The sequence below is a fragment of the Notamacropus eugenii genome, chromosome 1, assembly GCF_028372415.1.
Source record: "Notamacropus eugenii isolate mMacEug1 chromosome 1, mMacEug1.pri_v2, whole genome shotgun sequence".
NCBI classification, from domain to species: Eukaryota; Metazoa; Chordata; class Mammalia; order Diprotodontia; family Macropodidae; genus Notamacropus; species Notamacropus eugenii.
The window spans coordinates 244,743,187-244,887,365 of NC_092872.1; the positions used below are offsets into that span (position 1 = coordinate 244,743,187).

The 144,179-nt window shown below is 39.1% G+C and overlaps 1 pseudogene; it reads right to left on the bottom strand.

The window, feature by feature from the left end:
• Positions 1–987: 987 nt before the first annotated feature.
• On the bottom strand, positions 988–81,573 carry LOC140514343 (transmembrane protein 202-like; annotated as a pseudogene).
• Positions 81,574–144,179: the final 62,606 nt, after the last annotated feature.

Consider the following 144,179-nt stretch of genomic DNA (forward strand, 5'->3'; position numbering starts at 1 on the left):
CTTCCAACTGTATGACCTTAGGCAAGTCACTTAAGCCGAATCCTAGTTTCCTCATTTGCAAGCTGGAGTGATAATTCTTGTAATATTAATTTTATGTGCTTTTTTTTTTTTTTTGGTAGGGCCTAGGGTAGGGAGGAAGGTGTCTCAGTGTCTAGACCAGTTCCTTTTACATAGTAGGCACTTAAAAAAAATTGTTGAATTGAATTGAACTTCAAACCTCAAATAGCTTGTTGTTATCCTCTTGGTAACTGAGTCTTCTAACTCATTCAAAGTTATCCATCTTCGCTTCCCATCAAAATTCTCATTTCTCTGTATGTTCTCATCAGTACTTAGCCAGACTTTGAACTGATTATTGGATGAAAATAATTCAGTGCACCTAGCCTTGCAGAAAACAGATCCCTCATAATGTTTTATTGAATTAAATTGATGAATAAATCCTCCTGGGGTAGGTAGGGATGGACATGAAATAATTTCCATTTTCAGACCCTAAGCCTAAGGAAGAGAAAGTTTAATCTGTTTGCTTAAAGTCACACAGAGAGTTAGGAGCGCTGATTGGCACTGGGGAGCAACAAGAAAATGATTTCTTGTTGAAATTTCATTTTCCTCATCTCATCAAATCTGTGTGATCACAGGCCTCCAAGACTTCCTAACCTTCACTACTCTCATCATTCATCGCCTTTAAACTGACATTTTCTTTTAGGAAACTTTTCTTTTAATGAATTTTTTATAACTTTCTCTGTCATTGATAAATTGTTGGTTTTGAAGTAACATACAGAAGTAATATGTAGTGTGGGGAAAGTTTACCAGAATCATTCTAAGATGAATTTAGAATTACTACTGATATACACATCCCCTGTAATCTACCCTCAGTTATGAAGAGCAGGATCTGGCCTCCAACATTGGCTCTCTTTTTTCTTCACTTATCATTGGCTCCTTTCCCTAGTTTATAATTTTTCTTGGAGATAGATTCTCCCATGCCCATTCCCCCTAATTCCCCCCAACCCCAGTTGGGATGGTTCCTTTGCCTTTATCCATTGATGATCTTCCATAGTGTTGACCCTTCCCTTGTCAGTTCCACTAACCCCAGTCTTGACCCTGATGATGATGATGATGATGAATCTCTCATTGACCTCAGCCACATGGATGAGACAGGCAATAGTGACCTTGTCCTGGAGATCACTAGTTCCATGGATGTCCCGCAACACACTTTTGGTTTTGTTAGGGGAATCCCAATGAGGTTCTGCTCTGGTGTAGGATATTGTGAGCTGGTATAGTAGAATAAAGAGATGAGGCCTAGGAAAAGAGGAGAAGTTGGGGTGAAGTTCATAAGTTGAAAGAACAATCAGCATTGGTTAAAAGTGACATTCTATTAAAGAAAACACTGCATGGTAATTGGAATATTTTATTGAAATGCAATAATTAAAATGCCATTTTAAAATTACATCATCAAAGAAATGTCTGATTAAAAAGGATTGCAATGAGATGAATGAAAAGCCCGAGACAGTTTCTGGGTAATTAGTAATCAATTTATTAATTAGGCTAGCAAATAATCAATTAATTGATGGTGAGTGGTCTCTCTGGATAACCAAAGACAAAACCATGGTGATCCCTGAATGCTTAAATACCTTTGTAAAAGAATATGCTCCTGATAGGTGAAAATCAGCTCTGATTGGTGAAAAATAAATTTGGGGGGAATGGGTGGATTTTCAAATAAGGAGGTGGGCTAAAAATCTTCAGCTGCTCTTGCTGAGAACATGGTTTGATCATGAGACTCAGCTGCCTCCCCAATCTGGACAAAGGAACCCATCTCTACCCAGACCACTCTGGTTGGTTTTCTGTTTCATAAGCAGGGTGACCCCAAATTCTAATGGAAGATTCCAAGGACAGGGGCTCATTACCTTGAGGGCAAAAACTCACCTACACTGGATTCTGTTTACTCTTTAGACAGTAGCAAAGTCATTTAGTTGGGTGGAGTCCTGCCCAAGATTGAGGAGCAGGTACCTGGAGGATTTAGGCAATCTCATCTATCAACAATGTCCCTCAGAAACTGATGGAATGACCTTCTAGGGCTGGTCTCTGAATGAAGAAATAGAAAGGAAAAGCTTTAATCCTAATTTAATAATTGATTACTGATATAATTGAAAAATAATTATTTCTCTCAGTAAAAAATAAAAATATGCACTAATCACTTGGCAAAATTGAGGAATAACTGATGGGTAGACCCTTGTGTCTGTTGTGAGTTCTTGATGAAAGGCTCCTGGAACATTCAGTGGACAAACTTGTAGGAGTATGTGGATAGGAGGATGTTGTGAGGATAAAAGGAGATGATGTTTGTACAGCAATGTGCAAACTCTAAAATGCTGCATAAATTCTAGCTCTTATTATTATCATCATCATTGTCATCATCACCACATTTATTATTTTTAGAGTTATGCAGAATGAACAATCAAAAATGGGCAAAGACCTGCACTTTTGGAAGTAATAACCACATAGATAAAACCACAGATTTGATGGAATGTAGAAATCACATTTCTTGCCTGATGACCTAGCAGCAAATTACTACTTCCTATAGTAAATTGACAGGTACAAAAACATGCATGTCAGATTCAGGAGACTAATATACATAAGAACTATAATAATGTAAATGAAGACAATGCTAAAAGATAAAAAATAATAAGAGGTCAAGAAAAATGCAATGACCAGTGTGGTTCCAGATGACTGATGTTGAGATATATATTTCTCATTTCTATTGGGAAGTGAAACCTTGCTTTTGATATCAGCTTCCTTCAGTATTTGGGATGGTTTTTACTTAACTTTTTTTTTCTAGAAGAGAGGTATGCGTGATGAGTAGGAAAAAAATCAAAATGCATCAACAAAATACTTATTTTTTTAAATAAGGTAACAGAAGAGCTTGTTGACAGATAAGAAAAAGAGTAAAGTGCCATGTCCATAGGATTCATACCCTTTTTCTCTTCCTAGCTCCAATGTTCGTTTGTAAAAATGAATTGTTTTGTTGACTGGTTGGGGAGTTTAGAGTTTGTTGCTGGCAGAGATGATGTTTGACGTACATGTAGGAATTATGGGGAGCATCTCATTTAATTTTGTATCAGATGCCTTGCCCACAGGAAGTGCTAGTTATTATCAAATGAGGCAATATTTGTCAAATACCTTGTGAAATTTAAAGTGCTATATAAATGTTGGATATTATTGACAATAATAGTAGAAAAAATTTAAATGAATGAATAGATGTTAAAGGATAATTTCTCCTTTCTAGCAAGACAAACCAGGAAGGAGCTAGACATTAGCTTTTCTCTAAAACTAGCTCTGACCCAGATGAATTAATTTTAATAGGAATTGTTTCAAAGACAAGAGCCATAAGAATAGATATGATTTGTAGGGTTTTCAAATCACGAAACTTTATCTGTGTAAGAAGAAGATACAGGAGCCAGAACACTCTCCTAGCTCTGGTTTGGGACTTTGTGTCTCCCCAAAATAGGTTTTCTCTTCCTCTTTTACACTGCAGAGAGGGCTAACTCAGCAGCCAGCAGGTAGAGGAAGCTCCTGCCCCAAGTGAGCTGATAGGTCCACAGGTATTTCATCTCCATTGAATGCCTAGTGTACATGTTAAAATGTGTATCAGGAACATAGCAAGGCTGATGAGGAGGCAGGTGTCTGGGACCAGGGATAAAGACATTGCAGAGTGACCTTAATATTCCTCTCTCCCCAGGAGCTGTACCCCTGCTTTTCTTTGAAGCCCAGCCCTATCTGGGTGCCACTGTGAAGAGCCACCTGGGACTAAGATAGGAGATCAAGAAGAGCCAGAGCCCTGACGTGAGACATCCAAGACCAGTGCTGCATATGGTCACAATAGCTCAAATCCTGATTTGAGAGTTGCCTGGAAAATTTCCGTCCCTGTAACATCTCCATTATTAGTCTAGACAAGGAAGTTCTGAAACCTCTAGAAATTTATTTAATAATAATTAAAAAAATAAATTCAGTCCTTTGGATGGATGCTTTCCTCTCCAGGATCCTCCCTTATCCATGGAGGTAAGGACAGAGTCATCTGGAGAGCTGTGGACAACTGGGTGTGCAGGGAAGAAACTATGAGAGAGTATACTTAAAGGGGGGAAAAGAGCATAGAATGGGAAGGGTACTAGAAAAATGAACCATGAAATTTGTCTAACTTTTCCATTTTGCCCAACAATGGCCTTGCTGGAGAGCATCACTACTAGATATGAACAAGATGGTGGCCATACCCAGATCCAAATAGCCTTTTCCATAGATTTGTAGTGAAGAAGATGCAGAGTCAGATGATTGTGATGATGCTGATGACAGAGATGAGGTCTAAGATGCTGGAGATTTGGATATTGTGTGAGAAAAGGAGAAGCTAGGCTAAATAAAGCTAAGCAGTAAGCCCTGGGGAAGGTAATAGGCAGTCTAGGTCAGGGAATAAAGGGGCAGAGAAGGGTGGAGGCAGGATTGACATTACTTGTAAACTTTAAGCCACCTACATGTCACAACTTCAGAGTCACCAGGAAGCCTGCCTACCCCACCCCACCCTAATTCCAATGCCTTCGTTATATGCAGGATGGTGCTTGAAATACCTTCAGCTGGAGGTACAGCCTTTTATTCCACAATGAAAATAAACTGGAAAAGGCAAATGGCCCTGGGAAATGTAATAAGTTGAGTTAGTTTCATATCATAGTGCAATTCAGATATTTTAAAAAGTCTTTTAAGAATAAAAAGGGGATGAGGGGATGCTTAAAGGAAGAGAAAGACTACATGCCACTGAGGTGGAGAAATTATAAAGAAGTCAGACACTGAGAGGGCCAAAGACAAACTTAGTGGACTGCACAGTTTTGCCAAGGGACAGCCCTGGATGCAAGGCAAAGAGATTTGGAAGATCTTGCAAGAATTCTTGACTTTTTTGGTGGCATGGACTTTTTTAGTGGTCTGATGAAACCTCTGGACCCATTCTTAGAATAGTCATGGTTGAAGGACATACTAAATATCAGTTTGAGGAGTTCTTAACTGTGTGTGTGTGTGTGTGTGTGTGTGTGTGTGTGTGTGATCAACTCCTTTGACAGACTAGTGAAACCTAGGTTATACCTGCTAATAATAGTGTTTAAAATGCATACTATAAAATACAAAGGATTACAAAGTAAGCCAATTATATTGAAATATCAAAACATTTTTAAAAGCTCACACACACTAAGTCTAAGAACCCCTCCTGTCTGAATCCCTTAAGAATTCCCTGTCTGAAGGGAACAAGTGATGGGGTTTGGGGACACAGCAGTCATCAGTTAATAAAATGACCCATAGATCCAGAGAGAGAGCACTTCCAGGTGGCTGTAGTGTGTGGTAGTATGGTTGTATAATGTCCAGAGTCCTACATGGAACTCATGGATGCTGTACTTCAGCCCTAATAAATACATCCAGAGGAGAGTTGTAAAGCATTGAGAGAAAGCTTGTTCCACACAGGCTGGTGCAGAAAATGTGAAAGTACAATCTGGTTTGATCCAAGACTTGTGGTTTCTGCCCTTATGTGGAAAGCAGCTAGTGTATTCAGATCAGTTGTATTCATCTTTCAAACTCCTCATAGCTATCAAGTCTTTCTCTTTTTCCTCTTCCTTATTTGCAGACAGTGATAAAGACTAGAGGTCAATAAAAACTTGAATCTATTCTGGGAGATTTCCCAATTTGAAAAAATCTAATAAAAACCAAACAGGATAATTTCAGCCAGACCTTCATATATACATTATCTGACCAAGTTAGAGGGAGAGAATATATAAGTTAGGGATGATGACCTAGGGAAGGCCTTGAGAAATTCTGATTACATTTTAATGAGAGAAGGGGACCAGGTATCTTTCAGTTTACCCAGATAGCTCTAAAGACAGAGTCTCCTTTATTTACTTCTGTACTCTTGTCCCTTCCCCAGGAATTTTGAGAGGTGATTCCCCTAGGCCACATGGCTTACATCAAACTGGCAGCAATGGTACCAATCATGGCATTTACACTTGGGCAGTTAAATCATCATTGTACCTTATGGCAATTCTACGTGACCATTCACTTTCTGCCAAAAGTGTGTATGGGTACCCAAAATCTGCTATATTGCATGGTGAAAGTGGGCCGCAACTCAGAGACAGTGCTACTTAGCAACATTGCTAGGAGCAGATGAATTCATTAATTATTGGTTATCTTTTAAAAAACCAATCAACATATCAAAATATAAGTCATTATTTATTTTCATCCAAATGTCAACTTCCCCAAGAACATTTAATCTTTTCTCCATGGATATACCTAAAAGGATTAGGCAGATAGGTGGTGCAATGGATAGAGCACTAGTGCAGGAGTCAGGAGGACCTGAGTTCAAATCTCACCTCAGATACTTGACACTCACTAGCTGTGTGACCTTGGGCAAGTCACTTAATCCCAGTTGCCTCATCCTGGGTCATCTCCAGTCATCCTGATGAATATCTGGTCACTGGATTCTGATGGCTCTAGAGGAGAAGTGAGGCTGGTGACCTGCCCAGCCCTCCCTCACTCAAAACAAAGTCAAGTGCAAGTCATGTCATCATTTCTCTGATGTCATGGTCTTCTTTGGCAATGAAGGATGAACACACACATTGGCTATGGAGGCAGGAAAAATGAGGAAAGTGGAGGAGAAGGAAGAAGGGAAAAAAAGTGGGACCTGCTATTTCTTGACTGAATGTCTTTCCCCTGATTCCCCCAGAAATATAACTGCTATACCCTGCAGAACTGGGAACACCTTCAGCATCCCCTCTATATTAAGGTTTCTCATTGGAGAGTTGGTTTATTTGGAATCATGACAATCCCTTCTTTACTGATAAAGATGTATCTTTACTATGACTATTCCCTGCTTGACTATCCTCTGCCTAAACTCTACACCACCAACCTACCCCAAACAGATTCTTGGCTCCATCCTCTCCCCAACAGATACCCCTCACTCTCTTGTTGGAATCACAGACTGTTCTGGGACCATAAGAATTATGGAAACTCAAGATCCTATGGTCAATATCTTGAATTCAGTCAAAGAGCCACACTTGAGGACCTAGAGGGCCATATGTGACCTTGAGGCAGGTTGCCCACACCTAGACTAGATGACTGTGGGGTTGCTTTCAACTCTTATATACTATGATTGATTACATGGTACTACGTTTAAAAGGAAATGTAGCCCTATTTTAAACCTCATTGATTACACATTTATATATTATATGTCTGTCAAATTGGGCCCTTGTTATTCAATATTTTTGCATATTTCTTGATAAACTCCCTATAACATTCCCTATGCTGCCTCTTACAAACCATATCACTTCTCTCTCCCAATCCTTTCTCTATCCATCTCCTCTCCTGACCCCCAACACACATAAATACATTTTCAATAGATAATCTGACATCATGCCTAGAGCTGGCAAGATTTACCTTAGATAAAGTCCTAAGTATTAACCAACCAAGACCAATGCCAGTCCAATTCCTTATTAACCCATGCTGGTTGGGACCCCTGTCTCAGACATCTCCTCTCTCTAGGATATGCTACACTTAGTGCCAAAGTGATCTTCCTAAAGTACATGTTTGACCATGTCAGTCCTTATTGAATGAACTCCAGGGACTCCCTCTTACTTTCAGGATCAAACATAAAACTCTCTATTTGAAATTTGTATCTCTTCATTGTCTTGCTCTCTTCTACCTTTCCAGGCTTCTTCTACCTCAAACCCTTTCATCAGCTCAGATCCAGTGACACTGGCCGCCTTGTTGTTCTTTAAACAAGATCTCTCTTCCTGTGCTGGGTATTTTCACTGGCACTCATTCCCCTATACCTGCAGCTCACCTCCTCATTTCCACTTCCCTGTCTTTAAGCATCAGCTAAACTCCCATCTTCTGTTAGAAGCTCTTCCTGATTCCCTTAATGCAGGTGTCTTCTCTCTGCTGAATATCTCAGTTTAACATGTCTGTAGCTTGTTTGTGTGTGTGTGTGTGTGTGTGTGTGTGTGTGTGTGTGTATGTGTGTGTGTGTTTTCTCCCCCATTATTAGATTGTGAGTTCCTTGAGAGTTTAGACTAGTATTCTTACTCCTTTCCACCACTCATAGATTCATGTTAGCAAGCAAAGCCTTATTAGGGATTTTTGTTCTACTACTAATAAAAAGCACAAAATTTGTTTTCTTACCTGGAACAATTCCTTTGAGAGATAGCATGATTCAGTGGAATGAGTGCTTGAGTTACTATTAGAAGAATTGGCTTCAAATCCTGCTTCTTCCATTTAGCAAACTATGTGACCCTGGGTAAGTAACTTGATCCTTCTAGAGCTCAGGTTTCTCATCCATAAAATTAGAGCATTGTACTAGACAATCTCTGAGGTTCCTTTCTGCTCTAAATCTGCTCTGTGAGTCTATGATCCATAATGACCAATGTCTGCAGTAATAATTGAGAGAGAGGCAAAAGTACTGTAGTCATACAAAAGGACAAGCATGCTGGACCATATTGTCCCCTTTTACTTGGTAATCTTGGAATTTGGACTGTTAGTAACTTCTTAGCCAGCTGGGGAGGGACTGTATCTTGCCTGATACAGGTTGATATGGATCTGACCTAGTTTTTTCTAGGTGAGATGGTGGTTTCTAGTTGGGTGGGATGGTTTCTAGGTGAGGGTGGTGACTAAAAAGTAGCCTTTTCTCCTCTCACACAGCCACCACCTTAGTCCAGGCCCTCATTCTCTCTTGTCTACATCATTGCAACAGCCTCTTGTTTAGTTTCTGTGCCTCAACTCTTTCACCACTTTATTCTATTTCACACTGATGTCAAAAATGACTTGGAGCATAGTTCTGACCTTGTCACTCCCCTGTTGAACCTAGAAGAGTGGGAGGGCATGGATCAGGAATGAGATTTCATGAAAAAATGAGGAAAGGAGCAGGTAAAAGCTAATAATGAATGGCCCAGTTAGGGACATAGGAAAATTCCTACCAATGGGCAATATCCTTTCTATTGCCTGCTGTAATTGGTATTTTTAAGGATGAGGCACCACAGAAAAAGGGGGCTGGGGCAAGATCTACAAGATAATAACATGTAAGCTCTTTAGAGAAGAAAGCTCCAAATAGGTACCTTTAAAGCTTTAAACCAAGATGTAGGAGAGGAGAGGAAGGGGGATTTTACTTCTTAATTAGGAGGGGGAAAAAAGGGAAGAATTAAATAACTAGATTTAAAAAAGAAAGAAAAAAAAACTAATAAGTTTAACAAAACTTCAAGACTAGGGAAGGGAGTTGGAGCTTGAGAGTGAGTGGAAGAGAGCTGATGGGTATAGTGTTGCCTTAAAGTACATTAAACAACACAGAAAATATTATGTTTCTGGAGGAAGAGGAGGAAAAAAATCTCAATTTGGAAAAAAACAACAACACCCAAGTTATTAGAGATAAATGGAAAAAAATATAAACCTAAATCTCATAACTTTAAATGTGAATGGATCAAACAACTCAGTAAAATGAAAAAGAGTAACAGACTGAATAAGAAAACAAAGCCATACAATCTGTTGCTTACAAGAAGCATATCTAAAAATCAAAGACATACCCAGAATAAAAATGAGGGACTGGGAAAAGATTTATCATGCATCAGGTGAATCCAAAGAAATAAGAGTTGTCATGATGCTATTAGACAAAACAAAAACAAAGATTCATAACATAAAAAAGATTAAAGAAAGAAAATAATTTGTGCTGAAAGGAACCATAGACAACAAGTCAATATCAATATTAGACTCACATGCTCCAAATGCCTTAGCATTAACTGAAGTATAAGGAGATATAGAAAGTCATTCAATAGTGGTGGAAGATTTTGATTAATTTAGTTTTAATGAATATACTACAACTTTGCTGAATTATCTTTTCAATTAATTTTTAGATGACTTTTTAGGGTTCTCTAAGTAAATTGTCTTACTCTGCAAGAAGTAATATTTTGTTTGCTTGCCTATTCCTTTAATTTTTTGTCTTATTCTTATAGCTAGAATTTCTAACACTATATTAAAATTTCACATTGATAAGCATTCTGTCAGGACACTGACACTTGCTGTGAAGAGTGGATGAGAAATTGTGGTAATTATACATAAATTTTCCTTTATGGTGTGGGCTGTTGATTCAGTAACAAAACTAATGGTCCAAAGTCTTTATGAATATAGAGTTGAAATAAGTGTGATATTAAGTCTGGAGAAGGGAAAGGAAACCTTGTAGGAGATATCACATCTCTTTTAAAGCATATGTTCCTCTTGGTTTCAGAGAACATAGCCAGGTGGGAATTTCAGAGAGACAGAATGTAGCTTGATTTAAGAAAAAATTTGTAATGCTATTCAAAAGTGGAATGATCTACCTTAGAAGCTAGTGGTTTTCCCCTTCCTAGAGATTCTTGAATAAAGGTCAGATGACCATTTATTGAGGATATTGAAAAATGAATTTTTGGTCAGATATGGATTGGCCTCTGCAGTCCCTTCCAACTCTGAGATTCTAAGGTTTTGGGAAAATTACAAGATGCAAAGGTTGTTTTTTTTTTTTTAAAGCTAGATTAGTGAAACAATGGAACAGGATGGCTCACAAAATAATGAGTTTCTTGACAGAATTATTCAAGCAAAGATTAAGATCTGTTAAGGATGTATAGAAGGAATTCTTGTATTTGGTGGTAGTTGGACTATGACTTCTTAGGTCTCTTCTATATAACTCTATGAAAAATAGGTCATACTAGGTAGTAGGTAGATAAATGATAGATATAGACAAGCATTCAGTTTCCTGAAGATACTTCCTTTAAATGTGAAACAATTTTAGGTTCTTTTGTGGTAGTCTGTGAACCAAGACATTTCATGAAGAATGACCAGGATAACTGAATGCTAGCTCACTTCACTTTCATTGTCATTTAAATTTATCATATGTTGTGCCAACTGCATAGAAGTTCCTGAATATAATCTCAGGTGTTTAATCTCTAACAGTTCATCTGTAGATGTTGCTAGAAAGAAAGCTGAGCATGAGAAAAGAAGTTATGAAGGGAAACCAGCTTTGAAGTTGCTAATAGAAAAATGATTTTTCTCAATGAAACTCTAATGTTCTTATAGATTGCTCCCACAAGGTGGCATTACAAAACCACCTCTTATTATGCATTATTCTATAACTGTCCATGATCTTTGTGGTGCTGAAATTGTTTTTTATTATAGATTCTGGTCATGTAATGATAAATATACAAATTATCTTTATCATAAATAGCTCACATTTATGAAGCACTTTTCCCATACTTAGAATGCTCCTGACTGGGAGAAAATCCCTATTGGTGTCTCAGGAAGACAGACATAGGCATTCTTTAATTTTCAAAATGTGACAAAACCACAGATCCTTGAAATATTTATATAGTTCTTAAAGTGATTTCTTCATGACCATGAGGCAAATAGTGCAAATATCATTATTCTTCCCATTTTATACATAAGGAAAGTGAAGTCCAGAAAGGTTAATTGACTTGACCATAGTCATGGAACTAATAAGTGGCAGAACCAAGACCAGAACCCAGGTTGCCTGTCTCCAAATTCAATGTTATGTTTTTATACCGCATCTCTTTTAAAATAGTATTTGTTGTATCTTTTCCAACGAAGAAAATGTAAGCAAAATAGGAGCTGCTTTGCTTTGTAGAGTGGGAGGTGCCAGGCAGGAAGACTACAGGGGAGAAGTAGGTAACTTTAGAATAGTCTAACAAATGTATTCAGTGTTTACTGTGCTTAGAAGAGTAGTCTTGGTTACTAATCATATTACCTTGGCCTATAGCAGGGACTATGGAAGGGAGTAGTCAGGTTGGATCAAAAGCAACCTAGATTTTCCTGTTAACTTTGGATGATTGTGAGTTAGAATAAGACAGGCAAATAGATTTTAAATTAACTTGGAAGTTAATGGGGATAGGAGAGTTGGGAGTGGGCAAGGAGCAAGAACTAGCAGTGGGATGAGCATAAAAGACCATGATTTCACTTAAAACTTGACATTTTGATATGAGGTATGAAAATTCAAAGAATTATTCTAGTGGCTGATAATCACCAATTATATGCATAATCACAGAATCATAGACTCATAGAATATCAAAATTGGAAAAGATATTGACAGCCATTTAATCCAATCCATACATAAAAAGAACCCCCACATCAACTTACCTGACAAGTGGTCATCTAACCTCTGCCCCAAAAGCCAGTCTAATGAAGAAGAAATTAAGTTTTTCCTGATATCAAATCTAAATGTGCCTTTTTGTAAATTCTTTTCATTGGTTCTGTTTCTTCTCTTTCTGTGTCAAACAAGTCTAATTTTTTTCCATGTGACAACCTTTGAAATACTTGAACACAGCTATCATGTCCTACCTCAACTCCTTCTTTCTCTGAGTTAAACATTCTACAGCCTTTAAGCAATCCTCATATAACAGAATTTCAACCTTCTTCACAATCTTCCCTCCTCTGGGTATTCTGGTACTGATCAATATCTTCCTAAAGTATAGTTTCTAGAACTGAACACAGTACTCCACATATTGTGGAACAGTAGAATATCATCATGAGCATCACCCTACCTTTGTTGTTTTTCAGCCTTCATTCTGAAGACTAGTGACATCATGATGTTGGAGGCAGGGTACAGTGTATGTAACCTACATACTATGTACTATGGTTGATCAGTCCAGTAGGAGTTCAGAGGTCTCTACTACAGGTCAGGCACAAGTAATCCCTTAGTATATCTATATATGAATATCTCTGCGATTTAATTGCTGGGAGTATTCTCTCCAACAATGTGGACTATACCATAACCATTCCAGCTACCTTGTGTGATGCTTGTACATATCTTTTCATAAAGATAGTAGGGCCACCTGACAACCTTGGGTTTTCCTCTAATTTTATTTTTACATTGAGAGGATAACAATGGAGCATGCAGTCTTTTTGATCACCCTTCCCTCTTGCTATCTTTCTAATTCATATTTTTTTTCCACCACTCATACATCTTTCTGATAGTCTTTTATAGAATAGGAAAATTGAACAAGGATGAGACAATGTGGATGGATTGTGATCTAGACCAATTGATGCAATATCCACTTCCATGAATAGATTTTTTAAAATATTCATTTTACATGAAAGAAAGTTGAGGCTTAGAGAAGTAAATGAGGTCATGAATAGTAGAACTGGGACTATTTCCAGGCATTCAACAAAGTAATGAACTTCCTAAAGAGGAAGAATTTCCCAAATTAGCCAATCAATTTGTCAATAAATAGGAAGCACTTACTTTTACCAGGCCCTGTGTTAAGCATTAAGATACAAAGAAAGGCAAAACACAGACCCTGCCCTTAAGGAGCTCACAGTCAAATGGTAAATGTGCTTAGGCAGAGGCTATATAATCTCAGATGTTGTAAAAAAAAAAAAAAAAAAAAGATCTTGCAGTGGGTGGGAGGCTGGACTGGAGAACCTGAAAGGGTACTTTCAGCTTTCAAATTGTATGATTTTCTTATTTGATGATGCCTATGTATGGTGTGATGTAAAGTGACCAACACCACCATGTTCAAACATACAACTCTGCCTCACATAGACAATTCACTTAACACTTCTTGAAGCATGAAAAAAGTTGCCATCTTACAATTCAAAATTAGAACTTTGTAATATCTAACAAAAAGAAAAGGAATAAGAAAGGTAAAGATACAAGATGAATTGTTATTAAGTAGGGCCTGAACCAGGAATAAGAGTGATGCAAACTCTAACCATGAACAGGAGATGGCAGCATATACACACAAAAAATTAATTCTAGTTTCTTAATTTCTATATTTTCAATTTTGCTTAAGGTTTGTTAGCAAGGTTTTCTAGACAGTTATTTATTCTTAGACCATTTCTGAAAAGTTTATATGGTTTTCATCTGGAGTCTGTTTCCTTTGACCTCAACCTGAGCTCTAACATCCTTGTTTTGAGCACAGTCATAAAAGGTGCACACTGGCTGATTACTTCAGTCAACATCTTTCTTTCTCAGTTTTGCAAACTCCAAAATATAAATCTTGGTCAACATCTAGTCCACACTAGGTCTCATGCAAATGAGATAATGTATCGAAACATTTTGCAAACCTCAGAGCATTCTATAAACACCAGATATTACTTCTCTTCTTTCTCTTTTTCCCACCACCACCATTACATTGCTATCGACTACCCTCTTGTTTTGGATTATATGGAGGTAGGTACCATGTTTATATCACACTTTACCCCCAGGGAGGTTTAATCAATTGGTCATTTAATTTAATAACTATTTATTAAGTGCCTATTTTGTGCACAGTTATGTTAAACCCTTGAGGGAAATACAAAAATAATTAAGACATATTCCTTGTCCTTAATACATAATTAATGACAACTAATGAAATGAAAATATATTTCCAAGACTGGCAAGTGTTTTGAGATTATTAAATGTAAAATTCCTATGTAAAGCTAAAGTATTTGGTACCTTTCCATATGTTTCTCCTTTTCCTCCATGTTTCTAAGATCTTCCTCTCCTCTCAGTTAAAATAGTTTGTACGCTCTCTCTATAAGTCAGTCTCCTATCTCCCTTCATTCTCGTACAAAGGGCTCTATTGTCTCCCTTCCCAGGCACCTTCAACTCAGCTGCCTTTCACTCTGCAGCTGTCATAACACTTGTAATCCTTTTACTCTTCCTCAAAGTAATTCCATAGCTATAGATCTGTCTCATATAATTTAACCTTGCCTCTGACTCTGTGTGTCTCTGTTGCTCAGAATCCCCTCTATTTAATATCATTGTCTCAATAGCAATGGTATCACCTTAGGACCATTCTTTTCATTTCATTTTTGATACCCCCTGATCTTTCCTTCTTCTACCTCCCACAAGGACTCTATGAATGCATTCTAGAACCTGAGGTAGGGCCAAATGGCTTAGAGTTTACATTCTCCTAAATTCAATTCAATAATTTTTCAAATGGTCTTGTCTTTCTCCAGAATAAGTTTCTTCACGATTATCTCTATGATTCCTGAGTCTAACTCTTAGCCTTTTCCTTTTATATTTAAGTCTTTCTAGTTTTAAATTCTATGATCTTGTCCTATCCTGATACATTAGGGGACATTGGAGGTAAATCATTAGCTACTTGTAAATTTCTCCTGGTTTTTCAAGTACTCAATCATCCCAAGATATAGTTCTTTTGGAAACTTCCCATTTTGTTCTGCTACTACTCTTATATTGTTTGGCCTTGTACTTTTCATGGTTTAGCCATATTACTTATAAAACAAAGCAGCAACTTGAGTGGAAGCAATGTGTACATAACTCAGAAGGTTCTCATTTTCTCTTTACAACTCCCTGTGAGATAAGTAGGAATAAGAACTATTATCCCTACATAATAGATGGAGAAATTAAGGCTCAGAGAAGTTAATCAACTTACTCAAGGGAACATAGGGGAAAAAAACTGGAACTAGAAACGAGACCTTCTGACTCCTTGACCAGCGTTCTTCCAATGTTAATAATAATGTAGCATAATGTTATCATCATCATCATAATAACTTATATTGTGTAGGAGTTCAAAATTTAAGAATGACTTATATGTGTTCTCATTCAATTTTACATAAAACAATTATTTATTAAGTGCATAATATGTAGAATGCAAGGAACTACATACTGGAGGATTTATAAAGATATAAGGAGCTTAATTCTAGCAGGTATATTAAGACAATCATTTAAAAACTTTGCAGTTTTAGTGTGGACTCTCACATGTTGCCTGGGTATTCTCTCTGTATACTTTGTCATTTTCCTTATTGTTATACCAGGTTCTAAGATAATCCAGAGGTATATTCTTGTATTTTATGTTAAGTACAAAATTGTAATAGTTCTTTTATTAGTTAACCAATTATCTCTGAGCCTCTACTCTAGTTTAAAAATATTATTAGTTAACCAATTATCTCTGAGCCTCTACTCTAGTTTAAAAATATTATTTGTTTAATTAACTGGAGAACCTTCTTTTCCATGCTAATTTCTTCCTCTATTAAGAAGCTTACAAATCTCCTAGACTTTAATAAACATCAAGGTTATTAGCTATGTCACTTATTAACAGTATAGCAAACAATGAAACAAATAAAAATAACTATTTACAATGAATCATCTGTGAGAGAGATCACAGCCAAAGTCATCTTGAATTATCTCTAAAACGTCTGACTTCTCAATTCTGGAAACATAGTCTCACCAATTAGTACTCTCAGCATACTAATTATAATTTCTTCTCATGAATTTTCTTTATGTTTCTTTGCAAAATAAAGACTAAACTCTGTTCTCTCAGGAAGTAGATTCTCATAGTTTTTTTTCCTATGGCCTCTCTGCTGCTATCACAGTTAATTTCTCCAAAACAACAATCAAAATTCTTTCTCTTCACAGACTTCTCATTCAATGAGTGTTAAAATGTAACTCTCAAAGATTCTATATTCTTTTAAAGATACAATAACAATATCAACAGTTTCCAGAGGAGAAGCTGTTAAAACTGGAGTTAGAACTGTGATACAAATTAAATTATTAGTGCATAAGAGTAGTAAAAAATGCTGTTAGATCAGAGGAAGGAATTATTACTTTTAACGGGAGAAAAGGAACATTTGTGGAGTAAGTGTCTGATGTGTATAGTTTATACATACTATCTCTTTTCATCCTTACAGCAGCCTGGTGAAGAAGGTACAACAACTGTTATTTACTTCCATTTTACATATAAAGAAACTGAGGATCAGAGAGATTTTTCCCTTGGTCACACAGTGTTAGAGGTGGGATTTAAATCCATATTTTTCAATGCTAAATCCATTGCACTTTTCACCACACCCTATTAGATAGGATGCTAGTAGATGGAAATGGTCAGGTTAGGTATTCTAGGTCTACAGAATAGCCTCAGCAATGGGGGCTGAAATGGAAAACCATGAGAGATATTCCAGGAATGGTATATAACGGGAAGTAGTATGACATAAGGCAAGAAAGGTAAATTGGAGCCATATTGTAGTGGGCTTGAATGCTAGGTTAGGGAGCTTGTCCTTTATTTGGTAGGCAACGGGAAACTGTTTAAGGATTTGGGGTAGAGGAATAAAATGATCTGAGCCATGCCTCAGAAAGATTAATCTTGTATTTGTATGTAGATTGGATGAGAATGACACTGAAGTCAGGAGGAATGGCTAGGAATCTTTAGCAACAGACCAGGTAAAAAGTAATTGGAGTAGAATACTGTATTAGAATGGTAGCATTGAGAATTATAAGGAAAGGACTGATGTGAGAGATAATAAGAAGGTGGAATTGATCAGACTTGAGGATTGGAAGTGTGGGATGAAAGAGAAGGGACAATCAAAAATAAACAGAATCATGAGTTCAGCTGACTGGAGAATAGTGGTAGGAAGCCAGGAGTTTTTGACATAAATATTAAGCTTGAGGTCCTTATGGAATATCCAGATGTCCACTAGGTAGCTGGAAATGCTGATGTGGAGACCAGGAGAGAATCACGTAAGTCAGAGTTCATGATGTAGATTTGGGAATTGTGCACATACATAGAGAATTGAAACCCTGGAAGTGGATGAGATTTCCAAGAAGAGTCTATTAAAAGAAAAGATAAGAGGGCCAAAAACAATTCCTTGAGTAGTGCCTACGTCAAGGACTGGGACCAGGAAGAGGAGTAAGGCAACAGTTGGAGAAGAAAGACAATGTAATATCCTGAGAGCCCAGCGTCAGCACCATTGGCTGTCCCCAGCAGTAAAACTAGTGAGAACTGACTTGATTAGCCCCATGGTAAGGAATTGCAATTACATAGTTGGGCTATATCATGAAGTCATTAATTGCATGTGGGGGTAGAATGTTGTTTGGAAATTAAAGGAGCGAAGACAACAATGCTTTCTGCCACTGATACCCTAAGAATGATAGGCATAATGCCTGATATGTAGTAGACTCTTAATAAATGCTTGTTGATTGGTTGATGAAGAGGAGTTTGGGATAATTACTTTGTTGTAGGCTATTTTAGGGTAGTCTTATAATGACAGACTCATCTTTCCTAGAAAACTGACCCCAGGCAAGTAAAGAAGTTACTATAACCCACAAACTGAGGGGCTCAAAAGAGAAAAGAAATTCAGGCCCAATGCATTATCTTTCTTCCCATATCATACTAAAATCACATAATCACAGATTTTGAGAGTTGGAAAGAACCTCAGTGGAGACCTTGGCAGACTCATATATGAAGGACTCTCCAAATTAACATACGGAAACAAGCAGTTGTGCAGACTCTGCTTAAAAACTTTCAAGGACAGGAAATCTATCCCCTCTTGAGGCATTCTGTTTTGGGGCAGTTCCATTTGTTATGAAGGAAAGAAAACACACAGACAATAACTATATCAGAAAACTTTTTCAGGGCACCTGGAAAATTATGGGCAGCCCTAATTCCTGAGCACCAGCGATTTACCTAGATCTGGCTACAACTGTGGTGCCATCAAAGATTTCATGGTTTTAGCTAATTTAATTATCCACTGTCATCCAATCTTGGAGAGAGATTCTGACAGGCTTAGATTTAGAGGGAGTATATTTCAGACATGGGTTTGGGTCTGCAAGAATGCAGAAAGGTAGGAGAGACTGGCATGTATTCAGAGAACAGTCACTAGTCCAATCTGTTTAGAATGTAGAAGGTACCCCATCATTTTGTTGTTTAGTGATTTTTAGTTGCGTCCAGCTCTTCATGACTCCTTTTAGGATTTTTCCTTCTCCAGCTCATTTTACAGATGAGAAAACTGAGACAAACAGGGTTAAATGAGTTGCCCAGGATCACACAACTAGTAGTAATGGTCTAAGGTGAGAACTGAATTCAGGTCTTCTTGGCTCCAGGATCAGTACTCTATCCACAGAACCACTTAGCTACTCCATTTTACAAAAGAGGAAAATGAGGCACAGAAATGTTTAATGACTTTTATAGTATTACACATTTTATAAGTATCTGAAGCAGGATATGAATGTGGGTCTGTTCAGACTCCAGGTCCGTTGTCCTATCCACTACACCATGCTGCCTCTCTCTGTTGGAGTTATATTGTGAAAGACCTTAAATGCCTGGTGGAGAACTTTACGAGATGAGAGTAGTGTACTGTATTGCAATGGTGCTTTAGAATACTTTGTGTTTATCCACAGAGAGTAGAAAACCACTGAAGACTTTGGTATAGAGTGAATAAGCATAACTAGATGTTAAAAATATTAGTTTGGCAGCTACATGAAATACAGACTGGAGCAGGGATACACTAAAGGGTGCTCTGGAGACCAGCTAGAAAATCATTTTTAAAAAATTTCCATATTAGTTGTGCCGTGAAAGGAGACAGACCAAAACAACAAACAAACAAACAAACAAACAAACAAAAAGCCTCCCATAAAAAATGAATTAAAAATAGCATGTTTCAATCTACATTCAGACTCCATCAGGTCTTTTGTTGGATGTGGATAGGATATTTCATCATGAATCCTTTGGAATTGTCTTGGATCATTTATTGCTGAGAAGAGCTAAGTCATTCACAATTGTACAATGTTGCTGTTACCGTGTACATTGTTCTCCTGGTTCTGCTCACTTTACTTTGTATCAGTTTGTGTAAGTCTTTCCAGATTTCAGCTGAGAGCATTGAGTCTAGAGTCAGGAATATCTCAGGGAAAATCTAGCCACAGACAGTAGTTGTGTGACCCTCAGAAAGTCATTTAACTTCTGTCTCCCTCAATTTCCCCTACTGTAATATGAGGCTAATAATAGCTCCTACTTCCTAGGATTGCTGTAAGAATCAAATAAGATAATAGTTGTTAAAAAAAAAAACCCAGCATGGTGCACATAGTAGGTGCTTAATAAATGTTTATTTCCTTCCTTAGTAGCATTCCTTTTAACTTGATTTCATCTACCTCTGTTTCTGTGTGTCTCTGTTTCTCTCTCTCTATGTGATGGATTGGAGGATATTGGAGTGAAGACGAGAGAGAGAGAGAGAAAGAGAGAGAGAGAGAGAGAGAGAGAGAGAGAGAGAGAGAGAGAGAGAGAGAGAGAGAGAGGAATATGCCACCAATCGTAGCTTCGGCATTAGGAAAATTGTCTTCTAGTTTTTGTTTGGCTCCTGGCATTCTATATAATTCTCTCATTGTGGCTTTCCTTCTTTTGTCCCTCAGTTTCCATTTCTGAGTTTGTTGAACTAATTCAGGAGGAAAGATGAACCCGATACTCACTCCAGAGGCCAGAGAACAGTCATTCAATAGCCATATTTTTATTTTGACAGGTCAAGATTTAACCATTACTCTGTGAGAACTGGGAATTTTTGTGAGGTCTGATTCAGCCAATAAATATTTGTAGCTGATAAAGATTCATTAATGGATCCTTGCTTTGAGATCTTCATATGAAAGTCATTAGGGAAAAGTGTAGTATAAAATATCATTAAGATAATATCAGTTGATGTTGGAATTCCTTTTTCCAAATGTCTATTATTACTAGGTTAATAATCATAACTCCTTTTGGGGGAAACTGCATTAATTCTAATTTCCTTTGTCTCATGCTTCCTTTGAAGATGCTGCTAATACCTCTGAAGGCAACAGTTTTGGAACAGTAACAGAAGGGGCTCCATTAAACTGGAAAGAGAAGTAATAAGCGTTTGTTTCAGACATCTGTACTTGGTCCCCAGCCAAGCAGCAGTGTGTCTCAGGCACGATCTAAGCCTTTATTCTCAGGGAGGGGGAAAATCAACCTCCGTGCTCCCCATCAGCCCCAAATGTTTTCAATTTTCCATGGAAGAGGCAGCAATTCCTTGTTCCAGGGCTCATCTCTGAAAAGAGTTATCTATTCAATATGAACCATTTCCATTGATATACAATCTGCTCCTGAGTATCGGGCTGAAAGGAATAGAGAAGCTATTTGTTTTGGTTAATTACTAGAAGGCTACACATAAAATGGGGCAGCTAGGTGATGCAGTGGATAGAGAGCCAAGCCTGGAGTCAGGAAGAGTCATCTTCCTGAGTTCAAATCTGGCCTCAGACACTTACTAGCTGTGTGACCCTGGGCAAGTCACTTAACCATATTTCCTCAGTTTCCTCATCTGTCATATGAACTGGAGAAGGAAGCAGCAAACCACTCCAGTATCTTGGCCAAGAAAACACCAAATGGAGTCATGAAGAGTTGGATATGACTAAAAAAACTACTGAAGAACAAATTACGTAAAGTGATCCCAAAGAGATTTTGTGGGGAGCAGATGAAGGTAAAATAAACTTGTTTGGGGGAGAGGATGAGCAAACTAAGCTTCTTTAGCATCAGTTTTCTCCATGTAGAGGGTTCTGCTTTTTGCCTCTTGGTCTTTTTAGCTTTAAATTACAAGTTCTGGAATAGGGGCTCTCATTCTAAGGCAGTGATTCACATGCAATGATGGATTCTATTGGACTCTTATGTTGAACGTTGCTTGAGTTCAGCTACTCAAGGGCCATAGGAAGAGAAGAGTTGACAAGGAGAAATGAGGCCCTAGTCAATTATTCCACAACTACAGAGAAAGAGGCCAGACATGGCCTAACCTTGATGGCTTGGTTAGTTTTCAGAAAGATGGCTAAATGTTCCTTTCTCTTTTGGGATAAAGATGATTTGGGAATATCATTAAAATCAATGATATTCTCTTGTGAGTGTAAATGACCAATATTGAACTCCCAATAATATAGTCTTTTTCCTCATTAGAAAAACTTCACCTCCTCAGCAAGCTCCAGGGGCTCCCTATTGCCTCTAAGATAAAATACCCACTTCTATCTCTACCTTTTAACGTCCTTCACAACCTGTCCCCAGTCTATCTTTTTAGCCTTAATTTGTACTTCTCCCCCTGCACTCCTCAATGCAGACAAACTAGCCTTCTCTAATTCCTCCCTCATAATGCTCTACCTTCCATTTTTATGCCTTTGCCCTGGGGACATATTACCTCTGCACCTCTTTATGGAATCCCTCCTTTTCTTTATGAATCACCTCAAGCTCTACTTTCCACCCAAAGTTTCTCCTAAGTCCTGAAAGTATTGGCTCCATACCTTTTTAACTACTTTGTATTCTATTTAAATTATGATTTATATAAATAAAGTTAATCCATTTTGCACCTGCTGCTCTGCCTGGTTTCTACTCCTCAGCATAAGATACCTCTTCCAGGATATTCATCACCATGCTTTTAACAGTACTCAAGCCTTGACTGACACTTGATCCCTCAGCCTTCTGTCTCTTCTGATTGGAGATCTGGAGTAACAAATTCCTCCCTCTGCCTTCCTTTACAGAGGGCTGAAACTGGACATAGTAAAAGTTAGAAACCCTGCCCCTTTCTCTCCTTCCAGAGAAGGACTATGCCAGAGTTGAATGTAGAAAGGCTCTTACATTTTTTCCCTAAAATTGTCTTTCTAGATTAAAGTGGGCCCTGGTCACTACCCTGCTAATGATGGGGATGAGATCTGAAGCCCCAAAAGGAAAAGACTATGTCTTTGCAATCTGGACCCCAAAAGAAAAAGCCCCTGGACTTTCTCATGTGGCTCAGATCCCTGATGTTCACTTGGGGCAATTGGCCCTTCCTACTTCAAACCCTTCTATATACTTTAAATAATTATTTTGGATAGGGAAGAAAGAAAGAAAACAAGCATTAATTAAGTACCTACTCTGTAGGCCAGGCACTTTGCTGAGTGCTTTACAAATATCTTGTTTTATCCTTGTAATTCTGGGAGGTAGATGTTCTTATTTTTTTTTTTAAGGCCAAAGAAAACAAAGTTTATTAAGGATTCGCCAAATTGGGTTGCCTCTTAAGGAGCCTAAGCATTTGTAACGCTTGTATTCACAAATGGGCCAGATAGAATCCCAGCTAGACAGAGTCTGAACTGGATTGAATCTGAGCGGTAGATGTTCTTATTAATCCCATTTTACAACTGGGGAAATGGAGGCAGACAGAGGTTAAATAACTTGCCCACTGTCCCATAGCTAGTAAGTGTTTGAGGCTAGATTTGAACCCAAATTTTCCTGATTTTAAGCTTAGTGCTCTGTCTGCTATGAAGTGGCTTAGCTGGGACTTTTCTTTCCATTTTCTTTGGGATCTTGTTATGGCTGTATAAAATACCACTAGTATTTATGTGTTTATTTTCTATACTTTATTATACTTTATTGAGGCTATTAATTGTTGGATACTTTCCTTAACAAGACCCTCTCTGTGACTGACCTAGGTGATATGAGAAAATTGGACATGACCATAAAATTCAATAGGTCCAATTTGCTGGAGGCCATGTGAGCAGCAATAGTATCTAATTAAAATGATCAATCAATTCAGTGGTATCCATTAGCTTCCTTTCACTATAGAACAGCTACAAGCAAAGAGAAGAACTTTTTTTTCTAACAGAGGAATATCTCATATCTCAAAGGAAGAAAATAAGTCTTTTGTGCCCAGGAATACTTGATGTATCAGAAACCATTGCTTCTAATTGGAAATGTAGCTTCCCTTGAGGTGACATTCCCAGAATACAAAAGTCCAAGTGTGCTCTCAAACTTTCTTATGGGGATTTGGGGTCTGAAGTGTTGGATTCAAGCACCGACTTTGCCATGTAGACTAATGACTTCATCCTTCTGGGCTTCAGTTTCCTTATTTATAAGACAGGGGGATTGGATCAGATAACTTTAAAGGTCCCTTCTGCTCTAAATATTTGATGCTTGATTTGCCCATACACATTATTGAAAAGAGTGATGTTTAAAACACAGCTCTTGTGGTAGCTTTGTATAGCAGCAGCAAACAAGAGAAGTCCAAATAGTTTCATCTTTGTAAGACATTTAAAAATATAACACAATTCTTGTAGTATTTTTGCCAAATAAGAGACTGTAGGACCACAGGGAACTGCCTATATAGGGTTGTTTTCCAGTGGGACTATAAAATCAGTCTCAAAACCAGTTCTGTTTTAAGAGGCAGAATACTGGAGGATGGGCAGTTAGGTGAAGTAGCAGATAGAGTGGTAGGCCTAGAGTTAAGAAGACTCTTCTTTCTGACTTCAAATGTGGCTTCAGACACTTATTAGCTGTTTTGGACCCTGGGCTAGTCACTTCATTTGTCTCCATTTCCTCTTCTGTAAATTGAACTGGAGAAAGAAATGAGAAACCACTCCAGTGTCTTCACTCAGAAAATCCTAAGTGGAGTCCTGAAGAATCATGCATAACTGAAAAATGACTGAATGGCAATAACAACAATACTGGAACGTATAAAGTGTTTCATCACCCTACTGATTAATTTCCAGAGGATTTTCTCTACCATGCCATGGAAACCACTTCACCTTGGGAACTGACTCAACCACTGGATTCCTTTTCCCATTGGAAGGACTTTCCAACCCTCATCTTCAAATTGGTTAGTTTCCTCTAGGGCCTCTAATTTAAGGAGGAGTCCTGGACCAAAGATGTCTTCAACCCTCTTCAGGATGTACTTCTGACTCATCTCAACACAGACTTTCTCTACCATGTCCCAAGCTGGGTACCTTCCTCCTCCCCTCCCTCTGGCTCAACTTTTCAGTTCCCTTTTATGTGTTGTCTTCCCCCCATAAGAATGTAAAGTCTTTGAGGTCAGGAACTATCTTTCTGTTTTTATTTGTACCCCCCAATATTTAGTACAATGAATACTAAGTGCCCAATAAATCCCTGTTAACTGTCTAGACTTGACATCCAGAAGACTTGGATTCAAATTTGGCCTCAGATTCTATCTGCATGATCTGGCAAAGTCATCTAATCTCTCTTGGTCTTAGTTCCTCATCTGTAAAATAAGAGGGCTGGACTATATCTCCATTGTCCTTTGGCTCATCCATAATTTTAGTTCTTTAGAGGACTGGACTAAATTGGACTAAGTTCCCTTCTGTTTCTGAGTTTCAACATGTGAGCCCCTAAGACAGTCATTCTACTTTGACATGGATCTTATTATTATAATAAAATATAAAATCACATCATATATAATTATCTATACATATATATGTACATATAAATTTGTTTCTTTGTAATTTTTACCTGTTGCTCTTAGTTCTCCCCTCTGAGGACAAGCAGAATAAATTGGATTCTTTTTCCTTATGATAACTATTCAAATTCTTGAAGCCAGAGATCATGTACCTCCTATCTTCTCTCTTTTAGGGATTTATTTTCTATACTGATACTTTATTGAGGCTATAAATTGTTGGAAACTCCTTAACAAGACCCTCTCTATGACTGATCTAAGCAATATGAGAAAATTAGACATGACCAACTTATCCAAAGTTCCTTCAGCCAATCACAATACAGTAAGAATTTGAAGTCCTTCATTATCTTGACTGCTCTCCCCAGGATACTCCATGGCATATCAATGTTCTTCCTAAAATGCCATGCTGAGAAATAAACATAATAATTGTTGTGTGGTCTGAACTGGACAGAGTAGTGAGGATGATTGTTTTCCTGGTTCCTATGTTTCTGTCAATGCAAACTTCAATTGCATGTGCTTTCTTGTTTGCACTGTCACACTGTGGACTCATTTGGAACTAATGGTAAATGGAGATTCCCTGATATTTTCCAGACAAACTGTTTTCTCTTCACATCTCCCTCCATGAAACTGGTTAAAAAAACCCCACATGTAAGAATTTACTTTTGTCTCCACTAAATTTCACTTAAGATGGATTTTTTAAATATTAGATTCAGCCAGTGTTCCAGTCTGTCAAGATCTTTCTGTGATCTTGACTCAGCCATCCACTATGTTAGTTATCCCTCCTAGTTTTGTGTCATCTGCAAATTTCAGAAGCATAGCTATGCCTTTATTCACTGCTATTGTTCTTCTCTCCCACAGGCAAGTCAAGATTCCAAAGAGATGGCTTTCTCTTCTCTTTAATCCAGAGTGCATTTTAGCTTTCTTCTATCACTTGTATCTCTTCCTCATGCCACAGCTATTTCTCTCTAAATTATCCCTACACCCCATTCCATGAAAAAAATATTGACTCACTTATGGGAAAATATTTTTTTAGTCCATGAGATGTTAGTTCAATTATATTCCCTTTCCTTTACTTGATTATTTTAATCCCTTAAAATTTTAAATCTCTCTCTCTCTCTCTCATATTCTTATCTCACTATAATCTCTTTTTCCACCTTTGATTTCTCAAAATGTATTAAAAAAACATACCTTTATCTTGTTCTGATACCTTGAGAGCATTCATTTCATTATCTAGTTTGTTAATTACATTTATTTATTTTTCTCATGTTTCTTTCATTTGAAACCTCTGACTTCTTTTGGAAGATTGATTAAAATACTTCATAGTTGTTGAAAGCTAATTTTTTTCCCCCAAATTCATTAATTTATTTTCAGTTTTCAGCATTCACTTTCATGAAAATTAATTTTTCATCAACAACAAACTCAAGTTTTTAGTGTGTTATTCTGAAGTGTATTCATATCACCTTTACTTTCGAAATTTCATTTTCCAATTTTGTTGCTTTTTCATAGATAAAAAGTTAGTCCTAGATCATGTGAATGAATTTTTACTAATAACCAAAGGGCTTTTTCTTGATTGCTTACAATATTTGTTGATTGAAAGTGTTACCTAGTCTAATCACTATATTCTTTGGTTATTAAAGCTCAGGCTTTCTCTCTGTTGGTGACTTTGGATAATGAAGCATTTTGTCCTTTTTATGTTTCTGGTCAATTTTAGATTATTATTTTATTCAATATAGTATTCAGGAATTTCAATTAATTGTGTTTTCCTGGGAGCCCAATTATCCTCAAATTATCCTTGAACGTTAATCTTCTAGGTCAATAGTTTTAACTTAACATATTTTACATAAAGAACATATTTTAAAATAGAACACATGTTCTTTAACTTACATAGAACACATGTTCTTCCAATGCTGCTTCTCTTTAGCTTTTCTTTTCACTGTTTTGTTTCACATTTCTGTTTTTGAGTGCTAAACCTATTCTTTTTCATAGCCTCTATTGTTTTAAAGAGGTTCTCCATCCTTATTCTAACATGCCAGCTATCCTATGCTTGTACTTCTTTTGAGATGTGGCAAGGTCTTACTGGTTCTTTGCAATATGATAACTCCAGTGTGTGTGTGTGTGTGTGTGTGTGTGTGTGTGTGTGTGGTGAGTGAAGGGGGTGGTAACTCTAGCCAGGTGTATATCTATATCTCCTTCCTTCAGCACACAAGGTTGATTTTTGCATTGCTGTATCTCCTCTCCCAACATAGTTATTCATCTTTCTAATTATGAGGCTGAATGAATTTAATGATCTCCTTGTTCAGTGGTGGGGGTGAGGACTCACACTGAGTTTATGGTGAGAGGGGGTGAGCCATAGAAGCCACCATAGCCAAAGTCTTAAATAGAAGTCTATGTGATTTGGCTCTGTTGGTTACAAGATGAGCTGATGTGATGGTGGGTTCTTCATTTAGTCCCCTGCTGTTATTCTAAAAGGCTTTTCATTTTGTGTTAATGTTATCTATCTTCTCTTCTTGCTGTACTTTTAATTATTATATATTGAGAGTATTGCTGATTAATTCCAGGTGGTAAGATTCAGGAGTTAGACTGAGAATTGACTTACTCTGTTATCTTTCATATACTTTTTAATCCTCATGAACTTTCTATATAATACATTTGATGCCACTTTTTGCCCCAGGTCAACTTTGATAATAAGCTACAGATTACTTAAGCTACTATGTCTCCATTGTCCTTTGGCTCACCCATAATTTTGATGCGTTAGAGGATGTTTTGTCCCAAGGTTCATAGTCATAGATCATGCCTGTTTTCAAAAAACAGGAGGTTTTTTCCCCATCACAGAGTAATGTAGGATCATTGAAAGAACTACACAGTTTTCCAAATACAGTTCAGACCTCTCTCTTCCTCCATTTCCCAGGCCAAATTATTGTCCCTCTGCAGTCTAACATATGTTTATTGATGGACTAACTCAATAGGATGTTAAGCCAATTTTTTTTCCCTTGTAAAGATATCTACAGAAATAACTGAAATATAAATTAGAATGTGATAAATGCATAGGAGGGATCAAACAGAGAGGAATGAAATGTTGGAGACAGAAGCATCACTTGTAGTTCAAGGGAGTTTCCATTTAGTATATCTTGGAGTTTCAGTTCAGCAGCTAATTAAAAATATCCTTATGGTAGACAGGAAGTAGTAAGAGGATATCTACTGTTGTGGGATAGAGAAGTGCCCCTCCATTATGCATCCCCAAAGGGAAGCTACCTACGAAACTGTGAACTTTTGTTATGTGTAGTCATTTTTCTTTTTTAAAAAAGCACATATCATCTTTAATATTATTAACATGTCCTGTTTGTGTCCCCTTCTGAATGTTTTTTCTCTTTATTGTTTTATTGATTATTTTTGCATCTGTAATCCTAGCCATTAATTCACTCTTGTCTCCTAAATAGAACCTTTGCCAAGTGTAATCAAGAAAAGCAAATCTGCACATTGACTATGTCTAAAAATGTGTCTCATCCTGCATCCCTGATCCATCTCCACTTTGCCAAAGAGTGGGAAACATCTTTCATCATCTCCTGAAACTAAGATTACTATTTCATTGACCAGAGCTCAGAAGTTGTTCAGTGTTGTTTCTCTTATATTATTCTGGATATTGTATAAATTATTTTTTATGTGACTTATCTTACTCTCCTGTGTTTTCTATTTTCTTCTCTTTCTGTTTGGGAGTTTAGACTTAGTATTAAAATCAATGATAGCCATTTGATTGACTTGATGCTTGTGAAAGCCATTGCAGCAGCCCAATCTAAGTGCAGAGTCTGCCGATTTGATGTTATCATGACAAGAATATTGGGGGAGAGTCAGGGAAAGAAGAAGAGTTTGCAGTGTTTGATGGTGTAGAACCCTAATGGGACTGCTGTTCCTAGGGCAAGTGAAATAAATATCTTTTACAAACCTTAAGGGGAAAATCAAACACAATCTTTTCCAGAAAGATGTATCAGTACACGTTTGCTTGGTGGGATTAGTCATTTTTTATTAAGTTGAAAAATACTAATTCATATTCATGGTGAATTTAGTATGTGCATCTCTGAAAGCTGTTAATACTACTCTATGTGGGCATGGGGCTTTATTGTTAATAGTGATTCCTTGTATAAGTTGAACAGTACCTCTTACCTGAAGGCTCATAGGTTTTTGCAAACATTTAATTTTTATCCAACTCTTTATAGGCACGCTACTCCCTTTGATAATAATCCCTGTCCCATGGTTCATCTTTTCCTTGCCTCTTCACTAGAACCTGCATAGAGCAATTCTAGGCAATATAATTGTTTTGATCATATAATGATGCACATGAAAAGTAATACTCATTTCTTGTTGATCCTTTAAATCTTGAGTTGAATGAAATTAAAAAAGTTTTGTTGAACTCCTATACTCAAGTGCCACTCAGATGCCTTCTTGTGGTATGGATGAGGTTCTAGTTTCTCAAAGGTAATACCTGCAGAGTACAAGCTCTGGCAGGTCCTTCCCTAGATGTCCTATTGGCATATCCAAAGCCAAGCTGGTTACCTTTTCTCTGAAAGCTACTTTTCCTTCTTAATCTTTTTACTATTGTTTCCAGTGCCACCATTCACTTGACCTACAATATTTATAACCTTGGGGCTATTTTTAAGTCTTTTATCTCATTCATGTCTTACATACAATGTTACCAGAGACTGTTGGATCCATCACTGCAACATAGCTCACAATTGTTCTTTCCTCTTGATTCCCATTGCCATCATATACCTGGACTATTACATTTGTTTCCAAACTTTTTTCTTGCTTCCATTCTCTTCCAATAATATCATTCATATTTCTCCCAGAAATTTTTTTCTTTTGCCTAGCAATGACTATGTTAATCCTCTGTTCAGAAAACTTCCATTACTTAACAAGTAAAGTTCACAGTTCTCTCCCTAATATTCAAAGCTGTTCTGGTGCTACAATATGGTACCACCATACATTGTCAACCTCTGTGATCTAGGTATACTGGCCTATTCTCTGTTATGATATCTCCCATTTCCACTCCCCATAACTGAGATTCACTCCCTCCTCACCTCTGCCTCTTGGATTTCCTAGTTTTCTTTAAGAGTCTACATCCAGAAGTCTTTTTTGATTTCCATATATGGAACATGCTCCCTCTTCACATCTACTTCTAGTTTTCTTCAAGACTCAGCTCAAGGGCCACGTTCTACATGAAGCTTTTCCTGATCCCACTACTAGTACCCTCTTCCCATGATCATCTCATATTCTTTTCACATATGTTATACATGTATTTATATGTATACATGTGGATTCCCATGTTAAAATGTAAGGTTCTTGAAGGCAGCAATTATTGTACTTTTGTCTTTGTATTTCCAGTGCTTAGAATAATGTAGGTACTTAATAAATGTTTGTTGACAGACTGATTTTTGACTTGTTCTATATTACTTAGTTCTATGCACCCTATTCTCTAGCCAAATCAGACAATTTTCAGTTGTCTGAATATACTGTACTATCCCACTTACAAAAATTAATTTTAACATTCACTTCAAAATTTTGAGCTCTAAATTCTCTTCTTCCCTCCAGCCCCTCATCTACTCATTGAGAAGACAGACATTATGATACATGTGAGATCATACAAGCCATTTCTATATTAGCCATGTTGGAAAAAAAAGCAAGAAAAATAAAGAAGAAGAAAAATAACATGCTTCAGTCTGTACTCAGAGTCTATCAGTTCTCTCTCTGGAGGTGGATATCATTTTTTATCATGAGTCTTGGAATCTTCTCAGATCATTGCCTTGATCTAAGTAGCAAAGCTGCTTACAATCCATTATCGTTACAACATGTACAATGTTTTCCTGGTTCTGCTCACTTCACTTTGTATCAGTTCAAATAAATTTTCCCAGATTTTTCTGAAACCTTCATCATTTTTATATTACAATAGCAGTCCATCACAATCATATACCAAAACTAATTTGGTCATTCCCCTTTCACTTTTGCATAAGGTGTAGGTGTCCCAAGGGAGAGATAGGAGGTGGCATGTGACAGGTGGAACAAAATACTACCTCAGCTACCACCTCTGTTGAGACCTCATTGATAACAATCCAGTACCCTGTGCCCCAAAGCTTGTTTATTCCCCAAAACTTCTCTTTAGCTTCCAGTCCATCCTTCCTGCCCTCCAGCCATTATTCAGGGTAGCAATCCCTATGACATCCCAGCTAATATCACTCTCAGTTTTTGACCAACTGCCACCTATGGACAGGTAAGCTTAAAGCCCTGGCAAAAGACTTGTCTAAAGACAATTGGTCCTGCCCAGCCCACTCCTTGTAGCCATTGGCCAGGAGAAGAATACTGATAACTGCTCCTGCAGATGTTGCAGCCTGGACCTCCTCAGCAGCTACAGTGTGAACCAGGAAACAAAGTTTTTACAAAGTCCTTGTGAAATGTCAAATGCCCTAATGGATATGGTTCTAGCAAAAGAAATGATTCTATCAAAGAGAAACTTTTCCAGTTGCTTTGCCATCATACCCTAAGAATCTGATGGTATCTTTCCATTTGATTTTCATCTGAAACCTCTTTATGAGTTATCTCCCTCAATTAGAATGTTAGCCTTCCTTTATAGAGGGCTGGGATCTGAACTTTCCAGGTATGTCTCTACTTTCCATCAGCATCTCTGCTTGGTTTTCACTCACAGAGTATCATGCCCTGGCCAGGTACCCTCTAGTGGCCTCTCCTCCTCTTCAGCTTCCTTCTGGGTATTATCTTCCCTCATTAGATTGTGGGCAAGAACTGCCTTTCTTTTTCTTATTTGCCTCCCCAATGTTTAGTTTAGTGCCTGGTATATCAAAGGTGCTTAATGACTGTTTATGAGAAATTGGTGGCACAGTGGATAGAGCACTAGACTTGGAATCAAGAAGACTCATCTTCATGAGTTCAAATTCAGCCTCAGATATTTCCAGCTATATGACCCTGGGCAAGTCACTTGACCTTGTTTGCCTCAGTTTCCTCATCTGTAAAATGAGCTGGATAAGGAAATGACAAACTAGTATTTTCACCAAGAAAGCCCCCAAAATGGGGTCACTGAGAGTCAGCCATGACTGAAATGACCAAACAATAAATGTTTATTGAATTGAAATGAAATCCTTGAGATCAGGAACTCTAATCTTTTTCAATTTGTTTCCTCAGTTCTTAGCACCATGCTTTACCCACAGCAAGTGCTTGATAAATCTTTTTCATTCATTCATTAACTCATTCTGCTCAGTATACTTCCTTTACTGAAATGCCTTCCCTCTCTTTCCTTGCATGTTATCTTCTTACTCATCCTTTAATGTGTAACTCAAATGTTTGCTGCCTCCTTCAGGCAGTCTTCCCTGATCTCCCCTTTCCCTCTGCCAAACTGCTGCTTATACTGCTCCCTCAGAACTCAGACAATATTTTGATTTATTATTCTCTAATGCACTTATGAAGTAGCATAGAGGGTAAAAAGACTTACCTTAGTTCACACAGGTGCTAAAGCCTGGAGTCAAACTCAGTTCCTCTAATGATAAATCCATTTTTTTCTGTTGTATCTTTCAGAGGAAGGAAAAAATGAAGAGAGTAAGGATTTTTAAGTGCTTACTATGTGCCAGGCACTGTTTTAAGTGCGGTGTAGATATCTCATTTGATTCTCACAACAATCCTGAGTGTTAATTATTACCCCCATTTTACAGTTGAGGAAACAGAGGCAGACAGAGGGTAAGTGACTTGCCCACACTAGTAAGTTTTTGAGGCTAGATTTGAACTCAGCCCAATGCAATGGGAAGATTATTGGTTTTGGAGGCAAGCCTCAGTTCTAGGGTAACTTTCTATAGGAGGTCTTTCCTAATGCCCCCCAATTTCTAGTTCATCTTCCAAAAGACCTTGTATTTAGTTTGTATATACTTATGTTTTCTGTTGATGTGATAAGAACACATAACTATATGTAGAATGTAAGTTGTTGAAGGCAGGTACAATTTCATTTTTGTCTGTGTCGTTAGGACCTGGTAGCTAACGTGGTAGACACTTAATAGATGCCTATTAAATTTAATTGATTATAGCAATCTTTGTTGTTTTCTACTCCTACTACCAAATTGTAAACTCCTTGATGGCAAAGAACAGGTCTAATCTAAACTTTGAATCTTATTAGCACCTAATACCTAGCACCTTTGTAGACAAGAGATGCATAATAAGTATTTGTTTCTGGTGTGGTAGATCATAATGTGCTATGCAAACAAAAAGCTTTTATTATTAAACACTTGAAGGATAAAAGTTCAATGCCCACTATTTAGTTTTGTCCTAGGTAGGCAGGACAAAGAAGTTTTCTAAAAGACTCTTTTTTACTGATAGATTTTGTTTGAACAAAGTTGATAAGCATAAACACACAAACAACTGTGGAAGTGTACTTCCCAAAATGATTAAGCAAAATAATGCAAAAGAGTGCTTCAAAATAATGGTTCATTCACTGTTGTAATTTACTGGAGAACACTCTCTTTTATCAATGGAATCACGGGCTTGTATATTGCAGAGTTAAAATCAGATTAAGAACAATGTAAATAGAGCCCAAAAGCACATGACATGAACAGTAATATTTTGACCTTACTCATTATGTGCTACACTCAAGGGATTTCTACAAATGAGTTTTTTAAAAAAGTAACAGTAAAAGATTATTAATTTAAAACAGACATGCACTTGGGAGTTATTCATTCAGTTCAGAGATTTTCATGATTTCCCTCCTTCTTCTCTATATCTTATGTTTACTTAATTTTGAATATTGGGAAATCTCATAGTAGAGACTTTTTCACCTCTGGAAATAAACCAACCTTGGAAAATTTTCTGGTTTTAGTCAATTTTTTTGGATGAATTTTGCAAATTGTGGTTTTTTATGAAAATAGCTAGTGATAATGGATATTTGTAATGAGAGCTAAGGCCAGGACATCTAGAATTAAGGTCTCTATCATGAATGCAATGAAGCAATTAAGGTGAATTATCAAATTACAGGTATACCTGATCTAAAACTATTAAAACTAAAACATGTTATTAGGTGAAATGACATTATAAGAGCTAGTTCCAAAAGAAGTGTTACAAATGGTCAACCAGCTGAATAATATCATAGTGTGGTAAGGAGAGAGTTTGAATCCTGTGCCCTTTTGAAAGGAACCTAAGATTGAATTCATATGTGTGTAAGTTTTCAGTGTGTGTGTGTGTGTGTGTGTGTGTGTGTGTGTGTGTGTGTGTGTGTGTGTGTGTGTGTGTGTGCGCCAGCTATATCACATTGTTGATTCATATTAAATCCCCAGACCTTTTTCAGGGTTTTTTAGAAGCTGACTTTTTGAACATTTTATACAACTACTTTCATATCTATTCCATTTATCTAAGTATATTCAGTCCAATCTAACCTGTCAAAATCTTTTTGGATCCTTACTATATCATTTGATATAGTGGTAACTAAGTGGTATAGAATGCTAGAACTGAGTTCGAATCATGCCTCAGATTCTGACTAGCTGTGTGACTATGAGCACAGTAATTTGCATCCTTCTGTCTCAGTTTCTTAATTTGTACAATGTGGATAATAATAATACCTAGCCTCCAGGGTTGTAGTGAGGATCATAATCACGTAAAACCTTTGCAAACCTTAAAGTGTTACGTTATGTGAACACTTGCTATTCTTATCATCATTTTAGAAATTAGCTATCCACTCCAGTTTTGTGTCATCTGAAAAGTTGATAAGCATGCTATTTATATTTTAAGGCAAGTCATTGATAAAAATATTAAGCAGCCCAGGAACAAGCATAGATCCCTGGGAAATTCCACTAGAGACCTTTTCCCCAACTGAATTCAGATTAATTGCAAGTCTGGACATAATTGTGCTCAGTGATCTGCTTAGAGTTGAAATTAGGTGACATGTAAAATGGAGAGACATCTTTGCCTAAGTTGTCTTTTAATGCATTGGAATATTTCCTATGCAATATCTAAACATAGGAAGTTATACTTATTGACTATCAATAGGTTATATTTATTGACTTTTATGACTATCACGAAAGGCTTCAATTTTGCAGATGACTTTGCCCTAATTGTACTGAGTCTCCTCAGTGAAATAACAGAAATGAGAAAGATCAATCTAATCATCTACACAAGAATAACTAAATGGCTGAGATTATGACATGCAGCTGGATGGGCAAGCTAGCCCATCAATATGTATATATTGGACACTATGCAGCTTTTGGCTATGTGAGACTGAGCATCACTTTACATGAGTAAACTGGATCCACGTTTGAGTGGGAAGAAATGGACTGCATTCCAATAGGGAAACTATTAATATTTTCAATGATTCCTAACTGCTTATCCTCCCAATGATGCTATATGGCTGCAAATCTTTCAGGAACTCAAAAGAATCAAAATTAAAAATAACCCAAAAGGCAATAGAAAAACACATTGTGGGTTTGAGGCAGTCAACAATGTCTTGTATATATTATATTATATTATATTAATTATATTATATTATATTAATATGTCACCAACAATGACTTGTATGTGAGAAGTAGCATAAAATTTCTATGGAAGACATGGTTGCCTGGAAAAAGAGGTTGGCCAGTCGGAAGAAAGTGTACAGTACCTCAGATCTTCTGTGGAGAATTTGAGGGAAAATATGTACAAGAATTATACAGAATGGGAAAGAAAGGAGGGTTCACGATCAACATGGTATAGTGGGTACTTCCCCAGGGAAATCAAAGATTTGTTAAAGTACTAAAATATTTCACTGGTTTAGTAGTTCACCTCATATTATAGAGGTCATTGAAACCTAGTATTCCCCTGTTAACCAGACCAGTATCTGGTCTGTATAATAATTCATATTTATAACATTTTAAAGTGCGCAAAAACACTTTCTTCAAGGAATGAGAGGATAGGAAGTGAAAGCATTATTATCCCCATGCTGTGAAGGGAGAAACTGAGGGTCTATGAGGTTTAAAAATTTTATCTTCTTTTATTGATACCTTTTTAATATCACATTATTTTTATACATATTCTCACATATACATATCTACTTATCTCTGTCTCTGTCTGTCTGTCTCTCTATCTATCATCTCCCCTTCCCTACCCAACAAACTATCCCTTGTGACAGAGATTAAAAAAGAAAGAGAAAAAAAATCAGATTAGCAAAACCAATTGATATGTCTACTGAGCCTGACATTATTTGTAATATTTCACATCCCTGTTACTTTACCCTTCAATGAAGGAGTCAGGAAAGGTTCACTTTCTCAGCTTTTCCTCTGGGAAATGCTTGGTCATTACAATCATGCCACATTCAGATTTTCTTCTTCTTCTTTATGCCTACATTGTTGTAGTCATATATGTATTATTTTCTTCCTGGTTCTCCTTTTTTTTACTCCAAATCAGCTCTGATAACTTTTCCTATACTTTTCTCATTTTTCACATTTTTATTGTATTTGAATTTATTTTAAACTTAAATACAAAATAACAAAAGAAAAAAATTGCCATGTACACAGCAGAACATAAGAGAGGATTCAATATAAAGCAGTAAATTTCCATTTCTAAAAAACCTGCATAATAAACACAATGCATTATTTTCAAAGCTGCCCATCTTTTCCTTGCTTCTTTGTGTTTTCTTTTGTCTTCTTCTGTGTGTATAACCCAAATCATTAACATAATTTTTCATATTTGTAATTTCTTTATGGTAAGGCAGCTAGATGACACAGTACTGAACCTGAAGTTAGGAAGATCTGAGTACTTAACTGGACTCAGACAACTTACTAGCTGATATGCAGTGAATGCGAATGAGGAGCCAAGGAAGAAACCAATATTATAAACTGGGGTGACCGAAGGGATAGCGGTGCCCTTGGCAGAAACAGGGAGGCTCAGAAGAAGGGTAAGTTTAGGGGAAAGATGATAAGTTGTCTTGAACATGTTAAGTTTGAGATACCTTCAGTACATCCAGTTTGAAATGTCCAATGAACAGTTGTTGATGTTTGATGAGATGTCAGATGTGAGACTAGGGATAGATATATTGAACTCAATCAGCTTTGTAAGTGTGATGATTAAACCCATCATAGCTGATGAGTCACTAAGTGAGGAAGTGGAAAGAGAGGAGAGAAGAGGTAAAATAGAGGAGTGACCTGTGCCTAAAATTCTTAGCCTTTTAACCCTCTCCATGACCTGTTCCTAACCAAGGAATGAAGCTCAGAATGACTGTTAGGATCCAGACTTCCCCAATACTACAATGGACTATTACAATAACATTAAATCTGAGACTGCTTACTGTACAGACTAGCATAATTGTAAGTGGCCAGTCTCAAAAAAAAAAAAAATCAACAGTTCCCTGCAACTTGACCTTGCATTAAATACCCTGCCTATAATTAATCACCCTTCTGAGGGAGAATTTCTTACAATTGATTATACTTATTTGTCATCAGTCTGTGTAGTTGGACACTGTTCCTTTCTGCTTTTATGTAGCCTCAGGGTATTATCGTGTCATTCTATTTCTCTGTTGACAATGATGTGTTGCTTGGCACTAGCAATACAAAGATGAAATAAGACATTTTATTTCCCCTAAAGGAGTTTATAATGGAGTAGGAATCACGTGGTCTGTGTTCTTTGGCATGGAAGGGTTAGGGTTCTCAAGTGAAATTATAGTCTTTTGCCACTCTCTTTGACTATTCCTGCTGCTGATTCTGACCCCCACTGGCTATGACAAATGGCCTAATTCTATCACCTATTAGTTGTGGCTATCACTACTGTAGCTAGACCATTTCCTTTTATATCTATTGCTAATTTGGCCATCCTGCACAACACAAGCAGATTAATTTTCCCAGGATGTTGGTGTTTTGGTTGTCAATCTCACTGACTCCTTACTGTCTACAAAATAGTCCAGAACTCTTAGTCTGTTATTCATCATCTTCCATTCCAATCTTATATTTTGTTGTATAAACCCTTTCTTTTAGTCACTTTGGTCTACTTTCCCCGGATATTTGACAATGATCCTTATATTATTCTTGTGGAGAAGTTGGAGAAATATGGGCTAAATTATACTACAGTTAGGTCGATTCAAAATTAGTTTGTTGGTGAGATCCAAAGAGTGATCATTAATGATTCAATTTCAACTCGGAAAATGGTTTCTAATGGAGCCTTCAGGGATCTGTTTCAATAAAATTTTTACCACTGTCTTGGATGAAAGAATAAATGGAATGCTTGTCAAATTTGTGAATGACAGAAAGCAAGAAAACTAGTTAATAGTACAATCCAGAAAGATCTCTTCCATCTAGAATAATAGACTGAATATAAGAAAATGATATTTTACAGGGATAAACTATATGGTCTTACATTTAGAGCAAAGAAAACCATTTTGATAGACATTCATGTGAAAATGATCTGGGATTTGAATCAACTGTGAACTCAATTTGAGTAAATAGTGTGATATGGCAACAAAATCCCACTAATGCAACCTTAGACTGCATTGAAATGCTAAGTGTCCAGAATGAAGTAGATGAGAGTACCACTGTACTCAGTACTGCCCAAAAACATTTAGAGTATTGTTTTCAGTTCTACATTCTAGGAAGGATGTTAATAAACTCTATCATATCCGGAGGTGGGTGGCCATGATGGTAAAAGACCTTGGATATCTGCCATATGAATGTTAGTTGGAAGCACTAGGAATATGTAGCCAGGAGAAGAAAAGACTGGGGTTAGGGGAAGGGCACAATCACTCTTTAAATATCTGAAAGGTTGTCATGTGCAGGAGGGGTAACTAGATGGTGCAGTGGATAGAGTGCTGAACCTGAAGTCAAGAAGACTCATCTTCCTGAGTTCAAATCTGACCTCAGACACTTACTAGCTATATGACCGTGGGCAAGTCACTTAACCCTATTTGCCTCAGTTTCCCGATCTGTAAAATGAACAGGAAAAAGAAATGGTAAGCTACTCCAATATCTTCCAAGAAAACTCCAAATGGGGTCATGAAGAATCGAACATGACTGAAATGACTAAACAACAAAAAACTTGTGCAAGGGGGATCAGATATGTTCTACTCAGCCCAGATAGTAGAAGTAGGAATAATAGGTTAAAGTAGCAAAGAGAGATGATGATGATGATGATAGCTAGCATTTATATAGCTCTTTAAAGTTTGCAAAACACTTTTCGTAGAGTTCCAGCATCTCTATGAAGACTTCCCTGATCACTCTAGACTGAAGTGACCCCTTCTTGCCTTTGGACCTTTTGTCTGAACCATGTAATTGGCAATGTGATAACTTTACTTTATATTGTTTTTATAAATGAATTTTTAAGAGATTTTATTTCTATATTTTTCTGCATACTACTCACTCTCCATTTCCTGTTTCACAGATCCATCTCCTAAGAAATGAAAATGGAGAAAAAATAGTTTAGCAAAACTAACATATGCATATATATCTATAAAATATCTACATGCATATTTAGTATATACACTAAAAATATACGTATACATGTATGTATATATACACACATGTGTGTATGTAGACATGCATGTGTGTATATATACCCACATAAATATAGACACATACATTTATACATGTACATACATACATGTGTATGTGTATGTTTAAGAAGGCCTGCAGAATTCATGAACTGATGCAAAGTGAAATAAGCAGACACATTTATATCTATCATCTCCCTTTCTGTACATGCATACACACACATAAGTATCTATGTCTGATATTATACGCAAAGCAGAATACCCCTAGTCCCTTACCTGTGCCAAGAAGCAGGGCAAGAGTCTTTTCCTATCTCTTCCATAGGAAGGGTGAAGCTTGGTCATTATAACTTTGAAGCACTCAGTTGTTCAGCTGTTTTTCTAGCCATTTACGTTGTTGTAGTCATTGCAAGTAGTGTTTTCTTGCTTCTTTAACTTTGCATCATTTCATATGAGTCTTCTCATATTCTTGTATTGTATTTTCATATTCTTATAAAAGAATATTCTCATATTCTTCATGTTCATCATTTCTTTTAGAACAATCATATTCTGTTATATTCATGTACCACAACTTTTTTTTTGCCATTTCCCTAATCAAAGGGCATTGACTTCCTTTCTAGATCTTTGCGACTGAGACAATTACTTTTTCTTGTGAATGACCATTCATTTCTGTGTGCATATCCTGGCTCTCTAATTGGCCTGTAAACTCTCTAAGTTCAGAGAATATATCCTCTTTGTGTTTGCCTCTGACCGTCTCTGGTTCCTTGTGTGTGCTTAACAGGCATTGATAAATATTTATTGATGGACTAATTGCTTTAAAAATTGTGTACACAAGGCCAGAGCTACTCCTCAAGTGGCCATGGGAAGAACATCCATTATATCCTTTTCAATGAAGCAGGAATCCTGGACAATGACTTAAGGCATGAAAGATTTTTCTGTGGTGAATATTTTTGGAGTCACCAAAAGGAAATAGGAATCTGTGGAAAAAAGTATCTTGTGGATGCTTTTGGCCCATTAGATAAAAGTCTATTTTGCAGCCCTCTTCATTATTAATTTATGGTATTTATTCTAGGTAAGAATCGCTGGAGTCGGAAGGGACTCATCATTTTTGAGCTCTGTCATATGGAACATCTGTAACCTTTAGACCGAGAGGGAAAACAATCAGACAATTCTTCTGGGGTTGGAGGTGGGGGACTCTTCAGAGGAGTGACCTGCTCCTTAAGAAGTATGTAAACATGTCCAGCCCCATGCTGTTCATGGGAGTTTTTAGCTAGTTAGTGCTGTTATTGGCAGGAGAGGGGGTCTGGTGGGGCAGCAGGAGGTGAGATGGGGGAGGATTCTCAACTCACGACTGAAAAAAAGGAAGAGTTATCTGTGTTCATCTAAGGGATATTCTTGGGGATAGGAATGAATGGATAGCAGTGTTTATCATTAATCACTATCCATGTTATTAGCTGTCAACTTGTATCTTTTGCTGCTTCTGACATTTGCTAGATGGGTGATTGGACAAGTCACTTAATCTCTCTGAGCCTTCTTTTCCTGATCTGAAAAGTGGGGATAATATTATCTGTAATATTCACCTTACCAGGTTATTGAGGATTAAGTGAAAGTATGCTTTGAACTATGTGAATTCTAGTGTTTGCTGTTTCTCCTCTTTCTCCTCATCCTCTTCCTCTTCCTTCTCCTTTCTTCTGATTTGCCCATGGTCACAGAGCTGGTAAGTATAGAGACAGAATCTGAACTCTGGTCTTCCTGACTTCAAGCCCAAAACCATGTTCACTTAACTTTGCTGCTTCAAGGACTCCTTTCATATCAGTGAGACTTTATTACCAATTATTGTTGTCAGTATTAACTGGGATAAAAGTTAAACAAAATCGAATGGACTGTGAGGTGGCATTATACGGGTTTTTTTTTTAATAATATATTTTCCCATCGCAGAGAGCATGGTTTTTCAGTACTGAATCCTGCTTGGCATGTGAAAAGGGCTGGATTGGCATAAACAAAGATTTGTTTCTGTGACTGAGCCTTATTCCTGGGTCACCTTTGGCTCCTTAGAGTACCATCAGTTAATTGTTGGAATAAAGATCCCTACTCTGACCTCCATGCATTCCCCTGTGGTCTTCTCTTCTTTACTCCTATCAGATTCCTACACATCCTCCAAAAAGTCCAGTCCAAATCCGACATCCATTAGGAAGTTTCTTCTGGTTAATCTTGGCTTACCCTTATCAGCTAGGTAGCCCAATGGGTAGAGCACTGGACCTAGAGTCAGGAAAACTGGAGTTCAAATATCTCCTCAGACATTAACATGCTGTATGGCCTTGGAAAAATCATTTAACTTTGCTTCAGTTTTCTCAACTGTAAAATGAGCATAATATAAGCATCTACTTTCCAGGGTTGTGGTGAGGATCAAATGAGATAATTGTAAAGTGCTCAGCATAGTGCTGGAATGTAGTAGGCACTTAATAAATTTTTCTCCGATTACTTTTTACCTTTTAAAGTAAGCCTTACTTTATTTGATTAAATAGACCTGCTTGCTTTCTCTGGTACCTCATGCCATCTTGTGCCTTTGCCCTGATTACCCCTGATACCTGGAATGTTCTTTTTTCTCCATCTCCACTTCATAGACTCCTTAGCTACTATTCCCAGCTCAGGCCAAGTGCCACCTCCTCCTGGAAGCCTATCCTAATTCTCCCTCATTGCTGTTGCCCACCTAGAGTCTGCTTTAAAATATTTTGTAATATTTTTTCTACAAAAATTCTACTTCCCCCTCTCCAACAGAGTACAAGCTCCCTGAAGGTAGGGACTCTTTTGTTTTGGTCTTTGTTCCCAGTCCAGTGCCTTGCACATAGTAGGTACTTGATGAATACTTGTACAATTGAATTGAGTTAAATATTCAGGTAAATTATTTTTGTGTGTATATGAGCCTACATTAAGTAAGACTTTCCTCCTCTTCCCATGGACAGTAGAGATCAAGATTTGCTGATCTGAAATGGTGCTACATTTCAGAAGGTGACTAGAAGTATTATTTATATGCCAGGTGAGGCATCTGGCACTGTTGAGCTAAAAGAGAATGCAAAAAAGACAAAAATCCTTTGAGGTGAGGACTCCTTTGCAAGCATGGAGTTTGGGAGAAACATCTATTATTGGAGGCATTCTTATTATATACTAGCTATGAGCCATTTTTTTTCCCAGTCAAAGAGAAGGACATCTTAACTCAGTACATCTGGAAGGTTTCACTCAGGCTGGTTTGAACTTATTAGACAGAGAAGTATTGGGGTGACCTTCCTTCCTTTTATAAAGCTTCACAGAGTCTGCTTACAGATGTGCCTTCAGTGCTGCGTGCTAAATGGGCTTTAAAACCCCTCACCTTGTGACAAGTTGGTATTTGCAGTCTTATGTTTATGTCAGTGGGGAGAAGGGCTGTGCAGGCTCAGTCAGGCGCAATATTTTGAGGCCACATTCCATGAAAAGGTCTAGATTTGAGGAAGTATAAATAATAAAGTAAACTGGAGATCCTAAAGCATTGAGGCGAATGTGGTCATCTGCCATGGAGATGTCTATCTTTGGGGAAATGTACAGGCCAACCAGCTCATCCTGTTGTTATTTAATATGCCAGAACAAACACTAGTGATACTCAAAATTGTCAGCACAAATTTTGTTTGGGTCCTAACACAATATTTTGGAGTAGAACAGGCCTGCACAACCTGCAGCCTGCCAAAGGATTTAAGATGGGTCTTAAAAATGTAGAGAGTGTTTTCCTTTACATTTTTTGAGTCCCACCTGAAATCCTTTGGCATACCTAAGAGCCACTTATGACTGGTGGGCTGCAGTAGAGGTCTAGAGTAGAGGGTTGGAAGCAACGTTGGAGGTCAACTAGCCCAAACTACCTCCCAATACTCTGCATTTATCTTGTATGTATCAATGTATGCATACATGTATGTACAGATATATGTGTGTATATGTGTGCATCTCTCTCTCCATAAATGTTCTCTCCCCCAATAGAATGTATACTGATTGAAGGCAGGGACTGACTGCTTTTATTTGTATCAGAAGTACTTAGCACAATGTCTGGCACATAGTAAAGACCTCAATAAATGCTTGTTGATTCATTTACTGATGAAGAAACTAAGGTCATATGGTCTAGGGTAGACCCAAGATGGTACAGCAAAGGCAACTCAGGGGACCCCCCTCACATTCCCCTCCCAACAACTTTTATATAATGTCTCAAATTAAATTTTGGAGAGGCAAATGTAGCAAAAGGTCAGATTGAGACATTTTTCCAGCTTAAGACAATTTAGGAGATTGACAGGAGAGATCTATGACACTAGGGTAGGGTAGGAACCAGTCAGGAGTGTGGTGGCTACTACAGTAGTAGTAGTAGTAGTAGTAGTAGTAGTAGTAGTAGTAGTAGTAGTAGTAGTAGTAGTAGTGGTAGTAGTAGTAGTAGTGTAGCAGCAGGAGCAGCAACAATAGCTTTGGGAGCTCTCAGCCCAGAGACAGGAAAAGGGTTGGACAACTGGGCAGAGAGTATAGAGGACCTTTGCTGGTACTAGGCACAGTTGGCACTGATTGGCAACTCTATTTCCCATAAGCTGTTGTGATTTGCCTTTCCAGGGTGGTGAGGAAAACTTGTGGTTAGTCACAAGGGAGCAGGGGTCCTGGTTGCAGTTGCAAGGCAGAAAGGAGCACTAGAACTTGTAGCTACAGGAGAAAAGCTTCATAAACAATGCATAAGAGACATGGATAGGGCGGGGGAATGAAGAAGGGATGGTGGATAAAGGGAGGCACTGGTCAGAACCAAAACAGACTTTTGAGGAGGAAGCAGTAGATAGAGAGAGAGAAGGATAAGCAGAAGAATATAGGATGGAGAGAAATATGTAATTAATAATCATAACTGTGAATGTGAATGGGATGAGTTCACCCATAAAATGGAAGAGGATAGCAGAATGGATTAGAAACCAGAATCCAAAAATGTGTTGATTACAAGAGATACACTTGAAAAAGAAAGATTTGCAGAGCTAAAATAAAGGGCTGGAGGAAAATCTATTATGCTTCAGCTAAAGTAAAAAAGGTAGGAGTAACAATTATGATCTCAGAGAAAGCAAAAACAAAAATAGATTAAAAAAAGAAATAATCAAGGAAACTATAGTTTGCTATAAGGCACCATAGACAATGAAGTAATATTAAACATTTTTACAGCAAGTTTCTCTGATAAAGGCCTCATTTCTCAAATACATAGGGAAGTAAGTAAAATTTATAAAAAAAAAAGCCATTCCCCAGTTGATAAATGGTCAAAGAATAGAAGGCAGTTTTCAGAAGAAGAAATGAAAGCTATATATAGTCATATGAAAAAATGCTCTTAACCATTATTGATAAGAGAAAAAGAAATTAGAACAACTCTGAGGTACCACCTCACACCTATCAGAAATGACAAGTGTTAGAAGGGATGAATGAAAATAAGTATACTAATAGTTGGTAGAGTTGTAAATTGGTCCAACCATTATGGAATTTGGAACTATGCCTAAAGCCTATAAAATTGTGCATGTCCTTTGACCCAACAATACCAGTATGAGGAGGGGCAGCTATGTGGAGTAGAGGGTAAAGCACCAGTGCAGGAGTCAGGAGGACCTGAGTTCAAATCTTACCTCAGACACTTGACACTCACTAGCTGTGTGACCTTGAGCAAGTCACTTAACCCCAATTGCCTCATCCTGGGTCATCTCTAGTCATCCTGATGAATATCTGGTCACTGGATTCAGATGGCTCTGGAGGAGAAGTGAGGCTGGTGACCAGCACAGCCCTCCCTCACTCAAAACAAAGTCAAGTGCAAGTCATATCCTTATTTCTCTGATGGCATGGTCTTCTTTGGCAATGAAGGATGAACACACACACACACACACACACACATACACACACACACCAGTATGAGGTCTGCATCCAAAAGAGATCAAAGAAAAAGGAAAAAATACCTATATGTTAAAAAATATTTATAATAGCTCTTTTTGTGGCAGCAAGGAATTAGAAATTGAGGGGATACATATCAGTTGGGGAATGGTTGAACAAGTTATGTCATGATTGTGATGGGGTAATAGTGTACTATATGAAATGAAGAGGGGAGTGGTTTCAGAAAAACATGGCAAGACTTATATGAACTGATTCAAAGTGAAGGGAGAAGAATTGGAGATTATTCTACATAGTAACAGCAATGTTCTGGCAATGTTCAACTTTGAAAGACTAGGCTATTCTGAGTAATACAATAATTTGAGGTAATTTAAAGAACTCATGATTAAAAATGTTGAGAGAAAGAGTAAGAGAGAGAGAGAGAGAGAGAGAGAGAGAGAGAGAGAGAGAGAACTGATGAACTCTGAATGCAAACTGCAGTATAATTTTCTCACTTTTTTGGCTTTTTTTGGTGATATGGCTAATATGAAAATATGTTTTGCATGATTTCAAATGTACAATTTACATTATATTGCTTGCCTTCTTAGTGGGTGGGGGAGGGCTGGAAGGAAGGGAGAGAATTATTAAAAAGAAAAGAATGTTAAAAAGAAATACATAATAAGTTAATAGACAGCTATATAAATTAATGCCCAAACTGGCACACATTGAAAGTGAGTACATATTTTTTGTGTTTAAGAATTCAATAAAAATCAAACCTAAAAATATTTTTACAAAAAAGGAAAAGAAACTAAGGTTCAGAGAGGTTATATAAATTTTCTTCATCATCCTATGTATTTGATTTTATGTATATAAAAATATTATTCTGAGAAAGAGTCCATGGGTGTTACAAGACTGTCAAAGGCATCCATGAAACAAAAAGAAAAGGTAAGAACCCCTGGGTTAGATAATTTATCTAGAGTTACATGCTAGTAAGAAACTGAGTTAGTAATTCAAACCAAGGTTCTCTGATTCCAGATGCAGTGCTCTTTATACTTCACCAAACTGCTTATGATCATAATGATAAACATTCTTCCTCACCCCCTCAGCTGCCCTATTTGCTAATTCAGAACATCAGCTTCAGGAGGCCTTAAAGACCCAGCAAAAGCACCACCCCCCCGACTTCTGCCTCAGGAGGTAAATTATGACCTGGGCATATTGTGATGCCCCATGAACCTTTCTAAGAGGATGAATATATGCACATTTTATTTTAGGCAAAACATGTGTTCTTATAGCATTGGATATGAAAACAGTTTTTCTAAGTGAAATCATGTTTGAAATACAACCGAGGGGTTTGTTGTCAAAGGAAATCTCTGGTTATTCTGTCTGTAAGATAATTAGCCACTCCCTTTCATTTTGTAAATTTGTACAGCTAGAAAGGAGCTTAGAATTCATTTAGTTCAGGGGTGGGGAGCCGGTGGCCTCAAGGCCATATATGGTCCGCTAGGTCCTCAGGTGTGGCCCTTTGAATTCAAACTTCACAGAACAAATCCTCTTAGGTATGTGGCCCTTTATGTCCTCAAGCACAGCCTTTTGACTGTCAACAAATTTCCTTGTTGCTTATGGTTCTCTAGAGCAGAGGCATCAGATATGGCCTATGGGCCGCATGCCCAAACCAAGTGAAAATGTAATTGGGAAATATTTAGCAAAATAAATAAAAAAACATAAAACATATAATAGTAATATGCGGCTTTTTAAGTCAATATGTGCCCACAGGACCCACAGGGGTCCTCTTGAACAGTTTAGTGACCTCTTTTCTATTTGAATTTAACACTACTGCTCCAGAGGGTAGGTGAAGCTATGGGGTCATACAGCCTTCTATCCAGTGAACCAGAGTCTAGGTTCATCTCCTTGATTTCTCTTTGCCCATGTAAGTTCTTGATTCTTTTTGACTTTCTAGTCTTTTAAAAGTATGACTGAGTGTATGGCTCAGGTATATGAAGGATCCAGTTTAGCTAAGCTCAGATAGTTGGTTGGTTGTGGTCCTTCATCTTCAAAGAGAACCATAATCACATCACCATGATAAAGTGAAATTTCAGTGTGTGTAACTGTGACTGATCAGACAAATACATAGATAATCCATGTGAATATTTGGGGTGGATATCCCAAATTTCCTCATCCTATGTTTACTCTATGCTGTCTCAATTCTGCTTTGCTGAAAGAGCACAGCACCCTTTCTGATGTGGGCATGCTGAGTGGTCCTGTGCCAGCATCTCCCATGTTGCACAGTTAAATCCAAAGTTCTTGAGAGACACCTTGAGAGTGTCCTTGTATCGCTTCTTCTGACCACCATGTGATCATCTGCCCCATGTGAGTTCTCCATAAAATAAGTCTTTTTGGCAAGTGTACATTTTGCATTAGAACAATGTGGCCAGCCCATCGGAGTTGCACTCTCTGAATACTTGGCAGTTCAGCTTGAGCAGGGACTCAGTGTCTGGTATCACCTTGCCAGGTGATCCTCAGAATCTTCCCAAGACAGTTGTCCAGCTGTTCCAGCTAAGCTCAGATAGGCTCCCCTCCAATTCAGATGCAGATTCTTGAAGTGTTTAGTTGTTGCAACTCTTGCAGACCATTCACTAGGTCTTAGAGGGATTGCAGTCTGCATTCATAGAAGGAGTACTCACACTGATAAAATGACAGATCCCTGAATTATTAAAGTAAGAACCAATTTCTACTTCTTTATTATTTCCACTCTCTGGTTCTATTTCTGCCTTTTGGAGTTTCATAGAATAATATCTCTTCCAGCTACATCTCTTTAGATATCTGAAGCCAGTGGTCCTGTGCACCCCCTATCTTTTCTTCTCGACTATACACCCTTAATTCATATATCTATTTCTCAAGTTAGATGACTTTAAGGCTCATCAACCACTTGAGAATACTCTCCAGCTTTCCAATGTCTCTTTTAAAACCTAATGCTAAGAATTGTGATCTGAGTGGAGATAATACAGTGGGACTATTTGGTGCTGGCTACTTTGCTTCTTTTGTCATAGCTTAAAATTTCTTTAGCCGTCTTGGTGGTCATATCTTGATGCCTGTTCCTACTGAACCTGTGCCAAGTAAAACACCCAACTCTTCCTCTCCCTTCCCAACATCAATTGCTTTGTAAATTTCAACATCCATAGGTTAGTTGCTTAAAGTGGGGCCGCCTGTATGGGGGTGTGAGCTGAGAGAAACTCTTTTGCCCTTAGATTCCAAGATATATTGTGAGTGATCTTCTGGGAATAGAGGAGAAAAATGAGATGACTATCTGTGAAACATATACATACAACATTTGAGTTTGAGGTGAAAAAATCTTGCTATGTAAAGATGGGAGCTGTGGTTTCTTGATGCAAAAACATGAAGTTATTTTAGACACTCATGCAAATGATTTTGTCCACAAAACCCCAGATCAGATTTTCATGTAATGGATTAAATTTTTATTGAGGTTGTGTCAATTTAATTCAATTTATCAAAATATCTACTATGTGCAAGGCACTGTGTTATATACTTTTGGAATGCAAAGGGTAAAAAGAAATACAGTTCCTGATCTCAAGCAGCTTATATTTTACTGAGGAATACAACTTATACTCAGATATGTATACACGATGTATACACATCGCAGTATAAGGTCATTTTTAAAGGGGTAGAGAGACAAGTAATGATTGGGAAGATCAGGAAAAGTCTTGTGCAAAGGAAAGGACCTGAGATGTGCTTTGAAGAAAAATAGGTGTTCTAGAAGGGAAAAATGAGAAGGCAGTGCATTTGAAACATGATTAATCACCTTGCAAAGGCAGGGAGGAGGGAGATGGAATATCATGTACAAAGAACTGCTAGCAGGCCAGTTTGATGAGAATTGATGAGAATGGAAAGTACATGAAGAGGAATAATAAGTTTGTGAACTTGGAGGCACCTTTACACATGGGTTCAGACAGCTCACTAATGAAAAGTGGGGGGCCATTACAAAAATGATTGGTACATGACAAAGGAGGGAGGCAGATCTGTCATAAAATACATACTTTTTTTGGGACCAAGATTCTAAGGAACTGACAAGTTACACCAGATTCCATGATATTCAGTGGAGTTTTTTTTTTTTTTTTTTTGGTATTATGACATTTGTTTCTCTGACTCTTTTTCAGATAAGCCACAAATTAGGCATCATGCTAAGCCAGCATCTTGGCATTGTGGACACCCCAATGTTTATGCGCTAAAGCGTTGCTGACTCAGTTTGTTCCAAGCTATCAGCATGGCTGTACAAGAGCCTAGTGCCAAGATTGAGGGCAGCCCCTCCCCACATAGATTTCTCTAAGTTGGGGGTTCTTAACCAGAGGTACATGAACTTGATTAAAAAAAAATTCTGATAACTGTATTTTTTGTTATAAGCAGTTTCCTAATCCTATGCATTCCATGTTATGCATTTCAAAACATTATTCTGAAAAGGGTTCTTAAGTTTCACCAGACTCCATGATATGCAAAGGTTAAGAACCTCTAAACTAGATAGTTCATCAAGTATTTATTAAGCACCTGTTGTCTATCAAGTACTAGGAATACAGAGACAAAAATGAAAATAATTCCTGTCCTAAAAGAAACTTTTGTTCAAATGAGAGGAAGGAACATACTCACAGATAAGTACATAGAAAACATATTTTTAACCTGGGAGGATCTACCTTGTCCTCTTATCTCTTTAGATATTTTTTCCTCTCAGCCCAATGAAGAAAGTCATGGAGAGATTGGCAGAATAATTTCAGACATCATGACCCAGGAAAAGCATTATTCCTCCTCACTCTAAAGTTATGGTGATATTCTCCTTTGTGACAGAAAATCAGCCAGAAGAATATGATAAAATGATGCTATCTGTATATTGTATTCCTTTTCCCCTTTTCTACTTCTCTTCATTATCTTGATTTCTTCCTCCAAGATGGCAGCATTGGGAATGAGACAGAAGCAGCAGTGACTTGAGTAGTGAAGATGACAGATGGATACAGCAGCAGCTGGGGACCTGACCTGGTCATCCAAGATCAGTGTCATGACCAGCACCAAACAAAATCAACTGATGATGGGCAGATAGTGGCATTCCAGCTTGGAACCAGGCTCATGAGCCTGGAGGATTCCCTCTTTCTTAGTTTTTCTTTAATATGTAAACCTGGGGTTGGTGGCTTAATGATAGCCCCACCCTCATGCATCTTTATGTGCTGAAGATGGCGCTAGCTTTCTCCCATTACATGGAAGACTTGGAAACAGCAGGTAAATGGGGGAGAATTTTTCATCATCGTTATCATCAATTTATTCCATGGCATTAATACAACATAGTTATTAACATGGGTTATTAGAGCTCCAAATATGTAGGGGAGAGCCCTGAAAGAGTAAACTGCACCTAGAAGTTGTAGATACAAGCTAATCTATAAAATTTCATATATTGATATTTCACCTCCTAGACCAGGGGTGGGGAACCTGTGACCCTGAGGCCACATGTGGCCTTCCAGGTCCTCGGGTGTGGCCTTTCGACTGAGTCCAAGTTTTACAGAATAAATCCTTTTATTAAAGAGATTTGTTCTGTGAAATTTGGATTCAGTCAAAGGGTCATACTTGAGGACCTAGAAGGCCACATGTGGCCTTGAGTCCTCAGGTTCCTCATCCCTGTCCTAGACTATATTGAACCTGGTCAAGTCAGATTAAAAAAAAAAAAAGCCCTGATGAATAGACCCTGGATCTGGGCTGTCATGCTAGAGGAGCAACCCAAGAGCTTGAAGGCTTGAGTGACCCCTAGTGGTGAGTAGAGATGAATGGGCACACAGGAGAGAATGACTGAAGAAGCCTAGTCTGGCAGCTCAAGTACAGGGTCACCTGGTGAATAACACTGGTATTGCCCCCTGAGCTGATTCAAATTTCTTTGGCTGGATAATTAACCCAGTGACAAATATCTTCTTTATAGTGAAAAAAGGTGGCGCTAAATTAATTTACCAGGTACATTCTTGCTTGGGGTACATAGTGATGAAGGGGCTTGCCCAGCATCCTTTAGATAGTATATGTGAATGGCAGGATTTGAATTCAGGTCTTACTGGTACCAAGACTTTCTATGACTATGAGATAGGTCAGACAATTATTTTTATTCCTTTTCTACGTGTGACGAAACTATGTTGCCTGAGGTCAAATAGCTAGTAAGTGATAGATAGGATTTGAATACAGGTCCTGGAAATATGTATTATGACAGTTTTTAGCCAATGCTTTATGATGAAAATCCACAGCCTGACAGATAATTAGACTAGCACAGTGTCTGGCACATAGTTAAATGCTTGATAAATACTTGTTGACTGACTGACCAAGGTTAGGGTGTGCTCAGTGAAATGATGACGTTGAAAGAAGCATTTTGAATTCTGCTGAGTCTCTCTGTAACACCTCTAATGTCTCCACTTTGCTTCCGGAACAGCAATTTGGAAGCCCAAAGAGACAGGCATATTTTAAGAGCTAAGGACAAACTCAGAACTGGACTCTGTTCCTCTGAGACAGGAACCAGTCAGAATCTGTGACATCTGTCAGGTCCCAACATCTCTGAATGGCAGCTTCCTCATCTAGCAAATGAGTGGGTTGGGTTAATTAGAGGATCCTGAAGGTCCCTTCCAATTCCAACATTCTTTGAGTCTCAATTGCTTATGCCCAGGATGGATAAAAATGTAGTGGAAAGAGCCTGAGACTTGGCATTGGGAGATGATGATGACAATAACTGTCATTGATAAAACATTTTAAAATTTGCAAAGGGCTTTATGTATGTCATCTCATTTGATTCTCTTAACAACTCTGTGAGGTAGAGGAAGATATTATTATTCCTATTTTACATATGAGAAACTGAGGCTAAGAGAAGGTAAGTGCCTTGCTCAAGGTTACACTGCTAGTCTGAGGCAGAATTTAAACTCCTGTGTTACTGCTTTCAAATCTAATCATTGTGCCACCTCTCTCTCTCTCTCTCTCTCTCTCTCTCTCTCTCTCTCTCTCTCTCTCTCTCTCTCTCTCTCTCTCTCTCTCTGTCTCTGTCTCTCTCTCTCTCTGTCTCTCTGTCTCTCTCTCTGTCTCTCTCTCTCCCTCTGCAATCAGTTTACAAAAGAGGAAACTGAGACTTCAATAGGGGAAGGGATTTGCTGGAAATTCAATATGCAGGTCTCCTTTTTCCATTTTTGTCCTACTAGACATTAACCATTACTGAACTTCACTTTCCTCATCAGTAAGAATAGTCCTGGCACTACTTACTTAGTAAGCCAAGCCTTTTGTATCTCACAGAGTTGTTTTTTTTAATTTTTAATTTATTTTAATTTTCAACATTCACTTTCATAAGTTTTAAATTTTCTTCCCCTCCTCCCCCCTCCCTCCCCAAGATGGCATGCAATATGATATAGCTGTACACATACATTCCTATTAAACACATTTTCATATTAATCATGTTGCATAGAAAAATTATAACTCACAGAGTTATTTTGAAGGATATTCTAGTACTCTAAAAGGTATTGCAGTTAGTTGGTACAGTGGATTGATCTGAGTTCAGATTCTGCTTCAGTTACTTACTAACTGTATACCCCTGAGAAAGTCACATAACCTCTCTCAGCCTCAGTTCCCTCATTTAGAAAAAGAGACAGCTAGGTGGCACAGTGGACAGAGAGCTGGGCTTGAAGTAAGGAAGACCTGAGTTCAAATTCAGCCTCAGACACTTATTAGCTATGTGACTTTGGGCTAGTCACTTACCCCTGTTTGCTTCAGTTTCTTCATCTGTAAAATGAACTTAAGGAGGAAATGGCAAACCACCCCATTGTCTTTGCTAAAAAATCTCAAATGAGGTCATGAAGATTTGTTGTTGTTGTGTTTGTCCTTCATTCTTGAAGAGGACCATGACATCAAGATGATGACATACTTGCAGCTGACTTTGATTTGAGTGAAGGAGAGCTCTGCAAGGTCACCAGCCTCACTTTCTTCTCCTGAGCCATCTCTCACAAAGATTTGGACATGAGTGAAATGACTGAACAGCAAAATGGGCATCATAATTATACTTACCTCACAGGTTTTTTGTGTGGAATGTATGAGATAGCATAAGGTATGGTGCTTTGGGAATCTTTAAAGTGTTGTTGGTACTATCATAACCATCATTATTACTGTTACAGCAAATGGATGAATTGAACAGGATTTATCATACTACAAATGAATAATTATGTAAGAAAAGTGGCCTTGAGGGATGTCATCTGAGATATGTACAACCAGAAAAAAAGTTGAATTGGACACCTAGTGAGGATGAGGGATGACTGATTCCAATCCCTACAATTTCTGGAAAATGTGAAGAAGGATGGCCTCATATTGGAAGGCACCTCCTACAGCAAATTTGTGGGAAAACATGAGCAAGAGGCACCCAGGATGGGCAAATATAGATGAACTGTCGTCTGCATTGTTGGAAGCACTAACCACAGCGGCAAGCTCTCAGGTCTGTTGGCCTATTGATGCATAAACAACCGCAGCCATAATAGCAATTATAATGAAAATAATGTCTAGACACACAACTAACCAATGAAATCAAAGGAGCAAAAATGTGAATTACTCCTTCTTCCATGAGCATCCCATGACGAATCTGGATTCCAGACTTCTTTTTGGCACTGAGCAGTCTGGATGTACCCACCCAGGCAGAGAAGCAGGCTGGGACGGAGCAGTGGTAGTTGCTTTCAGAGCAGGGCAGAGTGGATGTCTCTCCAGAGTGTTCATTTTGAGAATTTTCCTTTGGTTTGATCATCAGAGTAAATTCAGAACAGCCACACAACCCTCTGGGCTTTATGACAGCCAATCCATATGCTAGCATTTTGACATTTACCTATCACTATAACCAAACTGGTCTGGGGGCTGATATGGATTATTTATCTGTGTTTTAGCACATTAAGAGGGTTTTTTTTTTTTTTGAACAAGGGCAAGCAGAAAGACACAGGTTTATTAAATGTAATTAGTTGCCAATTGATGGATATCTTAAGATAATGTTTTCCTCCATTTGCAAATAAAAATCAGATGCCTTTCCCATCTGGATTTTATTATTTTTCCAGGACTTCTCTGTGCAGGCAGCCTACAGGTTCATTTTATTCTAAAAACTCAGGAAATTACATTCTGTAGGCAACTGACGGTATCAGTTAACATAAGGTTTGGGGTGGGGGGAGGTAAGAGATGATGTTAGAGTAATTTCTGAAAATTTGGCGTGACTAACAGGAGTTTAACTGACATGGTATTTTTAGGCTCTTGTCATAGACCCTAGCCCATTCTCATCAATTATATCTCAGCAGGCATCATGCACATAAAATATTAGCACTTGAATGTGGTGTGCTAGGTGATTGTGGCAGTGAGAGGGTAGGGCACTTGGCTTGGAGTGAGGAAGACCGGAATTCAAATTCTGCCCTAGATATTTGTCAGATGCATGACCCTGGGCAAATCACTTCACCTCTGTCTGCCTCAGTTTCCTCTTTTGTAAAATTGAGATTAATAATAATATTAATCTTCCATGGTTATTTTGAGGATTAAATGAGATAACATGTAAATGCTTTGTAAGTCTGAAAATCCTACATAAATGTTAGCTATTATTATTAAATAGGGAGCTGGGTGGCACAATGGATAGAGCACTGGGCATGGAGTCAGAAAGACCTGAGTTCATATACTTCCTAGCTATGTGGCCCTGGTCAAGTCCCTTAACTTCTGCCTGCCTCAGTTTCCTCAGTTATAAAATGGGACCAACTATAGCACCTACCTCCTCAGAGCTGATATGAGGATTAAATAAGATGATGTTTGTAAAGAGCTTAGCATAGGGCTCAGCACACAGTAGGTCCTTAATAAATGTTTCTTGAATTAAATTAAATTGTACTCTACTTTATGTGTATAACATTTTACATTGAACCATTTTTCATATACTGTATATATTGTTTCATTTAAATTTGGTAATAATATGGAGACACAGGTAGATGTTATGACACTCATTTTTACTGTTGAGGAAGCTAAAATTTAAAGAAGGTAATCTTATGTACAGTTATACATTAATAATGGCAGCAGCTAGCATTTATATAGCACTAATTGTATTCTACTGCTTTATAACGTGCTAGGTGCTTTACGAATTTATCTCATTTTATCCTCACTACAACTCTGGGAGCTAGATGCTAGTATTATCCTCATTTTACAGTTGAAGAAACTGAGGCAAATAGGGGTTAAGTGACTTGCTTAGGTCATGTGGCCAGTAAGTGTTTGAGGTCACATTTGAACTAATATCATCCTGCCTGCAAGCCTAGTATTTTATCCATTGCGTCACCCAGTATGTGATAAATTCAGGACTAAAATTCACTCTTCTGGTTTTCACAAAGACTATATAATGAAAATCTATTCATCTGAGGTTGGTTGCTTCATATAGCAGTTTTTGAGGTAAGCAGAATGTGGTGCTGTTTCAATTTCTTTGGCCAGCACATCGGAGAATGAGGTGTTAGAATCCCAATGTGAAGATTTCATGGTCACAGACAAGGAAAATAGATTTATTTGACAAATTCACTGTTTTCCACCTATTGATTGTCCTGTCAGTTCCACATATGAATGTTCTCCGGGTAATTTGGTTGGTTGAGGCTCATGCCAGGCCTTCTGTAGACTTGTTTTATTTCTATCACTTTTTGCTGTTTTCCAAGGTAAAAAGGTATATGGTCCTTTTTCATCCTCCTCTGTGCTGTTTTACAAATAACTTTGATGAACTGGTGGCACCCATCATGCTTTTCTTTTTAATAATAATAATAATAGCTAACATTTATATAGTGCCTACTATATGCCAGTCATTATGCTAAGCACTTTACAATTATCATCTCACTTAATCAACATAACAACTCTGGGAGGACGTGCTATTATCACCCTCCTTTTACAGTTGAGGAAATTGAGGTTAAATGACTCATCCACGCAGCTAATAAGTGTCTGAGGCTAGATTTGAATGCAAGTCTTCCTGACTCCAGGTCTGGTGTTCTGTACACTGCAGAGCACCAGTGCAGGAGTCAGGAGGACCTGAGTTCAAATCTCACCTCAGACACTTGACACTCACCAGCTGTGTGACCTTGGGCAAGTCACTTAACCCCAACTGCCTCACCCTGGGTCATCTCCAGTCATCCTAATGAATATCTGGTCACTGGATTCAGATGGCTCTGAGGGAGAAGTGAGGCTGGTGACCTGCACAGCTCTCCCTCACTCAAAACAAAGTCAAGTCCAAGTCATGTCATTATTTCTCTGATGGCATGGTCTTCTTTGGCAATGAAGGACAAACACACACACACACACACACACACACACACACACACACACACACACACACACACACACTCTATCCACTGCACCACACAGCTGCCCTTAAAATGAAGAAAGTGATAGTCCTGTTTGGTATTCCAGCCTGGTTAGATCACATCTGGCATGTTGGGTATGCCACATTTTACTGAAGCCCCTGGGGAAACTTTCCCCCAAACTTGCAAAGTGATCCTTCAATCAAGGCTGCCTCAATTTGAAAGTTCTCAATGGGTCCTTGTCCATTCAGAATCACAGCTCACAAGCCCCCATCAGTGTATGTAGTAATCAACTGGCAGGCATAATTAACTTGAACCAAAGAAACCTGATGAAACATCAAAGTGCAAAAAGTAGCTGCTGCCAACTATAACAACAACAACATTTCTCCCATAAGTGGGGCATACTTTCTCACAAATACCCCATCAGTGGGAAAAGTGGACTTCAGGGCATATGCTTGAGGCCACCTCCAATGCTGGAGAGCCACTGACATTTTTTGGGATGTGCAAGTCCTCCTGAGCATTGCTTTCTGGTGGTCTCATTTCCCTGCAGACTCATCATTTATGCCGATGCTCTCTCTCTCATGGTTGGCAGCTGCTGCAGGGCACTACCAGGGCTAGCTCCATTGAGAATGGGTCTGTGGAGCTCCTCTCTGATTCCAGTCACTGATTTCAGCTGGAGCCCTTTCCCAAGAACCACATCTTTCTCTGAGGAAGAGGAGTGGGTTCTGCTATTTTTTTTTAGCCTAAAACTTAGAGGTCTTTTGCTAAAGCACTTGTAGAAGGTAAAACTTAAACCTGACCTATTAACAAGAAAAAACCTTTAGTGTTTTTTTTTTCTCATCATAGACTATCTGTTTCTTTGAATCTTGGTTGGCTAGAATGGCTGGCTTTCCAGAAGGAGATTCTTCATCCCAGGGACATAGAGGATTATCTCAGCTTACTACTGCCTTTTGGTTTCAATTTTCTCTTTCTTTAGCCACTTATTATTTCTTGTTCACCAAATACTTGGTCTCTATCAGAGGCCTCACTCTGACTTAAGATCAGAAGGTGCATCTAATTCAGTACTTAATTTCCAATTGGGGAGCCCTGGTCCATTTCAGGGGAGTTATACCAAAGAAGAGCAGGTAGGTAGAGCAGCAGAGAAGAGTGCCAAGTCAACAAGACTCATCTTCCTGAGTTCAAATCCAACCTCAGACACTTACTAGCTGTGTGACCCTGGGCAAGTCACTTAACCCTGTTTGCCTCAGTTTCCTATCTGTAAAATGAGCTGAAGAAAGAAATGGTAAACCACTCCAATATCTTTGTCAAGAAAACCCCAAACGGAGTCATGAAAAGTCAGATGAGACTAAAATGACTGAACAACAACAAAGAAACCCCACAGAACCTTGTGGGTTTTCCACATTATAGTTTTTGAGGGAACTCAAAATGCTGTGCATTTTTCATTGACAAAGGCAAAGCCTAGAGAGTAAAGGATTTTTTTTGCCCTACTCCTCATTCCCCAGCTGTATTTCTGCCTTTGATATGTATAGGTGGCCAGTGAGAGATAGCGTAGTGAAGTAAGTAGAGGATAGTTCTCAAGAGCCAGAAAATATGGATTTAAGTCTTGCAGAACAAAGTGACTGTGACTGTAGGCAACTCACTTAACCCCTAGTGCTCCTAGAAACCACTTAAGACCATATTTGCATGACAGTGGGAGATTTTCATTGGTAGAGGGAGTTTTCTTATTGGCAGTTTCAAAGAATTTATAGGTTTGAACAACAGCCAATAACTTTTCTCATGGCTTTAAGCCCACCCTACCTTAGTAGGATTCTGATAAGCTAGAGAGTGTGTATAGCAAAGGTTTGTATCATAGACCCTTTGCCAGTGTCTAGTGAAGCCTGTGGGCCCTTTCTCAGAATAATGTTTTTAAATGGATAAAATAAAATTAGTTTACAAAGAAAACAAGCTATGTTGAAATAGAGTTATTAGGATATTTAAAAAATAAGTTCATGTACTCTAGATTAGGCAACTGTCTCATGCACTTGCCACATACTATGAAGATTGGTTGAAGGAAATAGAGATGCTTAGTCTAGAAAAAAGACTTGCTGGAGGGTGGGGTAGGAAAAGGACCATTGTATTCACATATTTGAAGAACTGTCTCATGGGATAGAGATGAAATTTGCTCTGTTTGGTCCCAGAGGATAGAATTAGGAATGTTTAGTGAACATTGAGAAGAAGTCTAAATTTTTAGGTTTGTTGCAAAGCATGCGTCTGATCCTAACAATTGGAGTCATAGAAAAATGTAGTTGGTTGCTGCAGGGGCTCACTGGAGGATTCAGTGCTGGTTAGATGGTCACTTGTTGGGAATGTTGCAAAATGAACCCTTTTCTAGGTACAGGATGGATTAGATGACACTTGAGATCCTGGGATGTTGATTCATGTTCAGTTTAGGTAAAGAGATACAAACCAAGCTTTCCATGCCTGCTCAATGGAAGTATGCTGAGATATATAGGAATGAGAATTTAGATAGTAGAACTTTACTAAATCTATTCAAAAAACATTTATTAAGTGCCTACTGTGTTTCAGGCAATGTGCTAAGTTCTAGGCATGTAAAGAAAGGCAAAAACCAAAATCAAAAACAAAGCAATGAGTACTCTTAGGGGGCTCAGTCTAACTGGGGTGGCTGTGGGGTGGAGGAACAATATATGACCAACTATGTACAAGTAATATATATATGTATTCATATTTATATTATATATACACATACATGTATACACACATTTTTGTGTATGTGTGTATACATACATACATAGATCCATAAAGCTCTCTGTGTGTCTCTCTGTCTCTGTCTGTCTTCACATAAGGAGAGCCAGGATATATGGGAGATAATCAACAAAGAGGGAACTAGCGTTGAGGAGGACAGGAAAAGACTACTTGAAGAAGGTAAGACTTGAGCTGAGACCTGAAGGAAGCCAGAAACCCCAGAAGGCACACAGATGAAGAGGTAGAAAATTTCAGACATGAGGCATAAACAGTGAAAATCCTTGGAGTTGGGAGGTGAACTGTTGTACTTACTACAGACTTTTTGTTGGCACTGTAGGCACTGGGTGAGAGATGTGGCTGTTCTACTTCCACGAATATGAAAATGCACCTCTCTTCTCTTTAGGTCAACCAACATTGGCCTTTGTCCATTAGAATATAAGCTTCTTGAGGGCAGGAACTTTTTTTTCCCTTTAATTTCTAGCATGTAGTCTGGAATATATATATATATATATATATATATATATATATATATATATATATATATATATATATATATATATATATATATATATATATATATATATATATATATACATGGCCAGTGCTTAATTCATGCTAATTGATTGGTTGTTAGACTCAGTCACTTATTCTCTGCCTGGTCCCTCAGGGACCAATTTCTGCTTTGCTCTCTCTGAAGTCGCTGGGTCTGAAATCCCCACTGCAATGACTTGGCAAATGCCCCACATCCTGACTTGCCTCTGACCCTCTCAGGACTATTGTACCCGCTGTCTGCCTGCCTAGCCAGACTTCCCTGCTTCCCTTGTTGTCAGACTTGAAATTGAGAAAAGGATGAAAATCATTTTGTCAAAGTTTAAGAGCTGTACAAATGCCAGTTATGATCATTATTAGTACTATCATTATATGTTAGCTTAGACCCTGGTTTATCTGATATCAGTTGGTGTGTTTACCCACATTATCTTCTTTCTCACCAATTGAATCTAGGAGGCTAGTCTTACTCTGAAATGTGAACCAGGTGCAATCACATTCTGGGGCAACATCTAGCCCCAAGAGGGTGTGATCCCCCCACCCCCCCAGTGGGCCAAAATTCCACTGGTGTTACAAAAAGATGGCATTGCCCGCACTTGAGGACCTGGAGGAACACATGTGGTCTTGAGGCCACAGTTTCCCTACCCCTGGGCTAGTCTATGGAGAACTTCCCTTCTGGGCTCTTAGACCAAACACTTTTAGTGAGGCAGGTTATTTGATCAAAGAGGAAAATAAAAATATGAGGCAAATTGCCATCTTACAAGGGGAGATCTAAAACTTCAGTTTGAGTCTTCTAATGCCCACCCTGAATGGGAGCCATGGGAGAAACACTTGTTTGTCCCAGGGTGACTTTTACTTGTTTTGGAGTTGAGGAGGGCTGTTTATTTTTTACGTCATGGGGAGTGTTTCTCATAGAACACCCTCAACTCAAAAGTGAATGTATATCTGAAACCATTTTGCACATATGTGGGCCAAGCTTGAGATAATTATTTTCCACTGGGGACCATGTTTTTGTTGCAAGTTACTTTTCCCCGAAGTAAAATTTTATGTAATTTCATTTTTCAAGTCAGGTTTCCTACCTGTCTAAAAGCTGTTTTTAGATTTATGGTGCAGAGCAAACCAAGGCGTGTGCATATGGGTAACTGCTGAGTGTTCCCTTTGCCTTCCAAATGGCTGGGGCCTTTGCTACCTTGCCGATTGAATTACACCTTCATTAGTCATTATCATGTTGATGTGTCTCTCCTGGTTGCCAGCACCTTGGTCCAAAATGTACCCAGTAGCAGGGTTAGTGGTCAGTTGCATACCTGGTTTTGTTTCTGCTTCCTCCGTTGTGGAGTTGCCATCTTTTATTAATACCAATGGAATTTTGGCCCACTGATGGGTGGGAATCACACCCTCCTGGGGCCAGATGTTGCCTCAGAATGTGATTGCACCTGGTTCACATTTCAGTGTAAGAATGTTTGCCTGCTCCTTGCTGGAGCTGGAGGAAGCTTAACTGTGTTAGTTCTGTCTTTAAGACTTTTGTTTTAGGTCATGTGGGGGTTCATGACCCACTAACATTTGCTTTCAGCCTGGGGCTTGAACTAAAGGAAACTCAGCTCAAATCACCAGGTTTCTCTTACCAGCTTGGACTTTAAACTTTAAAAACCCTATCTTAGGTTTGGTTTCTATGAGAAACTATTAGTAGATGCTAGCCTGCTTAGTACAGAGCCTGGATTCTTAATCCTGATAGTCCAAAATTCAGGGGCTTTCAATAGATCATACCCTAAACGCTGAATTTCTATTCACTTCAAGTCAACAAGTATCCAAGTCATGGCAGTGGTTTAGTAGTAGGAGAGACAGTGGGACTTGGAGAACAGGATGACAATCCATTTTCAGACACCTAACTAGGTATGTGACCCTGGACAAGTTACTTAACCTCTATTTAACTAAGTTTCCTCATCTGTAAAATGAAAGGGTTGGACCAGATGATCTCTAATGTTCCTTCCAGGTCTACATATTTATAATACTATGTCTCAAAGGAAGAGGTGCTCTCCAAACCTGGTCCACTGGGAAAAAATAACTATACAGTTTTCCTGACACCAGGCATACTTAATTTGCCTCTTAGAGTTCCAACTTTCATGATACGAAGGTATCAGTTAAAAAGAGTATGGTCTCAATCTTTTGTTGTTTCTGACTCTTTATGACCGTTTTGGGATTTTCCTGACAAAGATGCTGGAATGGTTTGCTATTTCCCTCTGAAGCTCATTTTGCAGGTGAGGAAACTGAGGCAAATAGGGTTAAGAGACTTGTCCAGCTTAAGAAGTGTCTGAGGCTGGATTTGAACTCAAGAAGATGAGTCTTCCTGACTCTAGGCCCTGTGAACTATGCCACCACCTAGCTGCCCTCAGTCTTTTAACATCTCTTTAAGCCTTCATTCTATTCTCAATTTTCTAGAATACCTTCCTTGATGTCAGTTCTCATTTCAGACTTGATATTAGAGTCTATTACAGGAATTAGAGGGGCTTTGCTGAAGACTGAGATGAGCGAGTTCATGATGAAAACAGTAAGTGCTTTTATTCAGTTCATTTAAGGGAAGACCAAATAGTTTAACTAGAGACATCCATGGGAAGTCACAGGGGAGGTGCTATGGGACAGCAGCCTCAAACAAAGACAACCCCACCAATATTCTAGCTTTCGGCCAGGGCTGGGACCTCCGGAATGGAAGGGGAGAGGTTAGGGAAGTTATGTATCATCAGGGATGACACCAAACAGACTCAGGCACAGCGGTCTTCAGGCCATGGCAAGGAAAGGGCCCATAATGATCTTGGGAAGAGTTGTTCTCAGGACTGGGCACATCTGTTCACTAGTACCTTGCCAGCTGTATGTATGGGATGCCATCTTTCCATCACATATCCTTTGATCTACTCTGTATATCCTATATGTACATGGTTATTTGTATTTTGTCTTCCCAGTTAGACTGTAAACTCTTTGAAGGCAGGAGCTGGTTTTTTTTTTTTTTTTTGCTTTTCTTTATATCTCAAGCATTTAGCATGGCACTTTATAATTCCTTAATAACATGCTTGTTCTTATTGCTTTTGCATCAGGGCAGTTAGAGAAATGGAAAATGATCAGGTCTTTTCTAGATATGGATTGGGGTCATGTTCATATAAGCCTGATTAGTTTCCTCACCTCTGGTGTCCTAGGGACTCCCCAATTAGCTAGAAAGCTGACATTTCTAGGCTTATAAGATTTCAGAGACAGGGGTTTTTAAAGAAGGAAGTAATGAAAAAAAGGGTAGTAGGTAGAAAAAAGGGGGTATGACTCGAAAAATGTTGGAGAAAGACTCAGCCCCCAAACCCAGAAGTTTTTCTGGATTGTGATCCCTTGGTAAATGGAACATGGTCTATTTTTTTGCCCTTTGAAACTTATTTATGGAAAGGAAAAGCTAAATGAAATCAAAGAGTAGAGAGACCTCAGGGACCACTGGGGCTTTTGTGGTTTAGCCCATGACCTACTGGTTTACATAAATTAAAATCTCTTAGGGGGGGATCTCATATTCATTCCTGGGTGTCTTCTGTCTACATTATTTTTTTTATGTGGTTCTAATATACTCCAGAGGGGCAATGAACGGTCTTTTTGACTTTAGCATATGGGTAGGGAATCCTCTATTGATCTGTTCATCTTTGACTTGTGGTTACAATTGCTATGGCAGCCCTGATTGCCATGGAAAGCTTCAAGTCACTGAAAACCCTCCGGCCAATCAACAGAGAGATGCTTTCCAAATGAGTCCAATGTGTTGAAGTAATTTCCTTTAACCTCTTTTTGGGTCCCCCCTTCCTGTTTCCTATTCCTATTCTTTTTAGTTCACCTTTCTTCCTTAAAGAAATTAATTTTCAGATTAAAAACTCATATCATATGATAGAGCTTGGAGTTCTTGAAGAAGCCTGAAGAGGACATTTGAGAAGCAGCTAGAATTGCCATTTTGAGTGCCATATCAGAGAGGAAGCATGGCACGTTTTAGGTTAGAAGACTTGCCCTCAGGCCCTTTCTAACTTGACCCTATCCTACCCATCTAAGCCATCAGTCAGTCACAGGGCTCATAGGTCCATAGATGTAGAGTGGGGAGGGGCCCTAGATGTCACCTATATCAACTCCCTCATTTTACAGAGGAGGAAACAGTTCTGGGGCAGAATGGGCCTGACTAGAGTTAGTCAGCCCTGGTTTTTAGACAAATCCATTGAGGACAGGACAAGTGGTCCCCCAAAACTTTCAGGAATGGGGAATAGAAGGAAGTCTGGGCAGGTATATGGAATTTAGGGGTGTCATCCTGTGGCACTAGGGAGGCTAGGATTTGGGTGGCATGTCTCATCAGGTAGAGCACTGTTTTACATTAGGCTGTGGCTAGTCAGTAGACACGTAATCAGGGTCATGGGGATTTAGCAGTGAAAATGGATACCCAGATACAGAAACTACTTATATATAGGCTTGATTTTTAGTCTACAAGAGGAGGTTCAGGCCAGGCCTGGAGGAACTTAAGGGTGGGGCATGGCAATATGGCAGCCATTGTAGGGCCAGCAAGAGCTTAACAACTAAAATCAAGGCTCTAAATGGAGACTAGGTGCACAAGGACTACTGGTTCTAAATCTTCCCCTGCCCAGGAAACTAGGCTAGATTGTTCTCAGAACTTGGGGTGGCATTAAGTGGCTCCAGTTATGGAGAGTGAAGGATTTGGCAAGGAGGAAGGTCAAGTATTATATTATTTCCTATTACTCTTCAACATGGACCCTCCACTCCAACCAGGCTAGTCTCATCATATACATTCAAACTCATTCTGGAAACCAAGACTTAGCTCTTTCTGTCTGGAATGGCTTTCATTTTTGTTCTTTGTTGTTTGGTAGTTTCACTCATGTCTGACTCTTTGTGACCTGATTTGAGGTTTTCTTGGCAAAGATACTGGAGCAGTTGGCCATTTTTTTCATTGACTCATTTTAGAGATGAGAAAACTGAGGCAAACAGGGTTAAGTGACCTGCCCAGGGTCACACAGCTAGTAAGTATCTGAACTCAGTCTTCCCGACTCCAGTCCCAGTGCTGTATCTACTACATCACCTAGCTGCCCTGTATGGTAGGTGCAAATATTATCCTCATTTTACAGATGAGGAAAATTAGGCAGTTAATTAGGTTGTCCAGGGTCACATGGCTAGTAAATGTCTGAGGGAGGATTTGAATTTAAGTCTTCTAGCTGTCTCCTCAATTAGACATTATAGACAAATGACAGGGTGTCAATCACTTGTCTCTCTCTCTCTCTCTGAACTTTAAACTCCTAAAGGGCAGAGATGGTGTCTCTTTTACAATCCTTCACAATGCCCAGCACAAAATGTATGTTTAACTGGACCTTTAGTCTCATTTTGACTGTTGACTTAACTGTGACATTTGGTTAGTCAGCTGAACTTCTTTGACCTTCAGTTTCTCTTGTGAAATTCTGAGAAGTTTAGTTGGGGCCAGAACTTGGGGGAAGGAGGCAAGCTATTGGGTCTCAACCCATTGGAGAGAAAGGGCAAGGGTTGCAGTAGGGTTGGGAGCACAGGTCATGGTTCCTGCTATCCTACCTGAAAAGTGCTTAAATGAAGTTTCCTGCAGAGCCAGAATGTGTTGACAGGTCAATATCAACACATGCTCAAGGACCTGGCTGCAGTATGAGGAGGCTTTCTTCCTTCTCTTCCAAAATGTGCTTCATACCAGAGTTATTCTAAATCATTTTGTTCTCATTCTGAATGGAGTTTTTCTGAGCACTAAAAGGACTCATAATAATGTCATTGGTTCTAGATGTTCACCAAGGCATTCAATTTTTGTAATGACTTAATTTTTGTACTTCTGGGATCAGAGGCTATGCCATGGCATGAAGTTATGAACTTTTCCTCTTTGTTTCTCCAAAGTCAAATATCCCTGAGACTGCATTCTGCGTTCTTGAAATGTCAGCCCCGGATATCCTGCTCCCTCAGGGAAAGTCACATCTAACCCACTGTCTCTTTGGTCTATGGATCCTGTTATTGGGTGCCCAATGCATGCCTGGGAAATAATTCCGTGAGGCTTCCCATGTTCATCCTCTTTAACCTTCCCAGATGAATCAACAGTGTCTCTGCTCAGACAGACTCCTGGCCATGACTTTTGCTGGGCATATAGTGCAATTGGTGACTCAGTAGTTGGAGCACTGAGCCTAGAATCAGGAGCCCCTGTGTTCAAATTGGCCTCAGACACTTACTGTGTGACTCTGGGCAAGTCACTTAACCTCTGTTTACCCAAGTTTCCTTATCTGTAAAATAGGATAATAGTAGCACTTACTTCCCAGGCTTGTTGTTAGGATTGAATGAAATAATATTTATAAAGCATTTAGCACAGTTCCTGGCACATGATAGATACTATATAAAATGCTTGTTCCGGGGAAGGGAAGGGAAACTTAGGGAAAAGGGATACGGGAAAAAGGGAACTCCTATACACTGATAACTACTGAAGTAAGAACTACAATTCACAAATAGAATTTCAGAGTTACAATGGGTCTTACAGATAGTTTCATCGAGGGTTATCTACTGACTTGCAGCTGGCTCCTAGGAATGATTTTCTGCCCTATCTCAGATGGTTCCGAGGAGTAATTGACTTAGGTTGAAATTCTAGGACATCACACAGCTCCTGGGGGAGAAAGGAGGAGAGCTTAAGCATTTCTTTCTCTAAATGTCAAAGCAGGACCCTTGGCCTGATTGTTTGGAATTTTAACCCAATCAAGGACGTTGTAAATTTCTTCAAGCCCCATCACATTAAAACAATATTAACAAGGGCCTCCCCCAGCCTTGAGTGATTAGGGTGGAATGCCTTTCTGAGACATGGATTTTTTTTGTGTCAATGATGGTATGTCCCTTAGAAAGTTGGGGGAGACCGGAGATTTATGAGAGAACCTCAGACCTCACTACTCTCTCACGCCTGTAGAGTGGCTTTGGAGGATATGGGAAAATGGTTGGTCTTAAAGGACCCCCTCTCTATTCTTCAGGGACCTATGATTTTTCCTTTTGATATTGGCTGAGTTATCTGTCTTCTAAAGGTTCATGAGCTAAGTGAGCACTCTAGGGGCCCTCACTGATTCCTGCTTTTCTTGTTTATTCTGTGTTCTGAATAACAATGGATTCTCCACTTGTCAGTAAATATTGTTCTTCAGCTGTTGTTTAAGTGTGTTTCATTTCCCCAGCCTCGTCCTTGAGGGCAAGATACGACAACCTTTGATATCCCACTGTTCCCTAACTAGTCTTGGGCACATAGTAGGTTGTTGTGGTTCGGTCCTGGACTTTGTCTATGGGGTTTTCTTGGCAAGGATACTGAGGTGGTTTGCCACTTCCTTCTCTGTCCCCATTTTACAGATAAAATACTGAGGCAAATAGGGATTTGACTTGCCCAGGGTTGCACAGCTAGTAAGTGTCCAAAGACAGATCCTGACCCTAGGCCCTGTGATCTATCCACTGTGCCATTTAATTACCCCACATAGTAGGTACTGAATGAATGAAATTAATATAAGCAGTGTGGTACAGTGGATAGGGTGATGAATTTATATTCAGTGGTTCTGGGTTAGAATCCTAGCTTTTCTATATTTTCTGTGACCTTGGGTAAAATGACTTTCTGGTATTCAGTTTTGTAATCTGGAAAATGAGACAGTTGGCCTGGGTAATTGCTGACTCTTTCCTACTCTAAACCTATAATCCTATGACTGATTAAAGCTGTTGCCTTCAAACTCCAAAGGATCTTGATTATGTACCCTCCTATAAACACCAAATGATATCAACACAATGATGTTTATTTTTTGTGAATCCAGTGGCCCAAGAGTTCCAATAAAACCCAGTTTGTTCATGTGTGCTCATGTGTATTTTTTTCCTTTGAAAACTTAATATATATACATTCAGATAGAATGAAGGAAAGGCCAACGTTCATGGGGCCAATGTTGGACCATGGCGCTTCTACCACCAGATGTTTGACTCAAATCTTAACTCTAGTCAACAGAGACTGAAAAGTGATACTGACTGGTGACTGACTGTTAAGTGGTGTGAGTGACTTAAGTGCATGATGAGACCCTTCCAGGTACATTTGCTCAGTGTCCACTCTGCCAGAATATGAGTTATCATTGGCCTCTTCATGGTTTTTTATTGGGAGAAGAGGAAGGGAAAAATGGGATCTCAACTTTGAGGCAGTTTCTAACCCTCAGGGTTCTAGGAAGACTTACCAAGAAGGGCTTGCTCCATTCTAACCAGTTCTCTTCAGTCAGTCAACAGGCATTTATGATGTGCCAGGCCCTGAGCTAAGTGTTAAGGGTGCAAACAAGGCAAAACCAATCTCTGCTCTCCTGGAGCTTATATTCCAATGAATAGAGGTTGCTTTTTCAGAATTATAAAAATAATTTCTCCATTCCCCTAAGAGTTTGACTGAGGCAGGGGGGAAATACTGAATAATCAGGAGACTTAGAAAACCCTCCTCCCCCAAACTCAGGCAAATGGACTATGCATGTATGAGAATTTTGGCTGTGTACAAAAATGTGATTTTCCCCACCTTCCTTAGACCTTTACTTCACTTAATACCATAGCAGCATAATTGAATTACCATCGGTAGTTATATTTTTAAGAACTTTGAAAAAGATTAAGCCCCAATCTGTTTTAGGTAGTATTTCATAGCAGCTAGGACGACCATGTATTTTATAAAGATTTTAATTGTTGAAACATGAGACTTAACAAAAGGAAACCTTTGAGAATGTAGTTGGACTTCAGAGTTGTCATCATTAATCACCTATCACCATTGTAACTCAGGAGCTAAGGCACATTGGCTCTAGTTTCTGGCTCTCTATTATTAGATCTGTCTCAGAGTGGCTTTCCATAGAGCTGTAACTATGGGAGGGCGAATGATCTTTGCCCACAGGGATGAACATCCTTAGGGATATATACATTTTCTTCTTGGGTAGTCTAGTATCCTCTGCCCTCAGATTTTGTACTTCGTGGTGTTCCATTGGTCTGCATGGACCTGCTCTCTTACCAGCCCCACTTCCACAGTTCTGTGTCCATGGCACTTTTTTTGTGGGCTTTCTTTCCACCACAATCTCTCTAGGTATATAGGTGTCATTCTCTGGGGATTGTGCTACTTTCTCTTCTGATACCTCATCTATTTTTGTCCTGGCAAAAACATTCCACTTCATGTGAAAATGAATGATGGGGAAGGGAATGAAGATGATATTGAATCATTCCTATGAAGATCTTTCCCCTATTTCTCAATAAAGTCCAGCCCCAAACCTATCTTTTTCATAAAGTCTTTCCTAATTAAATGCATCTAATTATTCACTCTTCTTGGCTACTTTCCCAAGCTCTTATGTAGTGGGAAGAGATTGGCTCCAGTCTGGATTTGATCTTCATTCTCAGTGTGAGCTTGAGTAAGTTAAGTAATTTCTTCTGAACTTTAGAATCTCCTTCTGTAAAAAGGATATTAATTATATATGCACTGGGTACTTTGGTGGTGTAGCGAATAGAACACCAGGTCTGGAATCAGGAAGACTCATCTTCGTGAGTTTAAATCTGGTCTCAGACACTTATTAGCTGTGTGATCCTGGGCAAGTCACTTAATCCTATTTGCCTCAGTTTCCTCATCTGTAAAATGAACTGGAGAAGGAAATGGCAAACTACTCCAGTATTTTTGCCAAGAAAACCTCAAATAGGTTCACAAAGACTTGGACACAATTGAACAACAATAACAAAAGGTCTTTTTGTACTTTTAAGCTGTTCTGAGTTTTGAATTTCATGAAGACTTTTGGGAGACTCTATATAGGGCACTCGTGGGTTTGGGAGTAGCTGTGTATTATTAATAAGAAATCTGCAATAAATGTATCCCATAAATAGGGCACAGTCCCAGTTATTATTTTATTATCCTGGTGGCAATGATGATGATGATAATAACTAATATTTTTACTATGTGCCAGGCACTATGATAAACACTCTATCATTATTATCTCCTTTGATCCTCACAATAACCCTGGGAAATAGAGACTCCTTCGCCTTTGAATGTTACAGCATGAGCTGTGATCTTCCACAGTCCTTCAGGTCAACAGGAGGATAGATTTCACTGAATTTAGTTCCTGCCTGTGTATCTGCTTTAGAATCCTAGCTTTTATGCTCCCTAACAGAGACACAACACAGGAAACATAACAAGGAGAACACAGGAAATCTGTCAGCATGGGTTGTTAGCACAACCCACAAAAAAACCCCTGTCTTTTTGGGCAGGCTTTTGGCAACCAGCTGTTCTCCTCCCTGGAGGACAGAATGAAAGGAAATGAGATGTAAAGAGGAACTTTGTGACAGGGGGCTTTCAACATTGGGGCACTTTTATGGAATCTTTTTCCTTGGAGGTCTTAAAAAAATTGGCAGTGGAGTGGAATGACCCCTGGCTCTGCAACTGGATGACCTGGGTTTACATCTCACTTCTGTCAGTTACTGTATGTATGACCCTGGGAAAGTCACTTAACTTTTCTGGGTTTTGGTTTCTTTAATTGTAAAATGAGGCATTTTCTAGGACTATTTTCTGTGCCTTAGTATTTTCCAGAGAGATATTGACGGAAATCTCTTTGTGATAATTAGAACAAATGATAGAAAACATAACTTCTTTGATACCTTGGTACCTTGTCCCATGGACAATACCAGGCCAGTAATCTAGTCATTGGTATGAAATGTATGTTCCATATCTGATCCCTTCCACTAAATATGCATATTTTCTCACCTGTATGGATTGTTTCTTATTCTGTTTCAGGAGATGGTGCTAATCATTGAACCAGAGAACCACAGAATGGAGCATCTGTAAATACTAGAAGGGGAAAGGGCCCTGCGCCAAGAGTAGAACCCACTCAAAATTCTTGGGTTCATTGTTTTAAACTAAATGTGAACCTTAGGGGTTTGTCTGGGATCTCTCCTGGCCAAAGGGGCCTCTTGCTCCTAAGCTCTAAGCCTCTTTGAAAACATTTGGATGATTTCAGTCTGAATAAATGAACAACCCATGGACACTGAGGAATGAGCCCAGAGTGCTGGGTCAGTTCATGGATTGGGTTTTAGGAGCCAAGAAACAAGAGTTTTATTGATTTTGTCCCTGCTCCCCCATTAGTTACATGGCCTTTTCAGTTAACTTTGGAAGGTCTGGGTCAGCAATCTCCCAGGCTCCAAACTTTCTTAAAGGTTTCCTCTCTTTTCCTTTCCTTAATTAATAGGTTCAGGCATTTTTATGATACTTTGATCTAAATCCTTTTCAAAGTCTTTTCTTTATGCCAGGGAAACCAGTGTGGAGCTTTGGGGTTGATCAATCCCATTTTCAGCAGGATTTAGGAAGCTCCTTAGCAGCCCAAACTGCAGGGAGGAGTTGGGAAAGAGGACTGGGTCAGTTTCTATCAATAATTTTAAAGCATCATTTTGGTGCTATTGGTGGAGAGCATGAGGAGACTTTGGAGTAAATTAAAACTGAGACATAATCCACTGGGACTGGCTAGGGTGAGAGAGAGGCTGGTAGGTGGGATGAGGGAAGAGAGAGACTCAGAGCAAGCCAGAAGGGAGGGGAAGGAAGGAAACAGAGAAATGAGATAGGGAAAGAAAGGAAATAAGAGGTGAAAATATTACTAGAATATTGATATTGAGGATGATGATGATGTCTTATAAGGTGGTAGGTTCTTTCCCAGACATCTTTGGGAAGAGGTTGGTGGTCAAAAAATCAATTAACCAATAGGCGTTTATTAAGTGCTTCCTATTAAGTCCTAGGATACAAAGCAAAATAAAAAAAGGTTCCTGTCCATAAAAAACTTACATCCTGATGGAATGCTTGTTGGAGTGACTTAATTAAGTGTAGGTTGAACTGGATGATCTTTGGGGGAATCTTTCTAACCCTGAGAATCTGTACATTTGAAAATGAAGGTATAGTAGCAGATTGCTTAGAGGCAAGGCAATGTGTGGGTGGGGCTTAATGCTAGGTGGTGGGGAAAGGGAAGAGAGGAAAATATAAGCAAGGATAAAGAAGTGAATAGGGTTGTTGTGAGGGTAAAATAAGATAATATTTGTGAATGCTACACAAATGCTAGCTTATATTGTCGTCGTCATCATCATCATCATCATCATCCGTGTTGGAAGCCTGAGTGGGATAACAAGATAAGTAGAAAAGGCTTGCAGGGAGGAGTTTAAGTGAATTTATACAAACACACATACATACACAGGTAAGTATACATATTTGTCTATGTAATTGTATGTATAGATAGATAGACAGACAGATAGACAGACAGACAGATAGATAGATGATAGATAGACAGACAGACAGACAGATAGATAGATAGATAGATAGATAGATAGATAGATACCTAGCAATGAGGGTCTGGACCTAAGTATAACTCTTGGTTCTTTGTTTTTTCTTTAGCCAAAACATGTTTTTAGTCCTAGCTGGTGTCCTTTGGTGGTTCCATTTGTCTGGAAGCCATGGTGCTCTGATCTCCATTGGTCCATGCTTGAGTTATGTCAAAACATTTTAACATTATCCTAACCATATGAAATGTAAATGCTTTTAGCTGGTATCTGCTATTTTGGCTCATCTGCTTCTCTTCTATCCCAGTTAATGTAGAATCCATATACTTTATTCCAGGAGACCTGTAGTGATGAGGGACTACTATGAAGGATCCAAGGCAAATAGATCTTCCTTTAAGCTCTCCAAGCAAAGACACTTGATTGGACTTTGAATTTTCTTTAGGACTAACCTACAGACTATAAAATACATTGAGTGATAGACAGTGACCCACTGAAGCTAGCCTATGCAGTAAGCCCACATGGATAATTCAGCCCTTTCCAATGCCTTGGTCCCCACCCTGACACAAAGGATCCAAATCGAAGTTTTCTTCCCCTATTATTTAAGGGAGAAGCTGAGATGCAGCAAAGTATGGATCAATTCTCTGCTGCCTGTGCTAATTTTGGCCTAATAATTAACACCAAAAAAACACAGGTGCTCCATCAGCCACCACCACACCTTCCATATGTGGAACCATTGGTTACAACAAATGGAGAAGTTTTGAATGTTGTGGATAAGTTCACTTATCTTGATAGTGTACTTTCCAGGGACGTACACATTGACAATGAGGTTGATGCACGCATTGCCAGAGCTAACTCAGTGTTTGGAGGCTCCGAAGAAAAGTTTGGGAGAGAAGAGGTATTAGACTGACTACCAAATTAAAGGTCTACAGAGCCTTTGTGCTGATCTCGTTGCTATATGCTTGTGAAACATGGACAGTCTACCAGTGAGTGCCATGCCAGGAAACTGAATTGCTTCCATTTAAACTGTCTTAGGAAGATTCTGAGGATCACCTGGCAGGATAAGGTACCAGACACTGAAGTTCTTGCTTGAGCTGAACTGCTAAGTATTCAAATTATGCTTCAGAGAGCGCAGCTCTGATGGGTTGGTCACATTGTTCTAATGCAAAATGTACACTTGCCAAAAAGACTATTTTATAGAGAACTTGCATGGGGTAGGCAATCACAATGCCAGAAGGAATGACACAAGGATACTCTCAAGGTCTCTCTCTCAAGAACTTTGGATTTGACTGTGCAACATGGGAGACACTGGCACAGGATTGCTCAGCATGGCATGCCCATGTAAGAAAAGGTGCTGTGCTCTTTGAGCAAAGCAGAATTGTGACAGCACAAGGTAAATGCAGGATGCTCAAATTTGGGATATCCACCCCAAATAGTCAAATGAACTATCTGTGCCCAACCTGTGGTAGAGCATTCCAAGGTCATATTGGTCTGATCAGCCACAGTGGGACGCACTGAAATTTCACTTTACAATGGTGATGCCATTTTGGTCCTTTTCAAAGATGAAGGACAACCACCATATTTAAGGGAGATGGAAGCTCTGTTTTTTGTGTTACCCACATATGGTATTCTTGGCCTTTCTGATGGGAACGGGAAAGTGAGAGAAGGAGAATTAGAAAGGGATCTTTGTTTCTTCTGCCTCCTCTCTGACTGGTGACTGAAATAGGGAACATTTTCTTGCCCTTAGACACAGCTCTGCTGTAAATATTGGAGTAAATCTATAGATTATTAGGTCCAGGTTATCTGGTAGATTACTGGCAAGGTCAATGACCCTGGGATCTAAGCCCTGAGGCAGGAAAGACCTCACACTTAATAAACATGATCTAACAGAAAAGAATTTGGAGGTGTTGTGAGGGAGGGGTGGGAGGAGGGAGTGTGGACCAGGAACAGGAATAGGTATTTTCTTTTTTTGTAAATTTTAAAATTCATTTTAAACTTAAGTGTTTACTTTTCAAAAGTGAAATATATCTGGAAAGAGAGATAAGAAGAAACATCTGCATAGGCCCTGTTTTTTCTTAAAGCCTCAGACTGAATGATCTCTAAATTTTCCTCCAACACTTCCATTAGAGGATGACCAGACCAACGTTTCCCTCCCTCCCTTCCTTCCTTTGTAATCTTGTGTATTTTAATTTAGGCATTTAAAAACATCATTCTGAGAAGGGTTCTGTAGACTTCAGCAGACTGCCAAGGAGTCTATGACACTACAAAGGATGAGAATCCTTAGTCTAACACTAGCAGTCTCTCACCGAGGGGGCTTTTCTTTTCACAAGCTCACTATCTGTCCATCATTGCCGCTGACTCCCCAGTGGACAATAGATGACTGAGGCACATTGTCTTTATTTTGTTTATTCATTTATTTAGTGTCTTGTCTTTATAGGGCTAGGACCATTGTCTGAGTCTATTTTTGCCACCTGGCAAGTGGCCCAATCTTGTAACTACTTTATCAAGTGGAATGGCTTTCTATTGGTCCGCTATCTTGTATGTTACTTGATCTACAACATTTCTTAGCAGAACCTTAGCACCTTAATAAAGACCATGGCAACAAATAAAAGCATCATGCTATTACTTGTTCTTATTAGAGATTTTCTGAATTCGATGGAGGCTTTTTTCAGCTGCTCTCAGCTGAGAGACTTACTGGTTATGAGTTTATGTCTTTTCCATCTTCTGAGACTCCAAAGTGCAAATCAATAGGCAAATGTTATTCTCTCCCAGTCAGCTGGCAGAAAGTAAAGCTTGAGGCTTTGTTTCTGGTAGCACCATAAGTATGCATGTATTGGAAATGCCACAAGTTTACTCCACTGAGATTTCTTCATAGGCTACAGAGTGCCTAGCATAATGAGCACTGTGTGACTGCAGCTTTCCCTGAGGGTAGTAGGATGTGGTTTTAGAATTCTTGATTCTTGCCAAAGCCAATCCTTTCTTTAATAGTTTGCCTTCAAAATCACTACCTTGAATGCAGTGGATCTTAGCAGAGAGACTATATTCAGAAACATATTTCTCCTGTGACATTGTGGAAGCTTTCTATTTCTGGTTTTATATGCCCTTATGTAATGAGTAAAATGGTCAGCAATCACTTGGAAGTGGGAGTTCATGATATGTAAACTCCTTGAGGGCAGCCACCATCTTTTACCTTTCTTTGTATCCTAAGAACTTTGCACAGTGCCTGGCACATGGTAGGCACTTACTGACTCATGTTGCTACCATCTATTTTCAGGGACAAAAAGTCTGCACCCACAAGCTCTGAAGACTTGTGGGCATTGAAACTCTCCAATTATGTAGCAAAAGTTGGCAGTACTTTCCTTTGAAAGTGGCATGTCTCCCACTTCTTGAAGACATTCACTGCTATGTGGGTCAGTAAAATCTATTTCTTGACAGCTCAAGTGTCCTCCCTTGTCCCAAATACTCAAAGTATCCTTCAGAGCTACAATGACCATATAGAGGATTGCCTTGGATAATGCCAGCTCCTGGTATTGAGTTTGGGGATGCCTTACTTTACACAGCTCCAGCTTCTTCCATTGTTTTAATAATTAACGTGACTTTGAGGGGAGTAAGCTTATGCTTCTGTTTTTATGTTCTATCACTTCTCATAGTCATTCATCAAGCCTTTGCTCTCTCTGCTAGTCATTCAAGGACAATTGAGATGAGGCAATGAAGGGGAAGCTTATTAAGAGAGTCCTCTCTTATTCTCCCCCAAATCTGGTAGAAGTGCAGAATATTTATCTGTATTTCTTGATATAGCTCCCTGAGTATCAAAGAGAGCTTTCTCCCTTGCTAAGGGAATCAGCATAGCTTCAGTGCCATATGGTCCATGGGATGGAGTATCTGCATCTACTTTAATCTTTCTTGGCTGACTGTTTCTGTTCAATTGTTCAGTCATGTCTGACTTTTTGTGGCCCATTGGACCACTGTGCATTGAGTTTTCTTGACAAAGACACTGGAGTGGTTTACCATTTCCTTCTCCAATGGATTAAGACAAGCAGAGGCTAAGTGACTTGTCCAGGGTCACACAGCTAGTAAGAATCTGAGGTCAAATTTGAACTCGGATCTTCCTGACTCCCAGGGGTACTAAGCCACCTAGCTGCCTAGGCTGATAGTGTATATTTAATCCATAGTTGTTGGGTACTACTACCCAACTCTGGCATGTAGCAATTAATCTGTCACAAATCAAACTATGCCAATGAATTGTTGTTTGTTGTTTGAAATTTAGCTTCGTAAAACTTGTCATTGAACTTTTCAATGGCAGCCCATTACAAAGCTAAGAACTGCCATTTTTGAAGTTCATATCACCAAGTCCTTTACTGGCGAATATAATCTGGTCCTGGTGACCATCAGTTCCCACATCTCCCAGAATTTTCAGTCTAACACCAGTATTAGTAGGCACTTTGGTGGGTTCAAGAGGCTCCTGTGACTGTTGTGGTGGTCCTCCAACATCCTTTTAGCTCAGCTCTATCTGGTGTTTTATTCCACCTGGGGACTGGAACTAAGAATAGGATTAGCCTGGCGCAGGGAGGGAGGTAGTCAGAGATGATTTCCTGAGTTCCTGCTACTGGGAAGTGACTTCCTATCTGGGGTCTGCAGAAAGAGAGTTGTATTTTATATAATTTTATTCTTGGATTTTTTGCTTTTAATGATTAATTAATAAAGCAACTTAAAATCTGAGTTTGTTTTTCATGAGTGCCTGCTGTATTAAAAAGCAGAAACCTACATAAAACTTTGAATCTTTGGGACATATCCAAATTTAGGCTTAGCCTACAACAAGTGTACCACACAAAGGGCTTGTTTCATCATCCATGATGTGTTCCGTTAGTGTAGATGTGCCCCAAGATGCTGCCCTCTTCTCTTCTTATACTCTCTCTCATTTGCTGACCTCATCAGCTTCTATGGATTTAATCATCATCACCATAAAGATGACTCCTAGATCTATCTATCTACCTATCTCTCTCTCTCTCTCTCTCTCTCTCTCTCTCTCTCTCTCTCTCTCTCTCCATATAAAATTCAACACATCCAAAACAGAATTTGTTTTCTTTCCCCAGACATACCCTCCCTGGACTTCTCTCTTTCTTGAAGGCACTGCTGTCTTTATAGAATTACAACAGTGGCATCACTATTGACTCATTGTCCTCTCTCACCTCCATGTCCAACCAGTTACCAAATCTTGTCGTTGCTGCTTCCACAATATTCCTCCCATGTATCTCTGTCTCTCCACTCACATATCACCACCCCAGGTCAGGCCCTCATCACCTCTTGCTTGGACAATTGCAATACCTGCTAATTGACTTCCTTGTTCCACTCTCCCTCTTTCCAATCCACCACCCATGGAGCTGCCAAAGTGGTTTTCCTTAAGTCTAGGTCTGGCCATGTCAAACCCATATTCAATATACTCTGGGGCTTCCTTGTGCCTCTAGGATAAAATACAAACACCTCTGTCATTTAAAGTCCTTAACCATCTGACACCAATTTATCCTTCTAGATTCAAATACATGACTTATCTTATGTTCCACAAGGTAGCCAAACTGACTTTCTAGCTCTTAATCACACATGACCCTCTCTCTCCTGTCTCTGTGGCTTTGTATAGACCATTCCCATTGGCTGGAATGAACTTCCGCCTCTTCTCACTCAGTTTCTTAAAATCCCTTCCTTTCTTCAAGACTCAGTTCAAACATAGTTTTTATTTTATTTTGAGATTGGATTTCCCTATTTCAGCCAGACTGCAAGTGCAACTACCCCTCACAGGCCTGATCACACTATATGGAAACTCTAGCTCCCACCTGGATCGGTGCACAGACTGGTTCCTCTACCTCCTTCTACCCTGTCCTTCCATGGGTTTGCCATATTGATGATAAACTTAGTCTGCATACCCAACAAGTAAAGGCTCAGTTGTAACTACATTACTTCCTTTCTCAAAAAGTTTCATTGGTACCTTATTCATTCAGGGATAAAACACAATCTCCTGTTTGACATTGAAAGCCCTTAACAACCTGTACTTTCTTCCTTGACTTCACATTACTTCCTTTCAGGTACTTTGCGTTTCAGCTAATTGGCTTATTTGCTTTTCTTGGTACATGACTTTCTATCTCTTGACTCTTTGCCTCTGCCATGCCTTCTATTCTTTTCCCTTATTACTTCCTCTTTTTAGAGTCCCTAACTTGCTCAAGAGGCTACTTCTACATGAGGTTTTCCAGATTGCTTCTCATTGGTTATGCTCTCCTCATCTGAATAACATTTTGTATACACTTATCTGTATACAAAAAGCTTCCTCTCCATGTGTTGTTTCCTCCCAATAGAATATATTCAGGGCCGAGACCATCTCATTTTTTGTAATAGCAATTCTCTGCTCCCTGCTTCCCCAGGTGTGTTTACATTTTCACTCCTTCTTCATGGTTCTCCAGTACCTTAAGAGGGTTGAGAGGTGTCTAGTCTTTGCTACTGACTCAAGCCCCCATTTTTAAGACTCCAAATACCTCAGTTCCATTTAACCGCATTAGAGTCAGATTAGTTTTTACAAAGGAATATTGACTTCAAAGCTATAACATACAAACATTTTCCCCAATTATGTCTTAGAGACAATCTCCTCTGTATTGCCTAGGAATCTAGGAGTGGGAAAGGGAGGAAGATTAGGTTCACAATTTGATTTACTTATTATATAACATTACTCAAGTACAAAGACCCCTTGGGCTTGTGTCTTGGGACCCTGGCTTCTTAGGGTTTCCCCAATGGGTTGGTTGCAACATTTAGCATGGAATCTGTGGCTTGAATTCCTGGATCAGGGACTCCACTCTGTGCACTTAGAACTGCAAAGGATAAACAAAAAACATGAAGACCACAAGCTGATTTCTCAGGGTCACAGAGCCCAGGGGAAAGGGGTTGGTATCCTTAGGCCCTTCCTTTCTTACTGCTTCATGCCATTCAGTGATTCTTTCACCCCTACAAGAGAGAGTGACAGTGCCTTCCTCAGGTAGGTTTAAAGATATGAACAGTTCTGACTTGGAAGTCAGTAGGAAGAGACTTTTTCCACTCCGCCCACCAACACAGAATGTCTTCTCCCAGAAGCAAGCTCTAGTTTTGTATTCCCATAGCTTAACACAGTGCCCAATACTTATTATGTCCTTAATAAATGCTTGTTGAATTAAAGTGAGCAGAGCTTCAAAATGTAAGTCTAGGATTTTCTGACTCCTTTGCTATTTAATGAAACTCATTGAATGCCTATCCTTGGTATAAGATAGTATGTTTGGACTATCAGTGTTGACTAATTTGGGGTATTTTTTGTTGTATTTCACTTGACTTTTAAGATTAAGGACACCCTTAAAACCTGGTGAAATGAGAAGGGCACCAATACAGAAAAGGTCTTGAATTTTGACTTTGTATGATTATAGGCAAGTGACTCTGCTCTTTTGAGCCTCAGTTTCCCCAACTGAAAAATGAGAAAGTTGGACTAGAAGATCTTGCCTTCCAGGTCTCTTCCTGTGTCCCCTTTGGTTTTGCTCTTCGAACGTTAGCCTTTTCTACTCAGTGGGCCAAAAGTTTTGTAGAACAGATTGTTTCATCCCTCTCCTATTCTTATACTTAGAAGTTTCGCTAAGTTGCTGAAATCCCTTAGTAAAACAACACTTTGGAACCACTGAGAAATCTGAGATCACTATTGAAGTGATCCTAATCAGAACATCTCCCTCAGATTTATAGACTTGAGGGACATTCCCTCAGTATGGATACACGGGTCTGTGGCTTGAGCCCCATGGACACAGAGATAGTGACTTGAGTTGGCCAGTACTCAGTTAATTTATGAGAATGCAATGAGCTGTTTCTCTCTACACCTCAAGGCATGATCATTGGAGGATGGTTTGCTGTTTTTATTGATTCTCTGCCACTCCTGGGTTTGTATGACTTCCAAGACCATTGCCTCAGTGTTTGGATTTGTCTTATCCCACCTCCTGATGTTTAGAGAACATTCGGTATCTTTTATTACTCCTTAGGGTTCCACAGTCCTGAGTTCTAACCAAGGTTTCAGGATGATTGAGAGACTGTGGTTTCACAGGAATGCCTTCTCATAATTTGAACTTGAGTTGCTAAGGAAAATTTGTCTCAGTTTTTAAGTGTTACGAGTGATATTTCTTTTCAAAGCCATTCATCTTCCACAGGGCCAAAAAACATAACCACTAGCTGCTTTACACAATAGTAAGAAAGTTTCTATAGCCTCTCAAATCCTTTGCACTGGAAGGGAGCAAGGAAGTCACCTAATGCAACCTCTAAGGATCCCTTTTTGCAACACATTGGATATGTGGTCATTCTGTTGCTGATTGAATATCTGTAACGAAGGGGAAGAGGTGGCTCAGTGGATAGAATGCTGGTCTGGAGTCAGGAACACCTGAGCTCAAATTTGTCCTCAGTTAATTACTAGCTGTGTGATCCTGGGCAAGTCACTTAATTTGCTTGCTTTAACACACCAGAGAAGGAAATGGCAAACCACTCCAGTATCTTTGTCAAGAAAAAGCCATCGTCAGTATCAGTGTGCTGTGGTCCATGGGATCATGATGAGTCAGACACGACCAAACAACAACAACATTGAGGGGGAACCTACCACTATCTGAGTCAGTTCATTGTGCTTTGGGATAGCTCTGCTTGTTTAGAATTTTTTCTTTACCTGGAACCAAAATCTGCCTCTCTTCTATTTCTATCCATTGTTTCTGGTTCTATCTTTTGGGGCCATGCAAGGTACATCTGATCTGTCTTCTATTCTTTGAGGATAGGGACCACTTCATTTTTATCTCTGCATCCTTAGCATCCATTAAAGTGACTGCAATGTAGTGGGTGCTAAAGAAATGTTTGCTGGTTGATTAGTTGACTGATTCTATAGGCTAATTCTTCAAACACTTCAAGCTAGTGATCCCATTCCTCTAAGTCTTCCTTTCTATAGGCTATATATCCTCAGTTTCTTCAGCAGATAATAGTAGATAGCATTTCTATAAAGCTTGAAAGTTTGCAAATCACTGTATATTCGATCTCATCTGATCCTTATAAAAGTCAATGGGATAGATGGTATCATCATCCCCATTTTAAAGATGAGGTGACTGAGAACAAGAGATTTTTAAGTGACTTGCTGAGGGACACACAGCTAATAAGTGTCAAGGGTGGGATATGAACTTGGGTCTTCTTGGTTCCAAGTTCAGTGCTCTTACCACACTTCTGGCTGCCACAAAGGTCTTCAAGGTCCTTATCATCTAGATGTGCCTTCTGCTTGGCACCTTCTAGTTTGTTGATGTTTTTCATGAAGCAAATTTGGGAAATTCTCAATGCAATAGGCTGTTCCTCTTTCTCCTCTATTTTCAGTTTCCAAGAAAAAGATATAAAGGCTAGGGCACAAGGGAAATGCCTGACTTCTCTCATAGTTCAACTTAAATTGAACAGTAAAGGGTCATGATATACAGATAGACAGGGCATTTATTAAGTTGTTGCCATGTTCCAGGCACTGTGCTAAAGGATGGGGATACAAATGTAAGCAAGCCATATGGTCTCTACTCTCGATGCACTTCCATTCACATAAAGGGGAGATGGAAAAGGCAGGAGGGCTGAAGATGGGGAAAGGAAAGGCACTGACACCAGGACAAGGCTGCTGGAGAGGAAACACAAACCCAGAGTGAGTTGAGCCTGGAATAAAGTTATTATGGTTGGCTCCCTTCATGAAGTGGTGTTCTGGGTTATCAATGCACTGATCCTGATGGCAGGTTTCAGGGCAGAGGCATCTATGAGGTGAGAAGGCTGATGAGGAGGAGGAACAAAAGTCCAAAGAGTGAATAAAGCTAGAAGATCATGGGATCATGGGATCATAGACTTAGGGCTGGTATCCAACCCAATCTCTTTATTTTACAGATGAATAAAACTGAGGCCCAAAGAGGTTCAGTTACTTGCTCAACGTTAATAGATAGTAATTGGCAGAGTGAGGATTAAAATCCAGGCCCTTATTAGATTAGGAATCGATAGCCCTGATCTTATTTGCCATTATTTTCCTTATTACATTCACTATTCTAGTTTCCACTTCAGCACATTTCCTGATGCTTTTTGTTGTTCAGTCAAGTCTGACTCTTGGTGACCCCATTCTTGCTGTTTTCTTGGCAAAGATACTGGAGTGGATTGCCATTTCTTTCTCTGGCTCATTTCATCGATGAGAAAATTGAGGCAAATAGGATTAAACAAATTGTGCAGAATCACGCAGTAAGTGTCTGAGCAAAGATTTGAACTCATGAAGTGTTTTCTTGACTTCAGGCTGGATACATTATCCACTTGGTCACCTAGCTGCAGATGCCATTCTGTTTCATTTGAAATTCCAGCCCCTTTTATATTCTGTATTGAGATTCTGGACTTCTGATTCTTCCTTCGAGACTCAGCATCCATATCTCATTTTATTCATCCAGCTTTCCCTTACTAGTCCAGCCTACAGTGATATCTCTCTCCTTTGAACTTTTCTATCACATATATGTCTAACACATTCTAACTCTTAGAATCATAGGCTCCAGAGTGTGAAAGGACCTAGGAGGTCATCTAGCCTAACTGATAGTTTACTGTCTTTTAATGTTCAATAGAAAGACAATTATGGTTGTACTTTTTTAGTTAGCTATCAAGGAGGAAAGGGAGAGAAACCTGATTAACAGTTTCACTCGAAGAGGTGACTTAATAATAGCAGTTAAATTTGTCCTTTCGGGGATGTTTATATTTGAAAAGAGATCTTATTAACTCAGAAGAATGAATCTCTAGTGACAGAATTTCAGGTATTGTGCCAGGTGGGTAGAAATATTTTTGGCAATCTCTTTCTGGAATCTCTTAAATCATATGTAGGAAAAGACTAACTTTATGTCTAAAACTCTGCCTATCAACCCATCAATTTCTTTGATAAAAAATTAAGCATAATGTTGTTTCCTGCTGCACTAAATTCCTATAACTCAGCTTGATTTTGTGAATTTAGACTTGCCACATGAAGCTCTAATTCGGGTAAATGTTCCTGTGAAGAGTGAGTGAGTGAATGAATGAATGAATGAATGTGTGTGTGTGTGTGTGTGTGTGTGTGTGTGTGTGCATCTCAGACAAATCTCAGCATCTCAGACACATAGTTTTCTATGTATCTAGAGGGCCTCATTCTGTTGCTTTTGTATTAGTAACAATTTCTCATTTCATAAAGTAGCCTATTATACCTATCAAGACAAGAGATTATAGGATCATCACTTTAGGGGTGGAAAGATTTCAGAGGTCATCTACTCCAATCATCTCCCCTCACTGTGTATAGATGTTAAGAATATTATTGAAATACTCTATCAATGGTTCCTTTAAGTATAATGGAATTCCTTTTGACAGTTCTCTTAATGCTTTTTTAATTTGAATTCAACTTTGTCAAATGTGGCAATTCTAGATTTTCTTAAGATACAAAACAATAAATTTCAATCCATCCTGATATCTTAAATCTATGTATATCTTTTATTATTAGATGTGTTTCCTATGACAACATAGGATGGATTGTGTTTTAAAATCCATTTCTTAATACCTTTTCTTTTTATAAGGGAATTTGATCCACTTACATTTAAGTTTATGCTTGTTAGAGTTAACTTACCCTCTACTATAGTAGTTTTTCATTTTGTCAGATAATATGACAATCTTTTTATTTCACTTGTACTCCTTATTGATCATTTTCTAGAGTTTTTAAAATACATACATATAGATTAAACAAAGTTCTTATGTTTTATACTACAACCTTGAAAACACTGACTCCTATCTTGTTTAAGATAGATTTTAAAAAAAAGGAACTCAGTTAGGATCTTGATATATTACTCAACTAGAGTGCCAGAGTTGAACAAGATTTAATGACATGTAAGTCTTCTGAATTTTTTACCCTCTCTTACTTTTTATTTTTCCTGATATAAGGAGCAACAGCTGGTAGTACTGTTCTCCAGGTTATCAGAGGACAACAGACAGAGATTCACTTTTCCCCTTACTTCATAGGAATGCTTATGTGTCTCTGGTTTTAGAGTTATCAGAATTGTACTCTCAAGCTATAGTTGCCATTTTGGATGGATGTATATGTTGGTACTAAGTTAGAAATTCCTGAGATTTCTACATTCTAACTCCTGAGATTTCTACATTCTAATTCCTACATACTAATTCCTAGACCTCATTGCATGTTTTTCTCCCTTCCCTTCCTTTCCCTCCTCTTTCCTTCCCTCCACTCCCATCATCACCATCATCACCATCACCATCACCATCACCATCACCATCACCATCACCATCATCATCATCATCATCTTCTTCTTCTTCTTCTTCTTCTTCTTCTTCTTCTTCTTCTTCTTCTTTTTCTTCTTCTTCTTCATCTCTCCCTCTCTCTCCCTCCCTCTCCCTCCCTCTCTCTCTCTCCCTCCCTCCCTCCCTCTCTCCCTCCCTCTCTCTCTCTCTCTCTCTTACACACACACACACACATACACACATATAAATACACAAACACACACACAGTCAGGCAGCACAGCAGAGATAGAAGCTGAAGTCAGGAAATTTAAATTAAAATCTGGCCTTAGTGATTTACTTGTATAAGTAAGTACTGTATAACCTTGAACAAGTCACTTATCCTCTGCCTGTCTTAGTGTCTTCAACTGTAAAATGGGGATAATTAACACCTATACCCCAAAGTTTATTATGAAGATCAAATAAAATAATACTTGTAAAGCACTTACCTGGCACGTGGTAGGTGTTTAATAAATGCTTGTTTAGGTTTCCTTCCCTCCCTCCCTCCCTCCCTCCCTCCCTTCCTTCCCTCCCTCCCTCCCTCCCTCCCTCCCTCCCTCCCTCCCTCCCTCCCTCCCTCCTTCCTTCCTTCCTTCCTTCCTTCCTTCCTTCCTTCCTTCCTTCCTTCCTTCCTTCCTTCCTTCCTTCCTTCCTTCCTTCCTTCCTTCCTTCCTTCCTTCTTTTTTTCCTTCCTTTCCTCTCAAAATTACCTATTAATTTAGTGGGATTCAGTCATCTAAATGTCCTATTGTCCATTCCTTTAAAAAATCCCCAGACAGTGAGAGCCTTGGACTTGAAAAGATATAGTGTAGAACTGTGGCCAAAAAGCCACAGTTTTTTATTGATTCCTTTTGGTTTTACATCAAAGTCATATATACCTTCTTTTTCCCCATGAGTTTTTTTTTTTTAAAGAAAAAAACTAAGCAGAACAAACCAGCATAATGACTGTTGTCTGACAGTGTACACAACATTCCACACTCATAGTTCCCCATTTTTCTAAGAAAAAGAGGTAGATTGATTTCATTTTCTCTTCTCAGGGGCCTAGATTGACCATTGAAATCATACAGGAATCAGGTTTGTTTTACTGTTTTCATTTATATTATTGCAGTCATTATGTATATTGTGTTGTAGTTCTGCTGATTTACCCCAGTATCAGTTCACAAAAGCCTTCATATCTTTCTCATATATCTTCATATTTTCTGTTTCCTACAAAAGCCACAGGGTTTTAAAGAGAGGAATGCCTGCCATTTCTGGTAGAGAAACATGGAGCAATTCCTGAGCAAGAGTAGATTTTAGTCTAAAAGGAAGAGGGCAATAGCAAAGTTCCTGTATGACACCAAGGAGAACTATGGAGTTAGAACATGGTACTGTCCTATAACTCTTAGAAATTTGCATAGCATTCATCAGCTGGAAGACCTGGGTTTGTTCCACTTTTCCTCTTGGGTATGTATGTGAGCATGGGGCACTCGGGACCTGTTTGGACTTAGCATATACTTCAACTCCTTCACAAATGAATCTGTAGTTGTTTTTTTTCCCAGTGTTCCATCCACTAACCTGGCTTCTCAATTCCCTCTGAGGGTCAGAGGTAGCATCATATCCACTGGCTTCCAGACCTAAGGCCAGTGGAGATGTTCTCCCCTTGCCAAAGTTAATTTTGGAGTCCAGGGGATCCTTGCCTGTTAACAGCAGAAAGTTCCTGCTTCCACCAATCACTTGCCTCTTTGCTACTCACTTTTCTGAAGCCTATTCTTCTGACTGCTGCTGAGTGGAGGCAAGTCATCTCTCTACCTACACACATCACATTCCTTCCTTTCACTTAAACAGATGATCTTCCAGAGGTGCTTTGGCCAAAACTTCCATCTCCCTGTTGTGGTGTTGAGTCTCTCCAAACCTGACTAGATTGGTAATAGGACTGCAGAGAGTTTATTAGCAAACCCATGCTTGGAGTCTTTATAGCTTGTTTGAACCTGCCAGAGCTTGTATTTTCCTGGCATAGTTTTCATCAACTTAAGGTCATCCCTAGTAGCAAAATGATACATCACAGGAAGATGTTACCCAAGTACTCTTAAAAAAAACCATGCATATTTGTACAATGTTTTGTCATTTTTCAATCACGTTATCTCATTTGGTCCTCTCAAGGAGGCAGATACCACTTTCTTTTTTTAGATGAGGAAACTGAGTCTCAGTTATTAAATAACTCAGTTGAGACCAACTGTGGAGCTGGTCTGAGAATTTAGCTGTCTTGCCTCCCAAGCCAGGACACTGTGATCCCTGAATGCTCCCCAGTGGAGGATCATGTTTTTGAAAGAAGTCTGGGCTGCTGTCCAGGGCAGACTACACAGGAGAAATCTCCAATTCTCAGGAGTCTCCCAGACAGAAACCAGGCCCCAGGAGAGAACTAGAAGAATCCTCCACATGTAAAGATGAGCAGTTTGGAATAACTCAAAATCTTGTGAAGAAAGTGACAGTAGGAATAAATAGATTTACTTCCAAGTGCTGGGCCACACCAGATAGCCCTCTCATCTGATAGCTCTCATCTGTGAAGACTGCGGTCAGTGATAAATCATGACACACCCACTCCACTTTTGAAATGCACTTTTCATGTTTGCCTTAATCTATTTACATTTAGTGCACAAGTCAGCCTGGGGCATTTTTGGCATGTCCTGAAGTCAGATACATGCAATTCCACTGTCTTGCCGAAAGAGGGCAGTGTTGAATAGGCTGTGTGATGATAATTTTGTGGCCTTTGCTGACTCCCAAATCAGAGTGCTTGGGAGCATGGCTATACTGTTGGCCCAAAAGGTTTCATTCCTGTTTTTCCTTGGGTGACTGATGTACCATTTGTTTATCCTCAAACTCCTATGGTATATAGCTTCCAAAGCCCATCACCAACTCTTAGATCCTAGTTCCCACTGGACTTCCCCTTATATAAATTTTTTGTCCATACTTTGCGTCTTTGTTTTATCCCAGGGTTGAAGGGGCTTGGAGAACGTCACATAGTGAGCTAATGTTGGAAACAATGATGAGACCCAAGAGTCACAAACCATGTAATTGCTGGATAACACTCCTCTCCTCCCTCTCTTCCATGGTATTTACTTACTGAGTTTTTCTTTTCCCAGAAGCTGTGGTGGAGAACTGCTTGGGTTGTGATGAGGCCCTCTGGAACTGTGCAAAAGGAATGGTTACATAATGTTCCCTTTGGAAGGAACGATAAAGGAACAGGGTAACATGCTGAATTCTTTAGGAAGAGATCAGGATGTTTGATCGTAAGGTCATGGGATTGATCATTTTAGAACAAGAAGAGATTTTGGAAGTGATTTAGCCCAACTCTATTTTGCAGATGAAATTCATAGCCTCGATTTGCTATTTTAACCACTAGAACATATATCTATATATGTATATCTATATATAGATGTTGTTTGTATATTTATATATAATTTATATTGTATGTGTGTATGTACACACACACACACACACATATGCATATACACACAGAGTAGCTAGGTGGCACTGATTGGAATCAGGAAGATCCGTCTTCATGAGTTCAAATTTGGCTCCAGAAACTCATGATGTGTTCGTTTTATATGTATGACCCTGGGCAAATCACTTACCCCTATTTGCCTTAGTTCTTTTTCTGTAGAATGGGCTGGAGAAGGATAGTGTAGTAGTACTATATGTACTAAACATAATGACTTATACATTTATTCATTCAAGACATTTATTAAATGAGTAGGTGGAGGGGGGGAGATTAGATTGAGACTCTTTTAGTTCTTTAAAAATTATATATTTATTAGAGTAAAGTTAGATTATAAGAAGAAAGAACTCATACATTTAATTATTTTTTTCCCTTCTTAATATTCTTTTCTTGACTTTTTCCTTTAAAAATTTTTTTATTTATGTCTCTTCTTCTCCTATCACAGTAATTAAGATGACATCCTTACCCTTACCTCTGTCTCCCAGTGTGCATCCCCTAGTAACAAAGAAAAACAATTAAACAAAGCCAAACAACACAGCAACTATGTGTGATGAAGTAGTTGACATTTTGAACACATAGGTTCTCCTCTCTCTTCCTCCTCAAGGAAATAAGGACTCAAATCCCACCTTCTGTAAGAGTCATTTCCTGCTTCTATTCCCCCAGTCAATCCCTCTGAGATTGCCTCCAATTTATACCATATATTTCTTGTTTATAGGGTGTCTTTTCTGTTAGAATGTGAACTCTCTATGGGCAGAGATCTATTCCCCGCACCCCCTTTTCTTTGCGTCCCTAGTACTTAGCACAGTGCCTGACAGATACACAGTAAGGACTTAATGCTTATTGATGATGATGATGAAGTCCACTTCTCATCACTTTTCCATGGCCAAGATTACTCGCTACGATCATACAACATTGTCTGATCATTCTTTTCATTTGCATTATGATAATCACTGTGTGTACTGTTTACCTCATTCTGCATCAGTTCATAAAAGCCTTTTCATGTTTCTCTAAACTCCTATTCTTATGCAACAAACTGTACCACAGTTTTTTTTAGCCATGGGCTCCCACTTTGTTTCTAGGGAGGCTCTTTATTTCTTGCTTGAAGCTAGAATGTTTGATTCCTAATAGAGCTCCCAGCATACTTCTTGTTTTCTACAACTCTGAGCTCTTCAAGGGCACTGACAAGAATAATTACCTCTAGAAGAAATGAGAGGCTGGAAACTGTGTCCTATGAAAAATGACTAAATTGAACCTTCGATGCTTACCTTAGGGTTGCCTGGGGCAATGAGCATTTCAATGACTTCCTCACAGTCAGATAACTGGCCCTCCTGTATATTGCCTCTGAAAGTATATGAAACATCCCTACACAGCAAAATATTTTCACTTCAGCCAATAGACCACTTATTTGAAACAATAATCAGTGTAACTAAATTCTAACCCAACTGCATCTGACCAGTTTCCAAGAGTAAGTAAAGTCAGTATAGGTGCTCAATAGAACTTGTGTACTCTGCAATTTCCATGTCTGTGACAGAAACATGCTCACGTTTTAATTATATTTTCCCAGAGTGGTAGAGGTATTTTTACTGCTATCTTGGAGCAGAACTATGGACAATATGACTAGAAACTGTTTAGATTAAGCCTGTCATTTGGATAGCTAATTGATTCAGCTAATTTTTATTTTTCTGAAAAATGATTTGTATATTCATCCTTGAACTAAACTTTCTTAATTGCCCAAGATGCATTTTATTTCTGAAAATTTGTACTTTTGTTTTAAAAATTGTATCTGTAAGAATGTAAATTGCATATGCAAAGTGACCTCCTTGGGACCTCACTGATAATTGATTCTCTAATTCATTTTACTCCCCAATAATTGATTCTCTAATTAATTTCCCATAGTGGCTACTCTAAATTTGCTCCTCTTTCCTCAAGCTTCATATCCTACCCCTCTCTTGACTCTCAACTGAGGACCTTGCCTCTTATGGTCCTGTGAAAATAGAAGCCATTTACCTTGTGCTCCCTTTTCTCCACTCATCCCTTTTATTCCAGTCTTTGATGAAGAGTCAGCTCTTCTCCTTCCTAAGACCAATCATTCTCTATGTATCTGTGAAACTCTCCTTTCTTGTCTTTTTCAGCAGATTGTTCCCACAATCATCCCCCCTCCATCTCATTTTTAATATCTTTGTATCTACTGGTTCCTTTCTTGCTGCCTACAAACATATACAATTCTCCCCACTATCCTCAAGAAGTCCTCACTAGACCTTACTATTCCTTCTGTCAGATAAACTCTTAGAAAAAGTTGTTTGTTGCCTTTTTCTATCCTCTCTTTCACTTCTCAACCCTTTGTAAACTGGCTTGTGACTTAATCATTCAACTGGAACTGTTTTCTCTAAAGTTACCTTTGATCTAATTGACAAATTATTACTTAATATTTCTATACCTTTATAAAGTATTTAACTCTCTCTCCTTTACTCTCTCCTCATGAATACTGTTATGACTTTTCATGACAATGTCCTCTTTTGATTCTTCTTTTGTCCGTTCATTCTTAGCCTCTTTTGAAGGATCATCACCCATATCATATCCCTTTCCTGAGGGTGTCCCCTAAAACCCTGTTCTTCATTTTTTCTTTTGCTCTTACTTTTCCACTTAGTGATCTTCTCAACTCCATTCAATGCTTATCTCTACACAGATAACTCCCAGATTGCGGCCCATTTCTTTTGAGTTCCAGTCCTAGATTACCAACTACCTACTGTATGTTTTAAACTTGATGTCTTGACATTTCAAATTCGACATATCTAAATCAAAACTCATTATCTTCTCCCACCTTTTCTTCCATATATCTCCATGATACTGAGGACACCACCATTTTTCCAGTCTCCCAGGTTTCCTCATTCTCATTCACTGTCTCTTCCTCTATAATATCTGCTATATCCCTTTCAGAGAGCCACCATTCAGGCCTTTGTTACTTCTCACTTGGACAATTGCAATAGTGTCTTATTCAGTCTCCTCACCTCACGTCTCTGCTTACTCCTTTGCACAGCTACCAAAGTGGTTTTTCTGAGGCACAGTCTGACCATGCCATTCCCTTACTCGATGAACTCCACTGGCTCCCAGTCACCTCTAGGACTAGAGTAAACTACTCTATTTTGCGTCCAAAGCTCTTAGTGACTTGGCTTTCCCCACCTTTCAAGTCTTATATGTTATCCTCATTCACATACTCTGTGGGCTGGACAAAATGACTCAGCTGTTTTTTTCACAAGAACCTCCATCTTCTTTCTCTATACTTTTTCATAGGTTGGTTCACATGCTTAGAACAAACTCTTTTCTTCCCTCCCCTTTCTAAAATGTTTAATTTCCCTAATAGCTTAGTTCAAATTATCCCTCCTACATGAGCAGCTTTTTCTGATCCCATGAACTCTTGTTCTCCAAAATTAATTCATTATTTTGCATATACTTATTTGTATAAATATTGACCATATTGTCTTCCTCTATAGAATATATGTTCCTTGAGTGCAGATACAATTTCATTTTTGTTGCCACATTCCCAAATCTTAGCAGAGTATCTAGTACGTAGTAGGTGCTTAATGTGTTCTTGTTGATTGATTTGTTTTCTTTTGTGCCTTTTTTTCATCACATAGCCTAATGGCAATTTGATGTTAGTGTCTAAATATGCTGTTTCCACAGTCATTTGTTATATAAATATTGGCATGTAGCACTTTATATTATAACATATGTATATATATATAGTCATATAAAATAAATCTTTTCCATTTAAATTGTTTACTGATTTCCTTCTAGTTTCATCCTTAATTTTTTTTGATGATCTAGTTTAATTGGGTCTCTTGCTAAATTCTCTGAAAACTCTATTCCTCTCTATTGCTTATTTTCTAAAGCAATGCTACATAAACTTCTACCATCCTCTTTTGGAAGACTTCACAAATGAATTTATATCACAACTTGGCATTGCCCTTGGCTGCCATAGCTCTTGACTTGGCTAAAGTTGTTTCCAGGCTCATTTGACTCCTTAATTTTTGCTGTGGCTTTACATTCATCAGTTAAGTTTCCATTAGAAATGATAGCCTTTATTGATGTCTATTTCTCTATTGGTTTCCCATTTTTCAACATTTGTTTATAGAAGTAATAGAAGCAAAACCAAAAAACCCAAATAAACACAAAAACAAGAAAGCAAATTCCCAAACTATTAGCCAAAGAATATTTCAATTCTTCAAAAGATCAATGATTTTATCACTGAGAGTATTGCCTCTATGTGTGCAGATTGCAAAACCTATGCTCCTTTGTAGTTTTTACCTGAAAACAACTTTGAGTTGACAAGACTATCTGAACTAAACTGGGTTACTTGTTGTATCATAGATTCTGGTCTTCAAAAGATCCATGATTTCATCAGTGAGGGTATTCCCTGCATTGATGTGAGTTACAAAATCTCTCTGCTTCTTTGAAGTTATCACCTGAAGGCAACTTTCAGTTCATAAAGCTTATGAGGTTAGTTTTTCTGTTACTGACACTGATCTCTCTGGGTCTGTGCTTGAAGTTTTTCCAGTTTGGAAGGACCTTCCATAGTTTCTGCACTGGCATAGCCTTGGAGAACCCAGGGTCACCACCACACCATGAGAAAGAGGAGAAGAGTATTTTAAAGAAATTATCAGATACATATCTTGATCACCACCTTTTTGAAATAACCTGTTCCAAAGATGTATTGTTGAATTACAATATGGAGACGTTTGTTATTGCTGAATGACAATGGAATTCCAATGAAATTAGTATGGCATCTAGTATGTAGGAATAATTCCCAGTGATTAATATTATAGCAGGAAATATGGGAAAGATTAACAAAGGATTTTTTATTAACTGAAATGCACAGCCCTGCCAAGAGCAGAACCACCCAGTTTGCTATTTCTCAATAGGGGATACACCTAGTGCTGATTATATTCTCCTCAAACTCACACGAATGCAGTAAAACATGCACGATTTCCTGCAGCCTTGCAGCAAATCTCCTGACAATCTTTTTTCTTGTCTTTGAATTTTCCAGTGACTGAAACTTGGAAAATTCAAGAAAGAAAAACAGGAGACCTTCACTCTTGCACTTTTAGCAGGCTACTGGACATTTGCAATTAGCTGTCAAACTCTTGTTTAAACTTAACTCCTTTCTCACTCACTCTCCGTATCTGTTCCTCTTCCTGGCTTCCTTATGTCTGTGAGTGGTGCCATGACCTTCTTCTAGTCACCTGGCATCTTTGAATCCCTTCCACCAGAACTGTTGATTTTGCCTCCTCAAGGTGTCTTGTTTCTATCTGCTTCTTACCTTTTCCATTGACCCTAATTACTTAACACCTGGACAACTGAAATAGCCTTTGAACCAGTCTTTCCACTTCAGTTTTTTCCCACACCTTCTTCACTCCAACCCAAACAGATAAAGAACAAAGATATTACAATAAAAGTCCTAAAGGTGGGTTCCTTCCTTCCTTCCTTCCTTCTTTCCCAAATTTCTTCCTTTGCTTCCTTTCCTTCCAAACTTCCTTCCAATTTCCTTTGGAAGCCAACCCAGGATAGTGATAGGAAGCTCTCAAAAATGAAATGGTAAAGATAGAAACAGAAACATTTCCATTAAGAAAAAGAGTAGGGAACTGCCTAAACTTCTAAAAGAGACTGACATATTCACAAAGGATTTACAGACCAACTCAGAGTTTAAAAAGTCATGGAAATGGAGAAAGGAAAAGATTGTCCTGATTTTTATAAAAAGAAATGATCAAAGTCAGCAAACTATACAATGGGTAAGTTTGGCTTTGATTTCCTGTAACATTCTATAATTCACTCTTAAAGGGATGGTTTAGGAGCATTTGGAAGTGGAAGTAATAGCTACTAAGAACCAGTATAGCTTAACCAAGAAGAGATTTCCTTTATTTGACAGGACCAATCCAAGGGATTTTATAGATGTAGTATTCCTAGATTTCATCAAAGTTTTCCAATCTTTTATATTATTCTTATGATTTGAGGACAGGACAAGATGGACTGAAATTGGATGGGAATGGCAGAGGTGAAACCTTATTGTTGTCTAAGTTGCAACATACGATCAACACTGAAACACATGGCTTTTTTCAGAGCTGTGAGCAAGATGGAGAGAGGTGGGCTACATGAGAGCACAGTTAGGTAGACTGAACTGAATGAATGTCCAGACCCAGAGAATAAAGATGAATAATTTGGTGCCAGTTTGGAAGGGAGTGTTTAGTGGAATGCCTCAGGGATTGGTGCTGCTTAACATATTTATAAATAACTTGAATAAAGACATATGACATGGTTTCTTTTATTCATCAATTAGCAAACATTTTACTTCTTCCTTTATTGTTATGAACTGAACAATAATTAACAAACAGTTGCTACAAGTTTCTGTATATAAGAGCAAAAAGGAGGAAGGTCTGTGAAACTGGAAATTTTTATTAATACAATTTTTAAAATTTAGTATTAATTTAATGTGATAGTTAAATATTGCCTTTGTGACCTTTCTGAACCTATTTTTCTTCTCTTCTACATATTCTATGCGTTTTGTTGATTTCTTTTGTCATCTTTTTTCATACATAGAGGGCATGCTTGTCAAGCTTTCAGCCGACATAGTGTTTCGAAGGCAGCTAACACACTGGAATGGAGAATCAGTCTCCAAAAGATTTTGACAACCTAGATCGACATGCCAGAATTGAATGAGATGAAACTAATGGAATTAAGTATACAGTCCTATACTTGGGGTCAGAGAGCAGCTTTGCAAACACAAGATGGGGCTAATCATGGCTAAGCATATGAGAAAAACTTTGGGATTTTAATGAGGATAGAAAGGAACAGAAGACCGGCTTTGAAAATCAGGAAAACCTGGTTTCAGATTTTGCCTCTGACACTTCCTAGCTGTGTGATCATGGGTGAGACTCAGGTTAACACTGACCCTCAGTTTATTCATGTATGAAGTAGGAATAAAGATGCCTATAGTACTTATTTCTAGGGTTGTTGTCAGAGTCAAATGAGATAAACTATATCCACAGCTCTGCAAACTTTAAGGAGTCCCAAAATGCAGTTTTAAGCCTTCATAGCTTAAAATTACAAAAAATCATCAGTTATTATTTTAAAAAGTGAATGCTTCTGGGGCTAGGGGCTGGGCAATATCCAATCAATTGACTAGTATTTATGAAATGCCCACTTTGTGCCAGGTAATATGTTATTTATTGCACGTAATCCCTCCTTGGACACTCACTGTTCAAGCCAAACTGCTCTACTTGCTATTTCCTAGATGTAACATTCCACATTCTCCCTTTTTGTCTTTGTACTGGCTGTCCTTCATGTCTGGCATGCCCTCCCTCCTCACTTCAGCCTCTTGGAATCTCTGATAAGTTGAGGTGCCACTTCCAACAAATGCTGACAGCTGGGGATATAAGAACAAAAAAACAAAACCCCAAGAGAATCATTTCACAGAGATTTTTCAGTAGGATCCATCATGGCTTTGTCTTCAATTTCCATTGAAACGTAAATCTCAAAATGTAACTCAAAAATGGAAATCTCAGAGGGAGTAGAAAAAACAACAACAACCCCAGGACTGGCAAATAAAAGAGATGATTCCTGGTCTGGGTTCTGCAACGGAGTAACTGGGTATGTAAATTTGAGTAAAAACTGTTTTTAGGTCTCAGTTTACTCATTTGTCAAATGAGCAAATTGCACTAACTCCTGTCTAGCTTTAATATTTTATGAATCAGAGGAATGAAGAAGTTAAATAGAACCCCAGACTGCTTTAATCACATCTTAGGGACTCAGTATTTTGAGTGCATGTGTCTGTCTGACTTGATGGAACAGGTGAATGAGAACATTTATATTTTAAATGATTTTTTTTTAGTTACTAAACATTTATTTTTTCTCCCTTCCTATCTTCCACTGTGGGGAAGACAAAACAAAACTCTTGTAACAAATAAATATGCTGAAGCAAATAAAATTCCCATATTGGCCATGTCTAAAAATGTCTCATTCTGCCTATAAGTCATTGGCCCTCTGGGATCTTGATTGAGAATTGAAACATTTATTAAATGCTTTTTATATGCTGAGGACTGTGCTAATCTCCTGAGCTACAAGTACAGTCATGAGGAATATCTTTGTCCTCAAAGAACTTGTATTCTAAAAGGAGAAGACAACAGTGGGGGTTGGGGGGGTTGGGTGGGTGGGAGGGGGCAGGGAATGACCCGAGGAATGATGTTTTCATTTGGGAAGTCAAAGGGGGGCTGTAAATGGAGTCCAAAGACAATGGATTAACATGTCCTTTTTAGGAATAGGAATAATCATTTGATGAATACTTTACCCAGACCAGGGATAGAATGGGGAATGAAGGAGATAGCCTGAGAGCAGCACGATTGGTCTGGGTTGGGCAAAATATGAAGAACTATAAGCAGTGAGGCCCTAGGAACTAGGGACCCAGGGTGCAAACTGGAATGCCAGGAGACATGTCAATAAGGTAGCTGGAGGGGAGCACAAATTCTAGCCACAGTGAATGTAAATCAAATCCTGTTTTTACATTGACTTCTCTGATAAAATGGGAGGCACACTCCCAAAGGAAAAAATATCTGCATCTGCAAGCTTTAAAACTTTTGGAAAGGAAGAAGGCTGTCAGTGGTCAGCCCTGATGCATGCTTTGTGTGGTATCGCCCTTTGGCACAGCTGTCAGGATGTGGCAATGTTGCCAACTGGAGGATTTCCCCTTTGTCCTTACTTCCCCTTCACACCTCATCTCAAACTTTCCCTAAAGCAGAAGCATTTTTCCTATGCCAGGACATTTAATTCTACATTCCTAGTTGCCAATAGTTCTCTGTATGTCATCACTTGGCTCTCACCAATCTTCCCAAGTTTACCATACATGACTTCCTCTTGGACACTCATTATTCAAGCCAGACTGCTCTACTTGCCATTCCCTAGATGCAACATTACATATCTTACCTCCTTGTCTTTGCACTGCCTCTCTTTCAATCCTGGGATGCACTCCCTCCTCACTTCAGCCTCTTGGAACTCCTGGTTAGCTCAAGTGCCAGCAACTAGGAGAGACTTTGCCCAGTTATCCCAGTTAGATCATTTGCTCCTTTATATTAGAATATAAATTCCTTGAGGTTAGAGATAGTCTTGATGGTTGTATCTGTAGCTCCAGAGATTGGCACAGTTTCTGGCATATTACTTTGTATTTATTTTTGTACATTTTATTCTGATTTCTCTGGGTACATGTTGCTTTTTCATCATAGAATGGGAGCTGCTTGAGGACAGGGACTGTTTTTGTATCCCCAGCACCTAACACAGTGCTTGGTTCACAGTAGGCTCTTAATAAATGTTTGTTAAATTGAATTGAATTAGTTAATAGAGTTGGTTTAGCAGGAACTTCGTAAGAATTAGAACTGTCCCCAAATGGGCTGTTTTCAGTGGCAGTGCATTCTTGTTGTGGAAAATCATCAAGTTGTGACTGGGTAAGGTAATTAGACAGGGGGATGTTGGTAAAAGTCTAACAACTGGTTCTCTAGGAAAAAAAACTGTTGCAAGGTACACTTTTATGCACATTATTAATGCATTATTAGCATTTTCTCCAATCCTTAAGTCTAGTGACCAGTTGGTCAGAATGCCCAAGATGATGGTTGGATTAAATGACCTTCTAGGTTCTTCCAATTCTAATATTCTTTCATTCTGGGGTCCCTTGCCTAACACAAGGTTGCCTGAAGTCTCAGAAACTTTTAAGTTTAGTGTGGTTTTAGGTTGTATAGAAATAGTCTAGTTTATTAGCTGTCTATGTTCGAATTGCATTTCCACAAGAACTTGTGAGACTCAGGAGATAGCAAAATAAAATCCTTTGTTTTGAAGGAGCTCCCTTTCTGCTTGGAAGAGAGACATTCAGTCAATCAACAAGCCTTTACTGAATGTTTTGTAGGTCCCAGGTAAGTACTAGGTCTTCAGAGAAAGGCACCAATGTGACTGGGTAGGGATGTGCCATGTAGGCAAAAAAGCACAATACAAAACTTGGCATGATTGGCCAAGGAGAGACTGAGGCAGGGGTGCTAGGAACCCTGAGGAGGGGAAAAACTCTCTGTTGTCTACGGAGATCAAGGAAGGTATCATGGAAGAAACAGCATCTGAGATGAGCCTTGAAGGAAAAGTACTAAGGGATTGGGTAAAGGTGGGGATATGTTCTTGGCAAAAGCCATGACCTATGCAGATGCACAGGGCTTGCAGTTGAATTTGAAACATATATTAGATGCATTCCTTCTGGATGAAGTCTCCTCATAGATATTAAATCATGTCTCACTTTTCAACCCTTTAAGAGAAATCTTAGAGTTGATTCAGAGTATAGTGTATGAATATTAGCTGTTCACACTGAGATATTTTTACAGAATGTACTTTAGAAAGACAAGAATCATAGGAGTGATTCATCACTCATCATCAGCTATGATCTCATAGCTCCAAGGCAGAAAGGGACTTTAGAGACTATCTAATCTAACCCCCATTTTACATATGAGGAAACTGAGGCTCAAGGGTGGTGAATGATTTGTCCAGGGTCACATAGGTAGTAGCCTTGGAGATGAGATCTGAACTCAGATTCTCTGAATCCAAAGCCACTGCCTCAGGAACCTTAGGGATCATCTAGTCCCACCACATCATTTTATGGATAAGAAGTCGAGACTTTCCTACTCAGCACCAAAGAAAACACAGGTATAGAGCAGTGGCATTTTCTGTATTCAGGCATTTGCTGAATTAGAAAATGGAAGGGAAGAGAGGGTACACCAATATGTTCCAGAATTTTTTGTCTAGAACACACCAAAAAACATCACTAGAAAAGCATGTATTATTAGCTTGTTATTTCCTGTCAAAATATTGTAGAAAATATTCTATTTCCCTAAGGAATGAATCAATGGGTCTTTTGGGGTGAAGATTTAAAATAGAAATGGCAGAGCCCCATCACTCATGAAACGGACCTTCTACATAGCTTTACAGGGTACCCAACCTGCATTGGAATGTCTTCAAACAGATTGTAATGACCAGTTGACTTCCACAGCAACAAATAATAGGTTGGCTGGGAAATATTTAAGTGTGTGTGTGTGTGTGTGTGTGTGTGTGTGTGTGTGTGTGTGTTTGTGTGTGAGTATGTGTGGCCTGAGAAAAATCTTTTCTTTCCTTTCACTTGTATCCTTTGTGACTCCATGTGTTTAATCCATTATGAATGTGCTGTGTGTATATAAACATGCTGATTTTCCGGGGGTGGGGGTGTGTGCAGGGGTTCTTCCCAAGTTGCCTGAGGAGGGCGGTTCTGCCCCACTGCCTTACTGGAAATCCCAATGTTCTCATTCTTTTTTTTCCTCCCTTAAATCTGTTGGGGGCCTTCTGAGAGAGGTGCTGAGAGTTCAGAGTAGATTATTTTTAATAACTCAACTCTGGAGGGAAATGGAAAGTTATGCTTTGTTGGAAAGCTGTGTTCCATCTTAACATAAACAGAATCTCTTAACAGACTTGCCCCCGTTTTCCATATCTTCTTAAGTATTTTCCTCCTCTCTCCTTTTAGTAGCTTCTCAAATGCACTCTTTGAGGGCAATGTGGTCCAGGATCACAGAATATCAGGTTCAGAAGGCACCACAGAGGTCAGCTTTTCCAAGCTGTACCCGAACAGGAATCTTGTCCAAGATTCCTTTACAAGCGGGTGCTTAATAAATGTTTACTGATTGACTACCAGTAGTCATCTACTCTCGGCTTTAGGACCTCCATTAAGGAGAAACCTGATATCTCTGGAGGTATCTCTTGGATAGTTTAATTATTAGACATTATTTAATTATGAAGTCACTATTATATTATTTAGTTATTAATTATTGTCATCCTAATGTCAAGCCTAAATTTGCTTCTTTGCAACTTTCAATATTCCTAGTTTTGCCTTCTGGAGCCAAGCAGAAATTGAATCTCTCTTTCATATGTTTGAAGGCACCTATCCCAGCTGGTTGTACTTCCCTTTGCTTTGCAAGTTTTTAATAAGATAAAATATTCTCAGTTCCTTTAATTGTTCATCATGTGATAATGTATTTTTGTATGATAATAGGAGCACATTGTGTGATGATAGTGTCCTTGGCCATCCTAGTTAGTCATTTTGGGGATGCTTATCAATTGGGAGGGTAGCTTAGCAAAGTCTTCTTAAAACAGGGACTCAGAAATATATGCCAGACCAGGTCTGATGAGAACAGAGTATGGCAAGACTGTCATAGACCACATGCCTCTCTTGATTTGCTTGGATGTCAGATTGATGTTCTCATTTCATGTTGGACTTGAAGTGTACTAAAATTTACAGGTCTTTGTCAGCTTAATTGTTGTTTCATAACTTCCTCTCCCTTATTTTTTTGAAACTTTTTTTTAAACTCAAGGATAAAATTTCACAATTGCTTTTATCAAATTTCGTTTGATTAGACTTGACCTGAAGCTCTAGATTGTAAAGACCTTTTAAAAAATCCTGATTCTGTCAGCTAGTGATATCGCCTAGCCATCCTTTCCAGTTTTGTATCACCTGTATATGTATTACAAATACCTGTTGTTGTTGGTCAGTTGTTTTAGTCGTGTCCAACCCTTGGTGACTCTTATTTGGGGTTTTCTTGGCAAAGATGCTGGAGTGGTTTGCCATTTCCTTCTCCAGCTCTTTTTACAGATAAGGAAACTGAGGTGATAGGGTTGTCACGAAGTTGTCAGAGGCCAAATTTGAACTCAGGCCTTTCTGGCTCCAAGCTAGACATTCTATCCATTGTGTCATCTAGCTGCCCCTGTTGCAAATACCTACTATTACTCTACTAGAGACTTCCTTTCAAGTTGATATTCAAGCCCTTAATGGATCTGACCATTTGACCAATTTTGAATCTGCCTAATTGTATTATTGTCTAGCCCCCATCTCTCCACATTTTGCACAAGAATTTCATGATAGCACATTGTCAAATTTTTGTAAAAACCCAGGTAGATTATATCTATGGCATTGTCTGACCTACTAGCTGAAAAATCTCCTTAAGCAAAGGAAATGAGGTTAGCAAGGAAATGTAGCAGAGTATAAAGATTGCTGGGTTGGGGTTTCTAGTATTGGCTCTGTCACTTATTATATAAGTCATCCTGGGCAAAGTACTTTACTTCACCTCTCTGGCCTCAGTTTCTATATCTATAAAATGAAAGGTTTACCGTAGGTGATCCCCAGATTCCCTCTCAGATATAAAAAGCCATGATCCAGAATGGATTTCATAATCTGGCATAACCCATTCTTGTTAGAGCCAGGCTGACTCCTTGTGATGACCCCATCCTCTTCTAAATGGTCACTGACCTTCTCTTTCACAACTCATTCCGAAATTTTGTCAGGCATCAAAGTTAAGCTCATTCGCTTTCCTTTTGAAAAAAATTCAGACAATATTTGTCCTTCTTTAACCTTTCTGCACTTCTTCAGTTATCCACATGCATGGTCTTTGAAAGATTATTGACATGTATTTAGTCATCATACTTGACATGTTTTTCAGTAGGGAGAAGAATTTTTAAATAAGAGGAAGGAAAATTTCTTTCTGTGGCCTTCCCTTTTCCCTTTTCTTTTTTTTTTTGAGGGGGGGTGGGTGCTGTACCTGTGATTTAGGAGATATAGGGAGCTCCTGGAGTGATAACTCTCCTTTCCAATGCAGATGGATAATTTGTAGTCAAAAGAAGCTAGTTGCCTAGATCACTGAGAGATTAAGTGACTTAGCTATACTCCCACAGTTCATACATGTCAGAGGTCAGATTCAAACCTGAATCTTTCTGACTCAGAGGCCAGTCTTTACCCATTCTGCAACATAACCTCTTTCCTATTTATCATTTTTTGTTTTGTCCTTTCTTCTTGAAGAGGACCATGACATCAAGGAGGTGATGCCATGACTTGCAAGTGAATTGGATATAAGCAAGAGAGGGCCATGCAAAGTCACCAGTGTCACTTTCTCTTCCAAAGCCATCTGGGTCCAGTGGCAAGATATTTTACAGCACTAATAAAATACCTGTTAGAAGTGATACTGTACCAGACTCTGTGCTGAAAGAAATGCACGGTCCCAACTCCTGCTCTCCAAAAGCTTGACATCCATGAAGGGCTTTATTTCTTTCAATGGTGTCTTATTCTAATTCACTTAGAATTTCTTCCACTGGAAACATGCATAATTTCATTCACCATTTTCATGCAACAAACATTTATTAAAATCCTGCTATATGGCAGGTACTTGCTAGGTTTTTGGGCAAGCACTGACAAAAATGCTACATGTCCCCCTCATCCCCACCCCCCCATACAGATTTGAAGCAACTGTATTTTTGTTTTGTTTTTAGTTCAGTATCCTAAAGCAGCTGGAAGGGAAGGTGGTTAGAGCGCTGGACTTAGTATCAGCGATACCTATGTCTGCCCCATACACTTATTAGCTTTGTGGTGCTGGGCAAATCATTTAATCCCTATCAAGCTCAGTTTACTCATCTTTAAAATGAGGCCAACAATAGCATCTATTTCCCTTAGTTGTGAGGATCAAAGGAGATGATTTACATAAAATGCTTGGCAAATTTTAAAATATATAAATGTTAGTTATTGATTTTTCCTCAACTTCCAGTGCCTTCATCCTTACAACTTCTTGCATTACTTTATATGTATAGATATTAATTTCTATGATAGAATGAAAGTTCGTTGAGAATAGGGGTTGTTTCTTCTTTTCTTTGTGTGTTCAGGATGTAGCACAGTGCTTGGCACATAGTACCTGACTAACAAATTTATATTGGTTTATTAGCTCAGGAGAACAGAGGAGGAAACATATCTCCTTCATCTTACACAGAGGTGGGGGACCACGGGTGCAGAATGTTACCTTGCAGTCAGATGCAGCCTCTGAATCAGTCAGCCTTAACCAACTTTCTTTTTGTAACTAGGGAAGGCTCTAAGCTTGGGACAATTGATCAGAAATGGTTCCAATGAAAAATTTTATTTTGACTAGATACTTATATTTAGTAAAAGTGTTTTAATTATAATAGCAGCAATTAAGTTAGGCTAGCTACTGAAATTTCATTTCATATCAGTTATCCTTCCAGATACATCTTTTGTGGTTGAACCCCATTCCCAAGACATTTGTGAAATACAAATCTTTTCGTTGTTTAGTTGAAAATGATTGTTATTCTTTAAGGTTTTGACCTGTGTTTCATTTTTTCTCCTCCAGGGGTCCAAGTTTAAGGGCAAAACTCAACTATTGGGTTAGTGTTTGACAGAGAAGTCTGCTGTGAACATTCATGCTAGTGACCAAGGGGAAGAAAGAGAGGGAAGCAATTGCCTTGGATGCTTCCCAAAACCAGAGGGATTTCCCTTCAGAAATGTTTAGGTTGGTTGTATTTACTGCTGCTACTCTTTTTCCTAGTGAGGGGTTCTCTGAGAATGGGAATTTTCAATCTGAGCCTTACTGTGTGGTTTTAAGCAAGTCACCTGACATCTCTGTCACTCTTACATGTGGTGTGAGTGGGTGTGCACTTGTTAGTTCATGTTTAAAAAGCATCATATGTCATTCTTCTCCTAAACCACAGGATTCACTCTATCTCCTCCTCTTTTCTGTTCCTCCTTCACTACTGTCACAAGGGGATGACAGCTGTCATGAAGACATGTGGCTTTGTTGTCAATATTCCTTACATGGCTCTAGGCATGTGGGAGAGAATCACTCCATGCACAGACACAGGAGGGGTGGGACCTTGTTCCCACAAACTGCCAAGGGGAGGGATTCCCCTTTGAAGTGGCTCTGCAAAGTCTGGGCTATCCTTCCATCATTTAATATTATTTTAAGAATGACTCTGAGTGAATAAGTCATTTTCACTATTATAAATAACCAAATTAATAACAAAGGATGTATGCAGAAAGCAACTATCTGTATCCAGAGAAAGAACTGATAAAAGGAATAATTTTACATATATTTGTGTCTAATGGTAGCCATCTCTAGGGTAGAGGGGAGAGGTAAGAAAAAAAGAAATTTACATAATAGTATTATTATTATTTAAAAGGAATAGCAACTTTTGCAGTTTCATGTGTAATCGTCTTTTTTTATTATATTGTGTTATGGAAATACTTGTTTTATTCTATAACTTAGAAATAAATTTTGAAAATCTACCCTCCCCCCCAAAATAAAGATGGAAGGAAGTAGGGCCTACTAGCATGAGACTTTGAAGTATATATGTGTGTATATGGGTATGAGGAATCCAGTTTTTTTAGTGGATTTACTTGTACTTCCTGACTTCTGAGTGTGGGCAATCCCTACCATTCATTCATGGGGCATCTTCCTTTCTCCGTTCAGAATCTTCTTTGGTGATCTTGCCAGTTCAATCAATTAAGTAACAGAAATTTATTAAATGCCCAGTATTGTGCTAGGTATTAGGTAGGTATAAAAGGCAAAAGTGAAATAGTCTTTGCCCTAAGGGAGTTTACTTTCTAACATGCATTCAAGTACCATCTCCAAGTAGAAGGCCCTCCACAGCTCTATATCTGGCCTGTGTCTATCTCTTCAGCTCGCATCCTCCATCTTTAACTGCCTACAGGACTTTTCCACTTGATTGGACCTTAGAAAACAAAAACTAACAAGTCCAAAACAGCACTTGTTTTATTTCCCCCTGAATTTATCTCTCTTATCTATTTCTGTGGATGTATCACCATCTTTTCATTCACCCAGGTTCTCCACCCTAGAGTCATTCTTGACTCTTCAAACTTACATAATCTTCATATTCAATCAGTTGCCAAGAATTATTGATTCTCTCTCTCTCTTTCTCTCTCTCTCTCTTTGTTGGAGTGGTGGTAGTGGCTTTGTTTCTTCATGTGTAAAGTTCAGACATTAGACTGGATGACCTCTATATCTCTTCTAGCCTAAATTGAAGTTCCTCTGGAATTAAAGCTCTTGGGGTGGTTTCATACTCATCAAGCGTGAAGTGTGAGAAGTGTCTTACCCAAATGTGATTTGACTTGCCCAAGGTCATGTAGCTTACAAATGGAAAAGCCTTGACTTGACGAGACTATACCTGGAACGCAGGCCTCCTGACATTCAGTCCACAAGCTCTTTCTTGATATATTATGTTGTTTCCTAGGAGGGCAGAGATTGATGTTTTATGCCTCTGTTTGTCTTTCCCCTAGCACCTGGGACAGTGCTCTGAACATTGTAGGTATTTAATAAATGTGCATTGAATTAAATTGGATTATTGTCTTAAACAGCAAGATGTGCAATTTTGTCTATCTAACATCTTTCTGATCCCATCTTGCTTACCTCTTATAAGAAACAGAGATAAGCCCAGAGTCTGGGACGAAGGAAATATGAACCTTGTTCACTGCTCATTTACTGCCTCTGTTTCTATCATCTTAAAAGTTAGGTCAGTTAAAAGAAGCAAGTGGAAAACTCCCCAGTAGTACAGTTAGGCAAGGAGAATGGTCCCTGGTGTGTGTGCGTGCGTGTGTGTGTGTGTGTGTGCGTGCGTGCGTGCGTGTGTATGTGTGTGTGTAGTGAAGTTATCACAGGACTGGTCTGCAACAGTCACATTGACTGCCCATATTCAGCCCCTGTAGTGGAGTGTGGTAGAAAGAATGCTGGCTTTGGAGGTTGGAGACCTGGATTCGAATCCTGGCTTTTCCACTTACTGCCTATGTGACCTTAGGTAAGCTAGGGCCTCAGTTTCTGAATCTATGATTTTTATGAATCTGATATTTTTTGGAACACCCTAAAGATTTGTAAAGGGAATTGTGAATCCTAGTAAATTCTTCCTAATATCTATTGCTTTCTGTTCACACCTCTCAGCCACCCCCAGCAACATAAGCCTGTGCACAGGGCGCAGCATTTAATTTCCTCTACTCTTCCCTCTCCCCCCTGCCTTTTCACTCCTCCTTGTGCCCCACCCCAATTATTCAACTAGATCAAGCCCCACCTGTCAATGCTTAAGCAAAAGTGAGCGGCAGGCTCACTTGGGAGGTGGGTACCATAATACAAGCCACTTGGATCTCAATGACAGGAAGCATCCACAACAATGCCCAAGATTTTTTCAAAGCCCCGGAGAATTGTGTTAACAGAATTTCGAGGAGACCTACAGCAGGCATTCCAGCCAGTTCCAGCCAGGGAGGGTGAGGACACGCCTTTGGGGCTCTCCCACGGGGGATCTGGAATTTCTGCCATGGCTGTCCTTGCCTGGAGATTGATGAAGCACCTTAAAAATAGCATTTACCTAGTGCTAAAATGCAGTCCTGATTCTTCTATATACAATAACCATTGTGCTTATCCATGACTTCAGCTACACTTATTAAAAAAAAGCATTATATTTATATAGGAATATTGAAGAAAAGAATTTTCCCTCAGTAAATGCCCAGCCTCCGGAAGGAAAATTTCCTCTATAAACACAAGACAATTGTTTTCTTCTCTTTCTAAACTCTCTACCTTGGTGACCTCATTTACTCCCATGTAGCCCGTGATCACTTCTGGGCTGATGCCTCTCAAATTGAGATGTCCAGCTGGAGTCATTCCTCTAGAAGTCTTGTTCCAGGCCTGCACCTCCAACTTGCTGCTTGGCATTTCCTCCTGGCTGTGCTGCTGGCATCTTAAAACCAACATAAAAAAATGGAACTCATAATCTTTCTGCCCTACACCTGCTCCTCTCTCCTATTACAGTTGATGGCTCAACTACCTTCCTGATCTCTCTCTTTCTCTCTCCCTCCTTCTCTCTCTTTTGTTCTCTCCCTCTCTCTGTCTCTCTCTCTTCTTTCTCTCTCCTTTCTCCCTCTCTCCTTTCTCTCTCTCTCTCTCAACCTCAATATCCCATTGCTTGACAAATTATATTGATTCAGCATCACAATCTCTCTGGTTTGCCCCCATCCCTTCACTCACAGACTTCAGATAAGCATGGTCAACAGGAAGGCATTAGCAAGTATGGGAGGGGAGTGGAGCAGGAAAGGTCCCACAGAAGGTGGTGTTTGATCTGAGTCTTGAAGGAAATAAAAGAATCCAAGAAGAGGAAATGGAAATGGAATGCATTCCAAGAATGGAGAGACTATGAGCGCAAAGGCAGAACATGGAAGGGCATGTGTGAGGAAAGGCAAATCCATCAGTTTGGCTGGAATGTGGAGTTTTTAGAGGAGAGTCATATGTGGTAGGATAAGGCCACTTAATAAAGGGCTTTAAATTCAAATTAGAGGAATTTATATTTGATCCTAGAGGTACCCTAGAGCCACTGGAGTTCACTGAGTAGGGTAACAACATGGTCAGGCCTATGATTTGGAAAGTCAGTTTGGGAGCCTTGTAGAGGATGGATTAAAGTGGGAAAAGACCAGAGACAAGAAAAACAATTAGGTGATTATTACAATAGTCAAGGTAAAAGATGGTGATGGCCTGAACTCAGGTGGTGGCTGAGTGAGTGGAGAAATGGAGACATGTTTGAGAGATGTTTGCCTGTGTATGTGTGTGTATGTGTGTGTGTGTGTGTGTGTGTGCACGCATGCTCGTGTGTAGAAATACTGTTATTTGACAATTGATTGGATGTGTATGGTGAGAATGAGAAGCTGAGGATGACAGCAAAGTGGTTGTTGTTATGGTTGAGTAATTTTTCAGTAATATCCAACTCTTTGTGACCTCATTTGGTGTTTTCTTGGCAAAAATATTGGAATGGTTTGCTATTTTCTCCTCTAGCAGGAAGGTTTACCTGGATGATGATGGTGGCCACATCTACAATAATAGGTAAGTCCAGAAGAAGGGCATGTTTTTGGGAAATTATAATAAACTTACTCAGGACCCAAGATACTAGGGTGATTTCTGGGAAAACTCTAAATCTGTCTGGAAGAAATTAAGTTTAGACTAACATCTCATACTACATAACAGAATGAGCTCCAAAAAGGCATCAAGCACATAGCCCACAAGCCACATGCAGCCCACAGTGCTGCAGAGTATGGCCCAAATCCGATTAAATTGTAACCTGATTTTCATTTTTTGATGTTCTAATAAAACAAGAAATGTATGAATGGTTATTTAAGTCAGTATATGGCCTGCAGGGATCCTTACGCCCAGTTTAGCAGCCCCTGTTCCTATTTGTGTTTGAAACCACTGACTTAAATAATAAGAGCTAACATTTATAATTCTTTTGGGTTTGCAAACTACTTTACAAATTTATCTTCACTACAATTCTGATAGGGTGGTGTTATTATTATCATCCTCATTTTACAACTGAGGAAATTGAGGCAAACAGAGTTTAAGTGACTTGTCCAGGGTCACATAACTAGTAAGTCAGATTTGAATTCAGGTTTTTCTGACTCCAGTCTTAGCACTCTCTTCATTTTCCAACCTGCTTGCCATAAAAAAAAATGCCATAAATATATTAAAGATCACATCATAAATAAATTAGAGGAACAATGAGGAAATTAATTTTCCTTCAGACCTATGGATAGAGAAAGAGTTCATGACCAAAGAAGGGGTAAAGAGGATCACAATAAATAATACTGACAGTTTTGGTGACTTGAAAAGTATTTGTACAGACAAAATCAATGCAGCTTAAATTAAAAGATAGTAATGGGGGAAAAAAACCCTTTATGACAAATTTCTCTGAAAAAGGTTTCATTTTCAAGATAAATAGGGAACTAGTTAAAAGTGCCATTCCTCTACTGATAAGTAGTCAAAGGATTTGAAGAAACAATTTTCAAAAGAAGAAATCAAGGCTATCAATAACTACATACAAGAATGCTCCAAATCACTAATAATTAGGGAAATGCAAATGAAAGCAACTGTGAGATTCTATCTTACATACATGAAATTGGCAAAGTAGGCAGAAAAGGAAAATGGGATAACTAGCATATTAATGTAGTCTCCTAGAGCTCCAGTCATTCTGGAAAGCAATTTGAAACCACATCCCCAAAGCAACTAAAACTGGTACACCCTTGTATCATAACTAGATTATGCTTCCAAAGAAATGAAGGGAAGGGGAAAAGGCCCTAAATGTACAAAAATATTTACAGTGGTTTTTGGGGGGATGGCAAAGAACTAGAAACTAAAGGAGCACCCATCAACTGAAGCATAGTTGAACAAAATATGGTATATGAATACCATGGAAGACCTTGTGCCATAAGAAATGATAAAGGGGATGGTTTCAGAAAAACCTGTGAAGACTTCCACAAACTGATGAAAAGTGAAGTGAATAGAAGCAAGCAAACAATTTATACAGTAACAACAATGTTGTGAAGACAAACAACTTTGAAACATTTAAGAACTCCTATCAATGAGGTGATCACTTATGATTCAAGAGGACTGAAGATGAAGAGTTCTACTCAACTCCAGACAGAGAGATGATGGACTAAATATACAGAATAAGATATGTATCTAGGAAAATGACCAATGTAAACATTTGTTTTGTTTGATTGTACACTTGTTACAGGGATTTTATTTTCATTTTTTTTCAGATAGGGGAGAGAGAAAATAGAAGCTTGACAACTAAAAAAAATAAAATTCTTCAGAAAATATTAAAAAAGAGATCGATAATGTTCTCTCTTTTGAACATGCTGAGTTTAAGATACCTAAAGGATTCAATATAAAGCACCTAATGGACATTTTGTGATGTAGGAGAGAGACTTGGGCTGGATGTATAGATCTGGTAGTCATCTGAAAAGAGAGGTAATTAAACCCATAGTAGCTGATGAGATTGGAAAGTGAGAGAGTAAAGAAGTAAGGGTCCAAGCTATACCTTCTTCCAAGACTCCCTCAGCTGCTACTCATAAGATCATAGCTTTAGAGCTAGAAAGGATCTTAGAGGTCATCTAGTCTGTCTGGAAGAAATTAAGTTTAGACTAACATCTCATACTACATAACAGAATGAGCTCCAAAAAGGCATCAAGCACATAGCCCACAAGCCACATGCAGCCCACAGTGCTGCAGAGTATGGCCCAAATCCGATTAAATTGTAACCTGATTTTCATTTTTTGATGTTCTAATAAAACAAGAAATGTATGAATGGTTATTTAAGTCAGTATATGTCCAGAAAGGTTATATGACTTTCTTATGGTCAAACATGAGTAAGTGACAGAAAGAAAGGAAGAAAGAAAGAAAACAAGTTTTGCTTGTATTTATATTTCCAACAATTAACAGTTAGTGCAGTGCCTACACAGGGGTGAGAGACCTGCTACCTCAAGGCTACATGTGACCCTCTAGGTCTTTGACTGAATCCAAATTTCACAGAACAAATCCCCTTAATAAAAGGGGACTCAGTCAAAAGGCTGCACCCCAGGACCCAGAAGACCACATGTGGTCTCAAGGTCACAGGTTCCCCTTCCAGTAGAATATAGTAAGCACTTAATAAATTCTTTTTCTTTCTTTCTTTCTTTCTTTCTTTCTTTCTTTCTTTCTTTCTTTCTTTCTTTCTTTCTTTCTTTCTTTCTTTCTTTCTTTCTTTCTTTCTTTCTTTCTTTCCTTCCTTCCTTCCTTCCTTCCTTCCTTCCTTCCTTCCTTCCTTCCTTCCTTCCTTCCTTCCTTCCTTCCTTCCTTCTATTCAACTTATCTATCATTGCTATCTATACTTCTATCATTTCTATCATCTGCATCTATCTATCTATCTATCTATCTATCTATCTATCTATCTATCATCTATCTATCTATTCACCAATATTTATTAAGGACCTAGGATGTGTCAGGCAGCTAGGTGGCACAGTGTATAGAATCCGAATCAGGAAGATTCATCTTCCTGAATTTAAATCTGGCCTCAGACACATACTAACTGTGTGACCATGGACAAGTCAGTTAATCCCTTTTGCCTCAGTTCCTTACCTGTATAATGAACTGGAAAAGGAAAGTGCAAACAACTCTAGTATCTTTGCCAAGAAAACCACAAATGGGATCGCAAAGAGCTGAACACAACTGAAATGAGCGAACAACAGTAACAACAAAGAATGTGTCAGGCACTGTATGTACACTGAGCTGAACGCTATCTTTCCTGAACTTTACAGTAATCATATACGTATCCTACATTTTTCTGTCTCAGGGAATTTATTTTTGCTTATTCTCCTGCGTAGGATATCCTTTCTTGTATGATTCTTCATGAAGCCTCTCTGGTGTCTGATTTCCCACCTTGGACCAACTAGAGCCAAATCACCAAACCTGACTTGGATGGGACCTCTAGGTCCATGTGACCCAACTTGTATCTGAGTGAGAATTGTCCTTATATCACTTCCAACAAGAACTCTTCCCACTTTGCTTGAAGACTTCCATTGAGGGGGACCTAATGCCTCCTTGGTCACTCCAATCCTTTTCTGGGCAACTCTAATTTTTGGGGAGTTTTGCCTGCCTTCTGGCTAACATTTTCCTCTTTGTAGCTTCTATCCATTGCTTCTATTTCTGCCACCTGGGGACCAGTAGAACATGACATTTTCCGCAAATAACCATTTATACTGAGTTAAGTAAATAAAGTTAGGAGAATGATTATACAATAACAACAAATTATAAAACAGAACATTTTTGGACAAATTATTAACTTTGATATTGTGATGAACAACCATGATTCCTGAGAACTGATGATTCATGCTGCCCACCTCCTGATAGAGAGGTGGTAAACTCAGGGTGCGGAATGAGACCCACAACTGTCACAAATTAGTCATGGTCAATATAGCAGTTTGTTTTGTTGGACTATACATATTTATCACAAAGGTTTTGGTTTTCTTTTGAGTAGTAGAGGAGAGGAGATGGGGGGGGATGCTTAATTAAAAATAAAAATTATAGTTAAAAGAGCTGAATAAATACTCAGCTTCTTGCATTTTCATTGGGATGTCTCCCATGCCTGGAATTCTCTCTCTCCTCATCTTTGCCTCTTGGCTGCCCTAACTTTCTTTGAGATCCAGCTAAAATTTTATCTTCTGCAGGAAACATTTCCTAATCCCTCTTAATTCTGGTGCTTCCCAACTGCTAATTATTTCTCTGTATTTATCTTTATCTTGTATATTTATCTTATATATAATTTGCTTGTACATAATTTGCTTGTTGTCTCCTAGGTTAGACTGGGACCTTCTCAAGTGAAAGGACCATATTTTGCCTTTCTTTGTATCTCCAGAACTTAACACAGTTCTCAACACACTGTAGGTACTTAATAAATGTTCATTGACCAACTGGCTTATTGACTGACTGATATCCCTCATGTCCTCCCTGAGTCATTTCTTCAGGCTAAACATCTCCATTTTTTTCTTAAGCTGATTTTTGTTTGGTTCGATCTTGAATCTGTTGCTATCCTAATTACCCTCTTCTTGTCACTTTCCAGCTTTTAATGGACTCCCTAAAACATGGTGCCCCAAACCAAGAACAGTACTCAAAATGAGGCCTGACCAGGGCAGAAGATTGTGGTGGCTCTATCAGGAGACTCTTTCCTAGATACTAAGACTCTCTTAAGTTAGATTAGAGTTTTTGGCTACACTTTGTTTTACCTATTTATGGCACCTATTAAATGCTGTTTTATATTATGGTTATTTCTGGATATGCCTTGTCTTATCTCCTGTCAGCTATAAGATCTTTGGATTTTGGGCCTGCCTCTTATTCATATTGTACCTCTTAAGATATCTCAAACATATTAAGAGCCCAATAAATATTTCTTATATGAAGTAATCTCCAGTTTAACAGTGTAGAGATTCATCCCTAGAGAAGTTAGGTGACATATATAAGTCCTAGTGATTACATACACTTGGAACTGGGAGGGACATTTAAAGTCATTTATTCCAACCCTTTCATTTCACAGATGAAGAAACTGAGGTCCAGGGAAGTTAATTGACTTGGCTAAGGTCACATAGCCTTGGAGCTTGAGGGGGCGATTTTCAAGGTCTTTCTCTCTCACAATGACTTTCCTCAGGTCACATAAATAGTAAGCAACAGCATCCAGTATCAACTTCATGTCCCCTTATTTTAAATCTGGGATTCTTTCACCCTTTCCACATTGCTTCTCTTAGGAAGAATGAATATAAATCTATACATCTGTGTGCTGTATGAATAATCCTATATAACAATCCCAGTGATGAGGCCCCTATTCTAGCTGTTAACATCCTAATAAGTCCTTTTTATAAACACCTCCTGGGCTCATGGCCACGCTAACCCAAGGATGAACCTTTTCTGGAGAAGGTTCTAATGGAAACAATCCAGGCCCCAGAGTCAGAGGACTTGGTTTTAAGTCTTGGATCAGATGCTCCTTGGCTGTCTGATTGTGGATCACTCACTTAACTTTGCTAAACCCCAGCCCTCATCTCTAAAATGAAAAGAATCTTACCCTGTTGACCTTATGGGTTTGATTTGGAGAGAGCACTCACTCATAAACCTTCATATGTTATCGAGACATGAGCTGCTCTTATCCCCTTGGCTGGGCTGCTGAAGTCTACAGTGACCACTTTGTTCAGGGCTTGGAATATTCTTTATTGCTCTTCTTGAAGCTGAAACATGACAAACCATGTCCTAGTTAGTTCATTAATTTCCTTCACTTCACACTTCTTGATTTTTTCCAACTTTCCCTTGTGGGTCTATAGCAAAGCATTGCTGGTTTTGTTCCTTAGACAGCTTAATGATACTGCTCATTCAGAATCTGCTTCCCTCATTCAGGAAAGAGGAACTGGTAAGGTGGCCAGTTATTCTTTTGTGGCACACTAGCAGTGACCCAGTGTACTCCTGGCACAGGGGGATTCCACAGAATAGGTCTGCATATTGTACCCCAGATAGTGCTCAGAGCCTTTTCTGCCTTCCATCCCCCAATGGACCCTGAAGAGTCAGATAGCTCCCTGCCCCTGCCCCCCCCCACCCCCAACCTGTGGTTTTTGAGTTTGGAAGCCCTGGTTCCAAAATATATTGTGATACATGGAAGAATATTGGCTCAGGAGGCAAGTTCTTGGTCTGTTTATTCCACTTGCTAGAATATGATCTTGGTAACAATTTTGGGTGCCATATTTGCTTTGCTTCTTGGTTTGCTTTGAGATGAGACCATGATTCCATTGACTTGGGGAGCTTCTAAGAGGGGAAATGTTCTCTGTCAATGCAGAATGGTGTCTGCTCTGCCATTGGCAGCCTTATAGGGGCTTCATGGGGGCACTGAGGGGTAAGATGACTTGTCTAGGATTATATAGCCAGTACATGTCAGAACCAGAGCTTGAACTCAAGGTTCCCTGACACTAAAGCTAGTTCTCTATCCTCTATACCATGTTTCCTCTCTTTGAGTGCTATATTTTTAAGTTCCCTAGAGCAGAGAAACTAGAATGGCAAGTGGACTCAAAAGCTTCCTTCCTTCTTTCCTTCCTTCCTTCCTTCCTTCCTTCCTTCCTTCCTTCCTTCCTTCCTTCCTTCCTCCCTCTCTCCCTCCCTCCCTTTTTTCTGTGGTCACAGAGCTAGTTCCTTGCATAGTGCATTGGGGAAGAAGGACGCACATTGATGAAACAATCATTTGAAATACTAAAGGCAATAATGTGGAAGAGAGGTTAGACTAATTTTGCTGATCCTGGGAGAACAGAACTCAGAGTGATGGGGAGAAGTCTCAGAGGCATTTCTGCATAACATAAGAAAAACTTTGGTAAAAAAACCATCAGCACCATCCAAAGGTGGATTGGGCTGTTTTGGAGAATAGTAAGTTGCTTGCTGCATTTGGATTTCCAGAACCCATCACAGTGCCTGGGATATATAGTAAGCACTTAAATGTTTGTTGATTGATTGGTTTTTACCACGAATCTTCAAGAGGAGGCAGGATGAGCCTTTGGCAGGGATATTATAGACAGACTTAGGTCCTTTTTATTACCTTATGAAGAATATCCAGTCAGTCAGTAAGCATGTGTTAAGCCCTTACTCTGTGCTAAGGTGGAGCTGAATTGTAGGGCTGGCAAACACTAGTTCTGGGAAATCATCTCTCTCCCAATCTGTTCTGCCTGTTGGCAATAGATAAGAGCAGGAAGAAGAATCTCTGGGCTAGCATTTGCGGTTGGTCAGAGAAGGAATATTAAAGAGCACAGGATGATTTTTCATAGAAAGAAGAAGAATTGGCAAGCCCGGTGAAGCTTCAGAGATCTCTTGTTGCTGGGTGGCTTTCCTTTCCTATATTTGTAAAGCACGTCACCAACTTCAGAAGACCCTAGAAATGTTAATTGCTATTATTGATATTATAATTGTCACTACTATCTCTGTGTTCTCTTGTGTAGCGTTTTCTCAGGGAAGTCTCGTATATTGGATCATTTGTTATGTTGGGATGTTGTGGAGGAGGGGAGAGAAGGACCTAGAAGGGGGGATCAGTGTTCTTCCATCTCTGGAAACTTGTTCTAGTGACTTAATATCTCAATAATTTCCCAGGTCCTAATTCATGTATCTATGGGATTGATCCATCTACTAGATAAGAAAATCAACTGGTATGAAAGGGAATGTACATATATGTTGTCTAAGTCTAAATGTTCACTTGCAAAAATTTAAGTCAATGTCTATTTACAGTTTTCGATTAGTATCCTATTTTTTTATTCTACAACTATTTCCCAACAAATGCCTCTTCCCTTTGAATCTCCCTTTGTAGCCAAGAAAAAGTTTAGCACAACTCAATGAGGTGACTTCGTTGGAGAGCATATGTCCCATTCTGTGCCTGTCATCTCCCATTTCTACTTAAAGGAAAAAAGCAATATTCATTTTAGTGAATACTATTAATTCATTAATCAGCACAATGCCCATTTATGCCAGTTATTGCATCAATGCTATCTGCTTTTCTGAGTTTCTTCACTATCAGTTACTGGATACTTGCCTCACTGCTTTCCCTGTCCTAGTGAATTAGTCTAAAGTTGGATGAGGGAAAAAGCTAAAAAGAAGGAAATTAAAAGCATTTGTTTATAAATAAATGAGAGGAAATTATAAACAAAGTCCATGGGCACAAGTAGATATTCTGTTTATTAATGAATTAATAATATGCTTTAAAATAAATGTCAATTCTACCCTTTAATTAGAAGTGAAGATTACAGGTACAGAATAGGACATATGCTATCAGATGAATTCACTTTGTTTGTTGGGTTTTGCTTAACTTTTCCTTGATTGCAAAGAGAGGAGAAGGGATTGAATAAATATAGTCACACCAGGAGGAGAGATGGACAAGGAAGTACAGATAACTTCATTCAATGAAGAACCCATCTCTTTTTGCAGTAAACTTTCTCAGTGGGAGATGCTGAATCTGAAAAGGAGGACTAGGATGATGAAGAAGGGGGCCAACATCGAACAACAGAATGAACACGGATGAGATTCAGAGCCAAGAGCCATGGATTCTTATCCCAGCTCTGCTCCTTGCTTCATGAATGGCCTTAGTCAAGTCTCCATCTCTAAGTCTTATATAATCACAAAATCTCAGAGTTGAAAGGTATCTCAGTCTGTTCTAGTTCAACTCATACTTAAACAAGAATCCACCCTACAGTGTTGTTTCAAGTGGTTATCTAGCCATTGCTTGAAGAGCTCAGGAAGGAAGATTTCACTCTTTTGAGGCAGCTCATCTCACTTTAGGAAAATTCTTATTTTTAGGTTGTTTTCACTGCACCCTGCCTCAGTCTACCTCTCTACCCATAGTCTCATTTCTGCTCTCTGGGGTGAAGGAAAACAAATCTAACCTTTCTTTCACACAACAGCCCTTTAAATCCTTGAAGAGGGCTAGTATGTCTTCCTTAAGTTAACATTTCCTTTTTTGTAGAAAGAAGGGATTGGAGGAGATATTTGCTAAGGTATCTTCCAGCTTTGACATCCTGTGATTCTGTGATTATAAGTGCCAGGGGGCAGAAGCAAAGCAAGCTAAGCCAGGGAACTGTAAGAGGAGACGTTGGTAGGAAAATCTTGACAAAAGGAACAAGGGGGAGAAAGGGAAATCATACATATAACAGAGATTAAAGAATAAATGAAAGAAGAAAGCATATACAAAGAGGGCAAAGGCCATGTGAAAGGAAAAGGATGGAAAGGAAAGGGCAGGCAGATTTTATCTGCAGACAGAGTAGAATGACAAAGGAAAGAGAAAATGGTTTTAGTCTGAAGGTCAAACAAGGGCAAGTGTGCCTTAAATGAGGAGCTAGCAGCAAGCGCTTGAGTAAATTTATTTGGAAAAGAGAATTGGAAAAGAGACAGGCTCCTAAAATGGCATGTTAATCAAGTCTGTGTGTGACCAAAAGAGGTAGATAATACATTGGATGGAAGACAGAATCAGAATTGAAAACATTCTGGAATGAAAGGCAAGCAGTCTGGGATGACAATAGGTATAAATAGAAAATCTTTCCCTTGGGTTCAAAAAACCAAATTCCCAAAGACAGGATAAGGGAAGACTTAGCAAGGAAGTAGCTCCTAGGCAAAAGACCTTAGGGTTTTAGTCGGTTTCAATCTCTAGATGTGTCAACAGCAGGGTCATGAAGAGTTAGTGCTGGAAGGAACATCAGAGGTCCTTCTTCTCATTTTATAGATGAATAAACTGAAGCCCAGAGAGATCATGATTTATCCAAGGTCACATAGGTAATACTGCACTAGGCATGGGAGTAGAAAAGGAAACACAGTTTCTGCCTTCAAAGACATTCTCTTTGGGGTTGCAGCCTATGAATGGATAAGTATGCATAAGATAATTCAGAGAGGAGACACTGGCAACGAGGGGGATCCAAAAGCCTCAAAGGAAAACTAACGATTCTATTAATTAGAGGTGAGGACCAAGGGCATTCCAAGCATGGGAAACAACTTGTGTGATGAGAGGTGGCAGATACAGTGCCAAGTATGGGGAATGGTGAGTCATCCAGTTTGTCTGGGATGTGCATGATGTGGATTACTATGAAATAAATGCAGAAAGGTAGGCTGGAGCCATGTTAGGAAAAGTATTAATTTTCAATGTAGCAAAGAACCGGAAAGACATTTGGGGAATGGCTAAATAAATTATTGGATGTGAATATAATAGATTATTATTATGCAGTTAAAAATAGTATGGGGAATATGGAGAAGCCTACGAAGATGTTTGAACCTATGTCAAGTGAAGCAAGAAGGGCAGCTAGATGGTACAGTGCATAGAGGGTAGAACCTGAAGTCAGGGGAGATTCTTCTTCCTGAGTTCAAGTCTGGCCTCAGATGCTTACTAGCTGTGCGACCCTGGGCAAGTCACTTAACCCTGTTTGCCTTAGTTTCTCATGTGGAAAATGAGTGGAGAAGAAAATGGCAAACCACTCCAGTGTCTTTACCAAGAAAATCCCAAATGGGGCCACAGAGAGTTGAACACAACTGCAAAATGACTGAACAACAACAAGTGAAGCAAGAACTTGAGAAATAAAATATGTAATGACTATAACAATTTAAACTATACCTCTGGAACTGCACTAAGCTCATAACAAATATTTTCTCATTTGATCCTTACAACGACCCTAGGAGGTAAGTGCTGTAACATGATTCCCATGTTATGGTTGAGGAAATTGAGGCAAACAAAGGTTAAGTGACTTGCCCAAGGTCACACCAGCTAGTAAGTATATGAGGCTGAATTTGAGCTCAGGTTTTCCTGAATCCAAGGAGTGGTGCATTATCTACTACACTGACAAAAATTAAATCGAATGCTTTGTAATTTTAAGGACCGAGATTTTCCTAGGAGAAAAGATGAGAAGAGGTACCTCTCTTCCTTCTTTTTAGAGGTGAGGGACCATGGATGTGGAATACTGCATACCTTGTCAGACTTAGTTGATGTATTGCTGAGTTTTTTTTTCTTCTTTATTAAAATGAATGTCTCTGTAAGTAGGGGACCAGGGAGGAATACATTTGAAAATAAGGCAAAATGCAAGAAAAAAAAAATCAACAAAAATAACAAGTAAGAAAAATAGGTAAATGCCAGGATGAGTTTATATGTCTAACTTGGAGAAGATTTTTATTTTGAAAATCTTGAATGATTTTTATCTTGAAATACAAGATGTACCAAAAGTCTTAGTGCAATTTTACTTTAATTTTATTTATTTTTTAAGTTTATTAGCTTTTGGGATGCCCTGAATGATAGCATGTCTGGTGGAGGAGAAAGGAGAATTGTTTTCCTTGGCCTTATCACAAAGATTAGAACAGGAACCAGTGGGTTAGAGAAAGATTTTGTCTCAGTATAAGGAAAATTAAAAATAAACCCTTCTGACACTTAAAGCTGTCCCCCAATGAAATGGATTGACTCATATTGTAGAGAGTTCCCTGTTCAGGTCTTCAAGCAGAGGTGGGGAGACCATTTTTTTTCAAGGATATTATCTGTGGGATTCATGCTTCCTTATGGATTGGACCAGATGACCTATAAGGTCCTTTCTAGCCTTAAGGCTCCATGATTCTGTTACTTAAGAGAAAGATAAGTGATTTAGAAGCAAAAATAACTTTCCAAAAAGACGGAAAATGCATTAAGCATTATTGAGAGAAAGGAGATACTTCTGGAACAAATGGACTTACTAGCGATGGGTGCTTCAAAGTCACTATTGGACCTTTGGCCAAAATATGCAGTAGAGTACTAGAGAAAGCAGGGCTGTTGACTACTTTGTCTTTTGGAGAGGCTGGATGGTTAGAAATTGGAGCTCCAACGCTAATTATATGCAAGGGTTTTATGGCAGAAAGTAGGCATTATCTAAAAGATGTATGACTCCCAATGCTGGCACAGGGTTGGCACATAGGCGGTACTTAATTAGTCTTAGCTAAACTGGCTAGAAGTGATTTATGGTCAAAGCTTCAAACCCCAACTTTAAAAGTGATCATAGATCAAGAAAACTTTCAGATCATCCATTAATTCATTCATCCAATCCAACAAATGTTTATTTTTTTTTTACTCCTTTACTTCATCTCCAGAGAAAGAAAGTATACTTTTTTGACCCATTTCTCAGACCTTCCTTGGTTAACACAATTATACTATTCAGCTTTTGTTTTCTGTTGTTCTTTTGATTTCTATTTCAACAGATGTTTACCGATTGGCACTGTAAGAGATAGAAAAAGAAGATGACAGAATCCTTGTCCTTGGGGAGTGTATAGTCAAGAAGGAGAACACACTAAAGTGATCGTTGAACCTCAGAGATGGAAGGAACCTTAGAAATTGGTCCAATATCTCACACTGGGCAACAATCCCTTGTGTGGCATCTCTGACAGGTGTCCATCCAGTCTTTGTTTGAACTTTTCTACTAATCAGTAGCTCATTCCCTACTAGGGCAGCCCAACCCATTTTTGTATATGCCTAACTCTAAGAAAATTCATCATTATATTGAGCCCAAATCCAATTCCTAGTAACTTCTGCATACTAATCTTACTTTTATCTTCTGAAATCACATTTGAAAGTCCTCCTTTTTCACATTTCAGATATTGAAAAAACTTCAATAATATGTTCCCTACATCTTTTCTTCTTATCATAGAATCAGTTACTGGCTTAGAGTTAAAAGAGACTTTAGCTGTCATTTGGTCCAAACCTCTCATTTAACAGATGGGGAGACTGAGACTCAGAGACTGGAAGGGGTTTGCTCAGTTTCACAGGTATTAGGTGGAAGAGCCAGGATTTGAACCCAGTTTGTTGGACCTCAGATCCAGCTTTGTTTCCACCATTCCACACTGCCTCTCAGAAATTTATGGAACATGGGAAGAGATAGTTGAATTACTTGAGTCTGGAATTAAAAGGATAATCCCTGACAGACTAAGAAGTGGTTTCAATTTTAAACAATCATTCATTCACTCAGTGAACATTTTTTAAGTGTCTAAATGTGTGCCAGGCACTCTAATAGCATTGGGATTGGAAAGACAACCTCAGTGGGGTGAACCAGACATAGTTTTCTGAGGAGGTGACTTGGAAGCAGGATTTAATTAAAAATTTTTTTCTTTTGAAAATTTGAATTTACACACACAAAAACACAGAAAATGAGCATTGCCATATATAAAATCAAACACAAAAGGTCATTGTATATGAAACTGCAGATCTCTATTCCATATAGCTTGCTTTTAAAAGTCATATATAATAAATTCAATAATTTAGCTACAAACAGGTAGGATTTTAAAGGTGGGCTGGGGTAGGAATTGTTTACATAAGTGGAGGGAGAAGATGAAGGGAAAGAGGAAAGTGATGGAAAAGCAAGAAGGATGGGAGGAGGGAAGATTGCAAGAGAAACAAATGGGCAATGAAGGGGGAGAGGGAAGAGGAGAAGAGAAATGGCCAATGCAAATACTATGCACCAATGCAGTCTAATAATGGATGAGTGGTTTGGAAAGGGAATAAAGATTCTAAGAGGAAACAGTGTCCATGTAGCCCCTTTTGGTATACATTGGCAATGGACTCCTAAAGAATAAATATACAGCAGACTTGAGGCCAGGAAAGTATCCTGATAAGGGGAAGAAAATATGGAGGTTGAGCTCAATTATGAGATATCCAGATGATACTGAGATGTTGGCCATGGGGGAAGGGGATGGACCACTGCTTTTAAATCTGTGAGAGATATGAAGAGAGAGCAGCATCCAAAGTCAATAAAAGGAATCCTAGAGTGCTTGCTAAGAATAGGGAAAGGGAAGAAAAATGTAAAAGGATGGAGAGTAGAAAAGAGACGCATTGAATTCTGGGCAGAGTCATGCTCAACAGAGCAAAGAATAAGGCTTAAATGAAAGTCATACCTTAAGAAATGTCAGAGACATTCTGTGATCAACTTTGGTCCATCTAACACTCAGATTCAATTTAAGCACATGAAGACATTTGAATTGCACGTGGCTGTGGCCAACGGGATGTGTGGCATCTCCAGGGATAATGGTTTTTGTCTTCTCATGGAAATACAAGGATAGCATGATTCAAAGATAGTTGGCCTATCTACCTCCCAGCAAGGGAAGCCTGGAAATGATTAGCACAGAATTCTCTGGACTGAGGGCTTCTATTTAACCAGGAAGAGGAAGACAACTAGAAGAGATTCTTTATCTTCCCCATGTGAGATGGGGGAGCAGAAAGGTGAATCAGCCCTATTAGAAAGGAAAGGGCCAAAGTACCGGAAAACTGAGACATAGCAAGGTTAAATCAAGGCAGCTAGTGGATAGAGCACTCGACTTAAGAGCCAGACAAAATCCTGTCTCAGATACTTACTAGTTTTGTGGCCCTGGGCAGTCATGTAACCTATCTCAGTTTCCTCATCTGTAGAATGGGGATAACAACATCCCCTTTACCTCAAAGAGTTGTTTTGAGAATGCAAAGAGATAATGTATGTGAAGACTTTTGCAAACCTAAAGTGCTATATTTGTAAATGACTAATCCAAAGTCATTTGGCTAGGAAATGTCTGAGGCAGGATTTGAATCCAGGTCTTCTGGATTCCAAAACCACTATGCCATGCTGTCTCTGCTTCTGCCACCCTCTGACTCACTCTGGAACCCAGGAGAGCCTGAAAACAAACCCCAGAAAATGACTGCAGGGATGAGCCCCTTTTATCCCAGCCTAATTCTCCACACAGCCCAACACCTTGGACAAGAGTCTGCTCAGGACTTAGGACTCTGTCACCCCACTACAGGATGAAGAAAAGGGAGACCTCTGCCCACTCATAATCCCATCCGCTCCAGGGTTCTCTTCTTTCCCCTTCTCTCCCCTCTTCTTTCCATCCCTCCACTCCCCTCTCTTCCCCTCCAGATCTCCTTGACTCCAAGGCTGGCTGGCCATCATATCATATATCCTCTGTAATATTCCATAGCTATATGTATTCAGGGTGTAGGGAGGGGATGATAGATTTCCAGATCAGAGCTATAGAGGGTCTTCCTCACTAACAGATCACAAAGAGGTTAAGAATGCCTTATCAATGCCCTAACACCAGATTTTCTAGATGTGTAATGGGGAGGGGGCAGTTTTTAGCTCTAGGTGTCTGTCTTTGAACAAACAATTGCTTGGATTAGTTTGTCCCATTCCCCACTCCCCACTTTTCCTATAGCTATAAGGTATCTCCTTTCTGAAGGGCCTAGAAGGTCTCTGGTTTTCTTCTCCCTGCCCCCAACTCCAAAACACACATGGATATCCAGTTTCTTACTGCCTTGGTCCATTTCTATGGACCCTTATGGCTCATTACTCTCCCTGTGAGCCTCTAAACTCAATTTGGGATCAGGACCCTTCCCCTGCTCCTAGCAACCTGCAGGGCTCAGCAAAGGGTATAGTCATGGTGGAGAGGAGCCAAGTGGGGTCAGGGAGGTCAGGAAACTCAGAACCATGGCTGACCTTAGGTGGCGAATGGGGCATCCCACTTCAGTTAGCATCAGAGAGGGGGAGGGGAAAGTTGAAGGGGAACTAGTCAAAGAAAGGCTCCACACATTTGTAAATGATTAGGGTTTTATTGGGGCCATATGCATATGCTTTGGTTGGAGGGGGAATGTGGAAACCTTAAAATTAAGTACCCCACCAAATCACAACAGAGGCAGCCCACAACCCAGAGAGGAATTGGAAGGACCAGTCACACTATTTCACCAAATGCCTTAACTTTCCTGTGGTCATAAACATTGTGACAGTTCTGGTTATTAGAGATCTGCTTCTCCTTTTCTGGTTCCCCACCTAAGATGTCTTGCCTTCATAACTTTCTTAAGATCATAGATGTAGAGATGGAAGAGACTTTGGAGGCCATCTCATCCAATTCCCTCATGGGGTATTTCTTTTATTCAGGTATGTCTCATCACATTCAGCATTCTCTCAGCCAATCAAGAGTCAGTCACATCTCCCCCCGTCTTCCTCTGCCTGCACAGTACAGAGTTGTTGCTCCACAAAATGATCCCAGGCTTGGGCAGAGGCAGGATTATTCAGATGAGGAAACCAAGGTCCAGAGGGGTTAAATGATTTGCTCAAGGTGACTTGAGATGAGTTTCTTTGATGAGATTCAAACCTGTATTATCTAACCCAAATCCAATGTTCTCTCTCTTGCCTTCTTTTTCTTTTTCTTTGTATTTTCATTCCATCACCATGCACTGTCTTCTGCTCCCCATTAAAAATAAAGTTGATATTCTAATAATGTTTTTGTTTTTTTTTTATGTAGGAGTAGAAAACCTGGATCAAGGAACTCAAGCAGCATCAGGCTAAGTTATTCTTTCCCCTCTAGCTCTGCTCCTGATTGTCCAAACTATGTCATCATATCTCAGCTTCTGTCTCGCCTTTGGAGCTCCGCTTTGTGCTGGATGCCTCGTCTTCCTGGAATGTCCACCTGTCCCTGTTGTCTTCTTACCTTGTTCCACTGTACTCTTCTCCTGCTCATCTTGAGTCTCCATTTTGGAGAGGGATCCCAGTCCAGTCAACCTTCATTCTCCTCGTGCCTTTCTGGACTTTGGCACTATGTTCCCATACCCCTGCACTTTTCCCTCTAGCACTCTTTTATGTTTGGTCTTCTTCCATTGGAATAAAAGTTCCTCAAGGTCACAGATTTTCTTTTTGCTTGTATTTGTAACTCTGGTGCTTAGCACAGTGTCTGGCACATAGTCAACACTTAATAAATGATTACTGCCTTCCTTTGCCTTCCCCATGGCCTGCCAGTCTCCCTGATACTCTTTCTATTCCATTATTTTCTATTTGCCCGGCAGGCAATGATGTGTATCTATCCTATAAAATAGGAGATTGCTGATTGATATTTCTGGCTCTCACTAAAGCTTAACTTCCAAGTCCCAAGACCCTCCAATTCCAGGTTATATCTGGTTACTGGCAGAATTCCAGTCTCGTAGGAACCAACTTCTTTCATGGTCCCCTGTCCCTTTTTGGCCTCCAACTGTCCGACTTTGAACATGTGACCCTAGTCAGTCAACGTTCCCTTTAGTTGTTGTTGCTCAGAGCCATGAAAATGCCAAAGTTCTTCTAGCCCTAGACAGTGGTCCTTCATGGAAGAGAGGCTCAGTTATCAAGGACTCTTTAAGGCAGTAGGAAAATTAGAGCATAAGATGCCCTGGGAGAACCTGACTCAGGGGGAAGAGAAGTAGGGCCCAGGGATATTGATATTCATCAGATGATTAGAAGATCACACAGTTCATCCCCATCTAAAAACAGGCCAATGGTACTGGTGAATTGCAGTGTCAACTGTTTGCACCAAACAGAGCCATTTTCATGCTGAAGAAACGAACTTTTCAAGCTTTATTAGTTAGAAAGTAAGCAAAACAGACAAGAAGGATCCCTGGGTAATAGACTGAATGAGCCTAGGAACATAAAACTGGATTAAATTGTGAAAGAGGGTGAATGGAAAGGAAGAAGGAATGGAAGAGAGAACAGACGCTAGCTGTATGCTAAAATCAAAGTCAGGAATAACTGAATTCAAATCTTGCCTTTGGTACATCCTAACTATGTGACCATGGGTAAGTAATTTAACATCTCTGAAAGTTAGTTTTCTTATCTGTAAAATGGGGATAGCACCAACCTGATCTACCTTATACGGGTTTTCTAAGTCTCAAATGAAATGATATGAATGTATTCAAACAAGTTCACACTGACCTCTCTTCTGTCCGTTTCAGATTTCCTCATGGGTGGGTTAAGTCTCTGTGTCTTCACTGAGAATCCTGGGGGTTGTAGTCTTCACAGTCATGGAAGCTGTTGCTCAGTTATTTCAGTGGTGTCCAAATCTTCATGGCCTCATTTGGGGTTTTCTTGGCAAAGATAATGGAATGGTTTGCCATTTCTTTGTCCAGTTCATTTGGCAGGTGAGGAAACTTTGGCAAACAGAGTTAAGTGACTTGCCCAGGGTCTCATAGCTAGCAATTATCTGAGGCTGGATTTGAACTCAGGCCTTCCTGTCTCCAGGTCTGGCTCTTTATCTACTACGGCACCTATCACCTTTCATGGAAGAGACTGAGTCTTTTAGGAGATGTGAGTTTATGGAGTTGGAAGCAGTCATTGAAATCTACTCTCCCCAAATCTAGGTTGTATATCAGACTCTAGTTGTTGTTTGGAGGGAGACAGTGTCTTGGATAGCTGGAAGGCATTATGCATCACAACTAGGGAGAGGGACATCAAAGTAAGGATGTGGCAAGGTCAGAGGCATGGAGGGAAAGACACACTAATATTTTTGCCTTGTTTCAATAAATCACTCCCTCATTCTTTCATGTTTTAAAGGGTTAATAATTTGAGGTCTGATGGATTTGAATTATGGATTAATAGAACTGAAGGGGACTTTGGAGATGAATCGGTCCAACATCCTTATTTTTTAAAATGTTGAAGTCTAGACCCAGAAAGGGCAGGTGAGTTGCCCAATGTCATGCAGCAAATATCAGTACAGCCAGGAATAAATCCAAATCTCCCAACTGCCAGTCTAGTTGATAGAAGTCACTACTGCATATTCTAGATTCTAGTTTGTGACCAAAAGTAGATAAACTCATAACTTTCCAACTTCTACTTTACCAGCCAGGGAAAATCAGGCTTAGTTGTATAAATATGGTCCTTAGTAGATATGACTTCGACAATTATCTTCCAGTTTAAAGCAGTACCCTTACATATAGATATGTTGTGGCTTCAGAGGGTAGAATCAGGCTTATGGTAGGAAGATGTACAGAAGCAGACTTTGGCTCTGTATAAAGGAAGGGTTGGCTAATAATCAGAACTACCTAATAATCAGAGCTGCCCAACAATGAATGTATTCAAGGAGAGCCTGTTATAGAGAGGATTCTTTCAGCTGGAAGTTGGACATGTTTGAGCTCTTACTCACAGTTCTTCTAACTTGGAAATTTGGAGATTCCATAAAAGCCCAAATCCTCATATCTCTGTGACTGTCATCCCTTAGCCTATAAACATGCTAGACAATGATGTATTTCCCTTTTTGTAATGGGCCATGTGTTTCCAGTCCTGGAAATAAGGCCCTGAAAGTTACTGGACCAAACTCAGAGTCTGGAGAAGGGAAACACTGGTATCACTAAATAATTCATCAGGTATTAGTAAGGGTTTGTGTTCTGAATTAGGCAGGAATATGATTTATGACTGAGTCCCTATGAAGCTTTGCTGATAAGTCAGTTGCACTCAATGGGAACCTTGAATGAAAATTAAGGAATGATCTGAAAATGTACATTTCTCTAAAGACCAAATCATTCCCTTCTGAAAGATATGGAGAATGGGCTGGTAGATTGTTGGTTTCTGTCTTTCTAGCAATAACACAATCTTTATTGAATTTCAAGACATCCATCATCATCTCTCATGTAAGGATTCCCCTCAATGATCCATGAACGCTACACGTTCATGAACCGTGCAGCCCTTCAGCTACATAATCTGAAGACTCCCTGGTATTTTAGGGGTCATTCTGGAGCATGCTACCTGTTCCAATCTGGAAGTAGTGGAGGAAATGTGATGGAGCCCTGGGGCTGAAATCTTGCTACCCAAAGGACACTTCTACATTGGGTAGTTAGGAAAGTACAAATACTTGATTCTAGGAGGTCATAGGTAATTAGCAGACTCAACATCCATGGAAGCAGGTAATTTGTAGGGCTCTGGGACGGTGGTCATTAATTTACTGCTCACCTCATTAATTTCAAAACTGAGAATTTAGTCTTAGGTATCTCTGGTGTTGTTTATGATTCTTAGCTCAGTCAGGGCTTGAGCCGTGACTTGGCAAGCCTAAGGCAGCATTACTATCTACAGCTTCAGCACCTGCCCTGAGGGAGGAAGGGCCTTTATGGTAGAGTGCTGCAATCAGATTTATAGTTGGAAGGGACTTTGGAGACCATCTAATCTGACCTACTCATTTTACAGATAAGGAAACTGAGGCCCAAGGAGATTAAGTGATTTACTCAAGGTTACATAGGTAGTGTCAGAGTTGGGTTTTAAACCCAGATTTTTTTGCTCCAGAGCTAATATTCTTTCCAATGTGCCATAATGCTTTCTTGTTTAGTATAGAAAAGCAGGAGGTCAGGTGGAACCTAGAAAATTACGCAGGCTCTGCAGAGCTGACAATATGAGTTGGTGGGGGTTTGAATCATCAGGGAAATGTCTAGATTCTAGCCATCTCTGGTGGGAATCCTGACAATGTACATTTCTCAGTTCTCTGCTTTCTTGACCCTAAGTATTTTGAATGGAAGTGGTCAGCTTTACTAATGGTAACTGACAGAGACATGTAGAATATTAGCATTGAAAAGGTCACTGAATCTTACCTTCTTTCCAACACAGAAATCTCCAGAGCATTCTCAATAAGTGGCCATCTATTCTCTCCTTAAATGCTTCTGGCAATGGGAAGCTCACTGGTAAGGGTATATGGAATATTCAGGAGGACTTGCATCTATAGTGTGAAGGAGCCATTTTTAGGGCTAGTCATCCACCTTTGGTGTCCATCGTCACTCAACTCTCACCTGTGGCTCCAAGAAGCTATAGCATTCACAGAGGTCACACCCTGGTAATACCGTCTTGCCAGATGGGCTAAACTAGGCTGAGGGTAACCAAGAGGCATCAAATCTATCAGTGAGTTAGAGGGATATCTACCCAAACATGTGAAGACTTTCTCCAGAAGTATGGTTGGATGAGAACAATTTGTTCCAACAGGCATGAAGGTGGCTGCAGCAGGCTCTGTGGAGTGTTTAGAGCTTGGTCAGACATCAAAGAAGCCCAGGTTACCTGCTGCATCCTAAGCCTTTGTCAGTCAACCTGACTTTTGTCTTGCCATTGGACTTTGATGACTCTGGAAGACTGAGTGAGGCTGATGACTTTGTGCAACTCTGCCTCACTTAAATCCAATTCATTCACAAGTCAAGACATCAACCCATGATGTCATTGGTCCTCTTCAAAAAGGAAGGCTGAACAGCAACAACCTAATAGGGCAACAAAGCATTTGACATTCACATTGTGCTTTGAACTTTGTAAAGCCCTTTGCATTCATTTTATTTTTTTGAATCTCATAATTACCCTGTGAGGTAAATAATGTTTTTGGGTCAGACCTGAAATTTGATTGCTATGTGGGAACTCACAGAGACAGAACTTCTTCTGTACTGATCAACATCCATTCTATGACTTGTAGTATAGGAAAGCTGCCTGGGACACAGAGGTGAGGCATTCTCAGGGTCACACAAGCAATATGGGTGAGATCCTGATTAATTCTACCAAACAGCATTCCTGTGAGGTAGACACTACAGGTATTATTATCTCTACTTTCCAGATGAGGAAATGGAGGCTCAGAGAGGGTAAGTGACTTACCCATGATAACCCAGCCAATGAATTCCGAGATAAGGTTTGAACACAGGTCTTCCTCTCTCCAGGTTCAGTGCACCATAAACTATGCAATGTTGCATATTATAGATTGCTCTTAGGAAACTTTTCCTTCCATTGATCTACAGCTGTCTCCCCCAAAGTTTTTATCTCTTGGTCCTCATTCTGCCTTCTGAGCCAGGTGGAATGTTTATTCCTTCTTCCATATGGTAGCTCTTCAGATCCTCATAGAAAGCTATCCTATTCCACCTAAATCTTCTCTTCTTGAGGCTCAGCACCCACATTTCCTTATATGATGTGGTTTCCATATTGGTTGCACATATGCATGCTGGGTTGTCAACAGATAATTCTTTGCTACAGAATGGCCACTTGCAGCACTCATCAGTCTATCTCCTCTTGCTTAGTTTTGACTGCTTTCAGACTTAGAGAAATAATTTTAGGATTTACAGATAATCCCATCGTGAGCAGACTTATAGTGTCCAGAGCCTTGTCCCATTTCTTTGTATCCCCCCAAAGCTTTTATAGCCTTAGCAAAAGCAGAGCAGCTCATAAATCAGGTCAGCACCACTCGCAACAGCAAAGCCACTAGAAGTAGGCTCTGGCCTCTGAAGCAACAAACCAAGAGGAGGCTGAAGCAGAGGAGGGTGCAGGCGTCTTAAAGGCATATATGAGGTTGAAAGGGAACAGATATTGAAATGAGGCAGTAATCGGCATGTAAGTTTGCTTATCTGCTGGTTTCTCCAGAGAGGGAAACCCATTTGAGTGTCTTAGTGGTTCTTCCACTCCATGATGGGGAGATGGGCTTGGGATACCTAAGTTTGTCCCTTACTCTAGCTTCCTTGACCTGTTGGATAGTAGTGGCCAGCAGTGAGATTCACACTAGCAATAGGCATTGTGGGAAGGAAAATGTTTTTGCCAGAATCTTGTTTTCTACATTTGTTTACATAACATTTAGTATCTGTTAAGGGCTCAGGGCATCCTTCCAAACTTCTCCTCGAATTACCCTGGGAACAGGAGGTCAGGGTTGCTATCTTTGCCTTGCTAACAAGGATGCTGAGAAGCAGAGACATGAAATAACCAGTTCAGGGTCAGGAAGTGAGTTAGCCAAATAACGGGGAATCAAGTCTGCAGCCCATGAGTTGTTGGGACCAATTAACACTTTGGTAGATGGTTCCCTGTTAGCTGTTCCTCGTTCATGACATCCTATATCCTACCCCTGCACCTTCTTTCACGTGGATTTCCATGTCTGGAAGGGACTCCTTCCTTGATTACCTCTGCCTTAGAATCCCTCCCTTTCTCCAAAGCACAGGCATGGGCCACCTCCTAGAGGAAGTCTTTCCTGAGTCTTTCAGTGATTAGCACCCTTTCTCTCTTAAAAATACTATTATATATCTATGTATATTTATGTCTCTCTATGTCTATCTATATATGTATTGAAATATACAGAACTAGAGATATATAAAGATAGAAATATATAAATATAAACACATACATGTATGCATATGTGTACACATGTGTACATACATAAACAAATATGTGTATGCATATTTCAGGTCATTGCTATATCACCTTAGTTGACTCTTTGAGGGAAGGGTTGGATGCTTTCAATTTTGACTTTGTGCAACCTAAACTCCTTGAGGGGAGAAAATATTTTTAATTTGCCACTTCTGATTTGTCTTCCCAACACCTAGCACATAGTAGGTGCTAATGAATAGTTGTTGAATTGAATCATCTTGTAACTTTTGAACTGCTTTTGAATTTAGGCCACCAAATTCCACAGTCAGAAATATTCTTGGCAACGACAGGATCAAAGCCCTCAGAACCCTCTGGTTTCATGGACAGATTAAGTCATTATCATCCAACCTGGTTGCTGTATGACCTGCCTTGGTTAAGGGACTTCAGTTCTCTGTCTTTTAGATTCCTCACAAGGCAGAAAGTTACAGTCAAGCTGTTTTAACCAAGAACTAATGGGTACCATATAGTATAAAAACATTAAGCATAGAAATATGGAAAATAATCAACCTACCTCTTCAAACCCAGAGACAGTGGATAGTCTTGTCTTAAGCTCATGGGAGGAAGACTTATGGAGGGGAAGCAGGTAGTTTCAGGAGTATGCTGGTGCATGTTTAATAACTGGCTCTCTGAAAAAAAATTATGTATGATGCACTTTAAAATTTAATCTGCATTATTATTAATATATCACCATCGTTCTCTTATGTCTAGATAACACAATAAATCAAGAATCCTAGAAATCAAATAACAAGGAATCAAGTTTGCAGTCCATGAGTTCTTGGCCTGTTCTGTTGGGACCAATTAACACTTTGGTAGATGGTTCCCTGTTAGCTGTTCCTTGTTTTCTAGGATTTGTTGATTTCTGAGGTGGACGTGCTCACACAAAAAATTTAACAACCAGCTCTTTCTGGCTTTAGCAACAGGCCTGAGTAGCTATATCTCTGAGTGTTTGCCCAAGCAACGTCTAGAATACATTCCCTTCTTATCCATTCTTTTTCTTATCCTTGTCTTTAAAGATTAGTTCAGATATCCTTAGGTCTTTGAAGTTTTTTCTGATCTCCTTTCCTCACTGGCCAGCTATTAGTACTTTCTTCTTCCTTAAATTGCAGAACAGGTGGTTTTACAGAGCAAGTATTGAGACTCAAACATTCATGGATGTGAGACAACTCAAAGAGGCAGTGTGGTGTGGCAAGACAATGTGTTGGACCTGGAGTCAGTAAAACCCTGGTTCATATCCCCGAATACTTAACTACTCATTCAATGGAATGGTGGTAACATGCTTTGCTGTAACCACACTGACTGAAATAATGCATTTATTTTATTCCTTAAAATAATTTTATTTCACTTATTTTTAATTTTTATTGATGCCTTTATTATGTTACATTCTCTCTTTTTGCATTGCATAAGCTCTATTAAAAAAATCAATTTTATTTTTATTTTGGAATTCTCTCCCTCCTACTGTCCTTCAGCCACTGAGAAAGGAAAAAAAACCCACACTCATGCATCCCATTCCCCTGCCCCTACTCAGAGAGCCATCCCTAATAACAATGATTTAAAATGAAACTGAAAACAAAACAAAAAGCTAACCCTAACAATCTATGCAGCAAGCATATCTGACAGCATAAGATTCCATACCCATACTCCCCTACCACTGTAATGAAGGGAGAGAAGTACATTATCTTAACTCTCCTTTGGGAAGATAATAACAATGGTGATGATGATGATGATAACAAACTAGCATTTTATAACACTTAAAGGTTTACAAAAAGCTATACGTATGTTACATCTGATTCTCACAATAACCCTGTGAGGTAGATGCTATTATCCCCATTTTAAAGATGAGGAAACTGAGACTGAGAGAGGATTAGCGATTTCCCCATGGTCACACAGCTAGTGAATGTCCAAGGAGAGATTTAAACTCAAGCCTATCCTGACTCCAAGTCCAGTGTTCTATCCATTGTGTCCTGTCTCTCAGTTACAACTAGATGAAATTCACTTTCATTTTTGAAGGGAAAGATCATGGATAAGATGTCGCAAGCTATTCTGTCCATCCTTTTTGCTGTCCTTCCAACCTATGGGCAATTTGATTATCAGTTTCATTTCTCATTTGCTGTTTGGTGTCTCTTGCCCTTAAGAAGTTTGGTTTTAAAATCAGAGACAGTTATACCAAGAGCAAAAAAATCATGGGTTCTAAACTGGCCTAAATTGTAGCCTTTCCTAAGCCTCCCCTCAAAGTAAATTTTAATGTGCCCCCAAGTATAACAGATAGAGCCCTGGAATATTTCCTAGAATCAGATGTATTTTAGATAAGAAATAACTGTCTAATATGATGATATAATATGAGGTCCATTGTGAGTTCTACTGGTTTTAGCTTGTGTTAAGCTCCATTGTGCCCGGAGAATTGCTGGGAAAGTCTTTTCTTTTTTCCAGGCTGTCCAGTCTTAACACTAAATAAATGGTCAGAAGTGTCTTGTCTTGTTTATTACCTCTTATGTGCTAAGTGGTTGGGGGATTACTGGAGCATTAGGCTACACAGAAGTCTCGTACTGAATGGGGTGAAGGTTTGTGGAAGTGCAAGCCAAATCCCTCTGCCCCTTTGCCTCCCAACATCTCTCTAGCATTGAAAATTAAAAAAAAAATTCTGGTTGAATTTTTGAAAACCTCATCTTTATTGTGATGGAAACCATGGTCAAGGGTGATGTGAGGATTCTCCAAAGACTGCAGATTAATTTAAAATGGAATGAAGTGGAGAACTCATGGACCTTCTCCATGAAAATATTGGTAGGGACCAGTACCAGATGTCTGACTTAGATCTCTCAACAAGATAGTCCTGTTTATGAAGCATTTCATAAAATAAAGACGAACCTGATTTAATATGAGTCAAGAAAGAATTTGCTGTGGTAAGGGAACAAAGACAACTGATATTTTGGCAGGAAGATAATTGGGGGCCTTGGGGACCCTGAATTTTCAAATTTCCCTTCGTATAGATAGATGCCTGCAAGGAATTTCAAGGGGCAAGTTTCAGATGAACATTTCCAGCAGGGGGAGCTATGGCATTCAAATTGTGTGTGCCTATGGCCACATGTGTCATAGAAGCCTTTGGAAATCTAGTATGGCCGACATGGACCCCTTCTTAGAACAATATTTTTAAATGCATAAAATAAAATGTGTAGGATGACAAGGGAAGCTAATTACATTGATATAACAGATGTCATTTTTTTTCTCCCATCCAATTTCACAAGCCCTGTGAAATCTAGCCACAGACCCTTTCTTGTTTGCTGAAAGAGGCTAGATGACAAGACTCAGACATAGGCTGAAAGCCAAAAGGGGCCCTGGAAGTCAGCTAGTCCAGCCCCTTCATTGGATGAGATGCTTGAGACCCAGAGAAGGCAGGAGACTCTCCCATAGGAAGTGGCAGAGCCAGGATTTGATCCCAGGTCCTCTGGCCTTAAATTCAACCTTCTTCCCCCTGAAGGGAAAGGTCATGGAAGCAGGAAGAGAGTTTTGGATTTAGAAATGAAATGTCTCCAGTTTACAAAGTCACAGATTTTGAGCTGGAAGGCAATTCAGAAGTCATCTAGTCTAATCCCTCCTTTTGTGTGGAAAGAAAATGAGGCCATGAGATGTTATGCAACCTGCCCCCATCACCCAGGTTGGAAGAGGAAAAGATAGAATTCAGTCCCAAGTTCTCTGAGTCTGGATCTGGTTCTCTTTATATACTCTCACCCACCCACCATTAACGTATATTATATACTAATGTATTGAATATAGAGAAATAAAACATAATAATTAATTGATATATGACAATATACACATTACATATGTATATATGTATGTATACAACACAGCCATATGTAAATCATTTCATATATTCATTTGCATGTATAGATATATAGAGATTTATTTTAAACATACATTTTATTTATAAATAATTATTACAAGTTATTATACACATAATAAATCAATATAGAATTTATGTGTATCTTTACACATACACATATACATATGTATATATACATAAAAATTTCATATTGATGCATTATATATGTATATTAATATATTTAATCAATGCCAAATATGAATTTCATAGTAATGTAAACATAGATTTGTAGCTAGAAGGAGCCTCAGAAGTCATCTGTTTCTCATCTTGCACGTGAAGACATTGTGGCCCAGAGAGAACAAGGGAATTGTCCCTGGTCATAGGGAAGGAGCAGCATCACTGAGAGATCTCTGGTGGTCTGACTCCAAAGTCAGCCCTCTCTCCATCACAGGAAGATGTTGATATTTGTCTTCAGAAACTTGGAAATTCAGCCTTTCTTCTTTGGTTCCTCAGATATTTGTCCTCAGCCTGGTCCCAATTGTCTGGAAGCATTTTGCGTAAAGGACAAATGAACAGAAGGTTTCTTTGTTTCATCAGCAAGAGAGAGGCTTGCCTTCTTCTGGGAAAGGCTCCCACCTTTGGGTTGTGATACCTTGTCCCTGCCCCTTTTGGTGGGGGAAATTGTGGGTTATTCATTACAGTATTGTGCAAAAGCCTTTCCCCTTTCACATTATGAACCTGAGTTTTTTTGTTTTAATAAACTGCTCCCCTGTGTTGAAATGTGGGGTGAGAGGTCATCAGAAGGATGAAGTCATCTCACTAACACGTAGAGGGGGTGGCTAGGCATCTGGGCCAGGGAAAGGTGTGAAATGTTCATTGGCCCCAGGCTGTGTCCATTATCCAGTTTCTGCCAATGAATTTGCAGCCACAAGCTCCTGGGAACTGGAACTTGGTGGGAGGTCTGACAGGGTGCAGGTTTTGAACAGGAAAAGAACTTAACCAGTGGGGACTCTGGCTGGGAACAGGCTGTGAGAGGGGTCCTGGGCAATGGAGCACATGCCAGTTAGGGAAATCAGTGGAGGAGCCAAGGTTTACTTAGAAGATAAATAGTATGATGGAAAGAGGGAGTGTTGCATCTACAGCCAGAGGACTTGAGTATGATCGTGCATTTTGCTACATTCATTTTTTAAAATCTTTACCTTCTGGGTGACTTTCAGCAAACCACTTAGCCTCATTTGCCAAAGAGGTGCAGTTATCTAGAAGTTAGATAACTTCTGAGGTACCAGTAGGGTCTAAATCAACTTCTTTAACAATCTGTCACTGAGTCTACTTCTAGAAAATCCAACAAGGCACAGGCCAGAGCAAAGGCAAGAGGAGAGAGAGAGAGGATCACCACGGGCCAGCACCATTGAAGTCTCCAGAGTGCTGCTGATGAGAGAAGGTCAACATAGGGGTCTGAAGCCCAGGGAAGGATTTGTTGGGATAGAAAAAGAAAAGAGGCAGGGCAATCAAGGAAGGGTCTCTGCTCCTAAAGCTAAGGAAAAGAGTGTGGAGAAGGACTGAGAGGCCAAGCATCTTTGTGGAACTGGACCTAATTCATCCTGAAGCCAGCCTAGAACTTGATCTAGCATCCTGCTGACTTGGAAGTCAAGATCTATAAGAAAGGTTTGACTGAGAGTCACATGCACCACTGGAAGAGTATTGATGTTAGAACTTTTTATCTGGGCTCATTAAAAGCACCTGTCAATCTCCCAAAGGCAGTCCAAGCTGCTCTCATCTTCCTGTTCAACTCTGTTCACTGTCATCTATTTGCAAAGTCTATCCCGGACAGGTGTACTGATGGATGACCTTGATAAATGGCTCAGCCAACAAAGAAAGGCTACAAGGAGTATAAGTTGCCAAGGAGCTTATGTGGTGGTTGGATAAACAAAGCTTCCACGCACACAAAAGTGATCGAGAAGAATCTAACTTACTCTGTAATGAAGCATTCAATTATGTGGAACAGATTCGGCATTCAGAGGAAGAAGACACCAGTATATATCAAATTAGCGCAGAAAGGTTTCATGGAGACAAGTGGAACCTTGATGTGGGCCAGGGGTGGGGAACCTGCAGCCTCAAAGCCACATGTGGCCCTCTAGGCCCTTTGACTGAACCATGCTTGAGGACCTAGAGGGCCTCATGTGGCTTCAAGGACACAGGTTCCGCACTGCTAATGTAGACATTGTCATCATGGTGGTATCATAATAACTTTAATATTATAAATACAATTATTTATAATTTATATATATTATAATTTGTAATTATAAATGCCACAGTGTGGCATAATGGAAAGAGCCCTAGATTTGGAATCAAGAGACTTGGAGTCAAAACCAAGCTTTGCCCTTCCATCTATGTGACCTTGGGCAAATCTCTTAACTTCTTGGGGCTCCAGTTTCCTGTAAAATGATGGGGTGGGGCTAAATGACCCTTAAGCACATTTTCATCTTGAGATCTATGATCCTAGGATTTGTAATTGTCAAAAAAATAAGAGAGTTCTATAATATTTTTTTTCCCCTTTCTAATTGTGGCTCAGAATAAAACTGCACAGGTTCCATTTCAAAGCCTCACCTACTTGCTTGCTATTTTGTCATCCTAGAGAAATCTGTCTTGAGTCTCTACTCTCCTGATTGGCAAGTTCTATACCTACTACTATTTCAGGAATGTCCCCAGCCATGCTTCACCCTACTAATACTTGGGCTTACTCTCTAGTAAGACTGAGAGAATCAAGAAAGAACTTTTATATGAGATGCCCCTTGGATTAAACCTTTATCAGAGCCAGGAGTTCCAGGAAGTAGAGGTGAGAAGGGAGTACATTCTAAAAATGGAAGTCAGCTTGGGCAAAAGTGCAGAGGGGGAAGATAGAATACTGGGTGTGAGAGCTGGCACACAGGCCCATTTGGCAGAGGCTGACTGAGCCTAGAACTCAAAGGCTCATTTAGAGCTTAAACGGATACTGAAGGTCATTGAGTCCAACCTCGTAATTCCACATATGAGACAGAGGCCTAAAAACATTAAATAATTTTCTCAAGTTTACCCAGAAAATAAGTGGTAGAACTGAGATTCAAAGCAGTCTTCTCATTCTAGATTTTTCTCCTCTGCAATCCTAACTCTTCCGGTTGGGGAGATTTAGGATTGAGTGCTTCCTATGGGGTCATGACCCACAGTTCAAGAAGCGCTTAAGGGATTGTGAATGGAGAAAGTTTAAGAAGCCTTGGATCAGATGACTCTTCTAGTTTTCAGATTCTGTGATTCTGGTATCTCTTTGAGATGTACCAAATGTATCATCTCATAGACTTTCAGAGGCATGTATCGTCATCAGCTAGGTTACAGAGTCCATCAGAGGCTGAGCTGGCCGAAAGGTCTTAACCTAGCCTTCTGCCCTAGAGCAGGAGGTTTCTGTCACCCTGTAATGCGTCCAAAGTCAGCTTCCTGAGGCTTCCATCAGATTTCTATCTGCTATTATTAGGGCAAGGAGATAGAGGCGGATCATGGAGGAAAAACGAATTGAGACGTAAACAAAAATTTCTAAAAGTAGGAAATGGTCCACACAGTTGTCAGACATCTTGGAGCCTGGACCAGATAAGCTGCAAAAAAAGCTCAGGGATCTGGTCTGCTTTGTTTGAGTAAGGGAGGTTAACAGAGCTCTGGGTATGGTTGGAAGAGAATTCTGTGTTTGCTAGGAGAAGCGGAAGCAGCTGGATGAGTCTGTAGACTTATTTTTCTGGCCTGGCTCTAGCCAGATATGGGATTAGGGAGGAGAGTGAAGACCCTGAACCAGTTAGGGCAGCTTTGTCATTCATCCAGATTGGTGCATCAATATACCTCAGACAGGCACAAATACCCAGAACTCATCTGTGTCTGAGTTTCTGAAAGCCTTTGCTCATATTCTTCTCCTTGTTTGGGATAATAACTATAATTTGTATTTGAAATTTACAAAGTACTTTACATTCTGTTGTTGGCCAGGCCTGATTCAGGCCAGTCTGGTGAAGCTTTAGGGTGAATGAGGCAAGACTCTCATAAACCATCCAACAGTTAACAACAGGAAGTTTAATTAGCCATAGCACAGAAAGGGCTTCAGTGAGGATGCAATCTTGATTCAGAGCATCAGGCTGGAGGCAACAGCTCCTGACTTCTCACATGTTCTATGGCAGCCAGGTGGGCATTGGATGGAGCCCTCAACCTAAGTTTCTTCATCTGTAAAATGGGGAAAATAATAGCACCTACCTCCTGGAGCTGTTGCAAGGATAAAACGAGATATTTGTGAAATGCTTTACAAGCCTTAAAACATCATATAAATAATAATAATAATTTTAAATAATAAGTTCATTGCTAAAAAAAAGTTATTTAACATTTTTAGGACTCTCTTCACTTATATGTGAAATTAGGAGGTTAATGACCTTCAGCATAAGGAGGTCATTTATAATGATAAGTTACCTTAGTGCTCCAAGCTTTACTCCTGAAACCAGAAGTCTTGAGAAAGGCTTTTACTACCTTTTATAGAAAAAAAAAAGCCTTGCTCATATGAAGTATGAGATGTCCCCATGACACATGCATGTTCTCATGTGATTACCACAGTAGCCCTATAAATAGATGGTATAGGTCTAAATGTTCCCATGTTGAAGATAGGGAAACTGAGGATAAAAGAAAGAGTGAATGACTCATCCATGATTATGCAGTTAGTAAGGCTCACTGGTGGGATTTGAACCCAGGGCTCCTTTGACTCCCCATCCCTGAGCAGCAGTAGTTCTTTCCCTTGAGGCATCATGGACAAATTGCTAAATCTGGAGCCAGAAAGAGTGGAGCTCCAGGAACAGTATAGATGCTTACTAGTCATGTGACTCTTATCCTGTCAGTTAACCTCATCTGTAAAATGGCAATAATAGTAATTGTAATTGCAATGGTAATTTCAGATCAAATAAAAGGTGATTCACATTGGGCAAGGGCAGATGGTCCTTCCTCTCATTGCTTTCTATGTTTGCTTCTAAACAATGAAATTATCAGTGAGTTAAGCCCCCAAATTATAACCACCTAGATACAAGGAGGCATTTGGAGGCAGACCCAAAAATTTGGAGGTAAATACAAGCCTCAGCATTTATCTGGAGACTTGAAATCCCCCATCTCTACTTCTCATGGCTCCATGCCTGACTTGTGAACTATTTCCAGAACCCCCATCTATTTCCTTTTTCTGTACAGATGGTCTGCAGTATGTTTGCTCCAATGACAATAATGTTTCTCTTTCCATTGATTATTGCCCAAATGTTCTCCACCATCTTTTCCAGATCCACTTCCCGAATTTCCTCACCTAAGTATGCCTACTTTTCCTTAACCCATTCCTTTGAATAAGAGATACCCTTCCAGAGCCATATTCTAGCAATGTATCTCACTCCACCAAATCTCAGTGACACTAATTTTTTCCTCCATCTCCAGTTTATCACCTACACTTAATACATTATTGTATGCACCTCATATCAAGGTTTTACTTACTGGTTCCTTTCAAGGATGTTGTCTTCTGTAAATTTCTGGATCTTCCTATTTCCATTTTTCTATGCTGTGTGGTATCCAGTTTGGTAGATGTATATAGGCAGAGAGAAAGGGAAAAACCAGAATAAAAAAGGAAACTAATATAATCTGCAGCTGCGTTAATAAGAGCATAATATACAGAACAAAAGTTATAAGAGCTAATGTTCATTTAAGGTTCACAAAGCATATTCTCATTTGATCCTTGCAACAACCCTACGGGAGGTACATACTATAACAATAAATATCCTCATTTTACTGCTGAGGAGACCGAAGTCATGAGAAGTTAAATGACTTGCCAATGGTCACCATAGTTTCAAAGTGTCAGAGGCAGGATCCAAACAGGAATTCTCCAGACTCGAAGTCCAATATCCTTTCCAACATGTATTCTTTGTTGATTAGTTGACAGTTGGCATATTGGGTTCAATTCTGGGCACCATATTTTAAAAGGGACATTGGATGATTCATGTGCAAATGAGGGTTACCAGAATGGTGAGGAATTCTGAAACCATTTCACCTGAGGAGCAATTGAAGGAACAAGAGAAGTTTGGCTACAGGAGAGGTGACTTGGAGGGGCACAAGGGGACAGGATAGCTATCCTCAGAAATTTGAAACATTTCTTGGCGGCAAAAAAACAAACCATAAATTGAGGGGAGGCTCATCAGTTAGGGAAGGGCTAACCAGATGATGGAATACTACTGTGCTGTAAAAAATGATGAACTGGTTGATTTTAGAAAAAACATGGAAAGACATTCTTGATTACATAATGAAATAATGGAAAGTGAAATGAGCAGAACCAGGAGAATGTTGTATTCAGTAACAGCAATATTGACTGAAGAATATTTGTGAACAACTGTGTTATTCTGAGTATTATACATACTCAAATCAACTACAAACAACCTATGAAGGAAGATGTTATCCATCTCCAGAGAGAGAACTGATAAATACAAGTATGCATAGTATAGTTTTACATATATTTATAAATCTTTGTCAAATGGTGGCACTTTCTAGTATGGGGTGGGGTGGGGAGGGAGGGAGATACCTGAGAATTTAAAATGTAACAAAAAATTAATTAAATTAAAAAAGAAAAAAGAATTTAAAGCATTTTAATACAAAAGAATTAGATGTATGCTCCTAAGTTCCAGCAGAATCAGGAACACTGGGTAACAGAGAGACACATTTCAGCTTAATATATAGAGGAAAAATTCCAAAGAATTAAAACATTTCAAAAGTGGAATAAGTTCCCCTAGAAGGTAGTGAGACATTCCATGGAAGTCTTCAAAAGAAGGCCTGAAGGCTGCTATTTGGAGATGTCATAGAGGGACTTCTGGGCACTGTGGAGAATGTGATGAACTTGTAATCAAGAGGTCCTCAGTTTGAATTTTGCGTTAGCTCACTGGCTGTGGGGCTTTGGGTAAATCAGTTTCTGTACTCTTTCTAAATGCCAGTTACCTCACATGTAAAAAGGGACCTGATAATACCTGTCATACTTATACACTTATAAACCTTAAATGACAATATCCACATTAGGTATATCATTTGAACCAGATGCCTTCTATGGTTTCCTCCAATTCTGGGATTCTGTAGTCTCTATATAGTAAGATATTATATAACTATTGGGGGAAAATATGGAAAAGCAAACATCTGGGGCCCTCTGCATTGTTCCCACTATCCCTCCCCACTTGTGGCAAGGGGCGGGGTGATGAGGTTCCAGACCTTCCCCTCCTCCCCCATCTGGCACCTGCCTGTAGCCTCCAGGCCAGTGCTCCTGCCAGAAATTTCCAGGCCCTTCATCTGGCCCCCTTCCTACCCCTAGCCTCCCCAACACATTCTTTCTCTGCAGCCCCAGCTCTTAAAAAAGGTGTGAAATTCTTTCCTACTTTTGAAAACACAAACATAATTGGAGAAATCTCTTTTGATCCTTGTTCTTTGAATAAACCCTTAGCCAGTGCATAGAAGGCATTGGGTGTGTTTGTGGGGAGGAAGGGAATGTGGCAGTAAGCAACAGTTATAGACCTGGCATAGGAAAGGTTGAATTGCCTCTTGAAAGATTGCTTTGCTCCTTCATTTTTCTTACTTCCTTCTCCCTATTTACCTGCTCTGTAAAACTAATTATTTCATGAACCACATCGCTCAGCAAATCCTAGAGTCACAGAATGCTGAAGCTGGGATAGACCTTAGAGGTCATCCGTATGAAAGAGCTAGAGATGTTCAGGCTGGAGAGGATAAGGGCTAAGGCAGGACAAGAGAGTCTTCTACAAGTATTTGAAAGATGATGACTGATTTCTGCTTGTCTTACTTGGTCCTAGACAAGGAGCAAAGTTTGGGAGCTACAAAAGGGCAAGTTTGTGCTTGGGGTCAAGAAAAATCTTCCTAACCCTTCAAGCGATCCAAAAGTAATAGGCTCCTGGGGACACGGAAGACTTGGTGGTCCTCAAGTAAAAATTGGATGACCACTTGTTTGATGCATTACAGCATGGGATCTTTTTAAAGTATGAATGGGGTAGACTTTGGCTACTGAGGTGCTAACCATCTCTGAAATTCTGTGAGTCTGTGATGATCCAGTCTAATTCTCACTTTTCCTTTTGAAGAAACTGAGGGAATATGATTTCCCCAAGGTCATATAGTGAGTTAGCAATAGAGTTAGGACTAGAACTTAGGCATCTTGATTCCCGGTCTAGTTACTTTCCTATTACACCACCTTGATACTGTGATGTTTTAGAAATTTACTTGGCATGTAGTAGGCACTTAATAAATGTTTATTTGTTGGTTGATTGTATCACAGGATTATTGTGAATATTAAAAGAGATAACACTCCAAAGGGCTCTGCAAACCTCAAAGTGCTATAGAAATGCAATTATTATTATCATATTTGAAACTGGGAGGTTTCAGTGACCCACAAGCTCATTGGTCAACAGTATCATGTGGCAACCAAGAAAGGTAATACCATCATTGACTTTGTTAAGAGAGGCAATGGTCTTGGGGTACTCTGCCCTTGCCAGACCATAGATAGAGTCTTGTGTTCAGTTCTGCGTGCCCTGTTTTATGAAGGACAATGAATAATAAGCTGGAGAGTGTTCAGAGGAAGGAGATCAGTATGGTGAAGGTCCCCAAGTTCATGCCATGTGAAGACTAAGTGAAAGAACTTGAGAAATGGAGAAGTGAAAACTCAGCTTCACTCCTTAGACTTCTCTCCAGTTGACAAGGTTGTTCATCCTGGAAACTGAGACCTGGGGGACTTAACCTTTTTATGCCTTGAACTCCCAGCTGGGTGTGCATTGGGTGGGCAGCACTTCAGCTCACATACTACTTCAGGAGCTTAAAAAAGTTTCTTAAAAGAATGAATTAATTCTTGGTGTGAAAAGAGATAGATACAACTAATGACAAAGTATTGAAGGACTGTCAGGTAAGAAGGGAATCAGTTCTAGCAACCTTTGGAGAGTGAAATTGGGAATGATGAGTGTAAATTGTGGCAAATTGAAGCTGGTTGGAAGCAAAGACTTTAATATTTTCATTTAAAAAATTTAATCAATTTACTTTTAGTTTTCAACATTCATTTCCATAAGATTTTGAGTTTCAAATTTTTCCCTCTCCCTCTCCCCCACCAAGATGGCGTGCAATCTAATATAGACTCTACTTATGCATTTATATTAAACATATTTTCACATTAGTCATGATATAAAGAAGAATTGGAACTAATAGGAAGAACCACAAAAAAAGAGAAACAAAACAAAACAACAAAAGAAAAGGAGAGCAAATAGTATGAGAAGCAAGGCTTTTAAAAAAATATTCTATTTTTTCCAATTGTATGTGAAGGCAAATTTTAACATTGATTTAAAAAGATATTTTCAGTTCCAAATTTTCTCCTTCCCTCTCCCCTCAGTCTGCCCTCCTCTGATCAAGGTTATATATAGTAAACAAAGATTTAATGATAATTAAAGCTACTGGAAAGTGATATGGGCTGCCTTTGGAGGTAGTAAGACTTTCCCATTGGAGATCCTCAAGCAAAATCTGACTTGACTGCTTGTCAAGTATAGTAGAAAAGTGATTTTTTTGTTCATTATATGGATTAAATGGCTATTCATGGCTCTCCCAACTCAGAAATTCTGTAATTCATGTAATAGTCAACCTTTTTTACAGTAATTTCTCTA